The 144,179-nt window shown below is 43.5% G+C and overlaps 2 protein-coding genes and 3 non-coding genes across 9 annotated transcripts; 3 read left to right on the plus strand and 2 right to left on the minus strand.

Annotated features, from left to right (window-relative positions):
* Positions 1-2,172: 2,172 nt before the first annotated feature.
* Positions 2,173-46,541, plus strand: TMF1 (TATA element modulatory factor 1). Of its 3 annotated transcripts, none has more exons than XM_001510284.6 (17): positions 2,173-2,519; positions 15,865-17,090; positions 20,282-20,385; positions 21,741-21,867; positions 24,383-24,488; positions 26,853-26,995; positions 27,449-27,615; positions 28,554-28,710; positions 29,053-29,145; positions 29,757-29,913; positions 34,363-34,555; positions 35,193-35,262; positions 35,501-35,593; positions 37,674-37,793; positions 38,677-38,829; positions 40,814-40,939; positions 43,645-46,541. In XM_001510284.6, exons 1-17 carry the CDS (start codon positions 2,378-2,380, stop codon positions 43,786-43,788), a joined length of 3,321 nt encoding a protein of 1,106 aa, XP_001510334.1. In that variant the 5' UTR covers positions 2,173-2,377; the 3' UTR covers positions 43,789-46,541. The 3 variants fall into 3 exon arrangements, with proteins under 3 accessions (XP_001510334.1, XP_007653651.1, XP_007653650.1); XM_007655461.4 differs by having other exon boundaries at positions 16,033-17,090; XM_007655460.4 differs by lacking the exon at positions 37,674-37,793.
* A 6,068-nt stretch (positions 46,542-52,609) lies between these two features.
* Positions 52,610-52,747, minus strand: LOC114806905. The gene has a single exon (XR_003754958.1). It is a non-coding gene; the product is annotated as a small nucleolar RNA SNORA7 (small nucleolar RNA).
* A 3,272-nt stretch (positions 52,748-56,019) lies between these two features.
* EOGT (EGF domain specific O-linked N-acetylglucosamine transferase) lies at positions 56,020-100,801 on the plus strand. Of its 3 annotated transcripts, XM_001510440.4 has the most exons (16): positions 56,021-56,078; positions 58,762-58,986; positions 60,719-60,819; positions 61,753-61,861; positions 69,394-69,488; positions 69,675-69,779; positions 75,713-75,819; positions 77,763-77,866; positions 87,805-87,897; positions 88,265-88,336; positions 88,509-88,595; positions 88,805-88,873; positions 92,714-92,775; positions 96,520-96,639; positions 98,798-98,900; positions 99,270-100,801. In XM_001510440.4, exons 2-16 carry the CDS (start codon positions 58,777-58,779, stop codon positions 99,414-99,416), a joined length of 1,584 nt encoding a protein of 527 aa, XP_001510490.1. In that variant the 5' UTR covers positions 56,021-56,078; positions 58,762-58,776; the 3' UTR covers positions 99,417-100,801. The 3 variants fall into 3 exon arrangements, with proteins under 3 accessions (XP_028907457.1, XP_001510490.1, XP_007653652.1); XM_007655462.3 differs by lacking the exon at positions 69,675-69,779; XM_029051624.2 differs by lacking the exons at positions 92,714-92,775; positions 99,270-100,801 and having other exon boundaries at positions 56,020-56,078; positions 98,798-98,867.
* On the minus strand, positions 64,136-64,274 carry LOC114806720. Its single transcript, XR_003754782.1, has one exon. It is a non-coding gene; the product is annotated as a small nucleolar RNA SNORA7 (small nucleolar RNA).
* A 42,745-nt stretch (positions 100,802-143,546) lies between the features above and the next one.
* Positions 143,547-143,684, plus strand: LOC114807226. Its single transcript, XR_003755278.1, has one exon. It is a non-coding gene; the product is annotated as a small nucleolar RNA SNORA7 (small nucleolar RNA).
* The last annotated feature ends 495 nt before the right edge of the window (positions 143,685-144,179 follow it).

Raw genomic sequence — 144,179 nt, forward strand, 5'->3', positions numbered from 1 at the left:
TCAGCTCTTTCGGCCCTAGGGAGAGATCACAGGGTGGGCATTGTGACGGCTGGGCAGTGTGCACCGATTTATATACTAGATGCTGTAAATATGAATCTTAATCCCACCTTTCCTAATTTGTATCCTAGGCATAGCCAGTATTAGTTTATCGCTAGCATTTCACAGCTTGTACCTTGGTCTCAGAAGTGGTGTCAGGTGTTTTTTTTTTTAAATTTTGGAATGCTAATATTGGCTAATGCCACAATTGATCAGTGATACTTGTTGAGCAGTTGTGTGCAGGGCACTGTACTAAGCTCTTGGCAGAGTACAATAGACTTGGTACAATAGACAAAAGTTCTCTGCCCACAAGGAGCTTACCGTCTAGAGGGGGAGGCAGACATTGAAATCAACTTTTAGACCTGGGTTCTAATGCCGGCTCCGCCACTCGCCTGCTGGGAATGTGTCTATTGTTAGATCGTGCTCTCCCGAGCACTCAGTAAGTGATCAATAATGAATGAATGAGATTGATCCATACCAGCAACAGCACAACTACCGGCTGCGATTTTCTCATCCATCATACAGCTTTGGTAACCACTGGTAGAGCACAATCCATCAGCCTGGCGCTGAGCAAGCGAGAGGAGGAATCTCTTTGTCTTTCCTTACCCGGCTGTTTGCAGCATGGCGCAGTGGATAGAGCACGGCCCTGGCAGCCAGAAGTTCGTGGGTTCTAATCTTGCCCTGTCATCTGTCTGTTGTGTGACCTTGGGTAAGTGACTTCACTTCTCGGTGCCTCAGTTACCTCGCCTATTAAAAGGAGATTGAGAGTGTGAGCCCCGCGTGGGACAAGGGACTGTGTCCAACCCGATTTGCTTGTATAGTAATAATAGTAATGATGGTATTTGTTAAGCACTTACTACGTGCTAACTACTGTTCTCAGCGCTGGGGGGATACAGGGTAATCAGATCGTCCCACGAGGGGCTCACAGTCTCAATCTCCTTTTAATAGGCGAGGTAACTGAGGCACGGGAAGTGAAGTGACTTGCCCGAGGTCACACAGCAGCCAGGTGGCGGGATTAGAACCCACGTCCTCTGACTCCCAAACCCGCGCTCTTCCCCACTAAGCCAAGCTGCTTCTCTCTTGTATCCACCTCAGCGCTTAGTATTCATTCATTCAATTCATTCAATTCACCAAACCGCCTCACTTCCCTAGGCCCCTGTCCCCTCATCTGCAAAATGGGTATCCAGGCTGTGAGCCCCCATGTGGGACAACGACTGTGCCCAACCTGAATATCTTGTATCTACTCCAGCACCTAGAACAGTGGCTGGCACAAAGCACTCTCCCAAGCACCTAGTACAGTGCTGTGCACATGGTGAGTGCTCAATAAATACGACTGATTGGTTGAATGATCAGTAGTGTTTATAGATCAGAGCACTGCGCCGAGGACTTGGGAAAGAACAGAGAGTAGACACGATCCCTGCCTGCAGTGAGTTTACAATCTACTGGGAGACAGATGCTGAAAGAAATTACAGCTAGGAGGAAGTAATAGAATATAAAAACAACGTGTATATATAAGTAGTGGGAGGGAGAGGGAAGGACCAAGTGCTCAGATGGCACGGAAGTGCTGAAGTAGTAGTGGTGGGCGATTACAAATTTAATCACAGAAGTCTGCCAGGAGGAGATGTGTTTTTATTGTATTTATTTTTAGAAGGGCTTTCAAGATAGTACAGTACATGAGCACTGTACTAAGCGCTTGGAATGCACAAGTCGGCAACAGATAGAGACAGTCCCTGCCCTTTGACGGGCTTACAGTCTAATCGGGGGAGACGGGCAGACAAGAACAATGGCAATAAATAGAGTCAAGGGGAAGAACATTTCATAAAAACAATGGCAAATAAATAGAATAGAATTAGTACAGTGTCCGGCACCTAGTAAGCGCTTAACGGATAGCGTAATTATGATGATGACGATGATGATGAATAAACTCCCTCGGCGGGCTCAGTGACGGGCAGAGGGGGACCACGTGGGTTCCTATTTGCTCACAATGGCTGGCCAGACACCGCCAGAGCTTCAGCAACTCGGGGCGACACCCGTTTCCGGGAAGTGACGTCACGCCTCTCGTTTGCGGTTTGGTGGAGACGTGGAAGGGCTGCGCGCATGCGCATGCGTCAACAGCCCCTGCCGTCCCCATCGGGCCAAGCGGAAAGGGGGGCGGCCGTTGGGTGCAGGCCGGCCGTTCGGGGGGCCGGTTGCGAGGGTTCCCGCCATGGCCGCCCGCTGAAGGGCCTCGCCGAGCTTGGCACCTTTCTTCCGCGGGGAGAGAAAGGCGTTGCCAACTTGCCGTCTGGCCCCTGGGGCCCCGAGCCGGCTTTAGGAGCGGGGAAAAGGAAGAGCCGAGGCAATGAGCTGGTTCAACGCGTCCCAGCTGTCCAGTTTCGCCAAGCAGGCCCTGACCCAGGCCCAGAAGTCCATCGATCGGGTCCTCGACATCCAGGAAGAAGAGCCGACCGCTTGGGCCGAGACCATCCCCTACGGAGAACAAGGTAAAGGGCGAAGGGGGCGGGACTCGGGGGTCTCCACCCATCGGAGTTCGCCCACTCGCCTTAATAATAGCGATGAGGGTGCTTGTTAAGCGCGAGCTGTGGGCCGAGCGCTGTGCCTTATTCATCGTAATGGTATTTGTTGTGTGCCAAGCACTGTTCTAAGCGCTGGAGCCCTATTAGGACTTCGCCGCCACCGAGTTTTCCTTCTTTCAGAGGGCGGACCCAAGCGGGTGTCGTGGATGAAGGAACTTTCCAGCCTTCCTTACGGAGGGCGATATTTAGGTGTTCCAAAGCAGCGAGTCAAAATCCAGGTTGTTCCTACTTTTGCTTTGCTTTGCTTTGGCCGCTGGCCTGGAACGCCCTCCAATCCGACAGAGGTTCACCCCCTCCCAACACAAACACACACACACACTCCTAAGCCAATGAAGCAGCATAACTTTTAATGGAAAGAGCTCGGGCTTGGGACTCAGGGGTCGTGGGTTCTAGTCCCGGCTCCGCCACTTGTCAGTTGTGTGACTCTGAGCAACTCACTTCACTTCTCTGTGCTTCAGTGACCGCCTCTGTAAAATTAATTCATTCAGTAGTATTTATTGAGCGCTTACTATGTGCAGAGCACTTTACTAAGCGCTTGGAATGTATAATTAGGCAACAATGGGGTTAAGACTGTGAGCCCCACTTGGGACGTTCTGATTACCTTGTATCCACCCCAGCTCTTGGAACAGGACTTGATGCCTAGTAAGCGCTTAACAAATATCATCATTATTATTAAGCCCTCCTTTTCTTTCTTCCCACTCCCTCCTGCATCGCCCTGACTTGCCCCCTTTATTCACCGCCCCCAGCCCCTCCATACATGTCCGTAGTTTATTTACTTACATTAATGTCTGTCTCTCCCTCTAGACTATGACCTCGTTGTGGACAGGGAAAGTGTCTACCAACTCTCTTATTGGTATTCAATCGTATTTCTCGAGTGCATACTGTGTGCAAAGCACTGTACTAAGCGCTTGGGAGAGTACAATACAATAAACAGACACATTCCCTGCCCACAACGAGCTTACAGTTTGGAGGGAGGAGCGCTTAGTACAGTGCTCTGCACACAGTAAGCACTCAATAAATACGATTGAATAAACTTGGCAATCCCTAGCTAGTGAGAAGCGGCATGGCCTAGTGGACAGAGCACGGGCCTGGGAGTTGGAAGGACCTGGGTTCCAGTCCCAGCACTGCCACCCGTCCACTGTGCGTCCGCGAGCAAACCGCCTCACTTCCCTAGGCCCCTGTCCCCTCATCTGCAAAATGGGTATCCAGGCTGTGAGCCCCCATGTGGGACAACGACTGTGCCCAACCTGAATATCTTGTATCTACTCCAGCACCTAGAACAGTGGCTGGCACAAAGCACTCTCCCAAGCACCTAGTACAGTGCTGTGCACATGGTGAGTGCTCAATAAATACGACTGATTGGTTGAATGATCAGTAGTGTTTATAGATCAGAGCACTGCGCCGAGGACTTGGGAAAGAACAGAGAGTAGACACGATCCCTGCCTGCAGTGAGTTTACAATCTACTGGGAGACAGATGCTGAAAGAAATTACAGCTAGGAGGAAGTAATAGAATATAAAAACAACGTGTATATATAAGTAGTGGGAGGGAGAGGGAAGGACCAAGTGCTCAGATGGCACGGAAGTGCTGAAGTAGTAGTGGTGGGCGATTACAAATTTAATCACAGAAGTCTGCCAGGAGGAGATGTGTTTTTATTGTATTTATTTTTAGAAGGGCTTTCAAGATAGGGAAAGCAGTGGTCTGTCACAGCTGAAGGCAGTAGGAGTTTCAGGAAAAGGAGGGAGGGCATGAGCAACAAAGGTTAGCAGTCCTTACTTATGGTACTTGTTAAGTGCTTACTATGGTGCCTGGCACTATTAGGAGCTGGTGTAGAAACAAGATAATCAGGTGGTACTCACTGCCCAAGTATGAGGAAGAACAGGTATTGAATCCCCATTTTACAGAGAAGTTAACTGACAAGCCCAAGGTTACCAGCAGTAAGTGGCAGAGCCAGGATTAGAACTCAGGCCCTCTGTCATTCAATCAGTCATATTTACTGAAAGCTTACCGGGTGCAGAGGACCATACTAAGTGCCTGAAAGAGTACAGTACATCAGGGTTGGTAGACACGTTTCCTGCTCACAACGAGTTCACAATCTGGAGGAGGGAACAGAGGACCGTCCGGACCCGCGCCCGCCTCAGCCTTTCACAACCTGGATCTCCGCACCCCCGCTCGGGAACTCCGACACTACGGATCTTCGCCCCCACAGACCCCCAGCCACCAGCTTCCAGTCCACCCCCCCCCCCCCGCTCGGGCCCGGGGACATTGCGCTCCCCTTCTCGGCCCCAAGGACATTGTGTCCTCGGGGGACATTGTGTCCCCCTGCTCGGGCCCGGGGACATTGTGCTCCACAACCGCTCCCCCACTCCGCCCGAGGCGGCCATTTTAGGAAGCCCCCACTCTGCCTGAGGCGGCCATTTTGGGAAGGCCTCACTCCCTCTTCCCTCTTGAGGTGATTCATCCCTCCCGCCCCCGCCCCGGGCGACGACGTCCTTGTTCTCACCATGTTACCTTACCTTAGCCGCCGCCTATGGCCGCCACCCACCCCGGACAACCTCAGGGCCCCCCCGCCGCCACAGGGTTATCTGGTCATGAGCTCTGGGACTCTCTTGGCCGCTGGCCGCTTGACTTTGAGTCTGATCGGGTAGGGTCGGCTCGTCCCCCGACCCTGGTCATCGCCTGCTTATTAACACTATTGTAGTGTGCCTTACTGTAGCATGTTGCTATATTTGCGATCTCGCTTTTTATTGTTTATTGTCGTCAGATTTTGAATTTGATCAGGTCGCCCCTTAATCGAGTCTACCCCCGACCCTGGTCATCACCCCTTTTATTAACACGACGATATTGTATCATACTGTATCATGTTGCTATATTAGCACCACTGTACTGTATCATATTGTATCATGTTGCTATATTACCGATTTCGTTTATTACTGTTTATTGTCAGTGCTGCCACCCACCTCTCTGGCCTCGCCATGTCCCTCCTCCCCCCCTCCCCCCTCCCGCCCCTTCCTATCCTCCCCTTCCCCTTCCCCTTCCCCTCTCTCGCTCAGCTCTTTCCCGCTCTCTCCTCTGTCTCCTCCCCCCCTCCTCTCTCCCGCCCTAGAACCCCACTTTACCAGCGCTACCCCTCTTCCCCCTCCCCCTACTCTTCCCCCCACCTAACCCCCTCTTCACCCCCTCCCCCCTTCTCTCTTCCCCACCCACGCCCCATCCCAGTCCTCTTGTCCCACCGCCACCCCTCATCCCCCTCTCCTCGTCCAGGGCCCCGCCACCTCCTTCCCATCCAAACCCTCCCCTCCCCCCGCCCCTCCCCCCCTCCTCCCCTTGCACCCACAGCTACTTTCAAGTGTGGCCTCTGGAACCCCCGCTCTGTTACAGGCAAGCTACCTTTCATCCATGACCTTTTCCTCTCCCGCTCTCTCCTCCTCCTCGCCCTTTCGGAAACGTGGCTCTCTCCCGAAGACACGGTCTCCGCCGCCGCTCTCTCCAGCGGAGGCCTCTCCTTCTCCCACTCCCCCAGACTCACCGGTAAGGGAGGAGGCGTCGGCTTCCTCCTCTCGCCCCGATGCCGCTTCCGCACTATCCCTCCTCCCCCCTCCCTCTCCTTCCCCTCCTTCGAAGCCCATATCGTTCGCCTCTACCACCCACTCCAGTTACTTGTCGCCGTCATCTACCGCCCTCCTGGTCCCACCTCCGACTTCTTCAACCACCTTGACCCCTTTCTCACCTTCCTTCTCTCCTTCTCTCTGCCCACTCTGATCCTTGGAGACTTCAACATCCATACGGATGTACCCGACGACTCCTCTGCCGCCCGCCTGCTATCCCTCCTCGACTCTGCCGACCTCCTCCTCCACCATACCGCGCCCACTCACCGACTCGGTCACACCCTCGATCTTGTCATCTCCTACCGCTGCACTATCTCCTCACTCACCAACTCTGAAATCCCTCTCTCGGACCATAACCTTCTCACCTGCCTCATCTCTCACACTCCCTCCCCCTGCAAATCTTCGCTACTGCCCCACAGAGACCTCCGCTCTCTCGATCCCATCCGTCTTTCCAATAGCATCTCGCCTCACCTTGCCGCCCTGTCCTCTCTTCCCACTCTCGACGATCAGGTCTCCGCTCTCAACTCCACCCTCACTACTCATCTCGACTCTCTCGCCCCCCTTTCCCTCCGCCGCTCTCGCGCCACTAACCCACAGCCCTGGATCACCTCCTCCGTCCGCCTCCTACGCTCCTATGCTCGAGCTGCTGAGCGCCGCTGGCGAAAGTCCAAGCACCAAGCCGACCTCACACACTTCAAATTTATCCTTTCCTGCCTTAACTCTGCCCTCTCCTCCGCCAGGCAAAGCTTCTTCTCCTCCCTCATCGACACCCATGCCCGTCACCCCCGCCGATTGTTCCGGACCTTTAACTCTCTCCTTAGGCCCCCTGTTCCTCCCCCTCCCCCATCTCTCACCCCTAATGATCTGGCCACCTATTTCCTCACGAAAATCAACACGATCAGGTCTGAGCTCCCCAAAGTCACCCCTCCGCCTCTCCCCTCCCCCCCACCAACCCCCTCCCCTACTTTCCCATCCTTCCCTGCAGTATCCTCAGAGGAGATCTCCTCCCTCCTCGCAAGTGCCACCCCCTCCACCTGCGCCTCGGACCCCATTCCCTCTCACCTTCTTAAAACCATCGCCCCTGCCCTCCTCCCTTCCTTAACTTCTATTTTTAACCACTCAATCTCCAAGGGCTCCTTCCCCTCTGCCTTCAAACACGCCCACGTCTCCCCCATCCTAAAAAAAACCCGCTCTTGACCCCACTTCCCCCTCCAGTTATCGTCCTATCTCCCTACTACCCTTCCTTTCCAAAATCTTAGAACGAGTCGTCTACAATCGATGCCTAGAATTCCTTAACTCCCATTCTCTCCTAGACCCCCTCCAATCTGGCTTCCGTCCCCTCCACTCTACCGAGACTGCTCTCTCTAAGGTCACCCATGACCTCCTTCTTGCCAAATCCAATGGCTCCTACTCCATTCTGATCCTCCTTGACCTCTCTGCTGCCTTTGACACTGTCGACCATCCCCTCCTCCTCCGTACCTTATCTCACCTTGGCTTCACGGACTCTGTCCTCTCCTGGTTCTCCTCTTACCTCTCTGGCCGATCATTCTCGGTCTCCTACGCTGGAGCCTCCTCCCCCTCCCATCCTTTAACTGTTGGAGTTCCTCAAGGGTCAGTTCTTGGCCCTCTTCTGTTCTCCATTTACACTCACTCCCTCGGTGAACTCATCCGCTCTCACGGCTTTGACTACCATCTCTACGCAGATGACACGCAGATCTACATCTCCGCCCCTGTCCTCTCCCCCTCCCTTCAGGCTCGAATCTCCTCCTGCCTCCAGGATGTCTCCACCTGGATGTTGGCCCGCCACCTAAAACTCAACATGAGCAAGACTGAGCTCCTCATCTTCCCTCCCAAGCCCGGTCCGCTCCCAGACTTCTCCATCACCGTGGATGGCACGACCATCCTTCCCGTCCCGCAGGCCCGCAATCTCGGTGTCATCCTTGACTCGTCCCTCTCGTTCACCCCACACATCCTATCCGTTACCAAGACCTGCCGGTTTCACCTCTACAATATCGCCAAGATCCGCCCTTTCCTCTCCACCCAAACGGCTACCTTACTATTACGGGCTCTCGTTATATCCCGGCTAGACTACTGTGTCAGCCTTCTCTCTGACCTCCCTTCCTCCTCTCTCGCCCCGCTCCGGTCTATTCTTCACTCCGCTGCCCGGCTCATCTTCCTGCAGAAACGATCTGGGCATGTCACTCCCCTTCTTAAACAACTCCAGTGGTTGCCTGTCGACCTCCGCTCCAGGCAAAAACTCCTCACTCTAGGCTTCGGGGCTCTCCATCACCTTGCCCCTTCCTACCTCTCCTCCCTTCTCTCTTTCTACCGCCCACCCTGCACTCTCCGCTCCTCTGCCGCCCACCTCCTCGCCGTCCCTCGGTCTCGCCTATCCCGCCGTCGACCCCTTGGTCACGTCCTCCCGCGGTCCTGGAACGCCCTCCCTCCTCACCTCCGCCAAACTGATTCTCTTTCCCTCTTCAAAACCTTACTTAGAAATCACCTCCTCCAAGAGGCCTTCCCAGACTGAGCTCCTCTTCCCCCTCTGCTCCCTCTGCCATCCCCCCTTTACCTCTCCGCAGCTAAAGCCTCATTTTCCCCTTTTCCCTCTGCTCCTCCACCTCTCCCTTCCCATCCCCACAGCACTGTACCCGTCCGCTCAACTGTATATATTTTCGTTACCCTATTTATTTTGTTAATGAATTGTACATCGCCTTGATTCTATTTAGTTGCCATTTTTTTTACGAGATGTTCTTCCCCTTGATGCTGTTTAGTGCCATTGTTCTTGTCTGTCCGTCTCCCCCGATTAGACTGTAAGCCCGTCAAACGGCAGGGACTGTCTCTATCTGTTGCCGACTTGTTCATCCCAAGCGCTTAGTACAGTGCTCTGCACATAGTAAGCGCTCAATAAATACTATTGAATACATTAATATAAATGGACCACTAGACCGTGCTGCTTTCCAAGGAGCAGAGGAATAAAGACAAGAAGCGTGTTTTACACCTAGTATGGCAACCTTCAATTCTGGCACCACGTGGCAACTGGAAAACTCCCGGCACTGGCGAACTCATAAAGCATTTCCTTGATCATTTTCTTCTATTTAACCTGCCCGACCTGGAGTCTCTCTCCCGTTTCCTGGAGCCACGCCTCCCCTGGACACTTTCACACCTCCAGCCAGGTTTCCTATCAAGAAGTGGCAGAGCCTGATTAGTATCAGTTTATTTTCAGAAGCCCACCATATTCCTCAGTGGGGCAATTTTTGGCCTGATTTTTGCACTGTTAGTGCTTTGGATAGATTTCAAATAATGGCTTTGGACGGTGCATTCCTTTAGCCTTTGGAAACTTTGAGGGCAGGGATCACATCGACTAGTGAGTAGAACTAAAAACAAAATTGTGTTTGGCTAATATAATATACAGGAATGAGAGCCGATATATTGGAGAGATTTCCTTTCACCGGGGTATAGAGGGTAGAGTCTTGGGCCATGCGGAAAACCAAGCCCAAAACTAGCCCGCCAGAGGATTTAGCCATTAAGTGTAGCTCAGTCCCTTGAATCACAGAAAACTGAGCAAACTGTTAATAGTAACCCAACCTGAAGCAACCTTCAGATTCCAAGGGACTTTCCGGAACATGTCCCAGAGCCCTTGTAAATAATGCATTGTAGTGACACATACATCCCCCCACCCTCCCAGCACCCAAGAAAGACCACAATTCTGAATTACAGATGCACCTATGGAACATTGACTGTTTTACAAATTGCTGTGTTTGATGCTAGTTCTCAGATGCAAATTATCGTCAGCCCCATTTTGCCATAAAGCTCAATCGTTTATTCAGTGCCGTAGTTATCATTGGCAAGCCTAAGGCACCTTATAAATGATTGAGCTTTTAGCACCTGTGTAAACGCAGCTGTAAAATCCCAGATATCCAAAAGATGAGGATTTTGTTCTTGAATGCTCTGTTAGCTGTTTCATATCTTCTCCCCAGGTCCTAGCTCAAAAGGGTTCTCCTCTGATGCCATAGGGGAAAGCATGTTGTGGGCAGGAAGCTTGTCTACCAACTTTGTGGTATTGTACTCTCCCAAGCACTTAGTACAGTGCTGTGCACAGAGTAAGCACTCAGTCAATACGATTGATTTGAAAAAGGTACAGCAAATAGGTTAACTCAAGAGGAATAAACAGTACAAGATGAGATAAGGAGGGAGAGAGCTTATAACGTCACGGTCAGGAGTCAGGAGTTTCTGTGTGATGCGGAGAGGGATGAGTAACCATTGGAGGTTTTTGAGGAGTCGGGAGACGTGAGCAGAACGCCATTTTAGAATAATGATCTCTGCAGCAGAGCGCAGATTTTCCTAGAGGCAGGAAAATCAGTGAAGGTAACTGATGCGGTAGACAAGCCAGGCTATGACAAATGCGTACACCAGCATGCTGGCTGTTTGGATGGAAAGGAAGGGACAAATGAAGAAAGTGTTATGGAGATAGAACTGATGGGCTCTTGCCACAGACTGAATATGAGGGTTGAAATTTAATCAATCAGTGGTATTTGAGTGTTTACTCTGTGTAGAACACTGTACTAAGTTCTTGCGAGGACATGCAAGAGTTATTAGGCGTGTTTTATTAGGCATGTTTCTGGCCTATAGGGAGTTACAGTCTAGCTGGGGAGAAGGGCAGTGAAATTACAGATGGGGGAGAGGCAGAGTATAAGACTGTGTATTATAAGTAATATTGGTATTTGTTAAGCGCTTACTATGTGCCGAGCACTGTTCTAAGCGCTGGGGTAGACACAGGGGAATCTGGTTGTCCCACGTGGGGCTCACAGTCTTAATCCCCATTTTACAGATGAGGGAACTGAGGCACCGAGAAGTGAAGTGACTTGCCCAAAGTCACACAGCTGACAAGTGGCCGAGCTGGGATTTGAACCCGTGACCTCTGACTCCAAAGCCCGTGCTCTTTCCACTGAGCCACGCTGCTTCTCAAGTGTAGGACTAGGGGTTGGGGTGTGTATCAAAGTGCTTAAGGGTGGGAAAGAATCAAAGTGTTTTAGGGATACAACTGAAATACCTAGGCCGTGCAGAAGGGAGAGCAAATAGGCAGGGGAAGACCTCTTAGAGGAGAGATGATTCTTGCAGGGCTTTAAGATGGTGAGTGTGTGTCTATGTGGGGGGAGCGCAGTTGGGGATGAAGTGGGAGGGAGTTCAAGGCCAGAGGGAGAACGTGAGTAAGGGGTCAAAAGTGAGGCAAATGAGATTGAGATAAAGTGAGGGGGTTGGCATGAGAGGAGAGAAATGTGCGGGCTGCATTGTAGTAGATCAGTAAGGATATGGTAAGGTGGGGATAGATGATTGCATGCCTTAGAGTTGATGGTAAGGAGTTTCCATTTGAGCAGAGGTAAATGGCCAGCCACTGGAGGCTTTTGAAGAAATTTTTTATTTTTTTTTTAAGAAAAATGATCCAAGGGGTAGAGTTGAAGTATGTTGGTATTTTGTTAAGCGCTTACTATGTGCCGAGCACTGTTCTAAGCGTGGAATGAGTACAGACGGGGGAGGGGGAGGGGGAAGGAGTGGAGGCGGGTCAGTGAGATGACTGCTGCAGTAGTTGAGGTGGGTTATAGTAAGCACTTGGTCAGCATGGTAGCAGTTTGGCTGGAGGGGAAGTGGTGGATTCTAGAGATGTTGTAAAGGTAGAGCTGGAGTCAAGGGTAATTGCTTGAAAGAGGGGAGAATGATGATGATAGCTTCCCCATAAAATTGCCAGCAATCAGTCAAGCTGTGATATTTATTTAACACTGTGGATAAAACAGTGCACTGAGTGCTTGGGAAAGTACAACAGAGTTAATAGTAATTGTGGTATTTAAGCACTTACTATGTGCCAGGCACTGTACTAAGCGCTGGGGTGAATACAAGCAAGTCAGGTTGGACACGGTCCCTGTCACCTGTCCCTGTCCTAAGCAGGATGGCTTAGTGGAAAGAGCCCAGGCTTGGAAGTCAGAGGTCATGTGTTTGAATCGTGGCTCCACCACTTATAAACTGTGTGACTTTGGGCAAGCCACTTAACTTCTCTAGAGAAGCAGCGTGGCTCACTGGAAAGAGCACGGGCTTTGGAGTGAGAGGTCATGGGTTTGAACCCCGGATCTGCCACTTGCCAGCTGTGTGACTTTGGGCAAGTCACTTAACTTCTCGGTGCCTCAGTTCCCTCATCTGTAAAATGGGGATTAAGACTGTGAGCCCCACGTGGGACAACCTGATTTCCCTGTGTCTACCCCAGCGCTTAGAACAGTGCTTGGCACATAGTAAGCGCTTAACAAATACCAACATTATTCTCTGTGCCTGTTACCTCATCTGTAAAATGGGGATGAAGACTGTAAACCCCACATGGGACAACCTGATTACCTTGTATCTACCCCAGTGCTTAGGACAGTGCTTGGCACATAGTAAGCACTTAACAAATACCATCATCATCACAGCTTTAATCCCCATTTTACAGATGAGGGAATTGAGGCACAGAGAAGTGAAGTGACTTGCTAAAGATTACAAAGCAGACAAGTGGTGCAACCGGGATTAGAACCCAAGTCCTTCTGACTTCCAGGCCCATTCTCTATCCACTATGCCATGCTGCTTCCCAGAGTTGTATTCTAACAAGCTCCTCTCTAGAACGAGTCATCTACACTCGCTGCCTAGAAATCCCTAACTCCAATTCTTTCCTGGACCCCCTCCAATCTGGCTTCCGTCCCCTCCTCTCTACCGAGACTGCTCTCTCAAAGTTCACCCATGACCTTCTTCTTGCCAAATCCAATGGCTCCTACTCTATCCTAATCCTCCTTGACCTCTCAGCTGCCTTTGACACTGTAGACCATCCCCTTCTCCTCCACACCTTATCTCACCTTGGCTTCATGGACTCAGTCCTCTCCTGGTTCTCCTCTTATCTCTCTGGCTGTTAATGTTCATTCTCGGTCTCCTTCGCAGGCTCCTCCTCCCCCTCCCATCCTCTAACTGTAGGAGTTCCTCAAGGGTCAGTTCTTGGCCCTCTTCTGTTTTCCATCTACACTCACTCCCTTGGTGAACTCATCCGCTCTCACGGCTTCACCTATCATCTCTGTGCAGATGACACACAGATCTACATCTCTGCCCCTGTCCTCTCCCCCTCCCTTCAGGCTCGTGTCTCCTTCTGCCTCCAGGACATCTCTACCTGGATGTCTGCCCGCCATCTAAAACTCAACAAGTCCAAAACTGAGCTCCTTATCTTCCCTCCAAAACCCTGTCCTCTTCCTGACTTCCTTATCACTGTGGATGGTACGACCATCCTTCCCGTCTCTCAAGCCCGCAACCTCGGTGTCATCTTTGACTCGGCTCTCTCATTCATCCCACGCATCCAGTCCGTCACCGAGACCTGCCGGTCTCACCTTTATAATATCGCCAAGACCCGCCCTTTTCTTTCCACCCAAACGGCTATTTTACTGCTACAGGCTCTCGTAATATCCCGGCTAGACTACTGTGTCAGCCTTCTCTCTGATCTCCCTTCCTCCTCTCTCTCCCCGCTCCAGTCTATTCTTCATTCCACTGCCTGGCTCATCTTCCTGCAGAAACGCTCTGGGCATGTCACTCCCCTTCTTAAAAACCTCCAGTGGTTGCCTATCAACCTCCGCACGAAACTAGGCTTCAAGGCTCTCCAACACCTTGCTCCCTCCTACCTCTCCTCCCTTCTGTCTTTCTCCTGCCCACCCCGTAGGCTCCGCTCTTCTGCCGCCCACCTCTTCACCGTCCCCCGTTCTCGCCTATTCCGCTCTCGACCCCTGGGCCACGTCCAGGGGCCCTACTTAGAGCTCACCTCCTCCAAGAGGCCTTCCCAGACTGAGCTTCCCCTTTTCCCTCTGCTTCCTCTGCTGCCCCTCTGCTCCCCCTTCACCTCCCCTCAGCTAAGCCCCCTTTTCCCCCCTCTTTCCCTCTGCTCCTCCCCCCTCCCTTCCCCTCAGCACTGTGCTCGTCCGCTCAATTGTATATATTTTTATTTCCCTATTTATTTTGTTAATGAGATGTACATCCCCTTGATTCTATTTATTGCTATTGTTTTAATGAGATGTTCAACCCCTTGATTCTATTTATTGCTATTGTTTTTGTCTGTCTCCCCCGATTAGACTGTAAGCCCATCAGTGGGCAGGGACTGTATCTGTTGCCGATTTGTACATTCCAAGTGCTTAGTACAGTGCTCTGTGCATAGTAAGCACTCAATAAATACTATTGAATGAATGAATGAATAAATACTATTGAATGAATGAATGAATCCTCCTCCCTCCAGCTTAGACTGTGGGCCCCTTGTGGATTGAGAATTGTGTCTAACCAGATAAACTTTTGTCTATCCCAGTGTTTAGAACAGTGCTTGACACATAATAATCATGGTATTTAAGTGCTTACTATGTGTCAAGCACTGTTCTTAGCACTGAACATAGTAAGTGCATAACCAATACCATAAAAAAAAGATGCATAAGTGGTAGAGAGGACTGAGAGGTTTAAGTGCCGGGAATTAACCAGGTTGGGAGTGGTTTAGGGAGAAGCTGGTCAAGAGACCAGTTATATAAGATGTGATGAGTTGGTGGAGAGCCTTGAAGCCAAATGCTTAGTACAGTGCATTGCACCCAATGGGTGCTCAGTACATTCTCTTTCTATGACTATTACTACTACTAGATGGAGGAGAAGATTTGAAAGGGAAGATAAATACATTTTTGGACGTACTGAGCTTGAGGTGCTGGCAGGACATCCATGTACAGATGTCCTGGAGGTGGAAGAAAGTATTTTTTCACTTCTGTTTCTTTTTGCGTTTTACCCACTGACCTCCACCCCCACACACCATATCTTTCATCACCTTAGGTCTAAGGACAGAATTTTTTTTTTAAAGATTAAGAAAGTTTATCTAGATAACAGTGAAATTTTACTCCATGACCTAGCAAGATAATTACAATTTCTTTTTTTTTAGTCTGGATCTCAATATATGAAATGTTTCACTTCATTATCGCCACCCCTAAACTTCAGATTGTCAACAACAAATATTTGTGTGCCTACTATGTTTAGAGCTATACTGATGGAATTTTATTCCATGACCTCGCCACATAATTAGTTTCCTTTTTTGTATTATCAAGGGTCTCAACAGATTAAACTTTAGGTTTACCACTTTTTCTTTATTACCACTGGGGAGATAAATAAGCAGGTGCATAACCTTCTACTGTCTCTGGAGAAAATCAGCTATGAAATGAGCACACATAAGTGATCACTGTTTCCATAATTCTTAGCTTTATTCAGTCTGGGGAAATATATTTGCTGCTGTTACATCTTGAATCTAACTTTTGAGTGTAGTTAGTCACAATTTTATGTGTTGGAGTGCAGAGGGATGTCAAGACCCTTTTTACTCACACTTTCTTTGGTCAGCTCTAAATATTCAGACCAATTTCATTAAACCACAGCAGTGAATATTTATGATAGGAATCTCTAGGCTTAGGCTGCCCTGGCATGCTACTTTGAAGGAGTAAAACTTAGATCTCTATTTCAATCAATCGATAGTATATATTGGTTGCCACTGTGCTTATAAACATTCACGATATGATCTTTCTCACCTCACTAACTGATTGATCCAATTTAACTTTCTCTCTCTGTTTTCCATACAAGAAAAAAGTTTCCCCACAAGCAGAGGATGGGATACTTCAGCCTGGGGGTTAAATTCAAATCCAGAACCTCAGAGTCAGCCAGTAGCATCTCCTAAAGCAATTACAAAGCCTGTTCGAAGGATTTTATTAGATGAATCTGAAAACTTCTTCAGTGCCTTTCTTTCTCCAGCGGATGTCCAGCAGAGTTCTGTGGTTTCCAAACCACCAACCAAATCACAACGACCTAAAGAAGAAGTGAAAAGCAATTTACATGAATCTCCACACTCCGTTCAGCCAGAAACATGTGAAACGACAGTCACAGCAGTGAAGGATTCTTCCCTCCAAGAATCAGGAGAGGTAAAAAAATCTGCTGTGCCCCTGAAGAAACTAGAAGAGGCTATTCCAAGACTTAAAACTGAGATGGTGCTTGAAGAAAACATAAGTGAAGGAGCTGATATCAAGGTATCAAGTCTAACTCTAGAAGTCCCAGAAGGAGTTGTTGGTGTGAAATCTAGTGGAAAAAGAGGGTTAGGAAGTCCTACAGAGTCACTGATGCCAGAGTCAAAGAACGTAGGAGTGGAAGGCAAGGAGCAAAAACCCGAAGATAGACAGAGCAATACACCTTCTCCTCCTATCAGCACTTTCTCCTCAGGTACTTCCACTACCAGTGATATCGAAGTTTTGGATCATGAGAGTGTAATAAGCGAGAGCTCAGCAAGTTCAAGACAGGAAGCTGCCGATTCGAAATCAAGCCTTCACCTGATGCAGACGTCCTTTCAGCTTTTGTCCGCATCTGCCTGTCCTGAATATAATCGTTTGGATGATTTCCAGAAACTCACAGAGAGCTGCTGTTCCTCCGATGCTTTTGAAAGAATAGACTCATTTAGTGTGCAGTCATTAGACAGTCGAAGTGTCAGCGAAATTAATTCGGATGATGAAATGTCAGGGAAGGGCTATGCTTTAGTGCCTATTCCGGTCAGCTCTTCAACACCCAGGACCGAGACGGCCGAGTCCATGGGCCGAAAATCTGAGGCAGAAGTAAGCGAAACATTGATTATTCCTCCTGAAGAAGCAGAAATGGAAGAAAGTGGGCGAAGTGCAACTCCGGTCAACAGTGAGCAGCCCGATGTCTTGGTTGTCACCCCACCGATCAATGAAGACTCTGCTGTTGTGGAGGAAGACCCGGTACCCTGCCGAGATGATGAGAGTCAGCCCGAAGTTCTCTTTGAAAAGGAAGACCTTTGCAAGGTAAATAGCACATCAACTCTGTTTTATAAAAGACTGTCTCTTGTCCATTCCTTCTAATAATAACAATTATGGTATTAGGCACTTACTGTGTGCGAGGCACTGTACTGAGCACTGAGGTGGATGCAAGCAGATCGGATTGGACACAGTCCATGTCCCATGTGGGGCTCACAGTCTCAAATCCCCATTTTACCGATGGGGTTACTGAGGCACAGAGAAGTGAAATGACTCACCCAAGGTCACACAGCAGATGGGTGGCAGAGCCGGGATAGTAAATCCTTACACTTCTTCCGTGTGCCAGAAGTCTCTCTCCCAACCAGTGCCACTGAGACATTTTGCCTTTTCAATGTTGTGTTGAGTCTTGGACTTAAAAGCTGCAGTTCATTAAATTGTTTAATAAATATTTCATGGCCATGGTGTTTGGTAGATTTTTCAGTGTTCCACAGTGAGAACAGGAGCATAAACATAGTCAACGCAGTGGTTTTCTTCACTGGACCCCCTTTTAGTAGGTAATGAAAATGGAATACTAGTAGAATTGCCCAATTATCTTCCCTGCTGCGTTTTTTCCTCCTCTTAACAGCTCCATGAGGTTGTATTGCACCAGGCTCCCTCGAGCCTTGGGCATCAAGCCTTGCTCCCTGCCCTGTTTCCCTTGCCCCAGCCAAACTGTGATTTTCCTGTGCAGCTGGGCTCTTCACTGCCCAAAGGCAGCAGGCTTCTATGAGCTAGGCAGAGGGGTGAATTGCAGACTGGGTGACCATCTGTTCCAAGCCTGTTCACGGAGGCAGGGGTGAAGGCAGCTACAGCCCCTGCACACTGCCTCTTCTCCAGGCTAGCCCCTGCTTTCCTGTGGCCTCCATCCCTTCTCCCTTCCTGTGGGAACTGCAAAAGGCTACAGGGATACCAGGTTTCCTGTGTATGCCCCAGCTCACCTACACAGTTTCTGCCCAGGTACTAAATGCTAGTAACAGAACCTAACTCGAGTTGTATTAGAGAAGCAGCGTGGCCTAGTGGAAAGAGCATGGGCCTGGGAGTCAGAGGACCTGGGTTCTAATGCCGGCTGCACCACACGTCAGCTCTGTGATCTTGGGCAAGCCACTTGACGTCTTTGGGCCTCAATTGTCTCATCTGTAAAAATGGGGATTAAATCCCACTCCCTTCTATCTAGACTGAGCCCCATGCAGGACAGGGACTGTGTCCAGACTGATAATCTTGTGCTTAGAACAGTACTGGGCACAGAGTAAGCACTTAACAAATACTAAAATTATGTATTATTTCTAAGGCATTTCTTTGATGCCACAGAAGAAAACACGGTAGTGTGAGAAGCATCAGAAAGGCACGCTGAACTTGTATACCATTACATGAACTGAGATGGCATACTTACCCAACCCTCAGACCAAAGATAGTAAGCAAAATACATATAATAAAATAAACTTTTTTTATGGTATTGCCCCATTTTTAAATTGCTGGTCGTTCAAGTGCTGAATGGCTCATTTCCTGACAGCACACCACTGCTTAGTGGTATCTTGTGGTCCAAAATTAGGCAATCGCTGTGAAACTTTGGGGCATTAGAATGAATACTTTTACCTAGGGGACTCGATGTGTGCTTTGCTAAGATTCATCAGTCGTCCTTAATCCAATTGAATTTTCTGGTTTTCAGAAACGTTGCCTCGCCAGTGAATCTTGGAACTGCACCAGTTTACAGGGTTTTATTGTCTTTCAGTGGAAGACAGTGTATTGTGGGGCTTGTAGTTATCCCACTAATACCAACAGAATGCTGAGCTTTGCCAGAGCTAAATATAGATTTAGGTAGAATGCTGAACTTCTTGCATATCTAGAATGCCCAGGAAGCAAAAAAGGGACTTGGCCTCTTTAAGAAGTTGACCATGTTACGCAGTGCTACCCCCAAGGTCTCAGGGAACTCATTCTTCATTCTAGGGTTACAGGCAGCCTTATAAAGGTGATTAAGTAGGGTGAACTCTGTTTATACTGCCTTCTGTCTCACCACAGATTAGATATACTCATGGTTAAAGAATGGTTCTTATTTTCTGAAATTGGGGAGCGGCCTAAGATTCTCTGGAGCCCCACCCTTGGATCATATATGGCGCCCAGGTTCTTCATCACTAGCTTAGAGAAAGGTGCTGCAAGTGATGGAAGGAGACACCTGGGTCCTACCTGGACCCTGCCTCAAAGTCAAAAACACAACCCATTTTCACACTTCATTGGATTTATACCGTGACTAAGGTATATATAGAGGATGGGTAGAGAAAAGCATTTGAATCCTGAAACTTACATTGTAACTAGTGTACTATATTTTAAATGGTTCACATTTTAAATAATTTCTAGGTTGAATCTTTTTTAGTTGAAAGACTACCTTAAATGCAATAAAAAAACTGCATGCGTACACATGTCGTGAATATATTGAATGAATGAATGAATCTAGTTTGAGAATTTGATCCTGTAATTTGAGCAATTGAATCATATCTTTGCCCTAGATGCTCCAATAATAACTGTAACTCTGCCCGGTTAACTGTCTAATTTCCCAAATTAGATCATTTTCAAGAATTTTCTTAACTGTTCCAGAACTTTATTAATTTAAGAAGATGAAGTGATCTCCAAGATCTCTCTAATGAAAATAAGGTTAAGGGTTTCAGGTTAGAACCAACTTTCAGTCGTGCATTTTACACAGTAATAGTTCAGAGCAACCAAGAAGTTCAGCAACAATGTTCTAGAGCTTCTTGACTTCCCTCCGGAGGTTACTTTGTTTTGCTTATTCAGGAGGTTGTAAAATTTTCTGCTTGTGTGATTTCTTATAAGCTGATGGAAGGGAATCCATCAGAGGTTATTAATAATTGTGGTATTAAGTGCTTACTATATACCAAGCACTGGGGTAGATACACAATAATTAGGTCCCACATGAGGCTCACAGTCTTCAGCAGGAGGGAGAACAGACATTGTATCCCCACTTTGCAGATGAGTGAGCTGAGGCACAGAGAAGTTAAAGTGAATTGCCCAGGGTCGCACAGCAGACAAGTGGTAGAGTGGAATTAGAACCCAGGTCCTCTGACTCCTAGGCCCATGCACTTTCTACTAGGCCTTGCTGCTTTTCCAATCATCTAGCAATATGTGAAAACAATGTGTAATCATTATTGTGTTAATGGTTTTTTTCACCCATTTTCTTTTTTTTTTTTTAGACAATTGATGTTTTGAATGAAAAATTGGAAAAAAGGGAAACACAGTTATTAGCTGTTAGTAAAGAGAAGGCGTTCCTGGAAGAGGCTTATGATAACCTGAAAGAGTAAGTACTCCAATATGAGGAAAATAATTGGCAGTTTCTTAAGATTTACTGAAGAATAATGTTTTAATAATATGATCATGATCAAAAATTAACATAGAATGCAGCTAAGATCCTCCCTTCGTGATTAACACTTATTGATGTTATTTCCATAAAATTTGGGCAGAGATTTGGTTGGAGAATTTTACTTATCCAAATTGCAATGTAGCATTGAAAGACGTTACTGAATTTATTAGCTGCTTAAAAATTATTTGCTAACATTTAGCATTGCCTTTATTTTTGAAAATCCTTTTCTTTAAAAACTGTTTGCCATGCTTACGTAAATTTAGTTAGAACTCGAGGGTATCTGAGCTGTGGAGATTATCTTTTTGTTATGGGCAGGGAATATTTCTGCTTATTCTGTTCTATTGTACTCTCCCAAGTGCTTAGTACAGTGGTCAATAAATATTAGTACAGTGGTCAATAAATACCATTGATTGATTTGGTTATTGAAAAAGATTTGTATTTTTGCTACCTTAGGTATCACTTTTAATTTGACTTGGTGGAGAATGGATGTGGGTTCTAGTTCTTCAATACAGCGATAACTTATTACTTTGAGGAATAATAGCTGTCATTTATGATGTAAGAATTATGAGTGTTCTGGGCTGCATAGTATATATTTTTTTTAAATCTTACACTTGATATTCTGTGACAAAAAGAGATAATTGGTCTGCAGATTAGCAGTTGAAAAGTTCTGGGATTGGAATTTATTTCAAAAAGTGATTGGAGAAATAATGCCATATTAAGCAGACATGTCATACTTTTGACTCATCATCAGGTTACTAGCCAAAACAGAATGCCCAGTTTTATCAGGGAAGCAGAAGAGGAAATAGAGTGAATGCTACCCTTCTTCTGCCTCTGACAGCAATCTGATTCCTCTTCTGGGCCAGAGAGGCTGCCCTTCATGCAGTTCTATGCCCTGGAAATCTGGGGGTTCAGTGTTAACCCACCCCCGCCCCCAAGCCCAGAACACAGACTGCCAGCAAGGTCAAGGGAGAGGCAGCCTGTGTTGTGTCCCTCTCTCTTGTTATGAGGGTCATTTGAGTGAGTACTCTATGTACTGTGAGGTGGGTACAAGGGGGTAGGGGGACGGAGGGAGCGGTCACATAAATTATAACTTTTTTTCCAAACTGAGTATCATCGATCCTATCACTTTCTACTTAAAGGCTTCTAAAATTTGCCCAAATTTTTCTTCGTCTTGTACTCTAAATAGGTGGTCATTCTTAGTGTGGTCTTATTGTTTCAGGATTCAGATAGCCATGTTCAGTTTTTAAATTGTAAAGCAATGGCATCATTCCCAAGTAATATTTTTAATTTAGTGAAATGTTTAGAGTGAAAGAAGAAAGCAGTAGTATTTCTTCATTGAAAGACGAGTTTACTCAGCGAATTGCAGAAGCCGAAAAGAAGGTTCAAGTAGCCTGCAAAGAGAGAGATGCAGCCAAAAAGGTAACTAATGTTTTATTGTGCCTTTTAAGATTTGGGGGAAATAGTCACTATTTTGTTTAGAAAATGGAGGAAACCTGATCTGAAAGGATGAATATCAAATACTTACCTTTCTTCCTCAATCTTGGGCTTTGCATGTTTTAAAAATACCTCTCTAATATTGACCACATTAGGTCAGCCTCTGCCAGATCAGTAAGTCAGATGTAAGTTAAGCACCTCTTCAGGCTCTCATGTCGTTAGATATAGATATGAGTAAAGATTGCTCCAGAGCACTAAATAATTGCCTTAATAATAATGATACCATTAAGTAAATAGTGTTGAAAGACCGACCCAACATAATTCCCAGATAGTATTATTATCTTGGACTTACCTACTGTATTCCTTCTAGAAAATTGAATCATCATTCATATATTTCAATCTCATTCATTCTCGTAAAAGAGAGGAACTGATTATTCTTATCTCCATTGAACAAGGGGAGAAATTGAAGTGCAGAAAATTTGCAGTGGGTCCAGGAACGTGGCATGAGCATCTCTCATCTCCTGGTCCTTTGCTCTTTTTTTTCCATTCAGCCGCCTCCTCACTCCAGAAGAAATTAGTGTGCTTCCCCAAATGTCTAACTGACATTCCAGGAATACACGATTTGTATTCCTATTGTATTTTTTTGAATGCCCATTTTATGCTTTTTTCTTAATTCTAAGGACTAAAGGAGCTTCTAAGTGATTGTGAAGTGACCAAAATTGAAAAGTACACATTTTTCAATGAAATAAATTATATTTTATTTTTTTTTACCATCTAAGAATCCATTGGTAGGTACTCACAAAATGAACTACTTCTCTTGAAATTTTATTTTAATCATTTTTGGCATGGGAGAGCTAAATCTTTTTTTGCTTGGCTGACCATGCATGCAATCTTCATTTGAATGAGAAAGATAAGTGCAAAAAATATGGTTATGAAAATAAGAGATGTGATAGAGAATAAGAACAACATGCATTTGCAAAAGTAGTTGGATGTAAGTTTAACAAAGATATGAATTAATGTTCATGTTCAGAATTTGTGTAACAGACATCCAGGTATAGCATTTTTTTGGAAGTTGCATTATACCATTTCTGCCGTGGGAGCTAACTTTTTATTTTGAACTGGGGGGTGAAGTATCAGAAGTGAGCATCAAGGGGTTGGGGTGTTAGAAGGTGGCTTTTCGAGAGGACTTGTTGGGGGAGAAGGGGATGAGTGGGAGAATACATAGGAGAGAGGAGGAGGATAGAGGGGGAGAGTATGGTAAAAGTTCTTCCTCTCCCTGATTTGGCCTCGGCTCTGTTGCTGTTTCTCTGTCCTTTTTTTATGGCATCTGTTAAGCACGAATTGTGTGTCAAGCATTCTTCTAAGTGGTGGAATCACTACAAGTTTATCATGTTAGACACAGTCCCTGTCCCCCTAGGTGGCTAGGTTGGAGGGAGGAGGACTTGCTTCCCATTTTCTGGATGTGGCATCTGAGGCCCAGAGAAGTGAAGTGACTTGCCCAAGGTCACACAGCAAGCATTTGGCAGAGCCCAGGGTCAGAATTCAGGTCCTCTGACTCCCAGGCCCATGCTCATTCCACTAGGCTACACTGCTTCCTCTTGTTCTCACTAAGTTCCAGGGCCAGGCCAGAGCTGTTCTTTTTCCAAGACCTTTTGGTCCACGAGGAGTAGCTGTCTGCTTACTTCACTCCAGGTCCGGTCAGGCAGTTTGGAGGATCTTTCAGACAAGGTCGGGGCAGGGTTGGGGCCATGAAACCCATGGGCAGCATAGTCGGTTTTGCCACTTCTTGACCCAGGGCCACCATCCTCTGCTACTGCTACCGCCTAAGTGGCTCCTGGGCAGTGGCTCCAGCCCAGCTCAGGCCAGCTGAACCACAGCCATTATTGCTTGTGTGGCGGCAAGCGGGGCCCCTAACCCTAACTCTGGGTCGGAAAACAGAGTGGGAACTGCATCCCCTCTGGTTTCTCCAGTTCTGGAGCCCTCTATGTCTCTTCCCCACTTGTCTCCAGGTGAACTGGGGGTTGAGGCGGGCAAGAAGAGTCTGAGGGCTCTGAGAATGAGGAGAAACTCTTGTCCAGCCCTGGAGCCCAGCAGGGGTCAGAGAAACCACAGCAGTGGTGATGGTGGTGGGGGAGGGAGCCAAGTGTGGAGCTCTATCGGCTCTGAGGGACAGGTAAATGACTGTCCTGCCCAAAACGCCATTGGCCGCGTTCGCCCGACTCCCCTCACCCCTTTGAGTACCCTTGATTTAAAGCTTACAAAGGCTTAGAAACTATTTCTTGAGGAGGTAATTTGGGGTGACGTATAAATCAATTTTCCTGGGATTAAGTCCTAGATATGACTTTTTTTTTAAAGGCAACTTTAAAGAAATTTAGAGAACCTCGGGGATTTGAAATTTTTGCTACCTAATTTTGCTTTGGAAAAACTTGATGTAGGCAGAAAATTGAAGAAAAATAATCCTTTGAAGTACACGAGTGATGCTGAATTATTTTACTTTTAGGAAGTGAAAACCATTAAAGAAGAACTAGCAATGAGATTAAATTGTAATGAAACAGCAGAACTTTTGAAGGAGAAAGATGAGCAAATACAAGGATTAATGGAGGAAGGTGAGTCCAGTAAAGTGTTCAATTGATGCTACAGCCTTACACCAAAAGAAAAAGGTCTTTGCTACCACCCGGCTCTCTACTACTTTCTCCAAATGTGGGAGTGGACTAAGGAGAAAGACAACTTGGAAAGCGAACGTGATAGGTGGAGGATTGGGGAAGGGAAGGGACTCTGCTTTTCAGTCGTAGGGGGCCGGTATAATATTAGAAAAGGGGGTTGGCCTGAGGAGACAGGCGGTCCCCAAATGTGAGAGGCACAAGCCAATCCCTAGTTGTAAACCTGAACTATTAGGTAGAGGGTGAAGACGTGTCAATAACGTGTGAGGCCCGGCTGCTGCTGCTTCCCTCTGTCCCCACTGTCTCTAACTTTGAAATGACAGGGTGATCACTAAAGGAGCAGCATGCACCATCTCAACTTTTAGAACGTTCAGATGGCGGTGGCTACTGTGACTGTTATGGCTATTTCTATCATTCATTCAGTCGTATTTATGGAACGCTTACTGTGTGCAAAGCACTATGCTAAGTGCTTGGGAGTCCAGTATAGCAATAAACAGACTCTTGTGACTGTTGTGGCTCTTGTGACTATGGCTTGTGTGACCATTGCCGCTCTTGTGACTTGCGGCTCTTGTGACTGTTGGACTCTTTGCAGTGAAAAACCTGAAACTGCTTCTTTAGCCATAATGTTCTGCTGCTCTGTTTATATTTTTATTATTGTCCTTGTATTTTTATATGCTATTTTTATTTATTTTTATTTTTCCTTACATGTCGGTTGCCACCCATCTCCCCCTTATTCCTAGATGCCCCATGTCGGACAGGGACTGTGTCCAACCCGTTATGCTTGTGTCCACCCTAGGGCTTAATACAGTGCTTGGCACATAGTAAGCACTTAAATATTACAGTTATTATTGTGAGCCCTTTGGGGACCTGAGACTTTCTCATTTTCATATCTGCATTTTTTTTTCTAGCACTTTGCAATCCTTGGCACCCAGTAGATGTTCTGTAATGCTATTGAATGAATGAATGAGAAAATGTCAGCATATTTATTTTAGGACACTTCTTTAATTATATTCAAATAATTTATTTTTTGAAAATTCAAGGTTTTTAAATGATTTCAGATAGTGAAAGAGGGAAGCAGCAGCATTGCCTAGTGGAAAGAGCATGGACCTAAGAGTCAGGGGACCTGGGTTCTTATCCCGACTCTGCCAATTGCTTGCTGTGTGACCTTGGGCAGCATTTAATTTCTCTATGCCTCAGTTCCCTCAACTGTAAAATGGGGATTTAATACCATTTCTCCCTCCTCCTTAGACTGTGAGCCCCTTGCGGGACAGGGACAATGTCCAACTTGTATCTACCCCCTGCTTGGGGCAGTGTCTGACAAAGTGCCTTACAAATACCACAAAAAAATTAACTACTGTGGGGGACCTTGGGCAAGTCACTTAGCTTCTATATTCCTCAGTTTCCTCGTCTCTAAAATGAGATTTAAATACCTTTTCTCCCTCCCCCTTAGACTGTGAGCCCCATGTGGAACCAAGACTGTGTCTAATCTGATTATCTTGTATATACCCCAGCACTTAGTACAATATTTGATACATAGTAAGCACTTAACAAATATCACCATTATTATTACTACTACTAGTGAAAGTTATTCTGGAATTCGTTTTCTATCTAATTTCCGAGCCTCTATGTCATGTGCCAAAGATAAAATAGCAGATACAGTCTAAACAGTGGATGAAACTATTCACATTTTGATCTTCCAAGTAAATAGGCATTATTTTCTCCATGACAAAATGACCTGATCCTTATGACCAATAATTAAATAGTAATTATAATCCCTGATAAAATAATTTAATGTAATAAAGATTGCAGTAGCCATTTAGAATGCTAGCAAAGAGCTTTTGGAAAATCTGACCCAAAGAGGATAGCTAAATACTCAAATTAGAGGCAGAGCTGGAAATATAAATAAAACCCATAATTCCTGATCTCTTGTTCCAATCAATCAATTTGTGGGATTGCTCACCCGATGTATGCAAAGCACTCAACTAAGCTCTCAGAGGAGTTCAACGGAAACAAGATACCTGTTCTCTGTCTCAAGGAACTCACAATCTGTGTTCTACTTTAAAAAAAAAAAAGTATATTATTCATTATCTTTCTAGGTAGCCCAATTTTCCGAGTTACCTTCCGACTAGTAGGCTAGGACTGATTAGTGTGTTGCTTGCTTGAGTTTGTTCAGTGTATAAAGCAGTACAACAAAAGGCTCTCTTTTGTTCTGATAGAGTTAGGGAGTAAACAGGCACTGGAAGAATTAGATTACAATTACATTCTCTCTAATTGTATGGTAATTATCCCTCGATGTTTTTTACTTATTAGGGGAAAAGCTTTCAAAGCAACAGCTACACAATTCAAACATCATTAAAAAATTAAGAGCTAAAGAAAAAGAAAATGAAAATATCAATGCAAAGCAAAGCAAGAAGAAGAGGGAGCTAGAAGAGGAATTGCAACATTTAAAACAGGTTGGGAATATTTGTAATTAACTTCTATCGGTTTTCACTTCATATCTGTCTCCCATAAACGTGGTTCTTTGCATGGAATAGTGTCTTTCAGTGTCATGCGAGAGAGGTTGCGGATGTAAAACCTCATCTGATAGTCTTATGTTTCATTGCAATGAAGACAAATCTTAAGGATTTATCCAGGAGATTTTATTGGCTCCAAATTAGTGCATTGCATGGTTCTTTGTACTAACTGTTTGAATGTCAGATCCCACAATACATCAGTTTGTATGTTGATGGGCATGCATCAGTCAATCGATGGTATTTATTGAGCACTTACTGCATGTAGAGCACTGTGTTAAGTGCTTGGGCGAGCACAGTACAACAGAGTTGATAGACATGATCCCTGCCATACATGTGCACTTACGATTAAGACCACTTAGAAACCAGTCTTTTTTTTTTCCACCTACAACATAGGTTCTCGATGGCAAAGAGGAGGTTGAGAAACAGCATAGAGAGAACATTAAAAAATTGAACTCCGTGGTAGAACAGCAAGAGAAGGATCTTGGCAGACTCCAAGCAAATATGGATGAGCTTGAAGAAAAGAACCGAAGTGTTCAGGCAGCACTCGATAGTGCATACAAGTAAGGGAAAGAATGGAGACATATCAAGTGTTGTACTTTGTTGTGGAATATTTTTTTTTTAATATTTACAATGTGACATGCTCGAGTTAAAGATGCAAAGCCTCTGCCCTGAAAGACATTAATTTTATTTTAATAGTCTTTATAATTGCCCATTTTTATAATGTGCTTGTGTCATATGGCTATTGCAGGTCTTTGGGATCATGTTAAGGTCTGGTTTACAGTTGGTCTGTCTCTTGGGTCTAATAGGAAGAAATGGAGTGGCCTAGTGGAAAGATCGCGGGCCTTGGAGTTAGAGGACCTGGGTTCTAATCCCTGCTCTGCCAACTACTTGCTGTGTGACCTTGGGCAAGTCACTGGACTTCTCTGGGCTTCAGTTTCCTCTGTTGTAAAATGGAGATTCATTACCTGTTCTCCCTCCTACTTAGGCTGTGAGCCCCGTGCAGGACAGGGACTGTATCCCACCTAATTGACCTGTACATACTCTGGTGCTTAGAACAGTGTTGACGCACAGTAAGCACCACACAAATGCCATATATAAAAGAGCAGGGGAGTGGCGGGGGGAGATGCAGCATTGGGTCCTTTTATGCATGGTCTCTTTATTTTGAATGGCCAGCCTCCCTGCATCTTGGCTCCTGCTTCCATGCCTGTGTTTACTACAGAGACCTGAGAAGAGAAAGCAGAGAGAGAGTTTTTGTGTGTGTGGCAAGGCGGTAGGTATAGTCTCTCTGTGACATGTTTGAGGCACTGTGGATTTCTGCAAAGAACCTTTTCATGTATCTTATAATGACATTTTGTCATGTTACGTGGAGTATGTAATGTCCGTAATGACGTGTGTTGCTTCCAAGTCAACAAAGGGCCACTCGATGTTCTCTAATGACCTATATAATAACAAGACTCCATTCTCTTAATGGGTAGATCTTGTTTTGTTTTTTTTGCAGAGAACTTGCAGATCTCCACAAAGCCAATGCTACAAAGGATAGTGAGGCACAGGAAGCTGCTATTAGTCGTGAGATGAAAGCCAAAGAAGAGCTCTATGTAGCATTAGAAAAAGCTCAAGAAGAAGCCCGTCAACAACAGGAAACATTAGCAATTCAAGTGCGTATCGAAGGATGAATGAAAGTCTTACTTTTGAGTTAGAGCGCTTAGTTTTTCCAAATATTTAAGTATTTTCTGAAATTCCTTTGCTGTTGTACATTATTGCTGAGTATAATTACACATTTTAAAAGGCATGTATCAGAAAGATCCTTGAAATTGCCAGTGCTAGACTATTGAATAGTTACAATCCTTCATCTGAATGTGATCATTTCTCAGTAAACTGGATGTGAATTCATTTTTTAATAAGATTGTTGGTGTGAATTTCACACAGAATATGTGGCTAAGCAGGAGCACGATGGAAAAATTGATTTTGGACATGATTTTGATCTATTCTGATTTAAGGTGGGAGATCTAAGGTTGGCATTGCAGCGTACAGAGCAAGCAGCTGCGAGAAAAGAAGATTATTTACGCCATGAGATCAGTGAACTGCAACAGGTGCCGTAGTGGTAACTGGAAAAATAAATGTACACCATCATATTTAAACTCTGCCTATGAAAATAAAAATTTGGAACATAGGCTCTTAGGAAATAAAGGATGGAGTGTTGTATTTCTTTATGTATTTCCCTAAGCATACAGTGATAGGAAGTGGTAAAATAGAAAGGAAGCCTAAAAAAGATTGATTTTTTTTTTCTCTTAGGGAAGGCAAGCCTTGCTTTTCTGGGGCAAATTATCCAGGATTAATGCCCTTTTTATTCCCTGCCTTTGGTTATTTTTACCTTAGGTGGGGAGGGAGAGGGAAAGGAGGTTAAAACTTAGATTTTTTTTTTCCACCGAGTAGTAGTATTTTTGTTTGCCTCCCATGTTAGAGTATAAACTCCTTGTGGGCAGGAGGCGTGCTGCTTCTTTACTGTGTGCTTCCCAAGTGCCAGTACAATACACTGCACCAAGTGGACGCCCAATCAGTACTTTCATTCCTCACAGTCCCTTATTAGTCTTAGAGAGATTCTGGGTTAGCACAGAGCTCTGCACACACAGAGTGCTCAGTAAATACCATTGGTTGATAGTGATTGACATCCATAGTAATTGAATAAAATTTCATAATTCAGAGACTCCAGGAAGCGGAGAACCGAAACCAGGAACTGGGCCAAAGTGTTACATCTGCCACGAGACCATTACTTCGGCAAATAGAGAATCTGCAAGCAACTCTGGGAACACAAACAGCATCATGGGAGAAGTTAGAGAAGAATCTTTCTGACAGACTTGGTAAACTACTTGGTGAAACTAATAGGGAGAAGGGGACTAGGGTACAACAGTAGTAACAAATAGCACGTGTGAATGGAGACCCAGGCAAGTATATTTGAAACATGACATGATTCAGCCAGTGTGACTGGCAAATGAGGATGTCAGTATTTTATTTCCATATGCAAAAATGATGTGTATATAAAAACATAGGTTTATTGTGCTGATGAAAAATGACATGCACAACCATTGCTTGTTTCTGTCTCCTCTCCCTCCCCCTCAACATTTCAACATTTCCACCCTCCCCCCCCCCCAAAATCCTGAAATCTGATGTTTCTTAACAGAAATCATGAAATACTGGAAGGGGTCGAATTAGGGAAAGTGTGTGAAATTGTTTGATTCTGCCTGTGCAGACTTGGATTTTTGGCTGTCAGATTGTTTTGTCCCATATGCTTTTGTGATGGGCTCCCGAAGCTGTATGAATGGCACGTCACGTCTCTATTTTCTGCGCCCACTTCCTAGTGCCCTTTGTGGTAGAGCCCGATGAGGGTTCTTTGCTCCACCCAAGAGTCCCAAGTCTTTCTGGGTAGGTTGAGCTACCACAGAGCTGAACCTGATTTTGGTCAAATGGCCAGGTTGAGCTGGTACAAAGGTGAACCTGATTTTGGCCAAGTGGGTTCAGTTGTCACCTGTTCTGCTGCCCTCTCCCCTGCCCAGTCCCTCCCCACCAATCATACTGTGGTTTCAGGTCAGAGGAAGTGGGGTGGCTGTAGCGGAGAGCACTATTACCTTTTTGCACATGGACATTGATTTCAGTGGGCTAGCTGGAACAGCCACTCACGGTTGAAAACCATGCATGTGTATAGGAGTGCCATCTGCAAATGATCCTGGACCCAGGTCGTGGTGAGCTTCCAAGACTCCGACATAGCCTGTGGGCCAGGTCTGGCTGGGCTCCTGGTTTCAACCTGTGTAAACGTACCTACATGATCCGAAAACTTCAGTCCAGCAAGTCCGGCCCGTGACCCGACCTGAGCAGACTCCTAAGAATCGGAAGGCTCGAGCTGGGCCTTAAAATACAACAGTCTACAGAGAGCCGCATCTCACTTGGAGGAAGATGTGGGGAGGGAATGTGTCTGTTAATATGGTGTTATCGCACTCTCCTAAGTGGTTAGTACAGTGCTCTGCGCACCGTAAGCGCTCAATAAATAGCGCTGGTTATTGGTTCAGCCTGCTATACTGGCTTGATACCTCGGGGCTAACTCAATTTCATTCAGGGCTCTATCTCTTCCCTTTTTAGTTAAGGAAATCTAGCACAAGTGGCAATACTTTCTTTGGCTCTTTTTGCATTTCAGAACGTAACAGTTGTATTCTAGCCCAAAGACAGTGGATAATTACGAACTTCAAGTTTTTTCTCGTTTACTGATATATGTTGAGTGCTTTATGTCTAGCACTGTACTTGCAAAAAAGATTGGAGGCAGGGGCCGGGGGGAGGGGTGGTGGTTTTTTGTTTCCAGATCCTAATCAGTATGGAATATTCATTTTTGAAGCACTGAGGTTCAAAGGCTTTCTTCCACTTGCTTCTTTATTGGAGTCTTGGAAGTTTAAGCTTGTTGTGGGCAGGGAACGTGTCTACCAACTCTGTTACACTATACTCTCCCAAGTGCTTAATGCAGTGCTCTGCACACTAAGTTCTCAATAAAATGCCATGGAGTGACTGAATAAAAGTTTTAGTGTGGGGTAAACTGTACTCTTATTGTTGAAAAAACGTCAAGACCACATAGTCATGAAAGTCATTGGATTTTATAGACACCGCCTATGATTTGTAAGGTCACAGTCCTTTGCGGTCACAGCCTGTGGTCAACCTGTACTGATCCAGAATTTTCAGAAAGGGCTCTGGGATAAAAGTAATGAGACATGGCCCCAGAAATGTTTCCCATGTCTGCCTGGGCCTTTCCCAGAAAGCATTGGATGGACCCACGTAGTGCAGTTTACCACTTGCAGATTCGGCTCATAAAGGAATTCTACATTAGCAAAATCCTCCCTAAAAAAAAAAAAATTATTGACATGCCTATTAAAAGCAGGAATGCAGTATTAGCATGGAATCATATTGCGATATAGAATAATGCTAGCAAAATGACCTGCATAGTAAGAAGTGCTTATGAGAAGTGCTTAGGTCATGCTGATTCTTTTGACGATCTGTCCTTTTACTATAGCATACTCTCCTCTCCCCCCGCCTCAGGGCACGCCCTTATTCCCTCTTAGCTAGACTACTGTAATAATTATGGTATTTGTTAAATGCTTACTATGTGCCAAGCACTATACTAAGATACCGTGCCAAGCACTATACTAAGATACCAAGATAATTAGGGTGGACACAGTCCCTGTCCCACTTGGGGCTCACTGCCAAAGGGAGAGGATGAACAGGTTTTTCAAATGAGGAAATGAGGTTTTTCAAATTTTTCAAATGAGGAAAATGAGGCACAGAGAAGTAACTTGCCCAAGGTTCCATAGCAGGCAAGTGGTGGAGCCAGTATTAGAATGTAGGTCCTCTGGTTCCCAGCTCCATGCTGTAACAGCTTCCTTACTAGTTTCCTGGCTTCTAGCCTTTCCTCTTCAGTCTATCCTGTGGACAACTGCATATATAATCTTTTTAAAGTGTTCTTTAGAGTACCCCTTACCCATCGCCGCTTATATAAAACAAGAACCTCTCACCATTGGTTGGCTATCGCTCACTTATTTGCTGTTTTCCCACTATGCTAGAGCAGAATTTTTGCTCCTCCCAAGCCAGCCCTCTTAATTGCCCTTCCCTCATGATTCTCCCACCTCCAGCCCATTGCCCACTGAAGTCACTCCCTTGTAATCTGCTCCCCGCCTTCAGCATCCCCAAACTACATCCCTGCCTTCCCAAAAAGCCCTTTGGTTTCTTCTGTGCCATTTCATCAGCCAACCCAGCCCTCATTGTCTATATTTGTGAATTGAAATATTTAGTCATTTCTACCTACTCTCACTTTTGCCAGTCATATAGTGATACATTTGTCAACTGTCTCCCTGATTAGATTGTAAGCACCTTGAAGGCAGGGATTGTGTCTTTTACTATTGTATGTTCCTCTAGCGCCAAGTACAGTGCTGTGCACACAGTAGTCACTCAATACTGCTGCAGCTGCTGATGGGACACCAGACAGGTGGTTTGCTTGGTGCCGGGATCCTTGGTGCCACGGCCAGCGTGGCCACCGCTGCCAAAAGTGGGACCATTCTGCGGATGCTGCCAGTCTTGATTGTGCTTCTGTGGGAGATAGGGCCGAGGTGGTGGCCTGGTAGGTGACCAGCTGTCCCTCAGGGTTATTTGCCATAGGCCTGCACCTCCAGGTCTGCCACAGGCTCGTCTGTTTTTTTGGTTTTTTTCCCCCTCCTTTGCCACCTCTCTGCCTAACCTTGGAGTTCCCTTGTTGGATTATCCCCAGCTTGGAGCTGACCAAGCAAGATTCATTTAGGTTGACAAAGTGGGAATACTTGCATGGCTTGAGTGGTGTGTGTACAGCTCAGGAAAATACTCTTTAAAGGATAAACCCCCCTCCCCCCAACCCTTTAATAAGAGCTTTAATCCCCATCAATGATGACTGTAGTAAGTAGTGCCTATTATGTGCTGAGTTCTGTAAATATAATTGTGATTATTTTCTTAATGATAGTATAATTGTGGTTTTAAGTGCTTACAATGTGCCAAACAGTGGGGTAGATACAAGAAAATCAGATCATGTACAACCCCTATGGCTCCAGTCTAAGGTGGGAAGGAGGGAGAACAAGAATTTAATTTACATTTTACAAATGAGGAAATTGAGACACAGAAATGTTAAGAGACTTGCCTAAGGTTAAACAGCAGGTAAGTGGCAAAGCTAGGATTTGAACTCAGGTTTCCCCTCCCAGTCCTGTGCTCTTTCCACTAAGCCAGGCTGTATTTCCTTGTGGCTTGGTAGAGTCATACTGATGAATATAGTAAAAATACTGATGAATATACTAAAACTTCACCAATTGTGTGTCTCTGCATCTCTTTTATTCTGCCTAGAGTCACTGGAAAACCAGGTTTCCTCTGCCCACTTTCCCCTGACCCTCTTCCTTCTCCTTTGCTGAATTCCTGCTGTCTGCCGATCTCTTGCCGTTTGCAGCTTTAACTGAAGCTTTGTTAGCCAGTTTGGATCCCAAACTTCCCTGTTTAGATCAAAAGTTGTCCCGAGGCAGCAGTAGAAGGGGGCAAAGGTAGGAAAAACAGGGTCCGATTATCATGAAATCTGGATTGTATCTATTAGTGAGAATTTATTGTTTTGGCAAGAAATTAAACCCATTTTGAGTGGTGACACAAAATATGCAACCAGATGGAGGTGCCCACTTAGAGGTGTCTGGTGTTATTCTGCAATTACAGATGAAGTTTAAATCAGGTAATGATCTAAGATTGTTTGTGCAAATTTTCCTTGGTAACAGGTGAATCCCAAACCCTGTTAGCAGCAGCAGTTGAGAGAGAACGCGCTGCTGTAGAAGAACTGCTTTCAAATAAAATCCAAGTGTCTTCCACCGAGTCTCAGAATTCTCTCTTGAGGCAAGAAAATAGTAGATTTCAGGCTCAGCTGGAAGCAGAGAAAAATAAATTCCAGAAGCTCAAAGATGAAAATAATAGGTGAGCTGTATTCTTTCAATATTGCTGTTTATTGAGCCAAATCTTTTTTTAGTTAAAAATCGGTTAATTTCATCATTGGTTTCACAATTTCCTACACAATATGTAATCTCTCATATAATGCGGTAAAAAAATTATGTAGGCTTTGTAAATTAGAAGTGCTTTCATTTTTCTCATTAACATCCTGAAAGATTAATATGTATTTGTTTTAAAAGGTTGTAAAATGCACTGACCTGAGCATGGCTGTGTAGTAGAGATTTTGGAACTATTTTCAGTTCAGTCATCGATTCTATAGAACCTTCACCTACCTCGTATATAATTTAGATCTATGTTTATAGAGCTAAAATACCGCCTCTGCACTAGTGCGTAGTTCTCTCTAGTGAATTATCTAAAGTCTGAAGCCCTGTCCAATGCTTTTTTCTTTAAAAAAAATTATAGCTTGAAAAAATAGGATTTGTTGATTTCATGGAAAAAAAATGATCTCTGCTATAACTCCAGTGTTCAGTGGAATATACATTTATAATTACTATTAAATGAAGCCTAGATTGAGTAACAAAACATAGTGAATGAATTTCTCAACTCGGTTTAGTTTTGTTGTGGCTCCATTACAGACATGTTTTTCTTTATTTTGGCTTAATAGGTGCCAGGTGGAACTAGAAAATTTGAAAGATGAATACTTCAATGCCCTTGAAGAGACAAGGAAAGAAAAGGTATTTCACTTAGTGCTATAGCTCCAGTCAGCTGAACTCTGAAAAGATGGACTGATATGTGATGAAAGTGGGACAGGATGGTGAAACATATGGGAAGCTTCCACAGAATTGTCCTCCCTGCCTCTGAAATGTATTAATAATAATATAAGGCCTGCCCTTGACTTTATCAGATTGTTTTATTCTAAAAGGCCTAGCCGGTGGTAAATTACTGATCTTGTATTTTGTTTTCCCTCTTTAGGTGCTCTTAAATAGTCAGCTAGAAATGGAAAAAATGAAAGTTGAACAAGAAAGAAAGAAAGCATTTTTTGCCCAAGAAATGGTAAAAGAAAAGGTATTGAATTTTTCCCACTTTCCTTTACTCCTTTGTAGCAGGTATAGTGACTTCCCCCCTCCATATGATTCTGATGTGAGATCAGAAGTACTGCTTTAATAATAATAACAGCAGGTAAATGACCCATCTAAGGTCACACAGCAAGCAGGAATTAGAACCCTAGTCTCTTGACTCCCAATCATGTGCTCCCTCCATTATGCTATGCTGTCTAGCCCATAGTGACCTTGGAACCTGGCCCTGGAATATGGTGAATTCATACTATTCTGGAGATCGCCAGGCAGCAGTTTAAGCTATAGGACCACTTTAAAAAAAATCCCTAAATAAGCAAAAAGATGTGCTACTCCTCTGAATAGAGGAGCAGCATGATTTAGTGGATAGAACATGGGCCTAGGAGCCAGGTGGACCTGAGTTCTAATCCCAGCTCCACCACTTTCCTGCTGTGTGACCTCAGGCAAATCACTTAACATCTCTGTGCTTCAGTTGCCTCATCTGTAAAATGGGGATTAAGACTGTGAGCCCCATGTGGAACATGGACTGTGTCCAACCTGATTAGCTTGTGTCTACCCCTGGCACATAGTAAGCACTTAACTCCTAATACCACAATTATTCCTATGTACCAGGCACTATACTTAGCACTGGGAACATAACCCCTGACTCACCTGGGGTTCACAGTCTAAATTGGAGAGGGGAGGATTTAATCCCCATTTTATAGTTGAGATAACTGAGGCAGAGAGAAATTTTGATTTGCCCAAGGTCAGGAACAGTAGGCGAATGGCAGAGCGAGCATGGGGCACAGGTCCCCTGACTCCCAGATCCATGTTCTTTCCACTAGGAGCCAATGCTTTCCCGCTTTTTGGTGATTTTAGCAAATTAATTGAAGCAGCCGGGTAGGCGTAGAAACATTTGGAATTGTCTGATTTAAATGTGTGATGTGAAGAGGCTGGAAGGTTTTGGATTTCAAAACTGTCCAGAAAGTGGATATCTATATAATACCATTGGTTCGTGGTTGAATTTCGTAAAAGCCAATTGAAATGCTACTTTCTGTTGAGCTTAAACATTTTCCTGAGAGTCCGTGGGAGAGTATAATATAACAGAGTTGGTAGACCCAGGGGGAGACAGACTTTAAATCAATTACAGATGTGTACGTAAGTGCTGTCGGGGTGAATGAAGGGTGCAAATCCAAATCGTCTCTCGATTATGACGGGGGGGGGAGTTCCAAGGCTGTAGGGAGGATGTGTGCAAGGGATTAGCAGTGAGATAGACAAGATCCGGGTACAGTGAATAGGTTGGCATTAGAAGAGCAAAGCAAGGTCATTATCTCGCTGACCTCCCACCTTCCTGTTTCGCCCCACTGCATCCATACTTTGCTCTGACATTTTCCTAAAAAAAGTTCAGTCCATGTCTTCCCACTCCTCAAGAACCTCCAGTGGTTGCCCATCAACCTCCCTATCAAACAGAAGCGCCTTTCCATTGTCTTCAAAGCACTCAATCATCTTGCCCACGCCTCTTACCACCCTGATTTCCTACTATGACCCAGCCTGCCCACTTGACTCCTCTAGTGCCAACCTACTCACTGTACCTCAGTGTCATCTAACTCGCCTCTGACCCCTTTCCCATGTCTTCCCTCTGGCCTGGAACTCCCTCCCCCTCCATATATACCAGACCACCACTCTCCCAACCTTGAAAACCTTATTAAGGTCATATTTCCTCTTAAAGTTCTTCCCCAACGAAGCCCTCTTTTCCCCATTTCCCTCTCCTTTCTGTGTTGTCTGTACGCTTGGATTCGTAACCTTAAGGCACTTGATATTCACCCCACGCTCAGCCCCGCAGCCCTTACGTTCATATCTGTAGTTTATATTAATGTCTGCCTCCCTCTCCAGGCTGTAAGCTCATTGCAGGCAGGGAACGTGTTTACCAACTCTGCTGTAGTGCTCTCTCCCAAGTGCAGTACTCTGCATTGATTGATTGATTGTCTCTAAAAATCAGGATAATTGCCTTTGATTTCTCCTACTAAAGCCATCCTTCTTGCCCTTATTGTTTGTCCAATCCTATCTAAGCTGTACTCTTCCTTACTTTAAAGGAACGTAAGCCATTTCCTTTTTCAACAATGGAATCTGTTTCCAGTACACCCACATTGTCACGCTCCAGTTCCATAAGTGGAGTTGATATGTCAGGGTTACAGGCATCAGTTCTGTCTCAGGTAATGTTTCATTTCTTAAATATACATTTCTGTGAATCAAGAAAAGGAAGCAGAAGGTACCAAAGAGACAAATGAATTTGTTTTATCCCAATCATTTACTAGCCACTTCTTTCTCCTCCTCCACTCATTATTGTCAGGACTGACTGAATTGACAGTAGGTCAGTTAAGTTGAAAAAAATTTTTTTTGGTGTTTCAGCATTAGGTAATTATGCTTTCTGCTTGGTAACGTTGCAGTAGTGATTAAATGTGTACAGGACTTGAATCTCATTGCCACTCACTGCTGCAGTTGTGAAATTCTGTCTGGTGGATAAGCTTATGTTAACAGAAGTGCAGCTGGTAGTCAGGTATCTGTGAACGGCAGGGTAGTTGTGTAGTTGTGGAGGCTGTGGAAAATGTGCTTCGACATGTTCCTGAGGTTCAGTCTTAGGCACGCTCTGAAATACACCTCGTCTCAGAGTCGTGCCAGGACTTGATAGTAGATGCCAAGTAATCTGGTGCTCATTGATGCAGTCTGCCCACTAGAACGAGACAAGGCTTCTCTTGCTCCACTGAACAAATGTTAGGATAGGGGCTGTGGAGGTGAGCCCAGACAGTCACTGCCCTGGGACCCCCAGCTTTTGCTCTCAGTTTTGGGCCTTGGCTAACCTGGAAGATTCTGCTTTCTCTGGCATAAACTGGAGCCAAGGGTTGTGGTTGGGGAAAAGGAAGCCTACTAAGTGCAGTTTTAGGCAGCTATTCCTATCTTCAGCTCCCTAATACTCGCTCCTCTCCCCTTCAGAAGACTTAGGGACTGGCAAACAGCCAGCTTTTTCATTTTTCTTGTGTGCATGTGTGTGTATTATATCCCTGGTGCGTGTGTTTATGCTTTGCTTCTTAAATATAGGATGAAGTCCATGATCATTCATTAGGACCGATGTGTATGTCTGCAAATGGAAGCAATCTCTATGATGCTATACGGATGGGAGCAGGATCGAGTATTATTGAAAATCTGCAGTCTCAGTTAAAACTAAAGGAAGGAGAGATCATTCACCTACAGGTATGAAAAAGATTAAATGTGCACCTTATCTAGACTGGTTCTCCTTGATAAGATGCATAAGATAGTAAGATGCTCCTTGATAGTAAATTAGGCACTTTGGGAGGTGTCTTAACTCTTTCCCATGACTTCAGTTACTGCCACGACGTGGATGACATCCAAATCTATCTCGCTAGCACTGACCTCTCTCCCCATCTGCAATCTCATATTTCCTCCTGCCTCTGTGTCATCTCCACATGAATGTTCCACTTTACTTTGAGTTCACTATGCTAAAAAAGGAGCTCTTCATCTTCCCTCCCAAATCCTCTCCTCTGCCTTTTTCACCACAGCTGCCAATGCCAAGCAGCATGGCTTACCGGAGGGAGCATGGGCCCTGGGAGTCAGAGGACCTGGGTTCTAATCCCGTCTCTGCCACTTGCCTGCTCTGTGTTCTTGGGCAAGTCACTTATCTTTTCTGTGCCTCCATTTCCTCAACTGTAAAATGGGGATTCAATACCTGCTGTCCTTTCCACTTAGGTTGTGAGCCCCGCGTGGGAGAGGGACTGTGTCCAATCTGATTAACTTGTATCTACTCCAGTGCCTAGAACAGTGCTTGACTTATAAGTGTTTAACAAATACCATAAAAAGCTACCATCTTCCCTGTTTCCAGAGGCTGAAACTGGCATTATCTTCAACGCTTCGTTCTCTTTTTCAACTCACACATTGTCTGTGGCTAAATCCTGTTGATTTTTCTTCCACACTTCCCAGGTTTGCCCTCTCCTCTCCAAATGACCACCAGTCTTGTTTGGGTGCTCTTCATAGCCCAACTTGACTACTGAATCAGCCTCCTCACTGGTCTCCTTGCCTGCAGCCTTTCCCAATCTATATTTTACTTTGCTCTGCAAAGCATCTTTCTAAAATGTTCTGCACCTGTCTCCTATCTTCAAAATCCTTTCAGCTGTTACCCATCCCTCTCCACCTCAAAGATAAATGCCTGACTGTTGGCTTTAAAGCACTCCATCAGCTGACTGCTCCCATTCTCTTCTACTGCATCCCACCTCACACCTTCCATTCCTCCCAAGCACATCTACTCACTGTGCCTCGTTCTGGACTCTCCCACCTACAACTCCTCCCTCATCCCCTTCCTTCTCTATGGAACTCCCTCCCCCTTCAAATCCACCAGACCTCAGCCCTTCCCATCTTCAAAGCCCTCCTGAAAGCCATCCTCCTTCAGGAAGCTTTTCCTAATTGTTCTTCTCCCCAGGCCAAATCCTCCCAACTAGTATCTGGGCCCTTTTGCACTGGAGGCCATTTAGGTCTCCCAGTCATTGTACATATATTGCTGCAGTGCACAAAATGGTTTCCTAGGAGTTCAAAAGAGTTAGTGCATCTTCCAAAATGCCTTATTTATTGTCCTCCAAAACAAAGTCAGGAAACATCAATAATCTTCCTTAAATCCAGTCACTGTCTCCTGGCATTCTTTTTTTGTTTTGTTTTAAGGAATTCTCTTTGATTTCTGAGTTTGAAGTGTGATGGGGTGGTTGTAACTACTTTTTCAAATAAACTTGGAAGATCGCAAGCACTAGTGAACTCCTAGGGAAAGAAGCACTGTAAGGGTACAGAGAAGCCACAGAAAATTAAGAAATCAGTGCTTCTTTCTAATTTTCAGTGGCTTCTCTGTACCCTTACCATTTTTTACAGTTAAGATCCAACTTTCTTAGCTAGTGGTGATTTATATTATGTGAAATGTTCCTGTGTTTTAGGAAATGTTAAGCTTGCAAATCTAAGAACAGACAATTTTCTATTTTAATGTGACAGAAGAAAATTTCAGGTTGTAACTAGTATGCTACTAGAAAAAGCTAAAATCACTCATTTGTAGTTAAGCTTTAGGTATGTTTTGAATAATGACTCTCTGAAGTAGCAATATTGTTTAACTGTGCCCAATTGAGTTACAAAATATAGTTAATTTGACAACTTAATTCACTCACTATGACTATTCTTTTCACAGTTGGAAATTGGGAATTTGGAAAAAACTCGATCAATAATGGCAGAAGAGCTGGTTAAATTAACAAATCAAAATGATGAACTTGAAGAAAAGGTGAAGGAGATACCCAAACTCCGGGCACAGCTAAGGGTAGGTTGTTGACACTTCACCCTCAGTTCTTAATTGTAATAGTGTTTTTATTAATGGATTTCAAAAGCTAACCTTCCACCTTGAACATCAAAGAGAGCACCCAAAACATACTGCACCTGCAAGGGACTTTTGGTGCCTTTGTGGGTAACAGAATAAGAAGATGGATAAACCAATAGTCCGGCCTCATATGGCAGGTCTTAGGGTCAACTAAAAGCGCAGAGAGAATATAGTTCATCACTTTCGTTTAAAACCAGAGTGCTTTAATTTTATTAGGTATTTTTACATAGAGCACTGAAAAAAGCACTTGACATGTTTTAAGTATTCATGCCTTCAATGCAACTTACCATAGGTTTCAGTCCGAGGCAAGATTTTTAATGAAAACTGAAAACATCACATGCCACTATTGACAGAGCCTTGCAATGGGTGTCATTGCTCGCATAGGGTTTGCTCCAAAGGGATGAAGCCATTAGCTTTTCCCCCATAGGTTTGTGGACGCTGTGGCCCTTGACCCCTTAGAGCCAGCAAGGGATCCGAGGTGGAGCCAAGATGGCGTCTCCATCTCTTGCCCCATGCTAGCAGATCCTGGCCAAAAACTGGGGCAGCAGAGAAGAAAAATACCAAGATTACAGACTCGTGAGATGGTGAGGATAGTGGTGTGGTGAACTGTGGAGGAAAGAAATTGGGAGGAAACATGAATTCAGTTTTGGATGTGTTCAGTTTTAAGTATCAGCATGACTTCTGTGTAGAGGTGATCTAGAGACAGAAGGAAATGTGAGGTTGCAGAGGCGGAGAGAGGTCTCAACTAGTAAAGTAGATTAGGGAGGCTTCTGCACAGAGGTGGCCGTTGAAGTCCTGGGAGTGTAGATTCAGAGAAGGAGACCTAGAACCGTAAACTCCTTGCCGGGAGGGAACGTGTCTGCCAACTCTTTTAAATTGTACTCTCCCAAGTGCTTAGTACAGTGCTCTGCACACGGTAAGTGCTCATTAAATACCATTGCTTGAGAAGAGAGAAGACACCCACAATTAGGGAATGGAAACCAGAGGAAAAGTCAGCCAAAGAGATTCAGAAGATTTTGTCAGGAGGAAAACTGGGAGAGGATTGTGAGAAAAGCCAAGGTTGGGTAGTGTTTCCACAAGGAAATGGTCCATAATGTCAAAGGTACCCAAGAAGCTGAGGAGAATTAGGAAGGAGAAGAGTCCATTAGGTTTGTCGAGAAGGAAGTCATTGGTGACCTTGGAGAGAATGGTCTTACTGAAGTGAAGAGGGCGAAAGCCAGACTGTAGAGGGTCAAGGAGGGAGTTGGCAGAGAGGAAATGGAGGCAGCCAGTTTTGATATAGCCTGTTTGAGGAGTTTGGCCAGGAATGGGAGGAGGGAGGTGGGGTGATAACTGGATGGTGCAGTGGGGTTAATGGAAGGGTTTGGTTTGTTTTTTTTTTTAGGATAGGGGAGATGTGGTCGTGTTTGAAATTTTCTAAATCAAGAAGTCTGATCATTTTGAGTAAATAGAATTCATTCTATTTTTACATCATTTCTGCCTTAAGGCAAATTTTCACTGTGCTATTTGGCCAGAACATTGTAATGCAATTTGGAATATTTTGATACACTGTTCTGTGACTTTTTTTGTCTTTTACAGTATTATGTGCTTACTTTGTATCAGGCACTGTTCTAAGAGCTGGGGTAGATACAAGCTAATCAGGTTGGACACAGTCCCTGTCCCACATGGGGCTCACAGTCTTAATCCCCATTTTACAGGTGTGGTAACTGAGGCACAGAGAAGTGATTTGCCTAAGATCACACAGCAGACAAGTGGCAGATCTGGATTAGAACCCAGGTCCTTCTGACTACCAGCCCCATGCTCTACTAGGCCACATTGCTAAAGAAAATTTTTGTGTATATGTGTGTACTTGTGCACAGCCTCAGGCCCGGTGAATACTGTCAGATTTTGCAAGAATGCAGCTCCCACATTATAGGAGAACTGGGTGTATTTGTCTTGAGAAAGGAAAATAATGCTTATTCTTGGGGGTAACTAATTGAAATTGACTTCTCTGAATAGCTTTTAAAAAGAGATTTGTAGATAGGACTATTCCTATTGGAACAGATTGAAATTGCCTTTATAGTGATAATTTCCTAAATTAGTCTTATTGACATTAAGAGTTATAAACATTTAAAATGTTTAATGATTGTCAGATTCTTTTAGCTTATATTGAATCCAAGGAAAGTTTGTGCACACTGAAGGAGAGAAATATGCAGAGAAAAATTTAAGTTCAAGTAGACTTAGCTCTTGATTTTTCAAAAAGGCCCACATGAATACAGTTCAGATTTTAAGGCGATCAGTTTATTGGCCATGGAATTATCACCAATTATGAAGATGCAGGTCTAATTCCAGATTAGCATTATGGCTTAGTATGAAGAGCACGGGCTTGGAAGTCAGAGGATGTGGGTTCTAATTCTGCCTCCACCACTTGTCTGCTGTTTGACCTTGGGCAAGTCACTTAACTTCTCTGTGCCTCAGTACCTCATCTGTAAAATGGGGATTAAAAGTGTGAGCACCAAGTGGGGCAACCTGATTACCCTGTATCTACCCCAGTGCTTGGCACATAGTGAGTGCTTAATAAATACCATTATTATTATTATTATTATATATTTTGTAGAATGCTATTTTTAAATTTGGAAATGGTAGTAATCAGATATATTGCTTTTTAGGATTTGGATCAGAGATACAACACCATTCTCCAGATGTATGGAGAGAAAGCAGAAGAGGCCGAAGAACTTCGATTAGATCTTGAAGATGTGAAAAATATGTATAAGACTCAGATAGATGAATTGTTGAAACAAAGGCCCAACTAACTGTTGGTATAATACTCTAATATTGAAGTACCTATAATTAAAAGTGGATGTGTAATATGTAAATTTAAAAGTACTGGTTCTTGTAAATTCTCTTAATATATTAGAAAATATGATTTTACTTTAGAGTTCAAAAATTAAATAATTTCTTGAATAGTATGTAGAACTGTCTGCAGTTAAATTATTTTGTGCAATATTTCACAGTTATTTTTGAAAAAAATCCCCTCCTTTAAGAGGAAATCTAAAAATACAACCAGTTTTTACTGCTGGGGGTATCTGTTAGTACAAAGGTTGTTTGCTTTATTCATATATCAATGAATGGTTTCACAACAATACAAGTTCTAGTAGAATTCTGAACAATGGAGACCATTTCTCTCTCCCGCTCCCAATTCCTATATAAATATATATATGTACATATACATATATATTTGACTTGGATATATAGTCATATAAATAAAATTACATGCCCTAATTGTACATACAAGCGCCTTTGGACTCTTCTCATTTTAGTCTTTCGTGTAGCTTTGATCTTTAACCATTAAAAATGTACATAAATGTTGAGGTGAAAAAGCTACTGATTATGGGTTGTTCAATTTTTATATTGAATTTTTAAAGAATTAAAAATGGTGATTTGTCTCAAATACGAAGAGCAAATATTTTAGACATTAATTTTCTGATTTTTCCTTTTATTGCTCTGAGGTTTAAGATATATATTGCATTAGATTCCTTTTTCTAAGAAGCTGGCAAACCACTCAGTACATGGAGTTAGAGCACAGAAGTGATTGTTTTCTTTTTTTTTAAAACCCATCAGAAGGGATTATGAGATGTTGAAGAATAAAAACGACTCATTTAAGTTCCAATTTGAGACTGTAGTTATTAGGTTTTAGTGTTTTTTAGAGATGCTGTTTTCACAGTGCTTCAAATAGGTTGTAGGTTGAAGTTTCCAATCCACTAGATTGGAAACTCCCAGAGGGCAGGGATTAGGCCTACCAACTGTACTGTACTGTACTCTCCCGAGCATTTAGTACAGTGCAGAGGCATACGGTAGTTGCTCAATAAATAGCATTGATTAATGGGTTATAGTAAATAGTTGCTGAAAGAAATTAGTCTTTAAGAATGGTGTGATTTGGACAAACATTTTTGCAATTTTAAAATAGATCATTTACAAGGTAGACTTGAACGGGGAGCTATAGAAATTATAGGAGCCATGGTCACCTGAAGAATACAATTAGTGATTTTAGTTTATTTTATAAGTATAATTTATGTTAGTGTTCATTATATTGTTTTCTCTTTTACATTTATTCCCAGGCTATTCTTATTACTATAGGTAGGTAGTTTTCCACTTTTTTAAAAAAAAAATCATATAAGGGCACAAAGGCAATATTGAGCACTTAGTTTTCTTTCTTGTATTGATTAACTTTACAATGGCCCAATTTTTGTCCTTATTTGTCCTTAAAATGAACTCTGCACTTGCACCTTAATTTCTTGATGAAATATTTAAGAATTTTTACTTAAACATTTTATAATACCCACCCCCATCCAACTACTCAAGGCAATTCATATACTAGCCATGTAATGTAAAATAATGTTGATATATTTTAATAGATAAAAAAGTTACATATATAATGTAAATGTTCCTTTAGTTTATTCCAATTTAGCATTTTAAGTTTTGATCTGTTGAAACTTAAAAATGGAAACATCTTATCTAAACCCTTGTTGGTAACTTTGGTATCATTTCTAGCAAGACATGTTATTGGGGCATGACTCAGTTTGATAATAATAATTGTACTATTTGTTAGGGGCTTACTATGTGCCAAGCACTGTCAGATCAGACACAGACTGTGAGCCACATGTGGGACAGGAACTAAGGGAGAGGGAGAACAGGTATTTTAGTTATTTCACTGATTTTTACATACGGCAGGCCGGTGGCAGAGGTGGGATTAAAACTCAGGTCTGCTTGTTTAGTAGTCTTGTTCAGGAAAAGTAATTGGACTGATTGTGTGAAAACCGTGTGATTTTCTGAAATCTAAAAATGAAAAATAATCATTACACATTGGAAAAAGCAGCTTTATAAATATAATTGATGCGGAATACCAGTCCTACAAATCTGTAGTAGATAAAGTTGAACAGGTGTTTCCTCCTTCCAGTTCTTTCTCCCTTTGCAGAGAGAATCTGAGTTGTAACAGTAGGGATTTGGTGTATGTTTTTGATGTCTATTTCTAACAGAATGTTTGATCAAGAAGTGAATGAGAGAATTAGGCAGTAAGTATATCAGTTGGGGTTGCTTTTTTTTAATACTGTATTTGAAATACTCCTGGCCGCAAAAAATGATCGTTTTAGAAATATGATCCTTTGAATTTTACAGTAGAATTAATAAAAAGACATCTACATCTCTTTTTAATGTTATGAAAAGAGCGTAACTATAAATCTATGGATCAGATTAATTCATTTTTGGCATAGCAACACAAAAAAATCTTGAAAGTGACCAGGTATGCTCCAAGTCTTCTTTATGCTTATGTTGTTTGTGGATGTTCTAGTGTAATGTTCATTTCTCTGCCATGAAAGTAAAATTCACATAGACATGGTTAGGTTTTTAATCATATAATTTATATACATATTTTAAGGGCTAATGGTATTAGAATCTGATTACTTTAGTATGATGCAAAAAGTGTATTCTTTGAGCTTTAGGTGTAAGATAATGTAAATCTGTAAAAAGCACGGGGCTGGATATAATAAAGAATTTTTTTTTCAAAAAACCTGTTTTTAACTCTTTAATCAAAAAATGAGATGAAGATGATTGAGCCACCCCGGGAGGAGGAGTCTTTGGGAAATGGAGCTGTGGAAAGAGGGACTCTTGCTTCTTTAGTAGGGCCATTTGCGGTCAAACCACAGCTGAGCCACTCTCCTGCTCTGGGGCCCGTACTTGGTGGGCTCATGGCCAGCCCTGATGATTTGAGCACATGAAGCTGCCTCTGGGTTGGGCCAGGAGGAACTTGTTGTGACCCTGGCCAGCTCTGGAAGTCTCTCTTTCCCTAACCTGTGAAGGGGGCAGGTTCGATCAGGGGTGATCATTGTAGGATGATGGCCCTGGGGTGGGAGCTTCTCTGTAATCGATTTATATTAATGTGTCTCCCTCTCTGGAGTGTAAACTCACTATGGCCAGGGTACATGTCTACCAATTCTGTTACACTGTACTCTCCCAAGCGCTTAGTACAGTGCTGTGCACACAGTAAGTGCTCAATTAATGATTCTCTCCCCTTCACCCTTTTACCCAGCAATACCAGTTCCAGGTCCCAATATTTATGTTGCATTTCTCCTCTCAAGGTCTCCCTTTTTCCTCTCTCCAACCCACTCACTATGCTTCTCCTCTTTCCTTGGGTCAGTCTTTTCTCTGGGTGCCCCTTGGACATGACTTAGCAAATTTAGAGAAACTGTAAAGTTCATTTAGATTCTGAGACTACTGCACAGCCATCCGGGTTAGACCTGGGGATGTCCCTGTTGGAAACGTTTCTCCTCAGCCGGTGGGGTAAACGGGTGACGCTTGGTGGTGCTGTAATCCCAGCCAGCTGTGTGACTTTGGGCCAGTTACTTCTCTGTGCCTGTTACTTCATCTGTAAAATGAGGATTAAAACTGTGAGCCCCACGTGGGACAACCTGATCACCTTGTATTCCCCCAGCGCTTAGAACAGTGCTTTGCATATCGCGCTTAACAAATGCCACCACTTTTTTTTTTTAAATTCAAGATCGATGTAACCCTCTGGGTACCGCTGGTGGCAGCCCCCTTGGCATCCCTGCAGAAGGGGCTGCCTGTTCCCGCAATGTGCTTCCAAGCTCAACCGACTGCGTTTCGGGCCCTTGATAGTGATGATGATGGTATTTCAATTCAATCGTATTGCGCGCTTACTGTGTGCAGAGCACTGTACTACGTGCTTGGAAAGTACAATTCAGCAACAAAGAGAGACAATCCCTGGATACAAGGGGCTCACCGCGCTTACTATGGGTTGGGCACTATATTAAGCACAGGGGTGGACACAAGCAAATCGGGTTGGACGCAGCCCCCGTCCCACGTAGGGCTCACAGTCTCAACCCATTTTCCAGATGAGGTCACGAGGCCCAGCGGGGAAAAAAAAAAGATGGTATTTGTTGAGCGCTTACTATGTGCCGAGTACTGCTCTAGGCGCTGGGGTAGATCCAAGGTAATCAAGTTGTCCCACGTGGGGCTCCCAGTCTTAATCCCCATTTTACAGATGAGGGAACTGAGGCCCAAGGAAGTGAAGTGACTTGCCCAAGGTCACACAGCAGACGAGTGGTGGAGCGGGGACTAGAGCCCGTGATCTGACTCCAGTCCCGTGCTCTGTCCACTCCACCATGCGTAATAGTGGTACTTGTCAGGCGCTTAGTGTGTCGGGCGCTGCCTCCAAAGCGCTGGGAAAGATATAGTCGCTGTCCCGCGTGGGGCTCACGGTCTAAGTAGGAGAGGCAGAAGAGGGAAGGAGGGAGAAGAAAAGGAGGCTGAATTGTACTTTCCAAGCCCTTAGTTCAGTGCTCTGCACATAGTAAGCGCTCAATAAATACGACTGAATGAATGAATGCTCTGCACACGGTAAGCGCTCAATAAATACGACTGAATGAATGAATAAAAGAGGGAGGCTGCCCTTCCCGGGAAAGGCCTGTTTTTCTCCCGGTCGTCGGGAGGGTCCGGTCTGCTCCTTGGCGCCCTCTGGCCCGGACCTTGGGCGGTTGAGGTTTCCGGTGAGCGGCAGCAGGCCGGTTATGACGACTCCCGCCGCCGCCGCCGCCGCCGCCTTTTGCTGCTGCTGCTGCTGCCGCTGCCGCCGCTCGGGCCGAGGCTTCAGGTGGGACGCGTTCGGTCCTTTGACAAAGGCGGGGCCGGGGGAGTCTCAGGCCAGACCAGTCTCCCCCTCTTCCCGCTCGCGGACGATCTGCTCCGGGACCGCGGGCGGCCCCTCCTCAGTAGTGCTCCGAGACCGCATGCGCCTCCCCCCCCCCCCCCCCCCGGCATTTGTGCGTGTTCTGAGAAGAAGGGACAGGGCGGGGTGGGAGAGGGAGACAGGCGGGTGTTCAGGACATCTCCTTGTGGACAGGAAACCTGAGCTCGTCGTGGCCAGCGAATGTGTGTGTTTGGTGTCGTCTTGTACTCTCCCAAGCGCGTAGCACAGCGCTTGGCACAGAGTAAGCACTCAATAAATACGACTGAATGAATGAACTCTGGATGGTACGCGCCCAGGTGTTTACTTAATACAGCGCTCTGTACGCAGGGAAGCAGCAGGACCTAGTGGGCGTGGCTCAGTGGAAAGAGCCCGGGTTTGGGAGTCAGAGCTCATGGGTTTGAATCCCGCCTCTGCCACTGTGTGACTGTGGGCAAGTCACTTCACTGTGCCTCAGTTACCTCATATGTAAAATGGGGAGGAAGACTGTGAGCCTCACGTAGGACAATCTGATGACCCTGTATCTACCCCAGCGCTTAGAACAGTGCTCTGCATGTAGTAGCGTTTAACAAATACCAACATTATTATTATTATTGGAGTACTACCGGGGCTTTAATTTGGAGAAAACACAGCAGACCAAAACGCTCAATCACCAACGTGGGAGAATTTCCACGAAACCCCTCTTATGCCATAATAGCCGTGGCACTCGAGGGCCTCTGTTTAGAGGGTGAAATGGTCAGCTGTTTATAGACCCCACAACCCACTCCAAATACTCTCACAACACAATCTTCATACAGATGGCACAACACACACACATACACATAAAGAACATATCCCACTGCCCTCCTTGACCCGAATCCCAAACAGAGACATTTATGGTCATGATGAGTGGCAGGATCCATGTGACTTCAGACCCCACTCTCCTCTGGGCACCTTCAGGGAGCTTCGATCATGCCCTACCTGGATTCAGCCCTACCTCTGCCCAGTTGAGCCCCACCCTGCCCAGCCTGGATGCAGCCCTAACCCTGCCCAGCACAGCCATGCCCTGTAAGTAGGAAATCAGCAGGGTCAGATAGGAGGGGGCGAGGTGATCGAGTGCATTAAAACTGATCGTGAGGAGTTTCAGTTTGATGGGCAACTGCTGGAGGTTCTTGAGGAGTGGGGAAACATGGACTTTTAATTCATTTTAGAAAGATGATCAGAATAGCAGAGTTAAATATGTACTGGAATGGGGAGAGACAAGCAGGGAGGTCAGCAAGGTGGGATAGGATGAGTGCTTGGGTTAACATGGTAGCAGTTTGGATGGAGAGGAAAAGATGGATTTTAAATTTAAAAAAAATTATGGTATTTGTTAAGCCCTTACTATGTGTCAGGCACTGTACTCAGAGCTGGGGTGGATACAAGCAAATCGCATTGGGCACAGTCCCTGTCCCACATAGGACTCACAGTCTCAATCCTCATTTTACAGAGGAGGTAACTGAGGCACAGAGAAGTGAAGTGACTTGCCTAAGGTCACACAGCAAACAGGTGGCAGAGCCAGGATTAGAACCCATGAGCTTCTGACTCCCAGGCCCATTTTCTATCTATTATGCCATACTGCTTCCTGATGTTCTGATGTTGTGAAGGTTGAACCGACAGGATTTGGTGGCTGATTGAATATGTGGATTGAATAAGAGAAATGAGTGAAGGGTAACACCAAGGTTACGGAATTATGAGACAGGGAGGATGGTGGTGATGTCTATAGTGATGGGAAAGTCGGGGGAAGGACAGGGTTTGGGTGGGAAAATGAGGATTAAGGCTGAGAGCCCCATTTAAAAAAATATTTATTAAGCACTTATTATGTAGCAGGCACTGTACTAAGTGCTGGGGTAGATACGAGTTAATCAGGATGGGCACAGTCCACGTCCCATGTGGGACTCACGGCCTTAATCCCCATTTTACACATGAGGTAGCAGAGGCTCAGAGAAGTGAGGTGACCTGCCCAAGATCACATAGCAGACATGTGGAAAGAGCAGGGATTAGAACCCAGGTCCTTCTGACTCCCAGATTCGTGCTCTCTCAACTAGGCCAAGCTGCTTCTCAAACATGGACGGTGTCCAACCTGATTAGCTTGCATCTACCCCAAAGCTTAGTACAGTGCCTGACGCATAGTAAGCATTTAACAAATATAAATTTAAAAAAGTAAGCGCCCAATAAATACCATGGATGTTGAAGATCTGGTCACATTTCTAGTCTGGTAGCGGAACAAGTGAGCTGGGACCTGAGCGGTGCATTCCTCCCTTCCCTACGTCAGCCCCGGGCACGGCTGTAATTTGTGGGAAGACTGGCCTTTTTGGTATATTGCGGGGTGAACTGACCCAGGGTTTGGCTGGGTGAGTAGACTGTGGTTGGTGCAAAGGGGAGCTTCAAATTGATCCCTTAGAGGAAGCTGTTAGAGGACCCGTGCTGCCCCCTCCTACCTCACCTCCCTTATCTCCTTCTACAGTCCACCCCATACACTCCGCTCCCCTGCTGCTAACCTCCTCTCTGTGCCTCGTTCTCGCCTGTCCCGCCGTCGACCCCTGGCCCACACCTACCACTGACCTGGAATACCGTCCCTCCTCACATCCGCCAAACTAACTCTCTTCCCCTCTTCAAAGCCCTCCTGAGAGCTCACCTCCTCCAGGAGGCATTCCCAGACTGAGCCCTCCCTTTCCTTCTCCCTCTCCTCCCTGCCCCTTTCCCCCTACTTCCTCCCTCTGCTCTACCCCCTTCCCCTCCCCACTGCACTTGTGGGGAGTGCTCTATTACTCTATTTTATTCATGATGTGTATATATCTATGATTCTATTTATCTATTTTGATGGTTTTGATGCCTGACTACTTGTTTTGTTTTGCTGTCTCCCCCTTTTAGACTGTGAGCCCGTTGTTAGGCAGGAATTGTCTCTATCTGTTGCCGAATTGTACATTCCAAGCACTTAGTACAGTGCTCTGCACACAATAAGCACTCAATAAATATGATTGATTGAATGAATAAATAAATCTCAACTCTGCCACTTGTCTATTCTGTGGCCTAGGACAAGTTGCTTAACTGCTCTGTATCTCAGTTTACTCAACTGTAAAATGGAGATTTAGTGTCTGGTCTCCCTCATTTTTTTCTTTTAATGTTGTATCGTTTCATTGCTCCTGACGCGTCTGTCTGCAGTCCTCTTCCCCGCCTATAGTTGTTCTCACAAGCCCATAACCTTGGCATTATCCTAGACTCATTTTTCTCATTCAACCTACATTTTCAGTCTGTCACCAAATCCTGTCATTTCAGCCTCCACAACATTGCTAAGCGCTTAATACAGTGCTCTACACACAGTAAGCTCTCAGTAAATACGATTGAATGAATGACTAAAATCCACCCTTTCCTCTCCATCTGAACTAATCCAAGCAGTTATCCTATCCCGCCTTGATTACTGCATCAGCCTCCTTGCTGACCTCCCTGCTTCCTGTCTCTCCCACTCCAGTCCATACTTCAGTCAGTTTCCCTGATCATTTTTCAAAAAAAACAAAACGTTCAGTCCATGTTTCCCCACTTCTCAAGAACCTCCAGTGGCTGTCCATCCACCTCCGCATCAAATGGAAATTCGGTACCGTCGGCTTTAAGGCACCCAATCTTTAATGTAAACTTGTCTAATGCCGTTGAGTTGTCTCCAACCCATAGCGACTCCATGGACACATCTCTTCCAGAACGCCCCACCTCCATCTGCAATCGTTCTAGTAGCGTATACACAGAGTTTTCTGGGTAAAAATGCAGAAGTGATTTACCATTGCTTCCTTCCGCGCAGTAAACTTGAGTCTCCGCCCTCGACATTCTCCTATTCCGCTACTGCCCAGTACAAGTGAGTTTTGACTTGTAGCAGATTGCCTTCCACTCGCTAGCCACTGGCCAAGCTAAGAATGGAATGGATATGCCTCTGCTTGACTCTCCCTCCCTTAGCTGAGACTGGTTGAGTACTGGAAACTCTCCAGTTTCCATCCTGAGAGGGAGAATGCCAGCTTACTCACTCTCAATCTTGTCTGTCTTGCTGCCAACCCCTCACCCACATCCTGCCTCTGACCTGGAATTCCCTCCCCCTTCATCTTGGACAGATGATCACACTCCCCACCTTCAAAGCCTTATCGAAGGCACAGCTCCTCCAAGAGGCCTTCCCAGACTTGGCCCTCATTTCTTCTCTTACTCACTACCTTCCATGTCGCCCTTGCACTTGGATTTGCACCCTTTATTCAGCCCCCCCCTCAGCCCCCAGCACTGATGTATATTGTAGGCAGGCAGTGTCTGCCAACTGTTATATCGTACTCTCCCAAGTGTTTAGTACAGTGCTTTGCACACAGTGAGCACTCAGTGAATATCAATGACTGTGAGCTCTAGACGGTGAACTCACTGTGGGCAGGGAATGTCACTGTTTATTGTTGTATTGTACTTTCCCAAGTGCTTAGTCCAGTGCTCTGCACACAATAAGCGCTGAATAAATACAATTGAATGAATGAATAAATTGATTGATGAAGCAAGACGGTGTAGCATTTAACCCCCATTTTACAGATAAAGTCACCAAGGCACAGAGAAGTAAAGTGACTTGCCTGGAGTCATGCAGCAGGCAAGTGGCAATGCTGGGATTAGAATCCAGGTTCTCTGATTCCCAGGCCCAGGTCTTTCCACTAGGCCATGCTGCTTCTCTCCTTCTACTGCCACGTTGGACCACCTCTTCTCCTGCCCCATCCCAGCTTGCAGTTCCTGCCTTCTGGGACTACAAAGCTGGGATAGCCGGAGAGAGATCGAGATGGAATAGGAGGCGGGCAGGGGGCAGCGGCGGAGGAAGAGGTCTCTGAGGGAGTTGGTCCCTTGTGGTGATGCAAGGAGAGGAGGCCTAGGAGGGGCTGCCAGACTACCTCTCCTGTAGATTGACTGTTGCTTCTTCCTGCCCTCCCCACCTTCACCCGGCCTCCATCTGCAAAGCTCTGGAAGGTGGAGACCATAAATTGGGAAGGAGCTGGTGGTAGTTGGTGGTGACAGCAACAGAAAAAACTGTTTAAAAGTGTATTTGTGTGTAAAGAAAAGAAAAGAAGCAGGGGCAGGGGAGAAGCACGGGGGTGGGGACGGTTATAAGGAGCCGAGTTTTGGGGTGTGTAGCAAAGGGGAGCGGCGAGCCTGGAGCAGGGCACGGTGAAGACTGAGGGGAAGCGGAACTGGATTTACGAAGGGGTGTGGAGAGGGCAGGACTGGATTTGCCGACTGACAGAAGGGAGGATTTGTTCTTTGTGGCTCGCCGATAGCACAGTTAAAGTTATTGAAAAAGACACACAGATAAAAACATGGGAAGTGGGGTTTGGCAGGGAGCCCTTGGTTGCTTGAAGCGAGGTTGGGTGGGACCCGATCCGCCTATCTCTGTCAAGGCCAGGGATATGAGAGAGCGAGAGAGAGCAAAAGAGAGAGAGAGTGAGCTGCGGTCCACCTTCTGGCCAGCCCCTTTTTTTATTGAAAGGGCTGGGGTGGGTGGCCCCAAAACCGTGGGGGAAGTGCCCTCCCCGTTGCTTCCTGGAGCTCTTGCCCTCCAAAGTTATTGCCCTGCTCTCTCCAGTAGGCTACTTAGCCACCTCATGGCCCTTCATTCAAAGACAGCAACAAAAGAAAATGCTTTTGGTGGCTGAGGTTGCATCCTTTACCAGAAACGAAGTTTAGGGCTGGCTGGCAATGCTGATGACGGGCTGATGGCTTAGTTCTCTACATTAAGTAGTCGGGTTTATAGTCCAGCTCTCTGAATTGGCCCGTGAGCTCAGTCCGTATTGTCTGACAGATGAATTGGAATCCCTTATGACCACAGCACAGTCCAAGGGGGACAAATAGTGACGACCAATATAATCAACCAATCAATCGTGTTTATTGAACCCTTACCGTGTGCAGAGCACACACTAAGCACTTGGGAGAGCACAGTATAATATCATCGATAGACACATTCCCTGCCTACAACCAGCTTACAGACTAGGGAGCTGTAGCCTACCGTCTGCAGTCTATAACCAATATCTCTCTTCTGGTGAATATATTACTTGGGAGAGGGAGACCGGTAAGTTGGAGGTTACATTGAACCCCCGTCAAGTAGGGATATGGATTCAAGTCCAGTCAGAAGGTGTAGAAAGCAGGACTGTATTGTCCATGATCCTACTGGTGGGAGGGAGTAAAGGGGGAACCACTTTTAGGAGGTATAACACAGCTACCCAAGTTAGTGAAGCTTGATATAGTGAGACATTTGCTTCCATCTAATCACTAGGACCCATTCTAATAGTTTGAGTATATTATAATTGTGCAAGTTGATCATTTTTTTAATGCTATTTATAAAGCGTTTACTTTGTGTCAAATACTCTTCTAAACGCTGGGGTAGGTACAAGTTAATTAGGTCAGATGCAGTCCCTGTCCCGCATGGGGCTCACAGTCTAAGTAAGAGGGAGAACAAGTATTTAATCCCCATTTTACAGTTGAGGAAACTGAGGTCCAGGGTCACACAGCAAGCAATTGGCAGAGCCAGAATTAGAACCCAGGTCCTCTGACTCCTAGGCCCAATCACTTTCTACTATACCACACAGCTTCTCAATGTTCAGGAATATCCCTAAAACTTTCTTAGCAGTGTGGTGGGAGTTAAATGATCAGATTCCAAATTAATATTTCAAGTAAGAAGTGTTGGTCGTTCTTGTTTTTTTTTTCTTGAATCTGTGTAATCTTTCTTTTTTTGTAGGTGAGGACTCCAAAAGTCTGAAAATAGAAACTTCCAAGTTTCCAGGATCAAATAAGTATTATTTTTGATTGATCAAATTGTGGTGAATATGACTTAAGATGAAATTCTAAGGTATAGATCGTATCATTTACTAAAGCTAACACTACCACAGCAGCAGACACTACAGTAGCAGCAGTAATTCTCAGAGCATTCTTTAAAATGCTCTTACTCTTCTCCCATTAATAAAGATCACTTAACAAAAATCGAGTTTGTGATGTGACCTTTCAGTTCAGCAGCCTTCCAGGAGCCATGTAATTCAAGAAGAAACTTTTTATCTATTGCTTCTCAGAAGAATCCTTATTTTCCATAAGTTGGAAAGATCGTAGTAATACTGGTGGTATTTGTTAAGCATCTAGTCTGTGCCAAGCAGTGTACTAAGCGCTGGGGAGGATACATGGTATTCGGGTCAGACACAGTCCCTGGCCCAACCAGGGTTAACAGTCTGAAGTATAAAGGCGAACATATGTTTTCTTTACAGATGCGGAAACTGGGACACAGAGAAGTTAAGTGACTTGTCCAGGGACACACAGCAGATCAGTTAGCAGAGCCAGAAGGTATTAATAATAATATTTGCTAAGCACTTAGTATGTTTCAGGTGCTGGGGTGGTTACAAGTAAATCTGACGGACACAGTCCCTGTCCCACGTAGGGCTCACAGTCTTAATCCCTATTTTACAGCACAGAGACCTGTTTTTAGGTCACACAGCATTCATTCATTCAATTCAATCATATTTATTGAGCGCTTACTGTGTGCAGAGCACTGTACTAAGCGTATGGGTGAGTGCAATATAACAGTAAGCAAACATATTCCCTGCCCACAATGAGTTTACAGTCTAGAGGGGAGACAGACATAATATAAATAAATTATAGATATGTACATAAGGGCTCTGGGGCTGAGGAGGGGGAATGAATACAGGAAGCAAGTCAGAGCAACGCAGAGGAAAGGGGTGGCTTAATCAAGGAAGGTCTCTTGGAGGAGATGTGCATTCAATAAGACAGGGGGGAGAGTAATTGTCTGTCGGATTTGAGGAGGGAGGGTGTTCCAGGCCAGAGGGAGGACGTGGGTGAGGGCTCTGCGGTGAAATAGACGAGAACGAGGCACAGTGAGAAAGCATTAGAGGAGCTAAGTGTGCGGGCTGGGTTGCAGTAGGAGAGTAGTGAGGTGAAGTAGGAGGGGGCAAGGTGATGGAATGCTTTAAAGCCAATGGCGAGGAGTTTTTGTTTGATGCAGAGGTGGATGGGAAACCACAGCAGACACATGACAGAACTGGGATTAGAACCCAGGTCCTTCTGACTTCCAAGCCTGTGCTCTATCCACTATGCCATGCTTCTGGATTACTATTGCCATTTTTATTTCTTGAGTGTGGGGGTGAGTGTGAACTGTGATTCTATTAATCATACTGAAAAGATTCAGACTAAAATTTTAGAGCAGTGGTCTGCAACCTGTGGCTTGGGAACCAAATGAGGCTCTTCGAGCTAGGGAGAGGATAAAGGCATTTAAAACCACCATGGCTTAGTCGAAAGAGCATGGGCCTGGGAGTCAGAGGACTTGGATTTTAATCACAGCTCTGCCAATTGCTCTTCCAGTTGCTTGCTGTGTGACCTTGGGCGAATCTCTGGGCCTCAGTTTCCTTTAACGGTAAAATGGAGATTCAATATCTGTTATCCCTCCTACTTAAGACTGTGAGCCCCCATGTGGGACAGGGATTATGTCCGATCTAATTAATTCATACCTACCCCAGTGCTTAGACAAGTGTTTCACACATAGTAAGCACTTAACAAGTACCATAAAACAAACACACACCACCCACCACAACCCAAAAGTGTGGGACTGTGGGGCTCCACCAGGCCCATCGCTGCCAGGGGCGGTGGTAGTCTGCCCCTGTCAGCTTTCCAAATGCCTGTCAGCCCCAAGCAGCCTTCTCCGGGGACCTCCATCAGGCTGGGTAGGTAGGTACCAACCTTCAGAAGACCACAGACCTAGTTCCCTGCCTTGGTGGCTCTGGGGGAACTTCAGAACAATACTAATTATGGTATTTGTTAAGCGCTTACTATATGTCTAGCACTGGACTAAGATACAAAGTAGATAGGTCGGACACAGCTGTCCCACATGGGGCTCATGGTCTAAGAGTATGCGGGGAGAACAACTATTTTATCCTCATATTTTACAAATGAGGAAACTGGGGCAAAGAGCAGTTAATCAGTGGTATTTATTTAACACTTTCTGTGTGCAGAGCACCATCCTAAGCACGTAGGAGACAAAAGGAGGAAGTGCTTGGGAGGAAAGGGGGAAGACGCTAACTTCTTGCCAGTGCTGGCCCATTGCTCTAGACCGTAAGCTCTTTGTGGACAGGGAATGTGTTCTTATATTGTGCTCTCCCAAGCGCTTAATACAGTGCTGTGGACACAGTAAGCACTCAATAAATACAGTTGACTGACTGACTTACTTCACTGCTCCTCTCATCCTCTCCTCTCCCCTTCCATTCTCTTTCAGTCCCCTCTCCTCTCCCCCTTCCCTCCTTTTCTACTTTGGCAGCAACAGCTGTTGCTATGAAGCAACCATGCAGTGCAGTGTGGCCTAATGATGTCATGAGCCACACAGGGCCACTTAAAACTGGGTAGCCCTGGGGCCCTTGGGCAGGGAGGGCTCGAGGAAGAGGAGTTAATCCATCCCGGGTGCCACGGAGCAGGAGATGAGGCTTTGAAAACCGTTAGATTCACAATAATAATAATGGTATTTGTTAAGGGCTTACTTTGTGCCAAGCACTGTTCTAAGCACTGGGGTAGATCCAAGGTAATCAGGTTGTCCCACGTGGGGCTCGCAGTCTTAATCCCCATTTTACATATGAGGTAACTGAGGCACAGAGAAGTTAAGTGACTTGCCCAAAGTCACCCAGCTGACAAGTGGCGGAGCTGGGATTAGAACCCACTTCCTCTGACTCCCAAGCCCGGGCTCTTTCCACTAAGCCACTATGTTCATATTGCACGATCAGATGTTTGTGCACTACATGCTCAAAGCTTTCCCTTTGTTTGGTTCTTCTGAACAAAAATTTTGTCGACCCCTGTTCCAGTGCGTAAATTGGGCAAACAGAAATTGACGAGAAATTTTATGGTTCCGTGCCTGTGTACTCATTCCCTGGAAACAGAGCAGTTATCACAATGTTTGAATTTTATGACTCCCTTTGACTGAATATTGATCAAGGACTGAATTGATAATAAATCTCCATTTCATCTTCAGGCTATATTCGTTACCATGATATTGCTGATTGCATTTGGAGTCTTGCTTCAAGAAGTTTTAGTGAATAGCCAAGAAGAAACACCTACGGAAGTTGAACCCATTCCAAGAGAACCATTATATAACTACAAAAACCTTAACTTGCCAGAAGAGCACATTCCTTACTTTTTGCACAGTAATCGGCATATTGCCATGGCCTGCAAGCAAGACTCGCACTGTCCATATAAAGTAGGTAGTGGGTATTTTTTCTTCCCTTTTTATTTATAGGGGCCATTTTGGATGCTTGCTTCTTCTGTTTGTCTGTTGTGACACTTAACCTGCAGTTGAATTCCATTTTTAACTGCTGAGAATTCTTTGTACGTCAACTACTGCTTCTTAGGACACCAAACATTAACATTCACTGCTGTTAATACTTTTGTAACTGTTATGAGAGAGATTCTATGCCCCGACCAGCTCCTTAATCAACGTGCCTCTTTTTAGGACACTTCAGAGAAAGATGGCTGTCGAAATATCTATTTCCATGCTCTCATAACTAAAAATGAATCAGTAACATGTATAAGTAATAATCAGTGATAAGCAACTGGAAGTTAATTAGGGACAAAATTCAACAAAGTACAGAAAAAGCATTAAGCACTCTTGAAGAATTTAATTGGTGTTCTTCCCTTGGCAGCCCTTGAATTTATTTCAAGCTTTCATATTAAAGCTTCAGTTGCCCGATTCCACCTATTTAAGACTTGTCACTGCAGCCTTTTTTTGGCTGAGAGGTATTGGATAGAACTCAACCTGGAATCCATTAAAATTGCTCTTAGCTTAGGCAGGTAGATCACAGCAGAGCAGTGGGAAGACTTCCTTTCTCATGCTTGTGGGAAGAGGAAACAAGTTGCAAAGCAAAAGGGCAGGCTTTCATGCGAACCTGCAGAACAGTAATCTAAAGTCTACGAACAATAGGCAAAGAGTGGCTCCAACAAGAGTCCTTGGGAAAATGCATGAACCACTTTTGAAGCCTTTGTTTATGAGAAGCGTGTGAAAGGTTGCTCATCCACTCTGCTTTATTGAATTTAGCTTCCTTTTTCATAGGAAAGACAGGAAGGGGGTGGTGTTCCAGTAATATAAATTAAAATTGAAATCTTAAAAAAAGTGCATCTCTGAGTGCTGAATTCAGTGAGCTCAGCCTTGAAGAGTCAGTTTTGTCCATTTCCATTCATAATTCTGATACACTGTAGGTGCATTTCAACCGTAGTTGTATTAGTGGGTGGTGAAATTACAAAATGATAACCGATCCTCGATGAAATTCCGCCATAGATGAATAATAATCTGAGATCTTTTAATTTTGTAAGAATGTGTCAAAGACAATACTAAATGCCGAGATGTTGAGTTCATGCAGAGATTGGGCAGTCAGTAAATACCAATTGAATAAACTTAGTCACTCAATCGTATTTATTCAGTGCTTACTATATGTAGAGGACTGTACTAATAGAGAAACGGTGTGGCTTAGTGGAAAGAACACAGGCTTGGGAGTCAGAGGTCATGAGTTCTAATCCCAGCTCTGCTGCTTGTCAACTGTGTGACTGTGGGCAAGTCACTTAACTTCTCTGTGCCTCATCTTAGCGCATCTGTAAAATGGGGATGAAGACTGTGAGCCCCACGTGGGACAACCTGATTACCTTGTATCTACCCCAGAACAGTGCTTGGCACATAGTAAGCGCTTAACAAATACCAACATTATTATTATTATTACTAAGCTCTTGCGACAGTAAAATACAATAGAATTAGCAGACATGTTCCCTGCCCCAAATGAGCTGTTAATTATATTATCTATTATTTTTGTCATTCCTCACAGTGAAAACAGTGAAAATGTATTGAAAGATAAGCTTGATAAATTATCTGTGTGAAATTTAACAACTGTCTCTAAGTTTTAGAAGGAAAGCGATTAGTCTTAGTAAAGATTTTTGTGTTTCAGAAACATCTGGCATATTTAAAATCCTGTTGGGGCTATGAGAAATCATGCAAGTCAGAGTTCAGGTTTGGATATCCCATTTGCAATTATGTTGATGTGGGATGGTAAGTTTTCATATGCTGTTTTGAATACTTCTTTTCCTCTACATTATTTTTTAATGTGTCTTGCTGGGCTTTAACTTTTTGGTTGGTATCTTTTGTTCTTCAGGAAAAGATTAAGAAAATAATTCCCAAGTGATACGCCATGGTATTTATTGAGTGCTTACCATGTGCAGCGCACTGTACTAAGCTTTGAGCAAGAATACTGTAAAGGCTAAATCAGGTTGGCCCTGGTCCACAAGGGGCTCATAAATCTTTAAAGGACAAGTGTGTGGGAAGGCTGAAAGTTTATTCAGTTGTATTTATTGAGCGTTTACTGTGTGCAGAGCACTGTACTAAGTGCTTGGAAGACTACAATAAAGCAGTAAACCGACACATTCCCTGCACGAAAGATTGATTTCATTAAGGCAAAAAAATGGAAGGATACAAGGACAACTTGGAACACAATAAGAACTCGAGAACATTGTGGTTGAAGGAGCTGTTTTCAAGATTCTTATCACTCAGGGCAGGGCTGTTCAGATCCAGTGGTCACAGTTAGACAAAGCCAAAGCCACCCCAACATTCTAAAATTTGTGGAGACAGCTACTGCTGTTTGAGTTCTTTCCCACCCTTCTCAGGCAAGGAAGGGCTGAAGACTAAGGCCTGTATTTATAAAGTCGATGTAGTGGAGAAAAAGTCGGTTATTTGTTGTTCCACATTATCAGACCCTCATGTGTTTCTATGGTGAATTTTTTATAATCAATATATTAAAAAATCACTGTGGGGTGTTTGTGCTAGGGGTATTCTTTGACTTTTCAAGACTGCATTTTGAGAAATTATTCTAATGACTCTGAAAAAAATAAAAAAACAAGCCTCAAACTAAGTCCTGTCACATGAATTAAGAAAGAAAAATGTAAAACTTTGGTAAAATTAAAGATTCTGGACTTTTTCTTGTATCAGGACAGACAGCATTGAATCAGCTCAGGAGATATTCTGGAGGCAGGCTGATTTTGGTTATGCCAAGGAAAGACTGAATGAAATGCGGACTTTATGCCAACCCGTGGAAGCAGTAGGTATTTTGGTCTTTCAAAAACAGCTTTTTTCATTGGAAAAAAAAGCAAAAACAAACTTGAGTTTTGGTTTTTAAGAAAATTATAGATATTAGAGATACCCATGGATAGCTAAATGAATCAATTAAATCAGTTAATATGGATATTTTTTATAATTTGTTTTTGAAATGTTAAATTTGGCTGCAACATCTCGTAGTTTCACATGTATATCAAGTAGTTCCTTTCTGGATATCAAAATGGACCTTTTCTTTGAAGAGAGAAGAGTAATAATAATAATAATTATGGCTTGTGTTATACACTTACTGTGTGCCAAGAGCTATATGTGATCAGTCAATGAATGGTATTTACTAAGCACTTACTGTGTGCAGAGCACTCTACTAAGCACTTGGGAGAGTACAATACAACAGAGTTGGCAGTCACATTCCCTGCCCACAACAAAGTTAATCAGGTTGGATACAGTCCCTGTCTCAGATGGGGCTCATAGTCTTAGTAAGAGAGAGAACAGATATTTAATCCCCATTTTACCGATGAGGAAACTGAGGCACAGAGAAGTTCAGTAATTTGCCCAAGATCACACATGGCAGGCAAGCGGCAGAGTCAGGATTTGAACCCAGGTCCTGTGACTCCCAGGTTTGTGCTTTTTCCACTAGGCCATGCTGCTTCAAAAAAATTTGGGCATGTGTCTCATTTTATTTTTACAGCAACGCTGTGGGAGAGTTTGGGGCAGGAATAATAGTAACCACTTTGCAGGTGGAACGGACAAGAGATTTGCACTTCTTTCAGTGACACACTTGGTACTAGGCCCTGATCACTTCACTAGTCTAAACTTCCTCCAGTTTAATGGTAGAAAGTCCTGATTCTTTGCCTTGGTAGTGTTCCCTGTCAATGAGGCTGCGTATTGTTCTTCTGAAAGACAATTCTGCAGGCATGAGCATTAGACGTTAATGAGATTTTTGCCTCAGGAGATTAAAGTCAGGATCATTTAGTTGTATCTCCTCAAATTAGGATTGAAATTATCCACCCTTTATGTAGAGTTACTAAAGTAAGATATGGAATTAGTAACTCCATCCAGGATCCAGTTGTGAGCTCTTGGCAGGTACAGGTTCAGTTTGCCATTAAAGAAGATCAAAATTTCAATTCAGTAATAATAATAAAACTAATAATAATGGTATTTAAGTGCTTACTATTTGTCAAGCTCTTTACTAAATGCTGGGGTAGATACAATATAACCAGGTCCCACATGGGCCTCACGATCTAAGTAGGAGGGAGAGCAAGTATTGAATTCCCATTTTGCCGATGAGAGAACTGAGGCACAGAGCAGCGAAATGACTTGCCCAAGGTCACACATCAAGTAATTGGCAGAGGTAGGATTAAAACCCAAGGTCTCTGACTCCCAGGCCCCATGTTCTTTCCACTAGGCCTTGCTGATTTAATTAGTACCACAAATTGGAAAGGATCACAACAGAAAATATTCCAACCAAGGTTTTCAAGGCAATATTTAAAGTCATAAAGGTTCAAGATGGTCAGGACAAGTTGATAATCTAATTAACAGAAGTCATACATTATGTGTTTTGTCCATGCTTGAGAGTTTGTTTCGGGAAATGGCTGGAAACAGCGTTCAGTGTAAGATAAACCCCAAAAGGAACTTATCCTAGCTTGTTTTTACCTGGGCATGTTTTACTCCGAGAAATAGGCTTTAGTGCATGAAGATGTTTTCTGGCTGGATCTCAACAAAGTAAGTAGGCAGGCACAACACAGGGAAACCCAAACTGACCTAGCTCCTCCGCAAATAAAAACTCAACCCCCTGCATCCGAGCAGGGTGGACTGTTGATTATTGGCAGAGAGCCAGTCTCCGCCCGAAGTTGTGCCAGTGGGTTTTGGGAAATGTGGGCAAAGCTAGTCTGTGCTTCCTACCCTGCTTCCTAGAGAAACAGTGTGGCCTAGCGGAAAAAACACAAGCCTGGGATTCAGAAGGACCTGGGTTCTAATCCCCGCTCTACCACTTATCCACTGCGGACCTTTGGCAAGTCACTTCTTTGTGCCTCAGTGTGTCTTATGCTGTCGAGTTATCTCCCCGACCCATAGTGACTCCATGGACACATTTCTCCCAGAATTCCCACCTCCATTTGCAGTCGTTCTGGTAGTGTATCCATAGAGTTTTCTTGGTAAAATTACGGAAGTGGTTTACCATTGCCTCCTTCCACGTGGTAAACTTGAGTTTCCGCCCTCGACTTTCTCCTGGGCCGCTGCTGCCCAGCACAGTTGAATGTTGACTTGTAGCAGATTACCTTCCATTCTCTAGCCACTGCCCAAGCTAGGAGTAGAATAGGGTATGCCTCTAATTGACTTTCCCTCCCATAGTCGAGACTGGTAGAGTACTGGAAACTCTCCAGGTGTGACCCTGAGAGGGGGTGCCTCAGTTACCTCATTTGTAAAATGGGGATAAAGGCTGGGAGACACATGTGAGCCAGGGACTGTGCCCAACTCGATTTGCTTGTATCCACCCCAGTGTTTAGTACAGTGCCTGGCACATAGTAATTGCTTAACGAATGTCACAATTATTGTAATTATTATTAATAATATGACATTTTAATAATCATAATAATACAAGCCTCCAGCCACCATTTTACAGCACTTTGCCCTGACTGTGGCTTTGTGGTTCCGCCACATGTCTGCTGTGTGATCTTGGGCAAGTCACTTAGCTTCTCTGGCCCTCAGTTGCCTCATTTGTAAAGTGGGGTTTGTGAGTGTGAGCCTTGTGTGGGACAGGGACTGTGTCCAACCTGACTACCTTGTATCTACCCCAGTGCTTAGAACAGTGCTTGGCACATAGTAAACGTTTAGCAAGTACTATAATTATTATTATTATTACTTTTAAAAATAGGAATGACCAAAAAAGTAACAAAATGCTACATTGATTAGACTCAGCATCTACAGAGATTTGAAGGGGTAATGGGAAAGCTACAATAGACCGATTCCTAAAGAGGAGTGTAAAGAAGTAGCACGATGATGCCAAAATGGAAGAGCAATGTGACCTAGTGCAAAGAGCATAGGTCTGCAAGTCATAGGGCCTGGGTTCTAATCCCGGCACTGTCACTTGCCTGCTGTGCAACCTTGGGCAAGCCAGTCAAGCAATCAACTGTGTTTTTTGAGCATTTACTGTGTGCAGAGCACTGTACAATATAACAGAGTTGTTAGACCCGTTCCCTGTATACAACGATATAGAGTCTAGAGGGGGAGACAGACATTACTATAAATAAATACATTATGGTTATATACACAAGTGCTATGGGGCTGAAGGAGGCTGAAAAAAGGGTACAGATCCAAGTACAAGGGCAAGTGGGAGAAGAAATGAAACCTTATTTGGAGAAGGCCTCTTGGAGGAGATGTGCCTTCATTAAGTCTTTGAAGGTTGGGAGAGTGTTCATCTGTCGGATATGAATGGGGAGGGAGTTCCAGGCCAGAGGCAGGATGTGGGCAAGGACTTGGTGGCGAGATAGACAAGTTTGAGGAACAGTGAGTAGGTTGGCATTAGAGGAACAAAGTGTGGGGGCTGGGTTGTAGTGAGAACTTGGGGTGGTAAGGTAGGAGGAGGAAATGTAAGTGCTTTAAAGCCTTTGGTAAGGAGTTTCTGTGTGATGTGGGGGTAGATGGACAACCACTGGAGTTTTTTGAGGAATGGGGAAACATGGACTGAATATGGTTCAGGTCTGAGCTCCCCAAAGTCACCCCTCCGCCTCTCCCCTCCCCCCCAACAACCCCCTCCCCTACTTTCCCATCCTTCCCTGCAGTATCCTCAGAGGAGATCTCCTCCCTCCTCGCAAGTGCCACCCCCTCCACCTGCGCCTCGGACCCCATTCCCTCTCACCTTCTTAAAACCATCGCCCCTGCCCTCCTCCCTTCCTTAACTTCTATTTTTAACCACTCAATCTCCAAGGGCTCCTTCCCCTCTGCCTTCAAACATGCCCACGTCTCCCCCATCCTAAAAAAACCCGCTCTTGACCCCACTTCCCCCTCCAGTTATCGTCCTATCTCCCTACTACCCTTCCTTTCCAAAATCTTAGAACGAGTCGTCTACAATCGATGCCTAGAATTCCTTAACTCCCATTCTCTCCTAGACCCCCTCCAATCTGGCTTCCGTCCCCTCCACTCTACCGAGACTGCTCTCTCTAAGGTCACCCATGACCTCCTTCTTGCCAAATCCAATGGCTCCTACTCCATTCTGATCCTCCTTGACCTCTCTGCTGCCTTTGACACTGTCGACCATCCCCTCCTCCTCCATACCTTATCTCACCTTGGCTTCACGGACTCTGTCCTCTCCTGGTTCTCCTCTTACCTCTCTGGCCGATCATTCTCGGTCTCCTACGCTGGAGCCTCCTCCCCCTCCCATCCTTTAACTGTTGGAGTTCCTCAAGGGTCAGTTCTTGGCCCTCTTCTGTTCTCCATTTACACTCACTCCCTCGGTGAACTCATCCGCTCTCACGGCTTTGACTACCATCTCTACGCAGATGACACGCAGATCTACATCTCCGCCCCTGTCCTCTCCCCCTCCCTTCGGGCTCGCATCTCCTCCTGCCTCCGGGACGTCTCCACCTGGATGTCGGCCCGCCACCTAAAACTCAACATGAGCAAGACTGAGCTCCTCATCTTCCCTCCCAAGCCCGGTCCGCTCCCAGACTTCTCCATCACCATGGATGGCACGACCATCCTTCCCGTCCCGCAGGCCCGCAATCTCGGTGTCATCCTTGACTCGTCCCTCTCGTTCACCCCACACATCCTATCCGTTACCAAGACCTGCCGGTTTCACCTCTACAATATCGCCAAGATCCGCCCTTTCCTCTCCACCCAAACGGCCACCTCACTATTACGGGCTCTCGTTATATCCCGGCTAGACTACTGTGTCAGCCTTCTCTCTGACCTCCCTTCCTCCTCTCTCGCCCCACTCCGGTCTATTCTTCACTCCGCTGCCCGGCTCATCTTCCTGCAGAAACGATCTGGGCATGTCACTCCCCTTCTTAAACAACTCCAGTGGTTGCCTATCGACCTCCGCTCCAAACAAAAACTCCTCACTCTAGGCTTCAAGGCTCTCCATCACCTTGCCCCTTCCTACCTCTCCTCCCTTCTCTCTTTCTACCGCCCACCCCGCACGCTCCGCTCCTCTGCCGCCCACCTCCTCGCCATCCCTCGGTCTCGCCTATCCCGCCGTCGACCCCTGGGTCACGTCCTCCCGCGGTCCTGGAACGCCCTCCCTCCTCACCTCCGCCAAACTGATTCTCTTTCCCTCTTCAAAACCTTACTTAAAAATCACCTCCTCCAAGAGGCCTTCCCAGACTGAGCTCCTCTTCCCCCTCTACTCCCTCTGCCATCCCCCCTTTACCTCTCCGCAGCTAAAGCCTCATTTTCCCCTTTTCCCTCTGCTCCTCCACCTCTCCCTTCCCATCCCCACAGCACTGTACTTGTCCGCTCAACTGTATATATTTTCGTTACCCTATTTATTTTGTTAATGAATTGTACATCGCCTTGATTCTATTTAGTTGCCATTGTTTTTTACGAGATGTTCTTCCCCTTGACGCTGTTTAGTGCCATTGTTCTCGTCTGTCCGTCTCCCCCGATTAGACTGTAAGCCCGTCAAACGGCAGGGACTGCCTCTATCTGTTGCCGACTTGTTCATCCCAAGCGCTTAGTACAGTGCTCTGCACATAGTAAGCGCTCAATAAATACTATTGAATGAATGGTTGTAGAAAAATGATCCAGGCAGGAGAGTGAAGTATGGACTGGAGGCAGGGAAGTCAGCAAGGGGACTGATACAGTAATCAAGGCGGGATAGGATAAATGCTAGAATTAACATGGTAGCAGTTTGGAAGGAGAGGAAAGGGAAGATTTTAGCAGTGTTGTAAACTGACATAATTTAGTGACAGATTGAATATGTGGGTTGAATGAGAGGGATGAGTCGAGGATAACACCAAGGTTATGTGCTTGTGCAACAGGAGGGATAGTGGTGCTCTCTACGTGATGGGAAACTTATGGGAAGGACAGGCTTTGGGTGGGAATATGAGGAGTTCTGTTTTGGACATGTTAAGTTTGAGATGTCAGTGGGACATCCAAGTAGAGATGTCCTGAAGGCAGGAAGAAATTATGAGACTACAGAGAAGGAGATATCAGGACTGGAGATGTAGATTTGGGTATCATCTGAAAAGAGATGGTAGTTGAAGCCATGGGAACGAGTGAGTTCTCCTCAGTTTCCTCAACTATAAATTGGAGATTCAGTACTTGTTCTCCCTCCTGTTAGGCTGTGAGCCCCATGTGGGACAGGGACTGTGTCCGACCTAATTAACTTTTTTCTACGCCCAGCACTTGGAATAGTGCTTAACACATAGTAAGCGCTTAACAAATACCATAAAGAAGAACCAGAGTATAGCTATAAAAATCCTGGACGTGTATTAATCAATAGGGTCTGTTCAGTCAGTCAGTCAGTTGTATTTACTGAGCACTTACTATGTTCAGAGTACTGTACCATTTTCTTACAGGAGTACGATATAATAGAGTTGGTAGCCGCATTCCCTGCCCACAAACAACTGACAATCTAGAGGGGGAGATAGACATTAATATAAATAAATAAATTACAAATATGGATGTAATTTCTATGGGGCTGAGGGAGGGATGAATTAAGGGAGCAAATCAGAGCGACGCAGAAGAGAGTGGGAAAAGAGGAAAGAAGACTTAATCAGGGAAGGTCTCTCAGAGAAGATGTGCCTTCAGTAAGCTTTGAAAGTGGAGAGTAATTGTCTGTTGACATTCATTTTAGGGTCTTTTTTAGATATTTGAAGATGTGACTGAAGAGCCACTAGTCATTATTTTTAAGAACTCATGGAGGCCGGAGAAGTTCATGAAAGTTGGAAAAGGGCGTGAGATGTACCCATCTTTAAAAAGGGGGAAATGGATGTGCCTGGAAATAATCGACCAAAAGGCAGAGCATTGATTGCTGGGAAGATACCAGAATAAATGATCAAAACCACCTAGAAATGCATTTGCTACTAAGAAGCAATCAGCATGACTTTGCAAGGAACAAATTTGGTCAGATAAATGTAATTTCATTCTATGATAAAATGACAGCCAACCTAGACAAGGGAGAAGCAACAGATGTAATCTAGCTAGATTTCAGAAAAGCTTTTGATTCTATTCCATGTGGTCACTTCCTCTCTCTCGGTCTATGATTTTGTTAATTCTTTGTTGGAGCAAGCAGCAGAAATATAGATCCAGTTCAGGGCTAAAGGGTCCAAGTTCATCATCAACAAAACTTATTTTGTAATACATCTCTTCCAAATTGGTGTAGGTAGCACACAGCTCACAGTTTGACCCAAAGACACTATCTTACAGTAGGAAAGGAGAAAAACGGCAAAAATTTCAGGAGACAAAGCACTTCCCAGCTCATGCGGTTGTATATCCTTGTTGTACATCCAAATTGATTCTTGAAAATGTAGTGCTCATACGGACTGGCTTCCTTTTCTGAAATTGTCTATTCCTCTACAGGGAGATTCATGGCTAGCCTGCTCACGTTATCTTCAGCATTGCAGAGCAACAAACTTATACATTGATTTAAGAACAGCAAAGAGAAATCATGACAGGTACTTAAATTCTTTATGTTAAAGTCTCCTGGAAAATCACTTCTGGAAATAAAATCATTTAGAAAATCCATTTCCAAAATAATCTTTAATCCTAGCCTGTGGTGTTTTAGACTCATGTTAACATATGAAGGGACATTATTCAGACCTAACTTGATTGTTAGGTCATTGTTTTGTGTTTTGTGTTAGATTTAAAGAGGATTTTTTCCAGAGTGGGCAAATCGGAGGTCATTGCATCCTTGATGTTCACACATTAATGTCTGAAGGGCAATGCAAAAGCCCTCTGCAATCTTGGTAAGATTCATATTTCTTTCATATACTTTTTTTTGCTTCTTTTAGCTTTGTCATTTTTGGATTTTGGAAGGAATTTTGCCTCGGAAAAATATTGATATGGTTATTTATTATTATTATCAAGTGCCGTCAAGTTACTTCCGATTCATAGCAACTCTGTATATTTTCTCCAGAACATCCTCTCTTCTGCCATAATCCGTAACCTTTCTAGTGGTTCTTCCATTATTGTTGTTATGGTCTCTATCCATCTAGCTGTTGGTCTGCCTCTTCCCTGGACTTTTCCTAGCATTGGTGTCTTTGCCACAGAATTAGTCCTCCTGATTATGTGTCCAAAATACGCTAATCCAAGTCGAGTCATTTGGCCTTCCAAAGACCGCTTTGGCTTAATTTGCTCCAAAATCCATTTGTTTCTTTTTCCGGCAGTCAATGGTATTCGCAAAACCCTTCTCCAACACCACATTTCAAAAGAATTGATACTCTTTCTATCCTGTTTTTTCACTATAAGGCTTTCGGATCCATACATTGTCACTGGAAACACCATAGAATTGACAATTTGTATTTTTGTGGCAATTGTTACATTTCATTACTTTTTGCAGGCTCTTCATAGTAAGTTTTCCTAATATTAATCTTCAGCGTATTTCTTGATTACTAGTTCCTTTATTATTGATTATTGATCCCAGGAGAGAAAAATTGTCAACTATTTTAATCTTCTCTCCATCCATTACAAATGGGTTAAAACTTCCAGTTGTCATGATCTTTGTTTTCTTGACATTCAAATGTAAGCCCATCTTTTTGTTTGGTTCCTGAACTTTTACTAATAAGCCCTTCAAATCTTCTTCACTTTCTGCAAAAAGGGTAGTATCATCAGATATGGCTGTAGGAAGTATCATTTCCCAGCATCAAGGAGTTAAGGAATAGCTTCAAAGCTCTCCAGTAAATCATTATTATTATAACAAAGCCAAGAGTTTGCAGATTTGAAATTTGAAATTTCCCATATGGAAAAAGGGGCTGAAGCTCAAGTTACCTTTGCCAAGTAAAGTTTGAAAACTCAGGATTTTTTGTTTTCCTTGCAAGTGGCTATAAACCTTGGGATTTTGATTTCTGATGGAATGAAAGAGGAAGGTTTGGATCCCCAAGAGTATGTGACCTGAGGGACTGGGACACCTAAAGAGGGGAATTCCAGACACTTCCTATTCTTGTCACCTGTTACTGTGGATCTTTTGTGCAGTAAGAGAGGATGCAAGGCACTTCTCAGAGCTTCAGTGGCAAAGGACCACCTGGGCCACTTTCAATGCAACCATCTTGAACTTGGTCAAGAGGCAAGGAGATCCAGCAGGCTTGGTGTTAAGGAATATGGACAGTGAGTGCTGCAGACAGGAAGGAAATTGGAGAGGAGGCAGGGTGTGGGTTCTTAAATGTAAATTTTTATTATTGGGAAATGCTTTTGAATCTAAAGCAATTTTAAAAGATTGTTCACTCTCTACAGTAGTAATGGGAATCATACCATTACTCATTTTTAAATTAGAAAATATTTCTGGGCTTTTTTCTTGGTTTTCAGCATACCCTCCACTTTCTGACTCCATAATAATAATAATAATAATGTTGGTATTTGTTAAGCGCTTACTATGTGCAGAGCACTGTTCTAAGCACTGGGGTAGATACAGGGTCATCAGGTTGTCCCATGCGGGGCTCACAGTCTTAATCCCCATTTTACAGATGAGGGAACTGAGGCACAGAGAAGTGAAGTGACTTGCCCACAGTCACACAGCCGACAAGTGGCAGAGCTGGGATTCGAACTCATGAGCCCTGACTCCAAAGCCCGTGCTCTTTCCACTGAGCCACGCTGCTTCTCATACGGCCTTCATTTTCCTTCCTTCTCATAGTTCCCCTGCTCTGATAATCTTCCTTCAGATAAAAGGAAATCATGATAGGTGTCCATCGGGTAAAGAGTCTTTTTCCCCATAGGGGTTTTAAAAAGTATATAATAACAATTGTGGTATTTGTTAAGCACTTACTATGTGTTAAGCTCTAAGCACTGGGGTAGATACAAGATAATCCACATGGGGCTAACAGTCTAAGTAGGAGGGAGAACCGGTGTTGAATCCCCATTTTGCAGATTAGGGAACTGAGGCTCAGAGAAGTTAAGTGACTTTCCCAAGGTCACACAGCAGACCAAATAGCAAAGCCAGGATTAGAGCCCAGGTTCTCTGACTCCCGGGCCCATGCTCTTTCCACTAGACCACACTGTGTGTGTAGATATCTATATACATATATGTATATCTTAATAATAATAATGGTATTTGTTATGCGCTTACTATGTGCAAAGCACTGTTCTAAGCTTTATATACATATACATATATACTTTTCGGTATACTGTGGATATTTATAAGTTTGGTGAGGTCTCTGCATAGTATCTTAAAGATCAGGGGATTGTCTCTATCTGTTGCCACATTGTATATTCCAAGCGCTTAGTACAGTGGTCTGCACATAGTAAATGCTCAATAAATACTATTGAATGAATGAATCAATCAAGAAGTCTGTACTACAGTTTGTTTTTGCTTTGTGCTCTGCCTCTAAGGGAAGCACAATTTGACCCTTTTATATAATATACCTTTTTCTAGTCCACTATTGTCTAAATACCTGTTCTGAAGTAGATGTGAAAACAGATGGTCCATGGTTCTGTTTGATGGAATTTTAAAGTGATCTTCACTGCCTCCAGCACCTAATAGGCAGTTAAATTGACTTTGGAGAAGGATTTCAGAGACTGTTGCCCTGGGCTAAATCACACTGAAGACCCCACAGGTGTAGCCCTAGGCTCTTTGAGTTGTCCCAGCAAGTGACCATTCCCTTCAAAAAGCACCAAGCCCTTCTGAGCCGGCCCCCTGGGCCCCCTCACAGATCAAGGGAAGCAGCATGGCCTAGTGGAAAGGACAAGGGTCTGGGAGCTAGAGAATGTGGCTTCTAATCCTGACTCTGCTATGGGACTGATCTGTGACCTTGGGCAAATCACTTAACTACTCTGGGCCTCAGTACTTCATTTGTAAAATGGGGATTAAGTCTGTGAGGCCCACATGGGACAGGGACTGTGTCTGACCTGATTAACTTGTATCTACTCAAGCACTTAGAACAGTGCTTGGCACGTAGTAAGTGCTTAACAAATGCTATAATTTTTATTATTATTCTGTGCCATTTTCCAGGAGTACCTGGCATGTGATTGGAAGATGGAATGGCTCTCTCAGCACAGACAGTTCAGACTGTACCCCTCGCCATGCTTGGCTTGTGCTTGGCTGGAAGAATCTGGGTGGGAGGAAGCCCCAGGGCAGAGAGGGTCAGGGTGGGATGGAGCAGGGGAAGGTTATGGGAAGATGAGGGCACAAGGAGCCAGGAAGATAAAGGTGGTGGCAAGAAAATGGATGGCACCTCTTTGGGCCCAGTCTAGTGGGGTAGGAGACAACGGAGCTAGCGGGTTGGCCGCTTGCATGTGACCTGAGGGACTGGGACACCTAAAGATACCACCGCTGTCCATGCCCCGGCGCCTGGCCCGACTTAGACGGGTGGGGCTCCCTGCTTGGTGGTGGCATCTATTTCTCAACTGCCTGGCCCTGAAGGGGAAGAACCAAAAGCTCATGCCTCTGAGCTGCCGCCTCCTCGTTGCTGCCTACCCCTATAGCATCTCAGCGTGACCCCTTCCTGTGGAATCTGGACAGCGATGAAGCCACCGGGGCAAGTGGCTGGGCAGGAGCTGCTGGAGAAGCACCCCATCACCCCGGGCTCATCACTGGCAACCCCCGTGCATCCACCTGGGCGAAGCAGGACCAAGGGAGATGGGAGGGGCACATGTGAGAGAGCTCAGGGATGGATGGGTGGCAAAGTCATGGGTTCAAACCCCAGCTCTGCCACTTGCCAGCTGTGTGACTTTGGGCAAGTCACTTAACTTCTCGGTGCCTCAGTTCCCTCATCTGTAAAATGGGGATTAAGACTGTGAGCCCCACATGGGACAACCTGATTCCCCTGTGTCTACCCCAGCGCTTAGAACAGTGCTCGGCACATAGTAAGCGCTTAACAAATACCAACATTATTATTATTATTAAAGTGGCTGCCGTCTTGCAGAAACTGCTCCAGCTGGCCCTTGGTTCCAGTCAATCAAGCGGTGGTATTTATTGAGCGCTTAACCATGGGCAAACAACTCTGCTTAGCGCATGGGAGAGCACACTAGAATAAGTAGCAAGAACCCGTACACCCTCTCTGTGCTGGGCTGAGCGGTATCACCCAGACTATTGCTGGCTGTGTCCTGGTTTGTGGTGGTGGGTGGCTGAGGCTCCTGGCACTCAATGGCTTTGGGTTGCTCTTTGAAAGGTCAAGGAATGTGTCTGTTTATTGTCACATGGTACTCTCCCAAGCTCTCAGTACAGTGCTCTGCACACAGTAAGCACTCAATAAATGCGATTGGCTGACTCTCACCATCTCCTGCTGCAGCCACCTTCTCCTCCTCCCAACTCCATCTTATATATGCCCATTTTAGGGCTTGAGAGCAGTTACCTCAGTGAGTGATCATAAGCACACTCATAACCACCATGCCTTTTTTCTCGTGCTCCTGGGAATCGAAGATAGGCGGGGCTGTCGCCAGAACGGTAGAGGCTTCTCATTGGGTGTGTAACGTGGAGCCCTGCTGTCTCTCTCCATGGCCCTCCCTGCCCCACAGGGCAGAGGTGTGATTTTGGGGTGCAGGCTGGATTAGAGTGAACCCAGAGAAACAGCTCCTATGTCATACACAGCGCGAGGCAATGATGTCATGTGCCGATTGAGGCCTGTCACCCATCGCCGGGGACAGGTTTTTTCGGAACTGGCGCGGCAAGAGAGAGGCCGGGGATGGAAAACCTGAGTTTTATATAGAATTTATTCCACGGGGTGAATTGAATTAATTATTTAGACGTGACAAATCAGCCTTCCCTTTTGGGAGAAATATGGTGTTAAAGCTTCCCTAACGGGAGGAATACTTGCGTGTGGCCAGACACCCGAGCCCACTTATGATTTACAACGTGATGAGGTGGCTGGCTCCCACCATGTGCTCGCCCCACCCAGGAGGAATCCACTTTTGCATTAAATACACTTATGCGTTAAACACTAATGAGTTGCATACACTTATGAGTTACATACACTTATGCGTTAAACCCAGTTATGCGTTACCCACTTATGGTTACTCGCACTTGTTGAGGCGGCTAGCTCCCACCATATTCACGTCCTCCTGGGGAGGGACCCACTTAGACATCAAATCTATTTAAATATTACATACCCATGGTGAAGCATCTGGCTTCCAACCTCACTAGCGCTCAGCAGGAGAGGACACTCACCCATCCCACGGCTTCTCACTTGGTGCAGGCAGAGCGGCCTTCTCACACTCTGGACAAAGGCGACCTGCAGCCAGCTGCTGCAAGTCCTATTCCTCTGCACAGAAGGTTAGAGGTGGCAGGTATTTATCACCTGTGCCCTTAGGCCATTCCAACTTCCAGCCTCAGTTTATCCAATCTCTGCCCTCCCCCCTCCTCCATTCCTAATTTGATTGGCACGGGGGCGAGGGGCACCTTCTGTATTCCCATCTTGGGCTGTCAATCTGGCAGTTTCGGTTGTGGGGGCGGTGTCCCACCCTCACTTCCGAGTTCCGCCTGCTGGCTCAGGAGGTCAGGAGATAGTATTTGACCCTGAGATGGTCGGTACCCCAGGGTCACCTTGGGACAAGGCCCCACCACAAAATGCATTAGCCTTGAGGTCCGTGAGAGTCATGGTTTAGGCTTTGACGCTTGCAAACCGAAAACTCAGTCACAACGCAAGATAGTTTTGTTGAATTTTGACATTGGCAACACTTCATAGATAAAATTTGCATGTAGAAGATGTTTGAAATCCATTTATTTTAAGGATATTCTAATTCGCCATTTTAGGTTTGCAGAACTACAGGCTTATACACCGCTTGGTTTCAGACCTATAGAAGATGGAAAATGTGACATTGTTATTGAAAAGCCAACATACTTAATGAAATTGGATGCAGGTAAAAGGTTTATTTTTTAGAAATAACTGTGGTATTTGTTAAGTGCTTACTTTGTGCCAGGCACTGGAGTAGATAACAGGATAATCAGATTAGACACATTCTCTTTTCTACAAAGCATTCACAGTCTAAGGAGGAGAAGGAACAGGAATATAATCCCCATTTTACAGATGCGGAAACTGAGGCACAGAGAAGTTAAGTGACTTGCCTAAGGTCATACAGGAGACAAGTGGCAGAGCAGGGTTTAGAACCCAAGTCTCAGGACTCACAAGCCAGGGCTGTTTCCACTAGGCCATGTTGCTTGCACAATAAAATAATAAAATATAAAACATTTGGGAGTGCTTTGCAACTAAAACAACGTTATGTGGGCATATAGCATTTTTAAATTGCTACCAAAGTACAGTTGAAAATTATACAAATAGGTTCTTTCCAGTTTTTCTAGTTAAATGAAAATGAAACATTTATCTTGATATATAGCCAAACTAGTGTGAACTTTCCTTTTTGTAGACTTATACAACTTAGAATAAACATTTAGAATGTTTAGTTCTACCTCGAGTAAATGCATTTCATTAAATGGGCACTTTCTAATTTAGTTTCTGGTATTGAAGGAGCCTGGTAGTACTTTAGAATTTAACAATGCAACACATTTTGAAAATTTTTTATGGTATTTGTTAAGCGCTTACTCTGTGCCAAGCACTATACAAAGCGTTGGGGTAGATACAAGATAATTGGTTTGGACACAGTCCCTGTCCCACATAGGGTTCACAGTCTTGACCCCCATTTCACAGATGAGGTAACTTAAGCACAGAGAAGTGAAACGACTTGCCCAAGGTTACAGAGCAGACAAATAACAATATGTAACACTTAAATACAAAAATAATTATTTTAACTTTTAAAATCACAAAATAGGTAGCTGATAGATGGAATAGTTTGTAATGTAGTATTTATTTTAGTATAAGAAAGACTGAGATTGCTTGGCTACAATGTATAAAAATTCAGGAGAGGCTGGGTTTTAAGTAAAATATGGAGATCATTCTGAGATAAATATTTCAGAATTCCTGCAATTTATTGATTGTATTTTTGATATTAACCTCCTGTTGGACACTGAATTCTCAATATTGGAAAATGGTTCAAAAATCAAATAAATTTTTTAAATAGAAGCAAGTAAAAACGTTGTGATCAAGATTTTGATTAAGAGTATGCAAATTAAAATTAGGAAAAGAAAGCACTGTTTTGCCTAACGAAGACCTGACTTAAAATCAATCTTAAAAATTCCCATAGCTACAAATATATGTGTAAATTAGGAACAAAACGATATTGTACAACACCTCCTACACTTATTCACAACATTATTAACTGTGCTTTCTCATTTTCCCTAGTTTTATTTTACCTGCTTTTCTACCCTACTTTTTGTCCACTTTTCTTTATGTGGTGTTAACTCTTCCCTTTTGGGGTTGATCATTCTCTAGTGAAAAATTCATTGGTGTAGTGAGAGCATGTAGGCTAATGGGAGAATAGAAAAGTTTCTTCTTTTTAAGATGAAAAAGGGATTTATTAGCGGTGATAAGAATTACAAAATTTGTATCTGATACACTGCAGCAAAAAAATTATTTATTTTTGCAGTTTGTTATTCAGGCCTTTTATATCTTTTTCACTGAAGAAATAAAATAGGAAGATTTTGTGAGTTCATATTTTCAGAGACATGAGATTTCTTTTTATTGACAATTTTCTTGATTTAAAATATAGACATTTAGATGTGAACCTTCCTGACTTGATGATCTGTTTTTGGAGTTTTACCTGTGTCAAGCAAAAAGTAAATATGTGAATTTGCCAATGTATCATCTTCACATAGAGAGAATGTCTTTTCCTATCTAGGTAATGTTGACTAACAAGAAATAAGTTCTAGGTTCTTCTGGTTAACGTATTTTTCTTTTCTTTTCTACCAGGTGTTAACATGTATCACCATTTCTGTGATTTTATCAATCTTTACATTACTCAGCATGTTAACAATTCATTCAGTACAGATGTCAACATCGTCATGTGGGACACTGTAAGTAAGAATGTGCTGTCCGTTGTATGGTTCGGTTGTAGCATTTTATATTTGAAGACGTCTTTATCGGTGGGATGACTCCATCTGTGTAGATGAAACTGAAATGATCAACAGTCCCTTCCATACATGTTGAAAGTCATTTGTGATCTGTGGCCGTATTATTATTGTTATTATCATTAGTGTTATTGTTATTATTATATCTGTTGAGCGCTTACTATATGTCCAGCACTGTTCTGAGCACTGGGGTAGACATAAGTTAATCAGGTTGGACACGGGCCCTGTCCCACATGGGGCTCACAGTCTAAGTAGTGGGGAGAACAGGTATTGACTCTGCAGTTTACAGATGAGGAAACTAAGGCACAGAGAAGTTAAGGGATTTGCCCAAGGTCACATAGCAAGCTCTGTCTCCTTTCCGCTCAGAATGTCCTATGGCTTTGCCCAAAATCTCCTCATTTTTGATTGCTGCACACAAAACCGGCCGGTTTGCTGTTGTCTTTCCCAGAATTTTATTCGTAGACCAGCTCATTTGAAGCTATTTTTCAGTCCCCTTACATGGTTCTTTTGATCCACCCTCCTTGCAGTCACCTAATATCACCTCATCGTGAAGTTATGTTTTGTGTTCCTAAACATCAGTGGTGTTGATCCTGTTTTTCTGTTTAATGTTTAGAATGGCTTATGGGGGACTGATGAAAGTACTTAAGAAGCTGGGTACAAAGATGACGGCAGATCAATTCTCACAGCCTTTTATAAAGATGGATATATTACTGCTCTATGGTACGACCTTTCATTTGGTCTAGAGCCAGTCCATTGAATTATATGTTGAGATTTTAAATTCAGTTTTCTATTTTGCAACTCAGCAATTATTAGACAATGAAGTCCAATAAGTAGCTTTTCATTCTGCATCATTGAAAAAAGTCTTTGGTTGTATGTTGGATGTAGGTTTGTGCATCTCAATCTTCTTTGCTCATCTTTAGTTCACAGTACTTCTTATTATAGTCTTCATCCTTACCTTTAAGAACTTCTGATACTGTAGCTAGGGTTTGTTAAGTAGAAAAAATTTCCCAGAGTTCTGAAAGTGAAGTCGAACACCATCTTTCAGTTTCCTTATTGCATCTTTATGCAGGTGTGCAAAATATAAATTGAATTAAATTGAGCCCTCGTCGAAATGCTGCATCATTTTCTTGTTAGTAATGGGGAATGAATTGAATAAAATGAGAAGCAGCGTGGCCTAGTGGATAGGGCACAAGATTGGGAGTCGGGAAACCTCCGTTCTAATCCTGGCTCCTCCTCTTGCCTTCTGTGTGACCTTGGGCAAGTCACTTCACCTCTCTGTGCTTCAGTCTCATCTGTAAAATGGGGATTAAATTCCCATTCTTCCTCCTGTTTAGATTGTGAGTGCTGTTTGGGACCAAAACTGTCCAATCTGATTATCTTGTATCTTCCTCAGTGCTTGGCACATAGTAAGCACTTCACAAATATGGCAATTATGATTATATTATTAAAATACCAAAAATTCCAACATGTTTGGTCATATCACACACTGTTCTGTGGAATAATAAGGCACTCAAAGATTTTTCTTTTCTCTGAGTGGCACCTTGATTTCTAAATGGTCCTGAAACTAGTCTTGGTGGCATTTCCTAATAGAGCCTATGGCATTGATAGCAGCTTGGTAAATGCTACCTCTCAAAGGTAGCAGTTTAAATGTGATCTTCTGATACATTGGTTGTATCATTAATTAGAGTTGGAATAAATCAGGTGATGATCAGCCTAGTGCTATGCCCCGTGCCTGGTTGTGATTTTCTGAATCAATCAATGATATTTATTGAGTCCTTATTGTGGGCAAAGTACTGTACTAAGCGCTTGATAGATTACAGTGCAACAGAATTGGTAGGTAAGTTCTCTGACCATAAGGAGCTTGCTGTCTAGAGGGGGAGACAGACAATATAAATAAATAAATTATGGTTGTGTACATAAGTGCTGTGGGGCCTACAGTGCAGTGAATAAGATCTAGACTGTAAGCTCCATGTGAATAGGGAACTCATTGTGGACTGTAAGCTCACTGTGGGCAGAGAACATGTCTACTAACTGTTTTATTGTACTCTCCCAAGCACTTAGTACAGTGTTCTGCACACAGTAAGTGCTCAATAAATACGATTGATTGAGGCAACTTGTCTACCAACAGTACTCTCCCAAGTGCTTAGTACAATGCTCAGCACACAGTAAGTGCTCAGTCAATACCATTGATTGATTGATCTTTCCGGTACCACAAAGAATGTGTTGTTGAAATCTGAGGTATAGCAGTTTTTTCCCTATTTTATAGGCAGAATTTTGGGGGGGAACTGGTGCTTGGTAGAATCACTGAGCAGAAATGGTAGGAGGCTGCTCTTGAATTTTGAATTTCCTGTGTTCTGATGCCATTTCTTCATATTTCAGCTCCTGTTAACATTTAGCAGGTCAAATATTGGTATAGCAATAATGAATCTATTCACATCCTTAGGAAATCTTTCTGTCACCTCATCAGCTTTCTTTATTGTATACTGATGGTTTTATAAAGCTCCCATTGTAGGGGTAAACATAGAGTAGGGATAGCAAAGCCTTATGACATAAAAGCCCAAAACATAACTTGGCTGGGAAGTGCAGATCAAATAATGAGCAGGCATTATGGGGAGAGGGCGGGGGGAGAAGTGTTGACATGGCCTTGAGTGGTGTGGGGCAGGTGTTCTGGGGGGGTGGGGTGGGAAGTGGCAATGGTGAGACGGCTAGAGAACAGATGTTCCGGAGCGAAGTGAGTCGTAGTGAGCGAAAAAGCCAGAGAGCGTAAGTTTGGGGTAGGGTTGGGCACTGTTCCTCTCCCAGACCCACATGGACAATGCAACCTGCCGCTACTGCAGTGAAAATAAATAATAAACTACAAGCTGCACAGTCCACGAAGAACATCGTGAGGTTCATAAGCCACATTTTGGGCAATCCTGTCATAGAGACATCAGGTGGTTGTAATATGTGTCTCTAGGCCAATTTGAGTACTCTGAGAGAAGTGACTTTCAGATTGCCAAGGTGCTTGTAGATAATAGTACTTCTGAATAAGGAAGACCTCTCCAGAAGCCAGTGTATCCAGCACCTGATTCAACCTGTTATATTTCAGGAAATTTGGCGTAGCTTACTTCTCCAATCCCGGTTTGGCCACTCGTCAGCTGTGTGACTTTGGGCAAGTCACTTGACTTCTCGGTGCCTCAGTTACCTCATCTGTAAAATGGGGATTAAGACTGTGAGCCCCAGCTGGGACAACTTGATTACCCTGTGTCTACCCCAGCGCTTAGAACAGTGCTTGGCACATAGTAAGTGCTTAACAAATACCAACATTATCATTAAACTTCATATCTGAACAGTTTATGTGTAAAGAAGTGCATTCTGGATTTTTGGTGTTCTAGTCAGCAGGGAACTTGTTTACCAACTCCATTATACTCTCCCATGTGCATAATGCACACAGTAACCACTCAATAAATACAATCGATTGATTCAAGTCCCTCAATATCATTTTAATGTTCCATGATGTGGTGATTACTTGGGGTGGGGCGGTGTGGATAAAATACGTTTCCATTCATTTGTTTTTACTACAGAGAGAATATCTACTGGATCTGGTCGTTGTGAGCCTTGTTCGATGAGAGGAAGGTGGTATTTATAGAATCTCTCCTGGCCCTTACCCATGAGTAGTGGGAAATATGGTCCTAACTAGGTGGTGCTGCTACCAGACAGTCCTGTGACTAACTCACCTATAACACATATCCTCTGCTTATTTACCTTTAGGACTTTGGGTTTGGACTATCCTGTTGTTAGTAAGACATCCTCGATTTGTTTTCCAGAGATGGTGATAGATTGTGCTGAGCCTTCTATGTTCTCTTGCCATCCTCCGAGATCATGGCTCATAGCTCCAAGCATTTAGGAGCATTTCTCTGTGATATTGCCTGCCAGAGAGCCGTCAAAAACATCAGGCCTGGCTACCTTGAACCCACTGAGATTTTTTCGATGAAAATGACTGAGATAAGATTACTTGCAGGAAAACAAGTACTATACCAACATCACCTCACAATCCAGACAAAAGAGAAGCATGTCTATTGTGACATGCAATCAAATGGTGGTATGTGAAAGTGGAAGAGATCCAAGCCTGTTCAAACCAAGAACTTCTATATGTCACTAAAGAAGTTTTATGCCTGTACATACTATCACAGCATTTTGGAAGAATAAAAATGGCTCTCCCTTCATCGTAGACAAGGAGAGAATCTTGAAGAGATGGTAACAACAAGCCCATATTTTCTTATCCAAGATGAGACCCTGCAAAACAGAGAGCCAACCAATGTATGAAAACATGACGTTTGTCTCAACTACTGAAGAAGTCACCGGACCAATGGATCCGATGAGCTCTCCAAACTTGGAGGGTTCACCCTGCTGAAACACAAGCTCTTCCTCAACGGGTGGAACACCGAGGAAATGCCACAGGATCTCAAAGATGCTGCAGTCATCAGTTAGGAAAAAGGTCAGATTATGGCAGTTGTTGAACCATCTCACTGGTCTCTGTTGCTAACAAGATCCTAACCAGAGTTCTTCTGGACCAGACACTGAAGAAGGTCTCACAGTGTGGCTTCAGACCAAAGCATAACATAGTGATCTTTGCAACCTGTTCAGATTCAGGAGATGTGCAGAGAGCAGCATCAAGACCCTAGTACAGGCATACCCATGATACAAGCTGTATTTCTAGAGGCCTCCACCCACACATGTGCTGACATTCTGGCTAAATGCTACAGGTAAGTAAATCCCTCCCCTGCCTTTCCACACCTGGGCTGAGATTAAGCAATCAACAATGAACAGATCTAGGAGGAAGATCTGCCCAGTTTGTGTCTGATTTTCAAGATAACGAAGATATCCATTAGCAGATAACTGAAGAAATTGTAGCTGGGAAGGTAACTTAATTTAGAAATAAATGATGCTGATGTCGATTAATTAATTGCATATTATTCAGCAGAACTGTTGTCCTACAAGGACCTCGTTGAACTTGGACAATCCAGTGCCTCACTGCAAGATGCCGAAAGAGGTAAAGAAGTAGTTAGGGTTTCTCTACCACTAGCTAAAATCTTGGGACTAAAAAGTCTTGGATCAATTTATAAATATTATTAAAGAAGATCATTCTAATGGAGAAAGGAGTTCAAAGATGCACAGAAGTGTTCAGAAGGAGTTGGCCTGCTACGAGATGTTCTGAGAAGAAAAGAGGAAGATTACTGTCCAACCTAAGTTGGACAATTTCTTCCCCAAAGTTGTAAAACCACTCTTACAGTCAAAAGAACACACTTTCATTTTTGCGGCTTCTTGCAAAGACTTATAATTATATTATAGCTCTTCATTTATGCAATATTTTGATGTTATCTTTTGAATTATTCTAACAGGGCTTAAACATTAATTCAGTGATGTTCATCATTATAGTATATAGCACCCAAAGGAATTGCATATTACTTTTCCAGAGATTCAGGAAAGGATCCTAAATTATAATATGTCAGTCCAAGGGAACAAGTACCAAATTAGGTTCCTTGCAGTTTGACTGTGAATGGTTGGTATGGTTTTCAAATTAAATGTTGCAAAAGCATTTGATGTCAACAGCAGGTGGAGACTCTGGAAATTACTTAGAAGATTGGGGTGCCATGAGAAGTTCTCAAGATTGTGAAGCAATGAGGCCTAGTGGATAGAACTTGAGACTGGGAGTCAGAAAGACCTGAGTTCTAATCCTAGCTTTGCCACTTATCTGCTGTGTGACCTTGGGCAAATCACTTAACTTCTCTGTGCCTCAGTTCCCTCATTTGTGAAATGGTGATTAAGACTGTGAGCCCCATGTAAGACATGGACTATGTCCAACCTGATTTACTTGTATCTACCTCAACGCTTAGTTCAATGCCTGGCACATAGTAAGCGCTTAACAAATACCTTAAAAAAGCATAACTTGCTCACGTCAGATCTGGACATCTTCTGGGGATCCAAGGATTTAAGCAGGGTCGTATGGGGGGGGGGTCCTTCTTTGTTCAGTTTATTCTATGATGATATCCTGGCTGTGGCATTAGAATATGCTTCCAGTCCTATGGGAAACTCTTCATAGCAGGTGGAGGTGGCTATAAGCATCATCTATATAGTCCTAAAGATAGTCGTTCAAGAGCTGTTCTATGCAGATGTGCACTTGGGACTCATACCCAACAACACACACAAATGATTGTAAACCGCCTTGCCGAGTCAGCTAGGATTGATAATAAATCTGAAGAAAATCAAACAATGTATCAGGCTTGCACTGGGGAAACCCTACACACAACAAAAGATCTTCATTGGCAGCATGGAGCTAACACTTTCTCAGATGCCTGCTATCTAGGCAACATGCAACCCAACAATGCAATGATAGAGAAGAGAGTAGAAAGAAGAAGCGAAGGAAGGAAGCATACAGTTGAGTCAGGGAAAACAGCATATCCTTTCGGGGTAGTGTCAAACAGATGGGTTGGCATTAGGGTAGTAGATTTCAGCCCATCAGATTGAAAGTCTGTAGAGAGCTAGTTTTGCCCAACCTTTTCTGAAGTTGGATGGTAAATACAACTCTTTGAGTTGTTCCATTAGCATTATATATATTTTTTAAATGGTATTTGTTAAGTATTTACTATGCGCCAGGCACCATTCTAAGGTCTGGGGAAGATACAAGCTAATCAGGTTGTAAACAGTCCCTGTCCCATATGGGGCTCACAGTCTTAATCCCCATTTTACAGATGAGGTAATGGAGGCACAGAGAAGTGAAGTGACTTGCCCAAGGTTACAGCAGACAAGTGGCAGAGCTGGGACTAGAACCTAGGTCCTTCTGACTCCCAGGCCCCTGCTCTATCCACTCGTCCATGCTGCTTCTTATCTATGGGCCACATTCGACAGCAAGGGTCAAGACAGGATCACAGACAGAATCAGGATCACCAACTCCTGGAACAAAGCCAATCTAGCATTCTAGCTATGCTCATCTCAAGACAGCATGACTATGTGGGACTCTAGACTATAAGCTAAATGTGGGCAAGCAGTGTGTTTACCAGCTCTGTTGTATCATTCACTCCCAAATGCTTAGTAGAGTGCTCCGCACACAGTAAGTGCTCAATAAATGCCACTGAGGATGATGGGACATATGAAGACAAGAGATGACAGTAGGACCCCCAGGCAGCTACTATGCGATGAACAAACTGAACCTAAAAACAAGGGGGAATAGAAGAAATGTTCTAAGGATGCAGACCAGTAAAGCATTGAGTAATATAACATCTTAGCTGACTACTAAGGACAGATCAGCATGGTGCACTACAATCAAGCAGAAGCTTCGAGGATGATGAAGCGAGGAGAAAAAAATAAAAGAGTGCCAGAGACTGCAAACAATAAACATGGCAACATTCATTCATTCATTCATTAACTAGTATTTATTGAGTACTTACTATGTGCAGAGCACTGTACTAAGCGCTTGGAATGAACAAGTCGGCAACAGATAGAGACAGTCCCTGCCGTTTGATGGGCTTACAGTCTAATCGGGCTACACAACAGAGACAGTCATTTTGTGTAGACGTGGTATGTTTGTGCTGTGGGGGTCATGCTTTCACCTTTCTCCGCCACACACAAATCCATAGGTCAGTTTTACCCTCAGTGGTGTCTTTTTTGAATATTGAGGACACCAACTCTCATATATTGTATACGGGCATCACGTTGTAAGCTTCGTGAAAATAGGGACTGTGTCTCGTACTTTTATTATAGTATCCCAAGCCCTTAATAAAACTTACAGCACAGAGTAGGTGTTCAATAATGGAAACCCCATTGCCCTGCAGGAGCCTGCAGAACTGTTTGAATGCTGCAAAGGCTGCAGCAATTAATAATCAAAGACCATTCACAGAGCCATGAGACGTGTAAGGACTCTTTCAAGAACTATTTTAGCTACTTCGCTTTACAGTGTTACTTTGATTGTTGGTTTTGTACTTGATCGTTATTTTGTATTTCACTGTTACCAGTCCATATTTCTGTTTATCCCATCCCCATTTAGATTGTGAGCCCACGTGAGCCCATGAGGAGCCACATGGCTTCATGGATTGAGCATGGGCCTGGGAGTCAGAAGGACCTGGTTTCTCATCCTGGCTCCTTCACATGTCTGCTGTGTAACCTTGGGCAAATCACTTAACTTCTCTGGGCCTATTACTTCATCTATAAAATGGGGATAAGAGTGTGAGCCCCATGTGGGAGAGGGACTATGTCCAACCTGATTAACTTGTATCTATCCCAGTGCTTAGAACAGTGCTTGGTACATAGTAAGCACTGAACAAGTACTGTTATCATTATTATTGTTATTATCATTATTACTATTCCCAGAGCTTAGCATGGTCCTTTACACAGAGTAAGAACTTAATAAATGCCATCACTACTACAGCAGCTCCTATGTGGTTGATTGAAGGATGTTTTCATAGCCTGAAATGGAAAGGCTTTGATGCCAAAGGACCAGAAGTGCATTCTGACTTGGGCATTTATTGGAAGCTTAGAATATGTTGAATCAAACTGGCCTTATTACATAACCCTGCTTTACCCAATTGATGATGGGCAGTGAGAGAAGTCACCTTTAACCTTGCCCATGACCACCTGTATCACTGCAGAGTACCCTTAGGATTTGATCAATCTCTCAAGGCAGCTAAACTTTAGTTCCTTCCAGAATCTAGGCCTACTGATGATGACAATGTTTTTTATGGAGGCTGCAAATATGGTTTAGGTTATTTTCTTCATATGCTAGGGAATTCCCCTGCAGGAAATCCCTTCTGGAGATTTCTTAGTATCCTTTTCCAGAATTAAATTCCTTTTTTTCCAGTTGGCTACTACCACCCAGCCATAGACTACATGTGTATTTCTGATTCAGAAAAAAATAAATAAATGTCGTGCACTAGAATATCTTGCATGTGGGATGAGAGAATTGATGAATGCTCTAGTCTTGTTAGTAATGTTCCACTAAACCAAAAACAGAAAGTGAGATTCCTTAACCTCCCTTTCTTCTCCAATTGTAAAGTAATTTAAATACTGTAAATATTCCAAAAGTGTTCATATTTGCCAATAAGAAGCACTGGGGGGCTTTTCTTTGTGGACAGGTTCTGAATCTAAACTAGCTGCAGGCCATGACTAGGCAATTCCAGCAACAATTGAAGCAGCGTTGCCTACTGGAATCAGAGGACCTGGGTTCTAATCCCAGCTCTGCCAGTTGCTTGCTGTGTGACCTTGGGCGAGTCACTTAACTTCTCTGTGCCTCAGTTTCCTCAACTGAGGAAATGGTATTTATTGAACACTTACTCTGGCTGGAGCACTGAACTAAGTGCTTGGGAGAGTATAGTACATTAGAGTTGGTAACGCAAGAAGTTTATAGTCTAGAGGGGTAGACAGACATTAAAATAAATTACATATAAGGGAAATTACAGACTACAATGATATATGCAAAAGTGCTGTGGGGATGGAAATGGGGTGAGTATCAAAGTGCATTAAGGGGTACAGATCCAATAGTATAGGTGGCATGGAAGGGAAGACGTAGAGGGTGGGGAAAAATGATTCGGGCAGCAGAGTGAAGTAAGGACTGGAGTGGGGAGAGTCGGGAGTAATCAAGGTGGGATAGGATAAGTGCTTGGATTAACATGGTAACAGTTTGGATGGAAAGGAAAGGGTGAATTTTAGCAGTATTGTGAAGGTTGAACGAACAAGATTTGTTGACATTGAATATGTGAGTTGAATGAGAGAGAGGAGTTGAAGGTAATGTTAAGGTTATGGGCTTGTGAGTCAGGGAGGATGGCAGTGTTGTCTAAAGTGATGGAAATTGTGTTTTTGAAAAATCCAGTAGTCTCTTTTGGTTCATTAATTGATTTACTTCTAATTTTCAGAGTTCCTATGGATATGGTGACCTCTTCAGCGAAACCTGGAAGGCATTTACTGACTATGACATTATACATTTGAAAACATATGATTCTAAACGGGTACTGGATATTTTGCAGGCACCTCTACAAATGTCTGTCACGTAAAAGTCTGTGAAATGCATTTAATAGAAATAAGTAGTGAATTTTGCTTTCTGGTTTAATTAAATCTGGTTTAAGTTTTTTAATTACTGCAATGGAGGACAATTCCTGGTTACTGACTAGAAGTATTGTATCTTTTTTAAGTGTCTTGACAGTTCAAAATAATTATGATTTTTGGATTCAAGGACTAAATCAAGTATAACTTTATTTTGCTAGAATCCCGCAAGCTTAGTGAAAATGCTTCGTCTAGGTATGATTCTAATCTTAATGTTCAGTATTTTAATCCATATACTACATACATTTCTCTCTTAAAAATTTTCATTTTCAGGTATGTTTTAAAGAAGTGGTCTTTTCATTACTTCCCCGAATGAGATATGGGTTGTTTTATAATACACCATTGGTAAGTATTTTGAAACTTGTAAAAGCAAAAATGAACTATTATGTGTAAATATTTATATTCCATAAAGTTGATTCTCAATAAATTCAACTTGAAATGCATATTCAAATTAAAATCATTATATAGTAGTTGAAAATATTTTTTATTTAAGTGTGAACTGTTCTTTTGATTTCAGATATCTGGATGTCAAAATACAGGATTATTTAGGGCATTTTCTCAGCATGTACTGCACAGATTAAACATCACACAAGCAGGACCCAAGGTAATGAATAAGTGATACCTACTGAACTGAGCTCAACATTTTTTTTTAAGTGAGAACCGTGACTTTTAAGGAAATAAGAAGCAGAATCAACATGCTTAAAATGCTACAGAACTAAATCTGGATTTCATTTTTGTGAGAATTTTCTATCTGTAGATCATTGCAGAAAGAATTACAACACAGGATGTTCATATTTTTTTTTTTGCATACAGGAAGGAAAAATTCGAATCACCATCCTTGCACGTAGTACAGAATACCGGAAGATACTGAACCAAGATGAGGTGTGTTTGTGTTTTTTCCTCTCTCTTTTGGCAAAATTCAACACTTTTAATGTTTGCATATTGGTTTTACCTTCTATTGAAACCAGTTTGCTATAGATTTCACAGAATAATAGAGACTGGGTTCTTAATGCATTAAAATCTTCTATTTCCTCTTCTTGTCTGTAAACTCCTTGGGGGCAGGAAACGTGTCTACCAACTCTATGGCATTGTACTCTCCCAAGAGCTTAGTAGAGTGCTCTGCACGCAGTAAGCGCTCAGTTAATACCATTGATTGACTATAAACAGACCAAGTAAACTTATTAAGCCGTGTGGTGGTCCTGTACGAGCTGTCATTTTGTTGCCTGGAGGAGGAAAGGGAGCTTAAAGAGTTGAACTACCTGATGCCCAAGAGTTCTGGCCTTCAAACCACCCTTTTGGTGAATATCTCCTGAAGGCCTTTGTTTGGAGGTTCAAAACAGCCCCAGAGTTGGTCTAGGACGGAGGCAATATAAGGCAAGGAACTACAAAAGCAGCAGGTAATTCCATGTTTTAATCCCTGGGTGGAGTCATGAAATGCCAGATATTGCCATAGATTTCTACTGTCACGATGAGAAGAAAGAAACAGCTTCCTTCAGGGTTTCTGGCAATTAATCAGTCAATCAATTGTATTTATTGAGTACTTTTTGTACGCAGAACACTGTCTCTAGACTCTAAGCTCATTGTTGGCAGGGAATGTATCTGTTATATTGTATTCTCCCAAGTGCTTAGTACAGTGCTCTGCACATAGTAAGTGCTCAATAAATACTATTGAATGAATGAATAGTAAGTGCTCCATAAATATGATTTACTGACTGACTAATAATAATAATAATTATGGTATTGTTAAGCGCTTACTATATTTTAAGCACTGTACTAAGCACTGGGGTAGATACAGCAAATCGAGTTGGACACAGTCCCTGTCTCATGTGGGGCTCAGTCTCAATCCCCATTTTACAGATGAGATAACTGAGGCACAGAGAAATGAAGTGACTTGCCCAAGGTTACACAGACGTGGCAAACCGGGATTAGAACCCATGACCTTCTGACTCCCAGGCCCACCCACTACGCCATGCTGCTTCTCTAGCACTTGGGAGAGTACACTATAATATAATTGGTAGTTACGTTCCCTGCATGCTGAAAACTCTGTCACTCATTGGGAGTGGCAGAGCCCCCAAAACTATGGCCCCTCTACAAGCTGCCAGCCAAGGCCAATGCCCTACTCTGCCCACTTCGATAAGGCCTGTGTGGTTTGGTTGGAATTCTCTTATTGTGTGTGTGTGTGTCCCCACATATTGGCCATAGGCTTGAATAGGCTTTCCTTTAGTAATTGGTAAAAATCTATAAATCTGTGTTAGTAGAAACAGGTGGGAAAGTGGTCGCCTCAGCACTACAGTCAAGTAATACATTTATATCCCAAACTAAAGCAAGAAGGTCATTCTGTGGATTGGGAGACTAGCTAGTGGAGTTAATCTTCAAAATCCATCAAAACTCTAAATGAGGCTATGGTGGACTTCACCCCTAGTAGTATGTCTCTTGGAGCTGTCACCAAGGACATATCTGACTCCTGGAATGGTTTCATTACTATGAGTAATATTTTGCATGAAATATGAAAAAAATTCACAGATTCAAATGTCTGGGTGCTGAGTCCATTTGCCAATAGTTTTTCCCCACTAGATATGAGTGGATCATGGAAGACCAGTACTGATGGGTAAATTGAAGTGTTTGGATTGAAAGTAAGGTGGATTCAATAAGGACAAACTGACAAGAATGTCAACTGAGGTTAGATGATTCAGCTGTGAAAATAAGTAATTGGACAGATTAACCTGGTGACTCTTTGCAGGTAAAGTTGGTATTCAACCCATAAGGCAGAAGGGTTATAATGTAACTAATCCCTGGAAGGAAAGGCTACAGCCAGTAATCAATGTTGTGTGTGGAAAAAAAAAGCACATCAATCCAGTGACGAAGAGGGAGTGCCATGTGATTGAGCTTTTTTTCTCTTTCCAGATATTAATAACATGTTTCATTCCATTTCAGATTCATCTCAGTAAACTCACTAGCAATCTGTATGTTTAATATTTTGTGGGTAACAATGTAATTCTGCAGTGTTGATACTCAATCCTTTGTGATACTGCAAAATTGTTACACCAGAGAACAAAGGAGGCATTTTTTCAACCCATCTAGAAGGCAAGCTACCAAATATGGTGAAAGAGCAAAAAAAAAAAAAAACCACACACAAAAAAATGCTGAATAAATGCTAGACTATTTTTTTCAGCAGTAGGTTTGCTGAGGCCCTAATGGGTTCTCAGCTGTGTCGTGGTACAGTGGAAAGTACTGCAGGTCATGAATCACTCTTTTCAGTTATGCTCATATATGTGGATAGTCACATAATTAAAGTGCCATTTTCAAAGGCAAAAGACAGGATGAGGAGTGAATTAGTAAGGGAAATCATTCCCAGTGTCTTTTTGGAAACATGTTTTTATGTATACTCTGTTAGGGTAGTTAATAGTTGAAAACCATCTTCATCCATAATTTAATTTGTAAATACATGATGAAGCCCAGAAGATGTAATTAAATCACCCACAATGAAATCCTGCCTTGCCTCAGTGCTTAGATAATTATATTGGAGTGGACACACTTTTGATCAAAACTTCCATGGTATGATTTGGAAATATGGAAATAAGCTCTCTCTGATGGAAAAACTTGAGTGTGATGGTTCCTTCCAAGTGGGCACATCTAAGAAATATCATATAATATCTGTTTAATGTTTTATGGGTGCTGTTAATTCAACACCTCACTCCTCAGTTCTTTACCGTAGTTATAGGCACAAAAGTCCAAGGAGTAACTGGAGAGTGAAACTTCAACTTAGAAGAGCTTTTTGGGAAATCAGTTCTTGCTGGATCCATTTTCATTATTCATTCAGTAGCATTTATTGAGCGCTTACTATGGGCAGAGCACTGTACTAAGCGCTTGGAATGTACAAATCGGCAACAGATAGAGAACAGTCCCTGCCCATTGATGGGCTTACAGTCTAATCGGGGGAGGCAGACAAAAACAATAGCAATAAATAGAATCAAGGGGATGTACATCTCATTAACAAAATGAATAGGGTAATAAAAATATATACAAATGAGCGGACGAGCACAGTGCTGAGGGCCCCCTCTTGACTGTAAGTTCCTTGTAGGCAGGGAACTTGTCTACTAACTCTGTTGTATTGTAAAATGTACCTTTCCAAGTGCTTAGTACAGTGCTCTGCACACTGTAAGTGCTCAATAAATGCCATTGATTGACTGATTAGAACCTTTATTTGGTGCACTATATACCACATTATACTGTGTTACCAAAAAACTACCTGCTTGGGTATTTTGTCTTTTGAAGCAATAAAAAAAGGAGTTGAAAGGTATTGTGGTAAATCAGCAAAATTGTGAGGCTATTAGGAACAGAAGTACACTTTGTTTTTAAGCTGACATTTTACAGGGACAATTTTACTAACTAAAGGGGCTAATTTTTTTTTTTCATGTAGAACTATCAGAAGTAGGTAGTGGAAGATTAACTGCTTGGAAGTTTTAGAAGCCAGGATCTCATCTACAGTGCTCTATAGTAGTCAGTGAAAAACTGGTAGTTGGCCATGAAGGCCTGATACTCTGAAATGGAAGAAAATGACATTTGGGACTGGTTCCAAGTTCTGAGGTTGAAATGACTGAAGAAAGATATATACTACATTGGACATATTACATGTTCTTTAAGACTAACTTAGCTTAATGTTGGGGTAAACAAGAGAAAAGAGTGAAGGATATTTTTAAAAAAGTTTTTAATCTTTCCTAGCTTGTGAAAGCACTGAAAACAGTATCTGCATTTGATGTCCAGGTAGTGGATTACAAGTACAAGTAAGTAGACACATCAAACATTTGCTTCACGTTGATCATTGTTGATGAAGATCCAGTGCTCTTTAGCATAACACCTCCCAGCACTTTGCAGACATTGTCACTGACCCTCAAGAAATTCATGTGACTACTTCTGAGATAGCAGTAGAAGCAGTGTGGCCTAGTGGAAAGAGGACGAGCCTGGGAGTCAAAGGACCTGGATTCTAATTCCACTCCACCATTTACCTGCTGTGTGACCTTGGGCAAGTCACTCAACTTCTCTGTGCCTCAGTTCCCTCATTTGCAAATTGGGGATTCAGTAGCTGTTCTCCCTCCTACTTACACTGTGAGACCCATGTGGGACTTGCTGATCTTGTATCTATCCCAGCGCTTAATACAGTGCTTGGCATGTAATAGATGCTTAACAATTATTATTATTGTAATTATTATTGAAACAGCACCGAGAGACATTAGGTGTCCTGAGTAAGCAATGTTCCTTCATCAGTAAGTTATGAACACACAAATATACTCACATATAGAAACTAAAGTACAGATACCAGTACATTGTCAGCTTTTCGCTGTAACTGAAGGTGAAACATAGACAGGTATGCCTTTAAATTAAGTCCCTTTGCAAATCTATGTGAAATTAAAAAAACCCTAAAAACATTTTCTAAAGGAAAAAAATTTTAGCCTCTGGATCTAGTGGAAACACTATGAAACTGGCATGGCTAGTTTATTATTCTCCTCAACAGGGTACAGTCAGTTCTGCCATAATGTGGTCTTTCACTATTCTTCCCATAGTGCCCAGCTGTCTGGATATAATGCACATGTTGTTGGAAGAATTGGTTTTGTGCATTCATAAGACATCAGTCAAGAATGTAAGCTTGTTGTGGGCAGGGAATGTGTCTGTTTATTGTTATATTGTACTCTCCCAAGTGCTTAGTAGAGTGCTGTGCACACAGGAAGCAATAAATATGATTGACTGGCTGACTGACAAACTAGTTTGGCCTGCAGCAATTGGAAGATGCGTTGGACTCCTTTGAACTGACAGTTACTCAAGGTTTGAATAGCATAATGTGACTTTCCTATAAAGTCCTCACTATCTTCAGTAACATATGCCCCAGTTTATAGGAGACTGACTATTTAAGAAATTTCCAACACTACACTTGAATAATAATACCTGTTATCATTGAGCTAACAGTACCAAAGCCACTTTCTAGTACTTAATATGCCTTAGTTCCCTATAGGTTGCCAGTTTTCCAGTCAGTGCTTTGGGTTGATTTTATAAGTTCAGGTCATGCTATGTGGAAAAAAAAAACATTCTAGCTTTACATGTAAATATTGCTGATTTTTGAAAAGACTTATTAGTTGTTTACAAATGTCTGTTGCCCGAAGTCGCCCCCATAGGACAATTCAGGGAGATTAGATAATACTACAATTTCCAGCCAGTAGTAATAATAATAATAATTGTTATTATTATGGTATTTGTTAAGAGCTTACTGTGTGTCAAGCACTGTTCTAAATGCTGAGGTAGATACAAGCTAATCAGGTTGGACACAGCCCCTGTCCCACATGGGGCTCACAGTCTAAGTAGGCGGGAGAACAGGTATTTACTCATCATTTTACAGTTGAGGGAACTGAGGCACCGAGAAGTTAAGTGATTTGCCCAAGGTCACACAGCAAGCACTTGGCAGGGCCGAGATTAGAACTCAGGTCATCTGACTCGGGCTATTTCCACTAGGCCTTGCTGCTTCTCCTTAAACTCCTTCATAACATGTCTGAAAGGGTTGCGTGGGAGCAGTGCTCTGTAGGTAGTAGATGGTGTTCTGCCACAAATTTGAGAGTGGAGAATTTGAAAAGTGGACAAGGGAGACTTGCTGCTTCTTCCCTTTGCAATTCCAGAGATTATGTCGCTGTGTTCATTGGAGCTATTAGGGGAGAATATGTTTAAATTTATATGTCAAGGTTATGTTTAACTTAGCCTCATCGCTATTCTTTCCAAATTTGACAATCTACCTTTCTCCCAGCTGAAATTATCCCCAAAACCACTTGTAAGAAGACTTGGACACCCAGAGATGTCCCCAGGATCCTAAAGCCCTTGTTTTTTTCCTTCATAAGAAAAAGGAGGCTTTTAGTGCTCCTTGAAAAGTGACCTCTCTCCCCGCAAATTCACACCACAGTATTCCACCACCACCCTTTGACTCTCCAGATAAGCACTCCAAATGGCAATGGAATCAAGCATCCAGCTAGTCCTGCTTGAAGAAGGCTGGTACCTGGGAGTTTGGAGAGGTTTTTCCTCTCTCCCTTTCCAATCTGCTTTCAGGCAGCACATCTTCTGGGAAGTGAAAGCTTCATACCCACCCCTTCCTTAACCTGTATATGTCTGTATATATCTGTTATTTATCTATTTATTTATATTAATTTATATCTCCCACTCTAGACTGTGAGCTTGCTGTGGGCAGGAATGTGGCTATTGTTATATTGTACTCTCCCAAGTGCTTAGCACAGTGCTTTGCACACAGTAAGTGCTCAATAAATATGATTGAATGAATGAGTGAACCTAGACTCCATGGTTAGTGATCTTAAGTGGGTTTTAATAGACTATGCACATAACATTAACATATTAAAATTATGTAACAATTCTAAATAACTTCCAGATGTCAAAACACATAGAAGCAGTATGACCTAGAGAAGGAGAGTGGCCTGGTAGATAGAGTCCAGGCCTGGGAGTCAGAAGGACCTGGGTTCTAATCACGGCTCTCCCATTTGTCTGCTGTGTGACCTTGGCAAGTCACTTCACTTCTGTGCCTCAGTTCCCTCATCTGTAAAATGGGGATTAAAACTGTGACAGGGACATATGGGACAGGGACTGTGTCCAACCCAATTTCCTTGTATCTACCCCAGCCTCTTAGTACAGTGCCTGGCACATAGTAAGCGCTTAACCACAATTATTATTATTATTACAGTCCCTCTAGACTGTAAGCTCGTCGTGGGCAGGGAATGTATCAGTTTATTCTTGTATTATACTCTGCACATGGTAAGCAGAGTACAGTGGTACAGTACAGTGGTACAGTGCTCTGCACATGGTAAGCACTCAATAAATACTATTGAATGAATGAATGAATATTATTATCATTATTATTAACAAACACATTCAACTCAAGGGTGACTTCTCCCCTCCCCGCCACCTCCTCAGTCCCAGGATCCACGTACTTCCCTGCAGTTATTCCTGGTGAATTCCTTAAGCCATACCAATCCTGGTTCTGTCCTCCCCACTGTGCACAGCTCTTTTGGAGAAACCACCCCCCATAGCTGACTCTGCAGAGGGAGTCTTGCTCCCTGGGGTTCTAAAATCTTGAATCCCCCAACTGGAGAAATCTCTTCCAAGGATCATTTAACCCTTAGTCCCTTAAAGTGACTTGCCTTCTCCCCTTTATCTTAATCCCCCTTGATTATCCCTGTTCCAAGTGGAGCCATCAACTAAGTGCTTGTTACCTATGGGAGGGGATACGCAGAAATTTCCATTCCAGAAACTTCTGCACTTTCCCTCCATCTTTATATGTGTGTTAAGCTAGAATGGCCATCCCAAACACATGTCTGTCGGCTTAATGTACAGTCAATATCTTAAGGTAAGAAATTTAAAAAAAAATTTGTCTTACGGTACTAGTCAATAATGTATTTCATTTCTGTATGCATCAGATGATAAGTAGAGATTCATTTTCTTTCTCTCCCTGCAAAGATTTTTATCATTGCTTAATATTTTTGCAGAAAACTTGGGTTTTTAGATCAGTTGAGAATCACACACAACACAGATATATTTGTTGGCATGCACGGAGCTGGCCTCACCCATCTACTTTTCCTGCCAGACTGGGCTACTGTTTTTGAACTGTAAGTTTTGAAGATTTCAGAATTGCATTTATTATCTAACTATAGTTATAGTGATACTTCATTAATTCAGATTCCAGTAATTAATAGGAATAGATAGGATACAGTTTAGACTAATGATACACTTTATGGCTGGGGAGAGTGTGGCGTTTCCACTAGAAGTCTTCCAGATTTTTCCTTCCTCTTTTTGCTTTCTCAGCTTGGGTGAGGGGAAGGGAAGATCTAGCAGCTCTAGAGAAGCAGGAGTGGGGTGACCATGAAAATGTTTTAAACATCTAGGATTAACACTGCTTCATTCTGAAAGGTGCTGAACATCATATCAAGGGTCACTCTGGCAAGTATGACAGAGGAGAGGAAGAGGGCACTTGAGGGTAATTTAAAAATAACTGGCTTCCCAATTCCCGGTCTAGGGAATAAGAGGATTCCTGTATCAGAAAAGGGATTAAGGAATCTCTTTATTTCCTACTGGCATTTGTTAAGCATTTACTGTATGCCAGGCACTGTTCTAATCGCTGGGGTGGATACATGCAAATTGGGTTGAACCCAGTCCCTGTCCCACATGGGGCTCACAATCTTAATCCCAATTTTACAGTTGAGGTAAATGAGGTATAGAGAAGTGAAGTGACTTGCCCAAGGTCAACACAGTAGACAAGTGGCAGAGTCAGGATTAAAACCCAGGTCCTTCTGACTCTCAGGCCCATGCCCTAACCACTAGACCATACTACTTCTTATATATGGGCCATATTCAACATCAAGGGTCAAGTCAGGATCACAGACATGAACAAGATCACAAACTCCACGTGCTTCCACCTGCAATAAATAGCTCCAAATCCTTCAGAATCCTGGCTAGCAGCACGGCCTAGCGGAAAGCGCATGGACCTGGGAGTCAGAGGACCCACGTTCTAATCCCGGCTCTGCCACTTTGCCGGCTGTGTGACCTAGGGCAAGTCACTTACCTTCTCTGGGCCTCAGTTTCCTCATCCGTAAAATGGGGATGCAATTTCTGTTCTCCTTCCTACTTAGAATGTGAGCCCAATGTTGGGCAGGGACTATGTTGACTTGGTTATCACATATCTAGTACAGTAAGTACTAGCACACAGTATATCTAGCACACAGTAAGTGCTTATGAATACCACAATTATTACATTTATCAGCAACTGGCTGGGATAGCCTTTAGTCCAAAATATCAGGACTTGTGGGAGTGATGCAGGTCTCTGAGGTGGGCCACTGTAATTGTTGTCCTGTAGTTGCTGTGTCTTCCCTTTCTCCCCCTAGGGAGAGCAAAGAAGAAAAACAAAGCTTTTAAGCCCTTCCCCAGATTTGAGACAGCCTCAACAATAGTTTTACTGTATTTATGTCTGCCTAGTTAGCTCCTTACCTGTTTCCAGTTGAAATTTTTATGATTAAGGAGAAAAGATATTCTTCATTTTGGACTCCTCCCAAATGTGGATAACACATGGCCCTTCGCTCCCTTGATTCTGAAGTAGTTGGCTCCTGTTTATGTTTATGCATCTTTCATTCACAGATCAAAAGGCACTTAACGCCTTGTCTGGTGTTATTGGCCTATAAATGAGCTTAAAGACAGTAATAGAAAACTAGGCATTCAAAATGAAATAGAAATACAGCCTCTAGTAGTGTTGCCTTCGATGTAGAAGAGGTTATGAATCTTGTCCTAGCTGAAGACCATGGAATGCAACGTATTTTAAGTGCATATTGCACAGACAGTATTACTTGTGCATTTTCTGATTTTCACCCCAGCCCTACAAGATTTATGTACACTTCCTTATACTCTACTATTTCCCCTCGCTGTAGTTTGTTGTAATACCTGTCTCCCCTAGTAGACCGTAAACTCTCTGTGGGCAGGGATCATGTCCACCAAATCTATTATATTGTAATTTCCCAAGTGCTTAGTACAGTGCTCTGCACATAGTAAGCACACAATAAATAGCACTGATTGATTGATGTCCTAAAGTTAGTCATATCACATATGATATGGCTAACAATCCAGTGTGAATTTTAGCAAGTAGCTTGCAAGGAATTCTTGAAGGAAAAAAAAATTGAGATTACAGCAGGGGTGGCCTCAAAATCACACTCTCTGGATAATTTGAAAATAAAAGTGTTTACTCTTTTATTTCATTTACGCATATCTCTGTGCCCTTAGATACAATTGTGAAGATGAACGCTGTTATTTAGACTTAGCTAGACTGAGAGGAATTCATTATGTCACCTGGCAAAAAAAGAACAAAATCTTTCCTCAAGATAAGGTAAAGTGTTTCCAAGAAGAGCACACTGCTTTATTATGCTTTTAAAATGTATAGGCTTTTCTCCACTTGTGTTCATTCTTAACTATGAAACACTTTTGCTATCTTTGAGTCCAAATTAACTTTTCTTCTCTGATTAGTGCGCTATTTTGTATCAGTTCTCTGGGAGAAAAAGAAATGAATTAATTGATTCTTCTCTCTGTTAATAAAATTACTGTTAATGCTATAACTTGCTGGAACTGATCATTTAAGAAGGTCAAGAAATTGCATGTAATATTAATCAAAACGATTTCTACTATCAAGGAAGTACAATTTGTGTCCTTTTTTAAAAGAGGGATCTCAAGTCACTAAACTTGTTTTTGTTTCTTGCAGGGTCATCACCCAACTCTAGGAGAACACCCCAAGTTTACCAACTACTCCTTTGATGTGGAAGAGTTTATGTATCTTGTACTCCAAGTGGCAGACCAAGTAACTCAACATCCAAAGTGGCCGTTTAAGAAGAAGCGGGATGAATTATAGATCATATCTCGTTTATTTTTTAAGAAATCATTTATCAATTTCACTGGAGTCAAAAGGACCTAAATGGTATCACGATTCAGTTGATATGTCACAACTGAGTCCTTATATTTGCCAAAGCATACTTCCAGAATTTGGAGCTATATTGTGTCTGTGATTGATAGTTGATTGATTCTTCAATCAGAAAACTTACCACAGATGGCAGACCCCCAGTCTTCTGATTCCTAAGAGCAATGCTCTTTGCACTGGACCAACAAGGCTAAAAAGAAGTCGGCAGTGTAATTGAATTGAAAAAGTGAAACTTCAACTATAACATTTCAGTCATTCATTTAATCGTATTTATTGAGCACTGTACTAAGCATTCGGGAGGGTACAATATAGCAGTAAACAGGCACATTCCCTGTCCACAATGAGCTTAGAGTCCAGAGGATGAATTTATGATAGCAGTTTTATCCAATTTATGATGCTCAATCCTGTGGCCAGAAATAGATAATTCATTTTATGGCAAAATTAGAAAATATTTAGAATTAGTATCAACAGTATTTGAATGCCTACTGTGTGCTGAGCACTATACTGAGTGCATTACAGCATATAAATCCTTGATTGTCCTGACTACAGATACTTTGTTTGTGTATGTGTATGTATGTATGTATGTATTTTCTAGTTTTGTGTTGCCCAACCACAAAGAAGCTGTTGTTTTTTAAGGGTCATAAACACATTATTAGGGGTTGAGCATATTTATTATCGCAACTGTACTGTCAAAGCTGAACTATTTTTTATCAGTATTTTTCATGTAGTTCCGCTACAACTTTAAATTGTATGATAAGAATCTCAACATATTGGTTACACTGTTTAAAAATATCACTACCGTTCTTAGTGTAGAATGTTAAGAAATTACCAGGAGGAGTATTTACCTGAAACAAAGTTGCAGTTTGGCAGAACTTGATTTTAAAAATTCTAAATCTAAAAAAAACACAGTTTCTGTATTTGTATTCTTACCTTATTTGAAAAAGTTTTTAAGAGCATGCGATCCTGTAAAAGAAGCAGTAATTTTCAGAAAATGAAAATTGAGAGAAAACTATTTAATGGTTGCAATTTGCACGGACACTTTTTAAGATAGAAGTAAATTTTTTATGACCAGGAAGATACCATGTAAAAAGACACTATTAATGTGGTAAATTTTTATATGAGCTGACGTATTATGTCATTTTCAACATATTTTTAAAGTGTGAATTCTTTTATTAATCAAGTTCTTGAAGTGCACCAGTTAATGTTGTGAATGGACTGTACTCATCTTGATGTATATTTTTAATGTGGTATTGAAATAAATCTTTTTGCATTTTATTCAAATGATGGAATTATTAGTAAAGGATTTTGAATGATCTCAATTCCTTCATTAAACTATGGTTTTTAAAACTAATCAAAGGATAGCTTTCCTTCCAGGTCAGGAATTCACTAAGGGACCTTCTCTCTAACTGTTATCTTTATTGGGTATTTACAAATACACTCAGACTGTGAGCCGTTGCTGGGTAGGGATTGTCTCCATTTGTTGCCAAATTATACTTTCCAAGCGCTTAATACAGTGCCCTGCACACAGTAAGCATTCAATAAATTCAGTTGAATGAATGTATATTGGTCTCCACATTTCCAGGGTATCCTGAAAGAATGAAAGCCAAGTGTCTACCTACCTATACCTTCTGGCTTATTCCCTCTTTCTAAGACATTTCTTATTAAAACATTCTTTTTTTATGTTTTTTGTTTTCTTTTGATATCTATTAAATTCTTATGTGCTAAGCACTGTTTCTAAGCACTGGAGTAGATACAAGATATTCAGGTTGGCCACAGTCCCTGTCTGATATGGAGCTTACAGTCTAAGTAGAAGGGAGTAGGATTTAATCCTCATTTTGCAGATGAGAAAACTGAGGCATAGAGAAGATAAGTGACTTGCCCCAGGTCAAGCAAGTGGAAGATCGGGGATTAGAACCCAGGTCCTCTGACTCCCAGGTTAGGGTTTTTTCACTAGGCCATGCTGTTTCTGTAATATTTAAATTACTTAAATTGTTAAAGTAATATTTCACTGCATTTAAAATGTTTCACTTCTCTTATCCCAAGTTATGATTTTTTGTGGTAATAATAATTATGGTATTTGTTTAGTGCTTACTGTGTGCCAAGCACTGTTCCAAGCACTGGAATAGATACAAGCTTGGACACAGTCCCTGTCCTTACATGGGGCTCACAGTCTCAATTCCCATTTTGTAGATGAGGTAACTGAGGCACAAAGAAGTTAAGTGACTTGCCCAAGGTAACCTAGCAGGCAAGTTGCGGAGCCAGAATTAGAACCAGTTCTTCTGACTCCCAAGCCTGTGCTCTTCTGCCAATAAAATGGTTACACCTGTTACATTCTCATTTCCTCTTCTCCCACTCCTTTCTACATCGCCCTCACACTTGGATTTGCACCCTACATTCACCCCTCCCTCAGCCCCACAGCACTTACGTACATACCTGTAATTTATTTCTGTTAATGTCTGCCTCTCCCTCTAGGCTGTAAGCTCATTGTGAGTAGGGAATGTGTTTTACCAATTCTGTTATGTTGTACAAATACATAGTACGGAACCTCCTCATTCTGGGGCAGTATACTAACAATTATTCAAACAAAAAGACCATGAACATGTGCTATCAGGAATGTGATGTACCAGAATTTTTCCCCATCTAATTCAAACAGTATCTTTCCAACATTGCCTACAACCATGAAATTCAGAGCCCAGTCGGGCTCTGAATGTCTGTCGCCCGCTGTAAACAATAAGCTGTTTGTGGGCAGGGATTGCACCTACCAACTCTGTTGCCTTGTCCTCTTCCAAGTGCTTTGTACAGTGCTCTGCACACAGTAAGCACTCAATAAATACTATTGATTGATTGGTTTATGATTTATATATATTTTATTCTCATTCCCAGGATTAGGTATAGTAGCCTCATCTGTAAAATGGGAACAAGATACTTGTTCTCCCTCTCCCTTGGACTGCATCTAGGCTGATTACCTTGTATCTACCCCTGTGCTTAATATAGTGTTTGGCATATAATAAGTACTTATATTATTTCTTCTGTTCCCTCTATTTGAAAATAATTTTTTGTCTCTCTGTCTCTCCCAGTTGATTGAAAGCTACTTGAGGCCAAGGAATGTGTTTCCTTGCTTTGATTGTACTCTGCCAAGTGCTTAGTACAGGGTTTAGCACTCAGTAGGTGCTCAACAGATCCCATTAATAGATTGATGTGTACGGTGTCAGATACAGTATGAATATTACATCGGGAAGTTTCATGAAGATGAGGTTTTGGGGTTCACAACCCCCCATTTTATGGCAGAGCTGACTGTATTGTGTTCAATTTTTGTTCCCGCAAGTGAAATATGAGGAAACTGAAGAGGATCTTGGGAGGAGTGAGAAAAATGATTAAATAGATGTAAAAGAGATCATATGCAGAAGGATAAAAGAATTGGGGCTGGCTTAACTTGATGAATATATTTAAACAACTCCCTGGAAAGTGAGAATAGAGAATAGTTGAGCCTGACATTTTCTCCAAGTCATTAGTGCATACTTTTCAAATGAAGCATTTTGGAACAAAAGAAACTATCCATTTTTGTTCCTCTGTCATATCAGTGCTAATACATACTGGAGAGAACTGAATAACTAAAGAATGAATAACTATAATTAGGGGAGTTAGATAAAATATTTGCAATAAAATATTTTAAAGCTATAGCCCTATTTTTCATTGAATGGAGGGTGAAAATTTACCTGTTTAAAGTCAAGAAGTAGTAATATTCATTTTACACTTTGGGTAAAGTACAGTATTTACTTAGTGCTGGGAAAAACATACATGTGAAAATTAGACATGGTTTCTGGCCCTCAAAGGCCTCACAATCTAAGAATAAGGGAGGGTAGAGGGATCAGGCGGCAGATACAAAAGGAAGGATGAAATAATAAAAACACAAAAACAATATAGAAGTCAAGGACAACGATCTATAGGTTTAATCTTGTCAGCCAACAATTATGTATTTGTGAGATCCGTGAGGATGCATAAATGTCTGTAATGCATGTTGAATGAGACATGGTCCTGCCATCAAAGAGTTTATATTTCTAAATAGAAAAGGAAAAAAAGACAAATATCCAGGCTGAATAAATATTAAAAACTAATCTATCAGTCATATTTATTAAGCACTTACTATGTGCAGAGCACTGTATAGACTGTAAGATCATGGTGGGTAGGGAATGTGTCTACCAACTCTGTTATATTGTACTCTCCCAAGGACTGAGTACAGTGCTCTGCACACAGTAAGTGCTCAATAAATACAATTGATTGACTAAGACTAAGTTGAAAAATAATGAATGAGTCATAAACATGCAGATAGTTTAGACAATGTGACCTAAGAAAAACTTGCTGGAGAAGGAAGGTTTTGAGCTGTGATTTAAGATGGGGAAAGGAGTTTTATTACATATAGTCTCAAGTGCAATTTCAAATGGTTAAGCATGGACACAGTCAAGATTTGACTTGAAACTGTCAATATACCAAGAGCTTTTAAAACCAATTATTGAAATGTGATGGCAACATTTGGTGATGGTTGACTTAATGGATTTCATTGGCCTCTAGATTGTAAGCTCTTTATGGGCAAGGAACATGTCTGCTAATTCTGTTGTTTTGTACACTCCCAAGTGCTTAGTACAGTGCTCTGCACATAGTAAGTACTCAATAAATTCATTCAATCATATTTATTGAGCACTTACTGTGTGCAGAGCACTGTATTAAGCACTTAGAAAGTACAATTTGGCAACAGAGACAATCCCTACCCAACAACGGGCTTACAGTCTACAAGATACCATTGATTGATTGACTCATTTCACAACTGAAACATGATACTCCAAACTCTGGAGCTATGCAACCCTTCCCGAACCCTTTAACTGCCCCCAGGTTGGCCAGAGAGACCTGAGGAATTCAGAAATTCAGGCAGCATCTGACTATTTTCTCTGCGATCCATATACTGGCATGGGAGGCCACTGTGCCGAGTATAGGCAACCTCAGGGCAAGGGGAGATTTTTCTCAGGGGGTTGTGGGGTTCAACAGGGGAGGTCATTTAAACAAAAATTCCCTTTGCAAGCTCACTCTAGTGAGGTTGACTTGGAGACATCTCTCTTTGGAACAGAGCTGGTTGCCTTTGCAGGGACCCAGTCAGTTTTACAGACAGGTTAGTTCATTCATTCATTCAACTGTATTTATTGAGCACTTACCTTGTGCAGAACACTGTATTAAGCACTTAGAAAGTACAATACAGCAATAAAGAGAGACAATCCCTGTGAGCTGTGGGAGGAGGCAGGGGATGGGGGTGGCTGCACAAGCTTTGACTTTTTATTTTGACAATCTTTTTGGCATGCAGCAATGATCTGATTATTCAAGGATTTCTTTTTGAATAAGGAGGTTAAATTGTTTCACAATGGATGCTTTTGGTATCTATAGATTCTTATTCATTAGGAATGAAATCTTGAATGATTGGTCTGAAGGCAGGGAAGTGTGCAGCGTTGTGATGGGATCAATCAATCATATTGATTAAAAACAAACAAAAATAAATTGTGGTATTTAAGTGATTACTACGTACCAAACACTGGGTCAGACACATGATAATCAGGTTTAAAACAGTCTCTGTCCCACAGGGGGCTCACAGTCTTAATCCCATTTTACAGATGAGGGAATTGAGGCACAAGAAGCGAAGTCACACAGCAGAGATGTGGCAGAGCTGTGATTAGAACCCAGGTCCTCTGACTCCCAGGCCCACGCTCTTTCCACTAGGCCATGCTGATTCCTGAGTGTTTACTGTGTGTGCAGAGCACTGTACTAAGCAGTTGGGAGAGTATAGCATAACAGAGTTGATAAACACATTACAGTCTAGGGGATGAAGTTAGATCAGAGGGCACGAATAACTGCTTTGACTGAAGATGTATTGAATGTTATCAGTTGTTTGGATTGGGGAAAGGCTGGATACTGAGAGACCAGTAACATGGTGGTTGCAATCAGTGGCTAGTAGATACCAAGGTTTGCCAAGTCTGAATCAGCCATGTCACCTCTGGACTTGGTAGTTCATAGATGCAGCACCTCTGAGCTTGCCTTTATACATTTTCTGTCCGAAGTACTGCATGTCAGACCTGTTACATCTTTCATGACAAATTAGTAGTCCTGGTTGCTTAATACATTGAATATGTAGGATGACCAGGGCCTGGACAAGGAGTTTAATGGTGGACTAGGAAGATGGCAAGCAAGTTTCAGGCAATGCTTTGGGGAAGCATGGATTCTAATCCTGGCTCCACCACTTTTATGCTGTGTGACCTTGGGCAAGTCACTTAAGTTCTCTGTGCCTCAGTTACCTCATTGGTAAAATGGGGATTAATACTGTGAGCCCAATGTGAGACATGGACTGGGGCCAACCGAAGTAGCTTGTATCTACCCCGGTGCTTAGTTCAGTAAGATGGCACGGAGTAAGCACTTAAAAAATAGAATAAAAAATGATAAAAAGCAAAGAAACAAAACAAAACCCAAAATAGTTATGCTGATGTTTCATTTGTAGCAGTTAGAGGAGACTTCGACTTTCACGTCTGCTATTCCTGACAGCTAGAAAGTAATTATGCTTTCACCTCACTCTATAGAAGGAGGTTCAACGTATTCCTTGGTTTTTCAAAATAACTGGCAAATAGCTACCTGAATGATTTTCCCCACGAATTATGTCCATAAAAAGAACTGCTTTAAAAAGCAGTTCCTTCTCTGGGCTGTTACCGGTACATTACAGTAGCTTAATTTTTAAAAATGCTCTGGAACTAAACTGGTGAGGTTGAAAGGTGTTGGGTAATTCCTGTTAAAAACCGCCACAAGTTATTTCTTCTTTTAAGATCTGGTACCAGAAGCAAGCACTGCCGAGTTTCTAACACCAGATGGCAGTCAAACCCTTTTAAAAACCTCAGCTAACACGGAATGCCGAAGCAAACTGATTGTAAATTCAAAGCACCATTTGAGAACAACACAATAAAACCCCTGTTTCTGTAGGGATGGTAGGAAAAATTGATATGGACAGTTTTCAGATTAAGGTGTGGAATTTCATAGAGGCTTCAAACACCTGAATTCTATATACGCTTTCCATATCATTTTATGAGAAGGTTACGTTGGTTTGGAAAAAAAAGAATTCCCGATTATGTATAAACGGAATACATAGATTAAAGTGCTAACTCCGTGGGGGCCGTGAATGCTTATCCCCATGGGTTTTCAGCTGTGAGGGCAAAGCCATGGCTTTCACCTCCAGTGTTTTGGGCTGGACTCCCAGATTTACTTCCTGCAAATCTCAAGCAAAGACCTGAGCTCTTCTGAGCAGGGTTGAAAAGGCCCCAAATTACGTCTTTATGGCTAGCAATCTCTTTAAAGTCTGCCCGAGACCCCCAACTCCATCTTGCTCTCCCCATAAAAGCCTAGTGTCCTTTTCACCCTCAAACTCGAAATAAAAAACTGGCACCTGCGGCTCTATTGTGGAAAGCTTTTGTAGTGGAAGGAATGCCAGGTATGATATTTGGGGATCAATAAACCATCAACTTTAATTCCTAACATGTTTTTCAGTGTTTATTGGAACCCAGTGAGATCATGGACAGTCAACTATGTAACTAATTTTACCCTTTGGTTTGTGATTTGCATATGTACATGGTGCAATGAAAGGTGGAGGCCAGAAGAATTTTCTTTAAGACTACTTGATTTGATTCACAGGAAGGACACAACTATTGCGAGGAAAATGTAAATATTCTGGATGAAAATTTTTTGGATGAGTATTAATTTTCCAAAAATACTTCTGGCAACTTTCAGAGGGAGAGAATTTACATGAACTACTTTAGATATGCAAGTCACCCAGGAATTGGGAGTCATTTCACACTGAATTTATAAGGATGCTATTTGATTTATCTGGTTTTATCAAATTAGAAGCTACAGGTCTATGGAGCATTGTAAATGTCCCAACAATACCTCTTGGATAAACTTACAGTATGAGAAAAACTGATGAAATTTTAGTATGGCATTTTAAGTAGAATTATACAAATGTTACATAATATAGTTGGGCTTTTTTTTTACTGAATATTCTTGCTTTTGCCAATCAAGTAAAAGCAACTTAGAAGAAAAATGTTAAGACTTTTCCTGATTTGTGCAAACAATAAGTATTTGGGACAGGGTATAAAAAACCAGAAGAGACATCCATTTCTTTATAGACCTTCCTGCTGTGCAGAAACCAGAAATGAAGACACTCATTTTGAACAAAGACAATATAGGCAGCCAGTGAGTTGAAAGGGTGATGGTTTCAAAATGGAAGCTACACCTGCAAATGGAGAGACCAGTTTCAAATGCACACATTGTGGGCAGGACTGGTGGTTATACCCGAGCTTTTCAGCCACTCTTAATGGCATAGATGGATATATAAAGTACCTTGTAAAATTGCAGCACTCTTACTCTGACAGACTGGAAGATGATTGGGCTGTATTTTATCCTTACAGTAATACATGAACAATATTTGATCTCAACAGTTCAACACATTCCAAATGTTTATTGTACACACGGGGACAGAGAAAATAAAACATCTGACAAAATATTTTTCACTTACAAGCACATCCAATCATCTAGGAATCAAGCTTATAGATTGCACAGGTTGGAAGGAAGCTATTGTGAAGGAAATGTTAAATTTCTTTTGCACCATGGCTCAACGTTTTCTCGAAAAGATAGCTATGCGTTCTTAGGTGTGCGTCCATACTCCACATGGGAGCCTGAGCCCATCTTCTCTTTCCTCAGTGATGGTGCTAAATTGATTTGCCCCAGAGAATCATAAGGTGGGAATGAGAAGTGAAAACAGTCTCAATTTATTAGTTCCATTAATCAATCAATCAATCAGTGGTATCTACTGAGTACTTGCTGGAGGCAGCACACCGTGCTAAGCACTTTGGAGAATACACTGCAACAGAGTTGGTAGACATTCTCTACACACAAGGAGCTCATGTTCTAGCTTTTAATATTATAGGTTCATTTAATATTTGACTACCTTTAAAAGTACCATACCGTACCATTACCATACCATTGCTGTAGGATTACTTTATGCCCATGGTTTGGGCTTAGAGGACTTCAGGTTCCAGTTTACCTCTCAGAGAAGCTACACAGCTTAGTGTGCACAGGCCTGTGAGTCAAAGGACCTGGGTTCTAATCCCGGATCTGCCATTTGCCAGCTGTGTGACCTTGAGCAAGTCACTTATCATCTCTGTGCTTCAGTTTCATCTGTAAAATCCAGGTTAATTAATGTTGGTATTTGTTAAGTGCTACTATGTGCAGAGCACTGTTCTGAGCGCTGGGGTAGATACAGGGTAATCAGGTTGTCCCATGTGAGGCTCACAGTTAATCCCCATTTTACAGATGAGGTAACTGAGGCACAGAGAAGTTAAGTGACTTGCCCACAGTCACGCAGCTGACAAGTGGCAGAGCAGGATTCGAACCCATGACCTCTGACTCCCAAGCCTGGGCTCTTTCCAAAATCCTACCCTCTTCTACTTAGACTGTGATCCCCATGAAGGTCAGGGACTGTGTCCAACCAGATTACCTTGTGTCTTCCCCAGGGCTTAGTGCCGTGCTTGGCACACAGTAAACTCTTAACAAATACCACAGTTATATAATTTTATTATCTCTCACCTGCTCTGCAGATGACTACAGGACATATTTTAATTTTATTTTTTATGGTACTTGTTAAACATTGGGGTAGATACAAGATAATCAGTTTGGACAAAGTTCCTGACCCACCTGAGGCTCACAGTCTAAACCAGAAAGAGGAGTATTTAATCGCCATTTTACAGCTGAGGAAACTGAGTCACAGGGAAATTGCCCAGGGTCACATGGCAGACAAGTGGTGGAGCTGGGATTAGAACCCAGGTCCTCTGACTCCCAGGCCTTGTGCTCTTTCCACCAGGGCACAAGTGCCTATCCCACAGTCACTGTGGCTAAAACCAAGCCTCTTGTATTTCCTATGGGGCTATGGAGCTGAGGGTTAGGGGAATATCAAATACTCAAGGGTCACATATCCTAGTGCATCCTAGTGCAGAAGGGAAAGGAAGCCGGGGAAAAGGGGGTTTAATCGGGGAAGGCCTCTTGGCTGAGATGTGACCTTAATGATGATTTGAAAGTGGGGAGATTGGTGGTCTGGCAAATATGGAGGGGAGGGAATTCCAGACTCGAGTGATGATGTGGGGAAAGGGGTCAGCAGTGAGATAGTCAAGATCAAGGTACAGTGAATAAGCTGATGCTAGAGGAGCAAAATGTGTGGGCTGGACTGTAGTAGGAGATCAGAGAGGTAAGGCAGGAGGGGCGAGCTAATTGAGTGCTGAGGGGAGAGAGATAAGAGGCAGAGAGGTCACCATGGAGGCAGATACAGTAGTCAAGGAGGAATATGATAAGTGCTTAGATCAGCATAGTAGACATTTGGATGGAGAGGAAAGGGAGGACTTTAGCAGATTTGGTGACAGATTGAATATGTGGATTGAATGAGAGAGAGGAGTTGAGGACAATTCCAAGGTTACTGTCCTGTGAGATAGGGAGGGTAGTGGTATTGCCTACAGTGATGGGAAAGACAGGGGAAGGACAGGTTTTAGGTAGGAAGATAAGGAGTTCTGTTTTGGAGCTCTTCAGTTTGAGGTATCAGCAGGACATCCAGGTAAAGATGCCTCCAGGAAAAGATGCCCTGAAGGCAGGAGGAAATGTGAAACTGCAGAGAAAGTGAAAGGTCAGGGCTGGAGATGGAAATCAATATGGAAGCAGCGTGGGTCAGTGGAAAGAGCCTGGGCTTCGGAGTCAGAGGTCATGGGTTTGATTCCCGGCTCTGCCACTTGTCAGCTGTGTGACTGTGGGCAAGTCACTTAACTTCTCTGTGCCTCAGTTGCCTCATCTGTAAAATGGGGATTAACTGTGAGCCTCACGTGGGACAACCTGATTACCCTGTATCTACCCCAGCGCTTAGAACAGTGCTCTGCACATAGTAAGCGCTTAACAAATACCAACATTATCATTATTATTATTATCTGCATAGAGATGGTAGTTGAAGCCACGGGAGTGAATGAGTTCTCCAAGGGAGTGGGTGTAGAAGGGGACCTAGACTGAGCCATGAGGGATTACCACTATCAGATAGTGGGAGGCAGAGAGGGAGCCTGCAAAAGAGGCTAAGGAGGAGAAATAAGAGGAGAACCAGAAGAGGACAGTGTCATTGAAGCCAACGTTGGATAAGCTTTCAAGAAGGGGATGGTCCCTAGTGTTAAAGGCAACTGAGAGATCGAGGAGAATTAGGATGGAATAGGGGCCATCAAATTTGGTGAAAAGAAGGTCACTGGTTACCTTAGAGAGGGCTGTTTTCATGGAGTGAAGGGGGTGGAAACCAGAATGGAGGGGATCAAGGAGAGAATTGGAGGAGTGGAAGTGGAAACAGTGGGTGTAAACAACTCCCTCAAGGAGTTTCGAGAAGAAAGGTAGGAGGACAAAGCAGAGAGCAGAGAAGCAGTGTGGCCTAGTGGAAAGAGCACAGACATGGGAGTCAGAGGACCTGGGTTCTTATCCCAAACCTGCCACCTGTCTACTGGGTGTCCTTGGGCAAGTCCCTTCACTTCTCTGTGCCTCAGTTCCCTCATCTGCAAAAATGGGGATTCAATATCTGGTCTCCTTCCTACTTAGACTGTGAGCCCCACGTGGGGCCTGATTATCTTGTACCTACTCTAGCTCTTAGTACAGTGCCTACACATAGTAAGTGCTTAAGAAATACAAATAAAAAACAGGGAGGTGGGGCAAAGCAGTATGGTGTAGTGGATAGAGCATGGGCCTGGGAGGCAGAAGAAGGTCATGGGTTCTAATCCCGGCTTTGCCACTTGTCTGCTGTGTGACCTTGGGTAAGGCACTCAACTCTGTGCCTCAGTTACCTGGTCTGTAAAATGGGGATTGAGACTGTGAGTCTCGGGTGGGATAGGGACTGTGTCCAACCTGATTAACTTGTATTTTCCCCAGCGCTTAGAAGAGTGCTTGGAACATAGTAAGCACTTAACAAGTACCATAATAATAATAATTATTATTAACTGGAAGGAGCTGTGGGGTCAAGGGGGGCAGTTTGGAAAAGGGTTATGTAAGCATGTTTGAAAGCAGTGGGAAAGAAGCTATGGAAAGTGAACATCTGAAGATGGCAGTCAAGGAAGGAATGAGGGAGGGGGCAAGTGTTTTAATAAGTTACGGGGGTGGGTTCAGAAGCACAGGTGGAGGGGGTAAATTTTGAGAGGAGGCAAGAGATCTTTTCTTGAGATCCTGCAGGGAGTATAGGAAGAGTTGAAGAGGGTGGAGGAAGGAGGGATTGGAGAAGAGCAGGGGAGATTTTAGGGAGATCATGCCTGATGGTTTCAGTTTTGTTGATGAAGTATGTGGTCAGGTCAACAGGGGAATGAGGTGGGGACGGGGGGGAACAGGAGGTTTGAGGAGGGAGTTAAATGTCTGGAACAGCTGGAAGGGGCAATGGTTATGGGAGTGGATTAGACTACAAGCCCGTCAATGGGCAGGGATTGTCTCTATCTGTTGCCGAATTGTACATTCCAAGCACTTAGTACAGTGCTCTGCACATAGTAAGCACTCAATAAATACTACTGAATGAATGAATTGTTGTCAGGCAGTGGAGAAGGCTGAATTGAAGCACATAAGACTGAATTTAAGGCAGACTAGATTAGAGAGATGTCTGGATTTCCTCCAACAGCAGTCTGCACCTTGGGCAAAGGAGCAGAGGAAGTGTACTGTGGAGGTGTTCCAGGCTTGCAAGTTAGGGGTATGAGATCAGCAGAGGGACAGGGGAACAAGGGAGATGAGTTCAGTGGAGAGGGTGGTGGTTTGGGTGTCGATTTGTATGTCAAGAGAAGGTAGTTTGGGTATGGAGACCAAATGGGGCAGGATGGCTTTCACCACCACATTTCATGAATCCACCTTTTCCTTTCCACAAAAAGGCCACCTCACTGGTTCAACCTCTTTTTATCTCCTGAGCAGACGTGAAAGTAAAACTTGACTCACACCAGAATGGGAGGATAAATCCAAGGAATTTTTAAATGCCTAGACTTTCCAATAAGATTGGGTGTTATGCAATATGTGTGTGTTGGTGTGGGGGTGGCGGTGGAGAGAGATGAAGCAAGGTATTTAAAACTATAATGATGACAAGACCTCTGGTTCATCCTGTAGCCCCATGTGGAGGAGGTGAATCCCACAGGTTTTGTACAGGGCCGAAGAGTTATTATTATTATTATCATTATTATCATGGCATTTGTTAAGCTTTTACTAGTGCCAGTCACCATACTAAGTGCTGGGGTGGATACCAACAAATTGGGTCGAACACAGTCCTTGTCCCAGGTGGGGCTCACAATCTCAATCCCCATTTTACAGATGGGGTAATTGAGGCCTAGAGAAGTGAAATGACTTGCCCAAGGTCACCCAACAGACAAGTGGCCGAACCAGGATTAGAACCCATGACCTTCTGATTCCCAGGCCCGTGCTCTACCCACTACGCCATGCTGTTTCTCTACACTGTGCTTCTTCTCGTCAGCTGAAAGAGCGGGAGCAACTGGAGCAAAGGGGCAGCTTTTCCCAGTCCCTACCTGGGAGCAGCACCCCTGTTCTGTCCAGAGCCAAACTGGCTCTCAGTGGGAGCCAACAGAGCATATGGTGCCAACTGGCTGCCTGACCCACTGCAATTTGGGCCCAACACTGTGGCCTTGGGTATTGAATCCCCATTTTGCTGATGAGGTAACTGAGGTACAGAGATGTGAAGTGACTTGTCCAAGGTCACACAGCAGACAAGTGGCACACCTGGGATAATAAGTACCCAGATTCTCTGATTCCCAAGCCCCTGCACTTTCCACTGGGCCAGGCAGTTTTATTGATCAAGAACACCAACTGTCCTATCTCACAAACTCTGAAGACACAGCCTGCAATTCATCACACATCAGATGCAATCCAAGGAGATTGAGAGGTTGTGCACTCCAGTGACGTCATAGAGAATAATTCATTACTCTATCAAGAATTTGGCATAAAGTCAATGAAAAAATATGTGCCTTTGAACTGACAGCTCAACATAGTTTTTTGTCCAATTGCCATGCCAAACTCTTGATAGTATAATGAATTATTCTTTACACTTCACATTTTATCTCTGTCTAATTGGCTATATAGTCATATTTTGTTTGCCCTGAATTTTAGAAGCATCTAAAACAGTGTAATGACTGTGAGCAGAAGGAGGAGAGGATTGGAGATAAACAAGGAAAATCATTATTAATGTTTAGGTTAAAATCATCCTGCCAATATGAAAATATGCAAAATTGTAAAATAATATTTTTAAGTGGCTTGTCTCTTAAGTGTTTCTATATCAAGCAATCAATCAATGGTCATTGAGTGCTTCCTGTGTGCAGAGATCCATACTAAGCATTTTGGGACAATAGAATAGAGAGGTAGACATGATCCCTGCCTCAAGAAACTTACAATCTAGCAGGGGAGACTGACTTTAAAATAAATTATAGGCAGGAAAGCAACAGAATATAGGTACATTCATTCATTCATTCAATCAATCATATTTACTGAGTGTTTACTATGTACAGAACACTATTCTAAGTGCTTGGGAGAGTACAATATAGCAATAAACAGACACATTTCTTGTCTACAATGAGTATACAGCTTACACAAGGGCTTTGAAGGTGGGGATGAGGGTGAATACCAAAGTGCTTAGGGAGTATGAATTCTAGCATAGAGGTAACACAGAAGGGAAGGAAAATAGAGTGGGGAGATGAGAGATTGGTGAGGGAAGGCTTTCTGATGGAGAGGTGATTTTAGTAGAGCTTTGAAGATGGGGAAAGTGGAAGCATGTCAGATATTAAGGAGAAGAGGTTTTTTTAAAAATAATATTTGTTAAGTGCTTACTTTGTGCCAGTCACTTTACTAAGCATTGGGGTAGATATAAGATTATCAGGTTGGACAAAGTCCATGTCCCACATGGGCTCACAGCTTTAATTCTCATTTTACAGATGAGGTAACTGAAGCACAGAGAAGTGAAGTGACTTGCCCAAGGTCACACAACAGACAGGTGGCAGAATCAGGATTAGAACGCAGGTCCTCCGACACCCAGGCCCATTCTCTTTCCACTAGGCCAAGCTGCTTCCATGAGTTCCGAGCAGGAGGAAGGGTGTGAGCAACGACTTGACAGAGGGAGAGATGAGATCAAGGCATGGAGAGTTGTTGGCGTTAGAGCCAAGTGTTCCAGCTGGGTCATACTGGGAGAAGAGTGAGGATAGGTAAGGGGGATAGAGCAGATTAAGTACTTGAAAGCCAATGGCTGGAGTCTCTGTTTGATGTGGAGATGGATTGGCAACCATTGGAAGTTTTTGAGGAGTAGGGAGGCATGCGCAGAGGGATTTTTTTAAGAAAAATGATTTGGGCAGCAGAGTGAAGTATGGACTGGAGTGCAGAGAGACAGGAGGTAGGGACTGGGAGGAAGAGGCAGATTCTAGAGATTTTTTGTCAATAGAACTGATACGATTCTGTTACTGAAAATGAGGGTTGAAATAGAGAGATGAGTCAAGGATAATGCCAAAGTTACGGGCTCGTGAGACAGGGAGGATCGTCAACAGTGATAGGAAAGTAGGGGAAAAGAGAAGGGTTGGGTGGGGTGATGAGGAGTTGGGTTTTGTGCATGTTGAGTTTGAGGTGTTGGTGGGGGAGTCAGGTAGAGATGTCCTGAAGGTAGAAGGAAACGTGAGGCTGCAGAGAAGGAGAATGATGGGGGCTGGAGAAGTAGATATGGGAGTCAGCCATATAGCGATGATAGTTGAAACTGTGGGAACAAATGAGTTCTCCAAGGGAATGTGTGTAGATGAAGAAAAGAAGGGGACCCAGAACTGAAACTTGAGGGACCTCCACAGTTAGAGTGTGGGAGGCAGAGGAGAAGTTGGGAGTGAAATAGTGAAAGGGTCCGAGTAGCAGTGACCAGAGAGGCAGGAGGACCAGGAGATGACAGTACCAGTGAAACCAAGATTGGATAACGTTTCCAGGAGAAGGGGGTGGTCTGCAGTGTCTAAGGCCACAGAGAGGTTTAGGGGGATCAGGGTGGAGTAGCGGCCATCCAAATAGATTAACGGTTTAAGAAGGCACACTTTGCCTTCTCCCACTATTATCCGAAGAACGAAACTGACTTTTCAAGCAGGTTTTCCACTTATTTTCATTTTACTTATGCCTTTTAAGATGTGGTAGCTGATGATTAAAATAAGACCCTTAGATATTTAGTACAGCAATGAGGTTTTGACCATTTCTGTTGGAAGGTGACTTTGAGTTGAATGAGTCTTCATGTGAGAATGATTTTCTCTTATTGGATATACACTTTCTCTTTTGCAATCTTGCCATGAATCTCAACTCATTTGTGTTTTCCCCTCTTCCTAGATTTATAGAGCTTTTTCCTTCTTCTCCTCCCCAGAGGCTTGCTTAATTTACTTTGATTTCCAGTCAAAAGGGAAATGTTGACCAGGCATGCACATTGGCAGACATCTGTCTGAACATGGCACAAAACATGTTTGGCAGTCCTGGTTTTCAAACTGAAATTGATGATGATTTATTTTTTGGGAGGAAAGCAGCCACTTTGTTTTGGGGGATTTTTTTTTCTTTTTATCTATGCTAGTGACGACTACTTGCTACACCAATGGACAGTTTAGAAGACATTTTAAAAAATAACAGCTCTCCTAATTTATTCTCAAAATTCTCTAAATTGTTCACCCACTATTTGAAAGTAGAGAACTTTAGAATGAATCTACTGACAAATATTAAAATATTTCATTAAAAAATTCTCTCCTTAAGACAAGAAGAATTTCCAACCTCTTTGACTTGCCCTTGGTATTATCTAGGAAAATGATGAGACTTTATAATAATTATTGCTTCAGAGAAAACATTTGTTAATGTTAGGTAATAAATCAATCATTATCTGCTTAATCATCTTCATGCATACTTTTGAAGTCAGGAATACAGGAGAAAGGCCAGAATTTCATGAAAATGGCTCTTTCTGGTTATTTGATGTAAACTGTGTTCTATTGATCAGATGCAAAACAGTCTTTGATGTTAGCTGCTTGCAAAGGTGTCAGTTCAGAATGTTATTCTCTCTTTGTGAACAATGAAAAAAAAGGAAAATCCCTTATGTCCCAAAAGCTTCACTTTTCAGAAAAATGACAGTAGTATTGAATTATTTCTCAAATTGTACTGCCTCAGCACCCAGCCATATAAGTCTTTGTCCTAGAATTTTCTGAAATACAGACATATATTTATCTTTGTGGTAATTACTCTCCTTATGTGTCAAGATTTTTCTCTACCTCAAACACTTAAATACTACCTTCTAATCTAACTCTGGACTGGTCCTTTTTATCGTTTAGAATTATTCAGATTATAAATGTAGTAGGTGATTGATCATGGATTACTATGTTTTAAAAACACAAAAATGGGTAACGTCTATTCTGAAAATAAAACTGTTGGCTTTTGAAGATGATCTGGGTTGACTTTAGATAGAATCCTCCTGGCAGTGGAGAGCAGTGGCATTCCATGATAGCTTCTACATTCACTTTTTCACCTTTCTTTTTCAGATAGTGATACTAGTATTACTTTGGAATCCTCTGGCATTTTCTCAGGTTAGCATGTGTTAAAAGAAGACATCTAAACACCATCCCTTCCAGGCTGGTCGATCTCAGTCGATATATAATTAGATTTGGTGCTTTGCCAGTATTCATGGCTCTATTGTAAGAATGGCATTATTAAACTTTGGAAATATGATCGTGTTTCCCAACATTCTAAAAGTTAAGAAAGCCTCAAGCTACTGTGGCTTCTTTACCTTGCCACACTGGGTCTCAGCACTCCAATGTTGGAAAGGAAACCCCCTGGCCCTCCTCAATGCCCAATGTAGATCACCCAGTGTATATTCTACTGTCCAGTGGGGGTGTGGGGGATCAATGGAGACAAAGAGATTTGTTTATTTTCAAGTCTGTAGTTTGTTCTTGTCACCATGTTCCGATATGATTGATAGAGACAATATTTTAAGTTAGTTAAAACAATGAGTGGCCAAGCTCTCCTGTGGAAGTTATACTCCTGGTACTTAGATTGAAAATGTAAATTTTTATTGGTTTGGGAAATTTGTTTTTTTTTTCTGATGCTTGACTTTTAATGGTAGATATTCAGTGGGGTGGAATTGGTATCATGTGGACTGGATGACTGGAGTCTTACCTGGATGCTCCACAAGAATGGGATTGGAGGGAGAGGGAGAGGATGAAAGGAGATAAAGAGGGTGAAGGAAGGAGAAATGGGAGAAAAGTGTGGCAAGGGAGAGTTGCACAGAACCTTGTTAAAATTTTACTTAGTTTCATGAAGTAGTATTAAAATGGGAGTTTGCAAATCATCCTAGTGATTCTCTCCGCACATGTTTATAGAGCATGTTTGAGAAGCAGCGTGGCTCAGTGGAAAGAGCACGGGCTTTGGAGTCAGGGCTCATGAGTTCAAATCCCAGCTCTGCCACTTGTCAGCTGTGTGACTGTGGGCAAGTCACTTCACTTCTCTGGGCCTCAGTTCCCTCGTCTGTAAAATGGGGATGAAGACTGTGAGCCCCACGTGGGACAACCTGATTCCCCTGTGTCTCCCCCAGCGCTTAGAACAGTGCTCGGCACATAGTAAGCGCTTAACAAATACCAACATTATTATTATTCTTATTATAGAGCAAAAGACTGCGAAGGGTTGAGCAGTTTCGTCGTGAATATTGACCTTTTGTCTCAGCTAAACTGGATTTTCTGTCTGCCTGGCTAGAGAATTTACTAGAGAATTTATTAAACTTCTTCCTGTTTTATCTGGATTTATCTGGCTTGAGGTGACTTTATATCCCTGAACCTCAGTTTTCCCATCAGTAAAAAATTCTGAATAGTACTATCTCTGCTCAGTATCTCTAAAAGGATACATAATAAAAATAATGACAATAAAAATGTAGTCATCACTGGGTCAAGAGAAATGGTTATTGCCATGAAATATACTATAAGCTAAAATATACTCAAATAGGTAAGACAATCCACAAAAGGCACAATCACAAAATAGACACACACAAACACAAAGTACCTGCTTCGGGCTGACTATTCCTGAGTGGATGATTTCTTGCAGCAAGGGTTTGTCCCACTACTGGAGGAAATACGGCAGATAGACAGTAATCTTCACACCTCTGCTTGAGTGATTTTCTCATCCTTGAGGTAGATGGTTACTATTATTTCCATTAACTGAAGAAAATTGATATATGGAAAGTTAAGTGGATTCATGAAGACCCAAAAAAGGACCAGAACTGCATTCACATTTAAGCACCCCTTTCTATCAGTTGATTCTGGCTTTGGTTAACTTCACCTTACTAAATTTGTTAAATCATGTATTTGGAAAATTGAATTACTAAATTAGCATCATCTGCTCAGCAATCTGGTTATCTGGTTTCAGTTTTCTTCAATGTAATTGAATTAATGAATATAATTTAAATTAAAGCAATCCAGCTCTTTTCCATCCTGGTACCCTTTGAAAGAAGAAGGTGGATAGAGAGTTCAAATGTAATTGCAGTCCCTTAATGTAAACTTAGTAGCCTTTCACAATGACTATACTTTTATCAGCAGTAGTTGCTGAAATGAATCGCACATATACTTGCAATCTCTAAAGGCAAACAGGGAAATGTGTAGGTCCATGTATTTAGCCTTTCCACATCAGCAAACGTAATTTGGGTTCAAAGAAACATTTTCACCTAATGCTCTCATAAATATGTCTATTTTTAATGAGCACATCTCTGATTGCATTTTTCAGGGATTGATCCTGTTTGTTGACTTGGAATTTTACATGCAGGCTATTTTTTTTAGGCCCTCTCGAAGATTGACATCTGCATTTGAAGGTTATTTTTTTAAAGAAACCATCATTTTAAAGGTCATAAAACACTTGCCATTAGACTCTTAGAGTGTGTGATGAATATTTTAATAGTTAAAAATGTAGCCAAGCAGCAAAGAAATGATTTAATGCTGTAAATAAATCTCTTTGTGGGATTTAATGTGCAAAAATGGACAGCAATGGCTTTAAAAATCATTCCACAAATGCTGAGATCTATACTATAGCACACTTTACATGTTAGATCCATATCCAGAGGTAGTTTATTATATCTATTTTAGATATTGTAGGAAGACACTAAAATCATTTTCTACTCGAGGACTTCCATCTGTCTTCTCCAAACCAGAAGCCCATCTAGTAGGCATTCTGGGAAATATCATCAATGTCAGATCCCCTGGGTAGGTATTATTTATCAAACTATGCAAGAAACAATGAAATTGAAACCTGAATACCAGCCTCAAAAGAACCTAACTTTTGCTAAGCTGTTTTTATTTATAGTATTACAGGGTGGATAGCACCATTCTCTACTCTTATTTTCATAGCTCCCAGAAGGTAAGCACAGCATTAATCATTAGAACTGGATTCTATCAGAGGCAGGGCCATGACTAGCTCAGGCCGATGGTCCTTCTAGTCCAGAGTATTCTGTCTCTGACAAAGGCACCAATGGCTGCCCTCCTTGATATTCATCCTCTTGGCTAAAGATGTACCATCTAACATCTCTAACTTTTCCCTCATCATGGACCTGTTATCCATGAATCTCTAATTGTTATGGTTCTTGGTAAGTGTTTACTATGTGCTAAGCACTGTATTAAGTACTAAGGTAGGTACAAGATAACCAGGTCGAACATGGTTCCCATCCCACATGGAGCCCACAGTTGAAGTTCTAAAGCAATTCTGGAACCTTCTAAAATGTCTAACTTTTCTCTTTCGCATCCCAAATTTTCCCCTCTTAAAAAAAAAAATCGGAATTCTTGCCCATGAATGTATTCAAACCTATTTTAAACCTCTGGATATTTTTGCCAGACACCTTCTGTGGGAACATATTTCATGTGCACACCATCGTCTGTGTTTTTCCTTTTACTTGTTTGGACTCTACCACTTACAAGCTTTAATACGGTGTCCCCTCAACTTGGTCTTGGGAGATCTGAGTTACCTTTGCACTGGGCTTTGTAACCTTTATTCACTCCTCCATCAGCCCCGCAGCACTTATATACATATCTGTATATGTATATGTATATGTACCACCTCCTTCCCATCCAAACCCTCCCCTCCCCCCGCCCTTCCCCCCCTCCTCCCCTTGCACCCACAGCTACTTTCAAGTGTGGCCTCTGGAACCCCCGCTCTATTACAGGCAAGCTACCTTTCATCCATGACCTTTTCCTCTCCCGCTCTCTCCTCCTCCTCGCCCTTTCGGAAACGTGGCTCTCTCCCGAAGACACGGTCTCCGCCGCCGCTCTCTCCAGCGGAGGCCTCTCCTTCTCCCACTCCCCCAGACTCACCGGTAAGGGAGGAGGCGTCGGCTTCCTCCTCTCGCCCCGATGCCGCTTCCGCACTATCCCTCCTCCCCCTCCCTCTCCTTCCCCTCCTTCGAAGCCCATATCATTCGCCTCTACCACCCACTCCAGTTACTTGTCGCCGTCATCTACCGCCCTCCCGGTCCCACCTCCGACTTCTTCAACCACCTTGACCCCTTTCTCACCTTCCTCCTCTCCTTCTCTCTGCCCACTCTGATCCTTGGAGACTTCAACATCCATATGGATGTACCCGACGACTCCTCTGCTGCCCGCCTGCTATCCCTCCTCGACTCTACCGACCTCCTCCTCCACCATACCGCGCCCACTCACCGACTCGGTCACACCCTCGATCTCGTCATCTCCTACCGCTGCACTATCTCCTCCCTCACCAACTCTGAAATCCCTCTCTCTGACCATAACCTTCTCACCTGCCTCATCTCTCACACTCCCTCCCCCTGCAAATCTTCGCTACTGCCCCACAGAGACCTCCGCTCTCTCGATCCCATCCGTCTTTCCAATAGCATCTCGCCTCACCTTGCCGCCCTGTCCTCTCTTCCCACTCTCGACGAGCGGGTCTCCGCTCTCAACTCCACCCTCTCTACTCATCTCGACTCTCTCGCCCCCCTTTCCCTCCGCTGCTCTCGCTCCACTAACCCACAGCCCTGGATCACCTCCTCCGTCCGCCTCCTACGCTCCTATGCTCGAGCTGCTGAGCGCTGCTGGCGAAAGTCCAAGCACCAAGCAGACCTCACACACTTCAAATTTATCCTTTCCTGCCTTAACTCTGCCCTCTCCTCCGCCAGGCAAAGCTTCTTCTCCTCCCTCATCGACACCCATGCCCGTCACCCCCGCCGATTGTTCCGGACCTTTAACTCTCTCCTTAGGCCCCCTGTTCCTCCCCCTCCCCCATCTCTCACCCCTAATGATCTGGCCACCTATTTCCTCACGAAAATCAACACGATCAGGTCTGAGCTCCCCAAAGTCACCCCTCTGCCTCTCCCCTCCCCCCCACCAACCCCCTCCCCTACTTTCCCATCCTTCCCTGCAGTATCCTCAGAGGAGATCTCCTCCCTCCTCGCAAGTGCCACCCCCTCCACCTGCGCCTCGGACCCCATTCCCTCTCACCTTCTTAAAACCATCGCCCCTGCCCTCCTCCCTTCCTTAACTTCTATTTTTAACCACTCAATCTCCAAGGGCTCCTTCCCCTCTGCCTTCAAACATGCCCACGTCTCCCCCATCCTAAAAAAACCCGCTCTTGACCCCACTTCCCCCTCCAGTTATCGTCCTATCTCCCTACTACCCTTCCTTTCCAAAATCTTAGAACGAGTCGTCTACAATCGATGCCTAGAATTCCTTAACTCCCATTCTCTCCTAGACCCCCTCCAATCTGGCTTCTGTCCCCTCCACTCTACCGAGACTGCTCTCTCTAAGGTCACCCATGACCTCCTTCTTGCCAAATCCAATGGCTCCTACTCCATTCTGATCCTCCTTGACCTCTCTGCTGCCTTTGACACTGTCGACCATCCCCTCCTCCTCCATACCTTATCTCACCTTGGCTTCACGGACTCTGTCCTCTCCTGGTTCTCCTCTTACCTCTCTGGCCGATCATTCTCGGTCTCCTACGCTGGAGCCTCCTCCCCCTCCCATCCTTTAACTGTTGGAGTTCCTCGAGGGTCAGTTCTTGGCCCTCTTCTGTTCTCCATTTACACTCACTCCCTCGGTGAACTCATCCGCTCTCACGGCTTTGACTACCATCTCTACGCAGATGACACGCAGATCTACATCTCCGCCCCTGTCCTCTCCCCCTCCCTTCAGGCTCGCATCTCCTCCTGCCTCCGGGACGTCTCCACCTGGATGTCGGCCCGCCACCTAAAACTCAACATGAGCAAGACTGAGCTCCTCATCTTCCCTCCCAAGCCCGGTCCGCTCCCAGACTTCTCCATCACCGTGGATGGCACGACCATCCTTCCCGTCCCGCAGGCCCGCAATCTCGGTGTCATCCTTGACTCGTCCCTCTCGTTCACCCCACACATCCTATCCGTTACCAAGACCTGCCGGTTTCACCTCTACAATATCGCCAAGATCCGCCCTTTCCTCTCCACCCAAACGGCTACCTTACTATTACGGGCTCTCGTTATATCCCGGCTAGACTACTGTGTCAGCCTTCTCTCTGACCTCCCTTCCTCCTCTCTCGCCCCGCTCCGGTCTATTCTTCACTCCGCTGCCCGGCTCATCTTCCCGCAGAAACGATCTGGGCATGTCACTCCCCTTCTTAAACAACTCCAGTGGTTGCCTATCGACCTCCGCTCCAAACAAAAACTCCTCACTCTAGGCTTCAAGGCTCTCCATCACCTTGCCCCTTCCTACCTCTCCTCCCTTCTCTCTTCCTACCGCCCACCCCGCACGCTCCGCTCCTCTGCCGCCCACCTCCTCGCCGTCCCTCGGTCTCGCCTATCCCGCCGTCGACCCCTGAGTCACGTCCTCCCGCGGTCCTGGAACGCCCTCCCTCCTCACCTCCGCCAAACTGATTCTCTTTCCCTCTTCAAAACCTTACTTAAAAATCACCTCCTCCAAGAGGCGTTCCCAGACTGAGCTCCTCTTCCCCCTCTACTCCCTCTGCCATCCCCCCTTTACCTCTCCGCAGCTAAAGCCTCATTTTCCCCTTTTCCCTCTGCTCCTCCACCTCTCCCTTCCCATCCCCACAGCACTGTACTCGTCCGCTCAACTGTATATATTTTCGTTACCCTATTTATTTTGTTAATGAATTGTACATCGCCTTGATTCTATTTAGTTGCCATTGTTTTTACGAGATGTTCTTCCCCTTGACGCTGTTTAGTGCCATTGTTCTTGTCTGTCCGTCTCCCCCGTTTAGACTGTAAGCCCGTCAAACGGCAGGGACTGTCTCTATCTGTTGCCGACTTGTTCATCCCAAGCGCTTAGTACAGTGCTCTGCACATAGTAAGCGCTCAATAAATACTATTGAATGAATGAATGAATGAATATCTGTGACTTATTTATGTTAATGAGCATCTCCCCCTCTAGACTGAAAGCTTGTTATGGGCAGGGAATGTGATGACCAACTCTGTTATATTGCACTCTCCCAAGGGCTTAGTACGGTGTTCTGCACACAGTAAGCGCTCAATAAATATGATTGATTGATTGCTGCACAAGAATTCCATGTTCATCCTGTCCATACACTTGATGATTTTTGTGGTCTGCTAGTTTGGATGGTTAGGCTCATGGGCACATTGCATAGGTCCCAGTCAAAGCTTTTATTAGTGATAGTTTGTAATGTATCTTTCATCCTGAATGATTCTTAAGCCATCACAAACAATGTATGTGGCACATTCAAAGGGAAATTACCTCTAGGTTAGACAGTTCCCTATAGTAAGCATAACAGGAAAGGAGGAAAAAATGTCAATGTAAAAATGATTTCTAGGCTTGCTATAATTGAACTTTTAATGTCTATGTAGAGAAGTTGGAAACTTCTTTTTAATCTCATCCAGCACTCCTACCTAGAGTTAGCTATGTGGTATTCAATTTATCCATTTCAGAAGATGAAAGGCAGTGTTGTCTGCCAGGATTTTACTTTCAGTCCTAGGGAATCATTGTATTTCTAATCTGATGCTTTGCGCATGATGCCATCCTCTCTACCATCAAGATCATTTCTTTTTTTATATTGTTAAGAGGCACTTACTGTGTATAGGTTTCAAATAGGATTAGTCCCCTCAGTAACCAAATGTTAGTGCTTATTTTGTTCATTTGGAATTCAGTCATTTTTTCACTTGGGGGGAAAAAAGAAATGCTGAAAAAAGCCTTGTTTTGCAAGGAAAAATAACTCTAAAAATAAACCACAAAACAAGAAAAAATAATAGTGAAGTGGAATAAAAGAGGCTGGTTAATTACATTAACACCTTTTTGAGCTCAAAGGTAAACTGAGAATTATTCTGCAGTAATCTCTTCTAATTGTTTAGATTTCTTGAATCCCACACTAAACTTAGGCTTTTATTGTAGGTTCAAATAGATTTTCCCATTATTTCCATTCTTCTGAAAACAATCATTCTCTGTGCCACATTAGAATAAATGTTTGTCAGTATGGAGAGTTGTATCAAAGAGGTAATCTTTATATCCAGTTCTCACTTTATTATATACACCGTATGGATTTACAATTAAATAGGAGCAGATAAACTAGGTTAGAAAAACATTAAATACACTGCATTTAATATATCTTGCTGAATATTGACAGTGGTGTTTGTGGAGAAATGGAAATTTGTAAAGATAAGAAATATCACATTAAAATAAATGGTCATTGCTTGCTATCATGTATCATGTCTCTGATACAATTTCAAGTCTTAGAAATACCTATTTAAAGATCACCTTATTTTCATCATTCTCTTCCTTGAAAGAAGGAAGATTGGAAACCATCTTACTTAAGGTAAGCAGCTTTAATCATTCAGTTTCTAAACCAAGCAAACTGTGGTAGAAAAAGATCTAAGAATCCAATAATCCCTGATTTAGTTGTAATGAAAGCTTCCAGAATGAGAAGGAAACAGATGGATTCTGATTAATTTCTTTCTGAAACCTGACGTTTTAGAGCTCGATATTTCTTGTAAACTAGTGGGGTGAATGGCATCTCATTGTTAATGAAGAGAAAAATCAAATACATTGGTGTGATAAACATTAAAATAAATTATTATAAGCTATATTTGAGACAAACATGCAGGGGTCAAACTGAGAGGATATCAAGAGAATATTAAGGATATCAAGAGGATATCAAAGAATTGTAAGCTATATTTGAGATAAACATGCAGGGGTCAAACTGAGAGGATATCAAGAAGCACATCCTAATTGTCCTTCTCAAAAAAATAAGTAAATGATTTCTGCCTGGTTCTGGTATGATCTTTTCTACTGTACTGGACATAGTCAAAGCACTATGGTGTTTTTCACAATTGGGTGCCAAAATAAAATTCACATATTTGAGAGGCTTACTTCATGCTCTGACATTTATGATTCAAGGTCACTAATTGAAAACAAAGATGAACTTTAGGAAAACATCATCTGGAAGTGACTTAGACTCTTTTCAGTTAGCACAGTTCAGTGGTTTTATGGCTGATATTAAAGGGGGCTTAAAAGATTTGAGGGGCTAAATTCTTAGCTACCTGTGTACTCTGAGGGGCTTTTTCACTTCTCCATTTGCTCATGGCATATTTCAACAGTCAAAAACTCAGCTAGTGATTGAGAAGGAAGCATTGTGTTTGGTGGATTCTCAATGAGTATTATTGGTGGGAAAGTAAGGTTACCTGGAAATTGGGAAAATTGATTCAAAATAAGAAAGAACTGGGAGTTCTGCTGAATTACTGGTTTACTGAATTTTACCTTTAGGAATTATTCATAATTTCCTTATGAATGATTGTATTGTATATTGTATATGATATTGTATATTGTATACAGAAATTGTATACAACCAATTTGTCTACAACACAAGGGTTGTGTTATTGAAGAACCTCACGATATGGGAAAATTTCATAATTGTAACCATTGATATAATGGGAATTAGTAGGTTAGGGAGTAGATGGTATGAAAACACCACCATGACTGACATTTTTCAATATAAGTTCTTGTATTATTCTGTCCTCTCCTAACAGAACACTTAACCTCCTTGGCACTGCTGTTTTCCTCTATTTACCCCAGCATATCTGTACGTACCTATAAATTATGTATTATAAATTATTGATTTGTATTATGGTCTGTCTCCTCTCAACTGTAAGTTTGTTGTGGGCGGGGAATGTGTCCATCAACTCTGTTGTATAGTACTCTCCTAAGTGCTTAATACAGTGCTCTGTACACAGTAATACTCAGTAAATACCATTGATGATGACGATGATGATTTTTGTCGTAAATTTACTTTATTGAGTACTGGTTCATTATCTACAGTCCATTGTTTAGGTATAGAGATCAAGGGTTAGAGCTTACAGGAAATATCAAAATCATATATCATTTCTAAAGGAAAAGTATGGAACCATAAGTAGGAAAGATCAAGATCAGTTTCCCAGACACAAATTTTGTGTAATGAGTTTCTTTTTTCTTACAGTTGCAGAAATGGCCAGATCTTGGTTGTCCACTAATGATTGTGATTATGAGGGTTTAATATTAACCTTCTCCATTAAATGATCACAGGTCAGAGCCAGCTTAACATTTGACTTCACAAACTGGAGCAAGGATCAGACAAGAATGAATGCTAATAGGGGATGGAGAAATGTGCCAAAAAGAAGAGTTCACATATCTTAAATGAATGCAAGACACATTCAGAGGATGTTTTCCTTTTTCATATATTGGGTACAACCTTTACATAGGAATTTGCTACAGAACTATACTAAGATGTTAACTTTATTGTGCTAATAATATTGAGAATATATCTTTTTTTTCATGGCACATGCTAAACACTTACTATGTGTCCAAGCACTGTTCTAAGTGCTGGGGTAGATAGAAGTCAGTCAGGTGTGACACAGTCCCTATCCCACATGGGGCTCACAGTCCAAGCAAGAGGGAGGACAGGTATTCAATCCCCATTTTACAGATGAGGCAACTGAGGCACTGAGAAGTCAAGTGAATTGCCAAGGTCACATAGACAGTTGATGGACCTGGGATTAAGACCTAGGTCTTCTGACTCCCTGGATTGTGTGCTTTCCACTAGGCCATGCTGCTCATCAATCATATTTATTGAACATTTACTGTGTGCAGAGCACTGTACTAAGCACTTGGGAGAGTACAATGTAACAATATAACATAGTTGTTATAACAGAGGGCAAATCCAAGGAAAGGGTAATGCACAAGGGAGTGGGAGAAGAGGAAATAAAGGCTTAGTCAGATGTGCCTCTTGGAGATGTGCTTTCCAAAAGGCTCTGAAGGTGGGGAGAATAATTTTGTGTCAGATATGAGGAGGGAGGATGTTCCAGGCCAGAGGCAGGTGTAGGTGAGAGGTCAGGGGCAAGCTAGATGAGAGAGAGTTACTGTGAGTAGGTTGGTGTTAGAGAAGCGAAGTGTGCCAGCTGGGCTGTAGTAGGAGAGTAGCAAGGTGAAGTAGGAGGGGGCAAGGTGATTAAGTGCTTTGAAGCCAGTGGAAAGGAGATTCTGTTTGATTCGAAGGTGGATGGGCAACCACCGAAGGTTCTTGAGGCATGGGGAAACATCAGCCTCCTCTCTGATCTCTCATCCTCCTGTCTCTCCCTACTTCTCCCTGAGAAGCAGCGTGGCTCAGTAGAAAGAGCATGGGCTTTGGAGTCAGAGGTCATGAGTTTGAATCCCAGCTCTGCCACTTGTCAGCTGTGTGACTGTGGGCAAGTCACTTCACTTCTCAGTGCCTCAGTTCCCTCATCTGTAAAATGGGGATTAAGACTGTGAGCCCCACGTGGGACAACCTGATTCCCCTGTGTCTCCCCCAGCGCTTAGAACAGTGCTCGGCACATAGTAAGCGCTTAACAAATACCAACATTATTATTATTATTATTAAAATACCGAAGAAATACAAGGTAAATATGGTTGAACAAGACTTGGGCAGAGGCTGGGACTTGTAGAGAGAGCATCTCACCTTAACCAACACCTCACGAATGCACACAAGCATTTCTTACTACACCTCATCTACTTACACCAACTTGGATCATGTTATACTAGAAAAGACTCATGCTGTGGAAAGAACATCCCCTAATTCTTCAATCAAATTATATTCAAATTACCTAATGAGAACGCATGTTTTAGCAGAGGTGACTGTACTTCAGATTAAGAATCACATTTATTTCCTTCTTTCCCTTGAGCATATGACTCTTGTCTGTTGGTTGAATTTAAATTGTGAGTTGGATAAGAAGGTCTCATAGCTAATCTTATATTTAGTACATAAAACATGAATATTTGGCTCTCAATGCAAAAAAAATAACAGTAATAACAGGTAAAACAGTTCAAGCGTCTCATTTTAAAAATAAAACTCCCTTTGCCTCTCAGACATCCTTTACTGAGTTCAGAGGCTGCTCTCATTACAGCAAATTTCCCCAGCTTCCCATGACATAGGGTCATCAGAAATCAGTTGGCTACTGAGAGGCTGGAGAGAATATTGAGAAAGATCATTGAGGTTCTCTAGGAGAAAAGGTTTGAGAACTACCCAGTGGACCCAGAACTAGTAGGGGGGTTGCAGAGAGGAAGCTTATGCTAGATTGCAAATTTCTTGAAGGCAGGGATCACTTGTACTAAATCTATTGTAGACTTTCAAGTGCTTAGTGCTCTACATACAGTAGGCACTCAGTAAATACTACTGATTGACTGATTGTGATTGAGTGAAGTGATGACTGTTCTCCAATAGATAACATCATTGCTAAAATCTACCCTTTCCTCTCCATCCAAATACTACTAGGTTAATCCAAGCATTTATCCTATCTCTCCTTGATTATGTATCAGCCTCCTTGCTGATCTCTTTGCCTCTTGTCTCTCTCCACTCCAGTCCATACCTCCTCTGCTGCCTGGATCATTTTTCTACAAAAACATTCAGTCCATGTTTCCCCACTTCTCAAGAACCTCCAGCGGTTGCCCATCCACCTTGGAATCAAAAAGAAACTCCTTACCATTGGCTATAAATCACTCAATCACCTTTCCGCCTCTTACCTCGTCTGGCTACTCTCCTACTACAATCCAGCCCACGCACTTTGCCCCTCTAATGCCAACCTACTCACTGCACCTCGATCTCATCTATCCTGCCTCTGGACTGGAACACCCTCCCTCTTCGTATCCGACAGACCATTACTTTCCCCTCCTTCTCTTCTCCTCATTGAATTACTTCTCTCCTCCTTATTGAAAACACATCTCCCCTCAGAGCCTATCCCTGACTAAGTCCTCTTTTCCTTTTCTTCCACTCTTCTGTATCACCCTGACTTGCTCCCTTTATTCGTCCTCTGTCCCAGCCCCACAGCACTTATGTACATATCTGTAATTTATTTATTTATATTAATGTCTGTCTCCCCCTCTAGAATGTAAGCTTGTTGTGGGCAGGGAATAGTAATAATAATAATAATTGTACTTGTTAAGCACTTACTATGTGCAAAGAACTGCTCTAAGTGCTGGGATAGGTAAATTAATCAGATTGGACACAGTTCCTGTCCCATATGGGGCCCATACTCTTAATCCCCATTTTACAGATGAGGTAATTGAGGCCCAGACAGTTTAAGTGACTTGCCTCTCTGGCCTCGCCATGTCCCTCCTCCCCCCCTCCCCCCTCCCGCCCCTTCCTATCCTCCCCTTCCCCTTCCCCCTCTCACTCAGCTCTTTCCCGCTCTCTCCTCTGTCTCCTCCCCCCCTCTCCTCTCCCGCCCTAGAACCCCACTTTACCAGTGCTACCCCTCTTCCCCCTCCCCCTACTCTTCCCCCCACCAAACCCCCTCTTCACCCCCTCCCCCCTTCTCTCTTCCCCACCCATGCCCCATCCCAGTCCTCTTGTCCCACCGCCACCCCTCATCCCCCTCTCCCCATCCAGGGCCCCGCCACCTCCTTCGCATCCAAACCCTCCCCTCCCCCCGCCCTTTCCCCCCTCCCCCCTTGCACCCACAGCTACTTTCAAGTGTGGCCTCTGGAACCCCCGCTCTATTACACGCAAGCTACCTTTCATCCATGACCTTTTCCTCTCCTGCTCTCTCCTCCTCCTCGCCCTTTCGGAAACGTGGCTCTCTCCCGAAGACACGGTCTCCACCGCCGCTCTCTCCAGCGGAGGCCTCTCCTTCTCCCACTCCCCCAGACTCACCAGTAAGGGAGGAGGCGTCGGCTTCCTCCTCTCGCCCCGATGCCGCTTCCGCACTATCCCTCCTCCCCCCTCCCTCTCCTTCCCCTCCTTCGAAGCCCATATCATTCGCCTCTACCACCCACTCCAGTTACTTGTCGCCGTCATCTACCGCCCTCCCGGTCCCACCTCCGACTTCTTCAACCACCTTGACCCCTTTCTCACCTTCCTTCTCTCCTTCTCTCTGCCCACTCTGATCCTTGGAGACTTCAACATCCATATGGATGTACCCGACGACTCCTCTGCCGCCCGCCTGCTATCCCTCCTCGACTCTGCCGACCTCCTCCTCCACCATACGGCGCCCACTCACCGACTCGGTCACACCCTCGATCTCGTCATCTCCTACCGCTGCACTATCTCCTCCCTCACCAACTCTGAAATCCCTCTCTCTGACCATAACCTTCTCACCTGCCTCATCTCTCACACTCCCTCCCCCTGCAAATCTTCGCTACTGCCCCACAGAGACCTTCGCTCTCTCGATCCCATCCGTCTTTCCAATAGCATCTCTCCTCACCTTGCCGCCCTGTCCTCTCTTCCCACTCTTGACGATCAGGTCTCCGCTCTCAACTCCACCCTCTCTACTCATCTTGACTCTCTCACCCCCCTTTCCCTCCGCTGCTCTTGCTCCACTAACCCACAGCCCTGGATCATCTCCTCCGTCCGCCTCCTACGCTCCTATGCTCGAGCTGCTGAGCGCTGCTGGCGAAAGTCCAAGCACCAAGCCGACCTCACACACTTCAAATTTATCCTTTCCTGCCTTAATTCTGCCCTCTCCTCCGCCAGGCAAAGCTTCTTCTCCTCCCTCATTGACACCCATGCCCGTCACCCCCGCCGATTGTTCCGGACCTTTAACTCTCTCCTTAGGTCCCCTGTTCCTCCCCCTCCCCCATCTCTCACCCCCAATGATTTGGCCACCTATTTCCTCACGAAAATCAACACGATCAGGTCTGAGCTCCCCAAAGTCACCCCTCCGCCTCTCCCCTCCCCCCCACCAACCCCCTCCCCTACTTTCCCATCCTTCCCTGCAGTATCCTCAGAGGAGATCTCCTCCCTCCTCGCAAGTGCCACCCCCTCCACCTGCGCCTCGGACCCCATTCCCTCTCACCTTCTTAAAACCATCGCCCTTGCCCTCCTCCCTTCATTAGCTTCTATTTTTAATCACTCAATCTCCAAGGGCTCCTTCCCCTCTGCCTTCAAACATGCCCATGTCTCCCCCATCCTAAAAAAAACCCGCTCTTGACCCCACTTCCCCCTCCAGTTATCGTCCTATCTCCCTACTACCCTTCCTTTCCAAAATCCTAGAACGAGTCGTCTACAATCGATGCCTAGAATTCCTTAACTCCCATTCTCTCCTAGACCCCCTCCAATCTGGCTTCCGTCCCCTCCACTCTACCGAGACTGCTCTCTCTAAGGTCACCCATGACCTCCTTCTTGCCAAATCCAATGGCTCCTACTCCATTCTAATCCTCCTTGACCTCTCTGCTGCCTTTGACACTGTCGACCATCCCCTCCTCCTCCATACCTTATCTCACCTTGGCTTCACGGACTCTGTCCTCTCCTGGTTCTCCTCTTACCTCTCTGGCCGATCATTCTCGGTCTCCTTCGCTGGAGCCTCCTCCCCCTCCCATCCTTTAACTGTTGGAGTTCCTCAAGGGTCAGTTCTTCATTCATTCATTCATTCAATAGTATTTATTGAGCGCTTACTATGTGCAGAGCACTGTACTAAGCGCTTGGGATGAACAAGTCGGCAACAGATAGAGACAGTCCCTGCCGTTTGACGGGCTTACAGTCTAATCGGGGGAGACGGACAGACAAGAACAATGGCACTAAACAGCGTCAAGGGGAAGAACATCTCGTAAAAACAATGGCAACTAACTAGAATCAAGGCGATGTACAATTCATTAACAAAATAAATAGGGTAACGAAAATATATACAGTTGAGCGGACGGGTACAGTGCTGTGGGGATGGGAAGGGAGAGGTGGAGGAGCAGAGGGAAAAGGGGAAAATGAGGCTTTAGCTGCGGAGAGGTAAAGGGGGGATGGCAGAGGGAGTAGAGGGGGAAGAGGAGCTCAGTCTGGGAAGGCCTCTTGGAGGAGGTGATTTTTAAGTAAGGTTTTGAAGAGGGAAAGAGAATCAGTTTGGCGGAGGTGAGGAGGGAGGGCGTTCCAGGACCGCGGGAGGACGTGACCCAGGGGTCGACGGCGGGATAGGCGAGACCGAGGGACGGCGAGGAGGTGGGCGGCAGAGGAGCGGAGCGTGCGGGGTGGGCGGTAGAAAGAGAGAAGGGAGGAGAGGTAGGAAGGGGCAAGGTGATGGAGAGCCTTGAAGCCTAGAGTGAGGAGTTCTTGGCCCTCTTCTGTTCTCCATTTACACTCACTCCCTCGGTGAACTCATTCGCTCTCACGGCTTTGACTACCATCTCTACGCAGATGACACGCAGATCTACATCTCCGCCCCGTCCTCTCCCCCTCCCTTCAGGCTCGCATCTCCTCCTGCCTCTGGGACGTCTCCACCTGGATGTCGGCCCGCCACCTAAAACTCAACATGAGCAAGACTGAGCTCCTCATCTTCCCTCCCAAACCCGGTCCTCTCCCAGACTTCTCTATCACCGTGGATGGCACGACCATCCTTCCCGTCTCTCAGGTCCGCAATCTCGGTGTCATCCTTGACTCGTCCCTCTCGTTCACCCCACACATCCTATCCGTTACCAAGACCTGCCGGTTTCACCTCTACAATATCGCCAAGATCCGCCCTTTCCTCTCCACCCAAACGGCTACCTTACTATTACGGGCTCTCGTTATATCCCGGCTAGACTACTGTGTCAGCCTTCTCTCTGACCTCCCTTCCTCCTCTCTCGCCCCGCTCCGGTCTATTCTTCACTCCGCTGCCCGGCTCATCTTCCTGCAGAAACGATCTGGGCATGTCACTCCCCTTCTTAAACAACTCCAGTGGTTGCCTATCGACCTCCGCTCCAAACAAAAACTCCTCACTCTAGGCTTCAAGGCTCTCCATCACCTTGCCCCTTCCTACCTCTCCTCCCTTCTCTCTTCCTACCGCCCACCCCGCACGCTCCGCTCCTCTGCCGCCCACCTCCTCACCGTCCCTCGGTCTCGCCTATCCCGCCGTCGACCCCTGGGTCACGTCCTCCCGCGGTCCTGAAACGCCCTCCCTCCTCACCTCCGCCAAACTGATTCTCTTTCCCTCTTCAAAACCCTACTTAAAAATCACCTCCTCCAAGAGGCGTTCCCAGACTGAGCTCCTCTTCCCCCTCTACTCCCTCTGCCATCCCCCCTTTACCTCTCCGCAGCTAAAGCCTCATTTTCCCCTTTTCCCTCTGCTCCTCCACCTCTCCCTTCCCATCCCCACATTCATTCAATAGTATTTATTGAGCGCTTACTATGTGCAGAGCAGCACTGTACTCGTCCACTCAACTGTATATATTTTCGTTACCCTATTTATTTTGTTAATGAATTGTACATCGCCTTGATTCTATTTAGTTGCCATCGGTTTTTACGAGATGTTCTACCCCTTGACGCTGTTTATTGCCATTGTTCTTGTCTGTCCGTCTCCCCCGATTAGACTGTAAGCCCGTCAAACGGCAGGGACTGTCTCTATCTGTTGCCGACTTGTTCATCCCAAGCGCTTAGTACAGTGCTCTGCACATAGTAAGCGCTCAATAAATACTATTGAATGAATGAATGAATGAACTTGCCCAAGGTCACAAAGCAGATGTGATGTGAATGTGTCTGTTACAGTGTTACTCTCCCAAGCACTTAGTACAGTGCTCTGCTCACAGCAAGCATTCAATAAATAGGATTGATTGATAGATAGATATGGTACTTAAATACTTAAATCTTCAAAAAGAAAGTTTTAAAATTACCAGTGAGTTTAATGATAGTCTATTCCTCACCTCGCTCACTGAAATGTGGTGAGGACTAACTTAGTGACTGTTTAACACTGGAAATGTAACATAAGCATAACAGAAATATAACACTTGTATTATCTCTCCACTGTATATATAGTTGTCCTTTTTATTCAAAGACACCACTGATGGTAAAGTTCATCTATGGGTGCATGTGTGACTGCAAGACGAAAAGTGGGATCCATAACTCTGGCTGCGATGGGCACTCAAAAAGGTTGTACCTCATTTTCCTCTATTTAATGTTAGTATAAATCAATCCATCAATCAATTGTATTTATTCATCCATTCAATCATTTTTATTGAGCCCTTACTGTGTGCAGAGCACTGTACTAAGCAGTTGGAAGAGTATAATACAACAATAAATGACACATTCCCTGCCCACAACAAGCTTACCATCTGCGGCGGGGTGGGTGGGAGGGAAACAAACATCAATACAAATGAATAAAATTACAGATATGTACATATGTGCTGCGGGGTCGGAGGGCAGAAGAACGAAGGGAGCAAGTCAGCGTGATGCAGAATGGAGTGGGAGATGAGGAAAGGTGGGGCTAAGTCTGGGAAGGCCTCTTGGAGGAGATCTGTCTTAAATAAGGCTTTGAAGCGGGGAGAGTAATTGTCTGTTGGATTTGAGGAGGGAGGGCCGTATTGAGCACTTATTGAGTGCAGAGCTTGGGAGTGAACAATACAACAGAGCTGGTCAACAAAGTACCTGTCACTGTTTTCTCTTTTTCCTCCCAGACTCTCTTTCCATACAAAGCTTTTGTTCAAAGAGAGCTAACCCCCTTCTTGCTGGCAGTGCATCAAAGTCTGCTCTCAACAACCGACTCCCAGTTTTCATCTGGAATGCAGCGCTGTCTGAGGCTTTGCTTCACCATGCCCTTCAAATTCTTCTTCTGCCCTCCTCGTTTTTGACTAGCTGACAGTCTCCTAAGGGTTGTTTTGGCATCCTTGATTCTGCTTTCGATTTCCCTATTATCGCATCACTGGTCGATGTGCTACCCAGGAAGCAGTATTCTGTCAGAGCATTTAGTAAATAAAAATGTTTGGTTGTGTGTATGGCTTCCCTCATGCAAGCTCATTTTTCATCACCTCAGTTTTCTTTAGACTTATTGTCCCACTTGCAGTGCTGGGTTGATTTGGATTTGGGCCTCTAGGGCAATCATCTGTATACGTTAATCCCTGAATGACTGTTTCCAGGACTTTGGATGATGCTTGAAGTCCACTGACAAGGAATAGCTTCCCATAGGTGTGAAAGGGGTATTCTACGTCCTGCATCCGGGTCTCTTGTTGTCTCCTCCACCATAGATGCAAAGAACAAGTTCAACTGGACCAGGCCCACTACATGTTCCCTGCTTTTCTCCACTGGCAATGGGGAATGACTCAGACAGGACAGAATGGCAGTCCCAGAATGATGTAGTGAATAGAGCACGAGCTTGGGAGTCAGAAGGACCTGAGTTCTAATCCCAGCCTCTCCACTTTTCTGCTGTGTGATCTTAGGCAAGTAATTTCACTTCTCTGTGCCTCAGTTAGTTCATCTGTAAAATGGAGATTGAAACTGTGAACCCCACATGGAATAGGGACTGTGTCCAACCCGATATGCTCATAACTACCCCAGTGGTTAATAAAGTTCCTGGCACATAGGAACCTGACACATGGTTTAACAAATACCACAATCATTATTATTATTATTATTATTATTTAGGGCAGTCAAATTTGCTGAATAGTTTCCAGGGACCAGATTATCTGATCATATCAAATGCTTTGGTAAGGTCTATGAAAATTCTGTAGAGGTTCTGGGGCTGTTCCTTGCACTCCTTCTCAATCAATCAATCAATCATGGTATTTTTTGAGTGCTTACTGTGTTCAGAACAGTGTACTAAGTGCTTGGGAGAGTACAATAGCACAGAGTAGACAAGGTCCCTGCCCACAAGGAGCTTATAGTCTAGTGGAGGAGCTTACTGTATCTGAAATGCAGTAGAGATCACATCTGCTTTGCAACACTGTGGTCTGAAATCGCATCATGACTCCAGGAGTGTCTGGTCAATGACGATTTTTAGTAGCTGATCCAGGAGGCCTTTGGTTAGTATCTTTCCAGCAGTGAGGCACCTTGATGATTCCCACAATCTGATCTTTTGCCTTTGAAGCTCTCAGCAGGTATGCTCTCAAGTCCAAGTGCTTTTCCATTTTACATGGCTCTACTGCAGCGACTTCTCCAATAATTTGTTCAAGTGTCATGACTTCACATATCAGGAGGTTTTGTAGGTTTTCCAGAGCTCCATCTTCAATGAAGGAAGGCATGTTCAAGAGGATGTTGAAATGCTTTTTTGCCATCTATTTAGGATTTCCTCCTTGTCTCTGATGAGACTGAATCCATCTTCACTCTACAGAGCCATATATAATGCCGTTAGTGAAGTATAAAAGCTTTAAGGACTGGTCTAGGCTCAACCTGGACCAAAAGGAATCTTTCATCCCCTTCCCCTTTACTGCAGCACTTATGTTCAAATTGATTTACATACTCTACAATTTAAGCACTTATTTATTCACTTATCTATCTTATCATTCTCATTTGTAGTTCTCTTTCCTCCAAACTATAAATAATTGTATTTCCTCCATACGATTATAAGCTCCTTGAGAGCAGAGATCATGTCATTCTGTTTTCCTATTCTACTGCACTCTCCCAAAGATTTAGTACAATGTTATGCATATAACAGGTGCTCAATAAATATAATTGATTTATTCTCCATCACCCTTGCACTTGTTAATAATAATAATAATAGTAATAATAGTTGTGGTATTTGTTAAGCACCTACTATGAGCCAAGCAGTGTATTAATTGATGGGGTGGATACAAGCAAATCAGGTTGGACACAGTTCCTGTCCCACATAGGGCTCACGGTCTCAATCCCCATTTTACAGATGAGGTAACTGAGGCACAGAGAAGTGAAGTGACTTACCCAAGGCCACACAGCAGACAAGTGGTGGAGCCGGGATTAGAACCCATGACCTTCTGACTCCCAGGCCCAAGTGCTATCCACTATGCCATGCTGCTTCAAATCCACTTGGACTTGTACCCTTGATTCACCCCTCCCTCAGCCCCAAAGCACTTTGCACATATCTATAATTTATTTATTTATATTCCTGTCTATCTCCCCCTCTAGACTGTAACCTCATTGTGGGCAGGGAACGTGTCTACCCACTTCATACATTCTCCCAAGTGCTTAGTATAGTACTCTGCACACAATAATTGGTCAATTGTATTTATTGACACCATAAAAATTAGATCTACATCTTCAGGGCTAGTTCAAATCATCTTCTAAGGCTGAAGGAACAAAGTAAAATACAAATGGTTGTTCACCAACAGTGTTCATCACAATCCTCTGCACTCAATGGGTATTCAATAAATAATCAAATTTATTAAGCTCTCACTGTGTGCAGATCCCTGTACTGAGTGCTTGGGAGAGTTCAATAGATTTGATAGACACGTTCCCTTTCGACAACAACCTTACAGTTTAGAGAGGGGAGACTACTGTCTGATAGTTGATTCTCTGACCTTTCAGCATTCTCCTTCACTTCAAACTTTTGAGTCTGTCCTAACAAGTTTTGTTTATCAACTTAAACTGTGCACAATCAAGAGCATGACCCTTGAGCTGTTCCCTGACCTGTCACTCTTGAAAACTTCCTGCCACATTTCCTAGCTTTGCTTTTCACAGTTATTTCCCCCATGCTGCTGATTTCCATCTGCTTTTTCTTTACTATACCATAGACTTCTTCCTGTCCCCAATATAACATCACATAGTAAGTACTGTGGTACCGAGAATGGTTGATTTATAAGCTAACTTCTCTCCTCTTTAAACACTATCTTCCATCTCTCATTCTGATGGTTCTTTTCCTTCCTGGTTTCAAACATGCTCAAGTCTCCCCCGTATAAAAAAAGCCTTCTCTGAATCCAACTATAACCCCATCTCCTTGATCCCATTATGGTTCAAACTTCTCAAATGGGTTTTATACCCACCGCATCCACATTCTCTTCCAAATTCCCTTTGACCCACTATAGTGTGTCTTCTATCCCCTTCACTCCTATGAGACTGCACTCTCCGAGGTCTCCAAGACCTTTCTCCTTGCCAAATCTATTGGTCTCTACTCCATCCTAACTCTCCTTTACTTTTCAGTCATCTTTGATGTGGGGTTCCTTTCCCTCCTTCCTGAAATGCTAGCTAATCTTGTTTTTACTGACAGCTCTCTCCTGATAGCCCCTCTCAGGGTCACACCTGGAGAGCTTCCAGTATGCTACCAGTCTCGATTACACCAGGGAGAGTCAAGCAGAGGCATACCCATTCCATTCTTAGCCTAGGCAGTGGCTAGAGAGTAGAAGGCAATCTGCTACAATTCAGAACTCATCCGTGCTGGGCAGCAGCGGCATGAGAGAGAGTCAAGGGTGGAGACTCAAGTTGACTGCATGTAAGAAGGCAATGGTAAACTGCTTCCGTACTTTTACCAAGAAAGCTCTATGGATACACTACCAGAACAATTGCAAATGGAGGTGGGGCATTCTGGGAGAGATGTGTCCATGAAGTCGCTATGGGTTGGAGACGACTCAACAGCATAAAAAAAGACAAGACTTTCCTGATAACCTCCTACCTCTCTGGTCTCTACTCTTCTCACTTCACACTCCCTCCTTCAGGAAGCTCACCAGCTCCCCTGGCTTCAGTTACTACTTCTATCCAGATGACTCCAGAATTTACCTTGCTTGCCCAGACCTCTTTCCCCAACTGCAATCTCACATTTTCTCTTGCTCGTATGACATCTCCACATTGATATCTGGCCAACCCTTTAAGCTTAATATGTCTAAAACTGAACTCCTCATTTTCCCTCCAAAGAAAAATATTCCTCAACTCTGGCAAGCTTTTCAAGGAGCATGTAGAGAAAACAAAATGATTCATTTCCTGAAAGGACTTTAATTAATTACAGAAATGAGTCTGGCAGTAGTCTTGCAGATATAGAAATTTTTTGAAAAATTAAATGACCTGGAAAAAGTGTTTTCCAGCCTGAATATTTCCATTAGCCCTTCCCACACTTACCAGTGTAGAACCATACCTCTAGTTTGTAACTGCAAATGCATCCCCAAAACCCTAAAAAGCACAGCATCAGCATCAAGAATCATATTTTCTATTACAATTTTCATTTTTAAATCACTGATTTTTAAAACTCAGTCTAATTTCTTCCAGACTTTGGTCCTGTGCCAATTAACTTGAAATACAAGTCCAAATATAAAGTTAACACAAATTTCTACCCCATCAGGGAGTGTGCCTGTTTATTGTTATATTGTACTCTCCCAAGTGCTTAGTACAGTGTTCTGCACATAGTAAGTGCTCAATAAACATGATTGAACGAATGAATGAATTATCCTGACCTAGAGCCATGGAGTAGAGAGGAAGAAAAATAAAAGTGTGGAAAAGAGAGTAGAACAGCGCTTAATAATCAATTTCAAGGCATTTAAAACATCCTTCAGTCCTCTTTTTTCTTGAAAAGTAACTTTTTTGTTTTAAGAGATTCATAATAAAAGTATTGTGGTAATAATGCAAAAGTGTTTCTTTGTTTTTTTCTTCCAATAAGAAGGTACAGCTTGGGAACAATTAAAGAAAATCATTCAGTAATGTTTATTGAACATCTACTGTGTGCAGAGTATTGTATTAAGTGTCTGGGAGAGTGTAATAGATGTGATCCCCACTCTCAAGGATCTTATGATTTAGTGGTGATGACATACTAAAGTAAATTACAGATAGGAGGAAATAATAAAGATAGGTACATAAGTGTTATGGTGAAACCAGGGTGTGAATGCCTCAGGTCTTCAGTGGCCCAGAAGTACTCAAGTGGCAGTTGAAGGGGGTGGAGGATATGGGGTGGGGAGATGAGAGGTTAATCAGGGAAGACCTCCTGGAGGAGATATGATTTAAGGAGGGCTTTGAGGATGTTCTACCAAACATAAAGCGAGAAGGAATTTCAGGTAGGAGGGCAGAAATGAGCAAGGGGTAGGTGGAAAAAGAGATGAGAATGAGAATGAGAGTGATTAAGTTGGCTTGAGAGAAATGACACCTGTGAGGCTGGGTTGTAGTGGAAGAAGAGAGTGGATGAGTAGAAGGGAGAGAGCTAACTGGGGGACTTAAAGCCAATAATCAGGAGTTTGGCTTCAAAGCCTTATTAAGGTCACATCTCCTCCAAGAAGCCTTCCCTGATTAAGGTCTCTTTTCCCCAACTCCCTCTCCCTTCTGCTTTGCCTAGGTACTTGGATCTTGAGGCACTTGATACTCACCCCACCCTCAGTCCCATAGCACTTCTGTATATATCTTTAATTTATTTGTATTAATGTACTACAAGCTCCTTATGGGCAGGGAATGTGTCTACCAACTCTGTTGTATCTTACTCTCCCAACAACTTAGTGGCATAGTGGATAGAGCACAGTCCTGGGAATCAGAGGTCATGGTATCACATCTCGGCTCCACCACTTGTCCGCTGTGTGACCTTGGGCAAGTCACTTCACTTCTCTGTGCCTCAGTTACCTCATCTGTAAAATGGGGATTAAGACTGTGAGCCCACGTGGGACTGTGTCCAACCTAATAACCTTGAATCTACCCCAGTGCTTAGAACAATCCTTGGCACATAGTAAGGGCTTAAAAATGCCATGATTTATTAATTTTTTACATTTTATTTTTACAGTGCTCTGTACACAGTAAGCACTCAATAAATACAGCTGATCTATTGATGGATTTGGAGAGGAATGAGCAACCATTTGAAGTTTTTGAAGAGTAGGGAGATGTGTAGAATGATATTTTAGAAAAATGATTCAGGCAGAAGAGTAGACTTTCACCTACTAAGACTAGAATAAGACTGGAAGCAGGGAGTTCAGCAAGGGAGCTGACACAGTGCTTAGAACAGTGCTTGGCACATACTAAGTGCTTAACAAATGTCATCATTATTATAGTAGTCAAGCCAGAATATGACAAGTGTTTGGACCACGTGATGGCCATCTGGATGGAGGGGAAGGGGCAGATTCTGGAAAAGTAATAAGGGAAAAATGGACAGGATTTGGTGATAGATATGGGGGATGAAAGAGAGGGAGTTACAGAGTTAGGGATAATGCCAAGGTCATGGGCTTGAGATATGGGGATGACAGGGATGTTGACAACCATGATGGGAAAACTAGGTGGAGAAGAGGGTTTGGTAAGGAAGGTGAGGAGGTCAGAATTGGACTTATTGTGCTGGAGGTACCAATGGTAGAGGTGGTAGAAAGAGGATGAAGGATGAGACTGCAGAAAAGGAGAGAGGTCGGAGCAAAGTGGTAGATTTGGGAATCAATCACCTCAAGGTTGTAACTGAAGCTGTGGAGCAGATGAGCTCCTTAAGGAAGTTGGCGTAGAGTGAGAAAAAAAGGGGACCCAGAAACAGTGCCTTGAGGCACAGTTAGTGAGTGGGAGACAGAAGATAAGCCAGTAAAAGAGAAGAATTGGTCAGAGAGGTACAAGGAGAATCAGGAGATGAATGTGCCAGAAAAAGAGAGGTTAGAGAGTGTTTCCACTAGAAGGAAGTGGTCCACAGTGTCAAGGTCAATCAAGGAGGTTGAGGAGTTTTACCATGGAGTAGAGTCCAATAGACTTGGCAAGGAGATCATTGGTGACATTGGAGAGAACAGTCTTAGCGGAGTGAACCTCTCATTTCCCCGTCCACCCTTCCTTCTGTATTGCTTATGCGGTTGTGTCTGTACCCCTGGAGCACTCTGATACTCATGCCATCCAGCCCCACTGCACTTAGGTACATATCCTCATACTCTGCTGCTTCCCCTTTCTGCCATTTATTTTAATGTCTGTGTCCCTCACTAAGTTCCCAGAGGGCAGAGAGCGGGTTTACCAACTCTATTCTCCCAAGCACTTTGTGTGCAGCACTTCATACACACAATAAGCACTCAGTCAATACCACTGATTGATTGACTGTTTCACTGAAGAGAGAGCAAACCAGATTGGAGAGGGTCAAGGAATCACCAAAGGGAGAGGAAATCAGATTGGAGAGGGTCAAGGAAGGAACTGGGGAAGAGAAAGAGGGTGTGTACCAACCCCTTCGAGGGAATTTGGACAGAAATGGTAAGAGGGAGATGGGCATTGTTGGATGATGTAGTGGGGTCCATGGAAGACTTTTTAGGATAGAGGCGACCTGGGTATGTTGGAAGGAGAAGAACAAGGAGCTATTAGCGACTGAGCAGTTGAAAATGACAGTTTTAGGGAGGGAAGAAGAGGGGGTTCAAGTGTTTCTATAAGACGAAAAGGGATAAGGTCAGAGGTACAGGTGGAGGGGGTAGAAATGGAAGTCGGGGGGAGATCTACTGAGAGATAGCTGGGAAGGGTGAGAAAGTAGATAAGTGGGTAGGAGGAAGCTGGGGAAGTGAAGGGTAGATTTTGGGGAGGTCACACCTGTTGACTTCTAAAACGCCCCTATAAATTTGTAGCTATAGGGCGAACCATTCTCTCGAATAATTCAAGTAGTATTTTGGGGATATTAATTTTCTTTTTTGAAATCTGAAATTGAATCTGTCAATTAACAAGGATTTTCAGTTGCTCTAATGTTTATAGTTGGAAATTTAAGCACTTCCAATCTAAGGCTATAATAAAGTCCTTTGATCTCCTTTGATAAATATGAATGTATCTCCTTTAAGGCAATGTGAATCTGTGCATGTTCATATGATCTAGTCTTCAAACAAGTAAGTCATGATGATTAGAATAAATTAAATATCTCTCTTTTCCATTCCATTTTGATTTGGTTTTCATGGGAATCTGTGTTTAGGTCTTTACACCAGCATGTGCTTGTTTTCTCCTGGTCTAGTGTTATGCGTTACCCTCTTGGGGTCACAGCTGGAGAGTTTACAGTACTTTACCAGTCTTGACAATGGGAGAGAGAGTCAAGCAGAAGCACACCCTTTCCATTCTTAGCTTGGCCAGTGGCTAGCGAGTGGAAGGCCATCTGCTACAAGTCAAGACTCCTCTATGCTGGGCAGCAGTGGCACGAGAGAAAGTCGAGGGCGGAGGCTCAAATTTACTGCGTGGAAGGAGGCAGTGGTAAACCACTTCTGTATTTTTACCAAGAAAACTCTATGGATACACTACCAGAACAATTGCAGATATAGGTGGGGCATTCTGGGAGAGATGTGCCCATGTGCTGCTATGGGTCAGAGAAGACTCGACAGCATAAGACAAAATAAGTGTTATGTGGAATAAACGAAAAGGGTGGGAATGATGAGGAGTCACTGCAAATTTGGCAGACTGGAGAATAGTTTTGAACCTAAGGGGCATTACATGCCATTTCTCAAGTAACTGGTTAAAATTATTTTTCCACTGTGGTTTCATACATTCTTATTATGCTAATTTAAAAGGAAATAGTTATAATATATATTGTAAATTATTGAAGAAATATGGTCACAAAGAGGAAGAGTGGCCAAACCCACCCAAACCTTCTAAAGCTAATGGCTA

This window comes from Ornithorhynchus anatinus, chromosome X1 (assembly GCF_004115215.2).
Source record: "Ornithorhynchus anatinus isolate Pmale09 chromosome X1, mOrnAna1.pri.v4, whole genome shotgun sequence".
Classification (NCBI taxonomy): domain Eukaryota; kingdom Metazoa; phylum Chordata; class Mammalia; order Monotremata; family Ornithorhynchidae; genus Ornithorhynchus; species Ornithorhynchus anatinus.

Coding starts and splice junctions, on each gene's coding strand:
- TMF1 (XM_001510284.6), top strand. CDS start 2,378: ATGAGCTGGTTCAACGCGTCCCAGCTGTCCAGTTTCGCCAAGCAGGCC. Junction 17,091..20,281: donor AAAAGGAAGACCTTTGCAAG/GTAAATAGCACA, acceptor TTTTTTTTTTAG/ACAATTGATGTTTTGAATGA. Junction 20,386..21,740: donor GCTTATGATAACCTGAAAGA/GTAAGTACTCCA, acceptor TTTTTAATTTAG/TGAAATGTTTAGAGTGAAAG.
- EOGT (XM_001510440.4), top strand. CDS start 58,777: ATGATATTGCTGATTGCATTTGGAGTCTTGCTTCAAGAAGTTTTAGTG. Junction 88,337..88,508: donor TGTTTTATAATACACCATTG/GTAAGTATTTTG, acceptor TTTTGATTTCAG/ATATCTGGATGTCAAAATAC. Junction 98,901..99,269: donor AAATCTTTCCTCAAGATAAG/GTAAAGTGTTTC, acceptor TGTTTCTTGCAG/GGTCATCACCCAACTCTAGG.